This window comes from Coenobita brevimanus, chromosome 115 (genome assembly GCF_032717465.1).
Source record: "Coenobita brevimanus isolate Jiangsu-jjx chromosome 115, ASM3271746v2, whole genome shotgun sequence".
NCBI lineage: Eukaryota > Metazoa > Arthropoda > Malacostraca > Decapoda > Coenobitidae > Coenobita > Coenobita brevimanus.
Window position 1 is genome coordinate 14,138,012 of NC_137068.1, and position 144,179 is coordinate 14,282,190.

At 44.0% G+C, this 144,179-nt stretch overlaps 1 protein-coding gene and 1 long non-coding RNA gene across 2 annotated transcripts in view; both read left to right on the plus strand.

Annotated features, from left to right (window-relative positions):
* The window catches only part of LOC145418546 (uncharacterized), a 969-nt gene extending 716 nt beyond the window's left edge, over positions 1–253 (plus strand). Inside the window, exon 1 of the mRNA XM_080286915.1 lies at positions 1–253. This exon is cut by the window's left edge and continues 716 nt beyond it. Coding sequence (XP_080143041.1) covers positions 1–253 — 253 coding nt within the window.
* Positions 254–6,931: 6,678 nt separating this feature from the next.
* LOC145418644 (uncharacterized) lies at positions 6,932–67,556 on the plus strand. The gene is made up of 3 exons (XR_013900717.1): positions 6,932–7,055; positions 40,473–40,707; positions 67,426–67,556. It is a non-coding gene; the product is annotated as an uncharacterized LOC145418644 (long non-coding RNA).
* The last annotated feature ends 76,623 nt before the right edge of the window (positions 67,557–144,179 follow it).

Consider the following 144,179-nt stretch of genomic DNA (forward strand, 5'->3'; position numbering starts at 1 on the left):
TGGCCACCTACACCGTCTAGGTTTGGTAGATTCCCCGTGGTGTCCCTGGCGTCCCCATGGCGAGGAGACTGTTGAACACTTCCTCTTGTGGTGTCCCAGATTTCACTCCTACCGGGTGGCCCTCCAAGAACACTTGGCTACCCTTGGTTACCCCCGCCTCTCCCTCCCTCTACTACTTGGTGGCTCCGGTGACCCTGATACACATCTGCAAGTCATGCGCCTGCTGTGTAGATTCCTGCGATCGTCGGGGTAGCTCACCCGTCTGTGACCTAAGACTCTGCACCATCGGCTGAGGAAGGGCAGTGGGTCGTGTCCTCGACCGTTGCCCTCTACACCCAGAAGAAGAAGAAGAACTTTATTCTAAATATAGACTGCACAGGATATATGGAAGAAAGAACACAACTGGTAGAATTACAACAGCCATATATAGAGGAGAGAAATAGTATACTTGGGAACCTCCTATTTAATGCAAGTGATATTGAAAAAAAGAAATTAATAATATTTAAATGCTGGAAAAAAAAAAGAAAGGAAGTAAAGGAGCTCAGAAATTCAGGCGACTGATTATAGCTTACACGTAGTAAGAGAAGAGGAGGTGTGACTACAGAAAGACACAGAAGAAAGAGAAAAGAGAAAGAAGGAGATCGTTTAGAGGTGCCGTTGAAAAGGCAATATCTCAACAACATCACATCACATAGAGTGCAGATTATGCGGTGCAGAAAAAGAAAATCTGGAACATTTTATGCTCGAGTGCACAGTGTACAATGAACAGAGATTGAATGCTGTGGAGTTACAAAAACCCTACATTGAAAATAAAGAAGAAATAATTGGAAATTTTTTATTTAGTAGCATAAACATTTAACAGAAAAAAAGTATCCTATATAACCTCTGGGAAATAAGAAAAAAGAAATTGATGGAGCAAAACACAACGTAGTGAATGATTGAAAAGGAATAGAGTTCAGGAGGTGCAGTTGAAAAGGTATTACCTCCGACAATCATCTGATCTGATCTGATCTGCTAGTGTCGCGTAGGGCAAAAACCGTCAAAAAAAATCGCGGGAGACGCTGCCTAGACCCGGTCGTTGTCGGACGTGTTCCTCCCGACCGTGTTGTCGATCGTCTTACTCTCGGGTGTTAGCCCATCTCGGCCGTAGTCACATCAAGCTTATTTTGGGCAAATCGCGGCAATACCACAGTGATCCAGTGTTTTTTACAGTGAGTGTAACGGCCAGGCATGGAGTCTTCCATGACCGGCCTGGCCACACAGGACGTCCATATGGACCTCGCTCCTGCCGCTGCAGACGTCGTTGCCCCTGGTAAGAGGGTGAGGACGGCCTCCGCCACTAGCGACGAGGGAGGTGCCCCGGAAAAATGGATACGGCCTTCCGCCCCAGTTGGTGATTCCAGTGAACCAAGGAGCCTCGTGTACATAGCAAGGTCGGCTGACAATACCCCTGTATTTTTGAATCCCCGCAGGTTGTCGGATGCCATCAACAAATCTTCATGGGGTAAGTACTGTATAGAGGGATCACTCAGAGTTTTAGGTAAAGGAGCAGCTATCAGGTTCTGTGTTTTTGCAGATGATGTGGCCAAAATGACTGTACCACCAGAGGCCCTCACCCAGCTGGGGGACTGGCCAGTAAGGTGTTGGTTGGCTCGCTCACCTTCCAGCGGCGAGTTCTCATATGGGAAAATAGGGCCTGTTGCTCCTGATGTCACGGAGGAGGAACTTGTTAGTAATCTTCGCTGCCTTGGCAACTGTTCCTCCCAGCTTGAGGAAGTCACCCGCCTTATGGTCCGCCCTCCTGGTGGTGAGGCAGCAGTGGCAGCCAGGGTGGTATGGCTCAAATTCAGGGGCCCCCTGCCGAAGCAGGTCATATTTGGCCACTTATGTTACTCTGTAGGGACTTACACTTTTCCCATCCTGAGGTGCTACACATGCCATCGATTTGGACACGGCACAATATCTTGTAAAAATAAAGTTCGTTGCTCTCGTTGCAGCAGGTTCCATCCATGCAAATCCCCATCAGGTGGTCAGTGCACTAACGACCCTTACTGCTTCTTCTGTGGTGGCGCACACCAAGTGGTCTCCCGCATGTGCCCAGTCTACCAGCAGGCGCTTGCCATCCATGACGCTGCCAGGACTGACCCGTCAGCCCTGTCGGACGTCAACACCCGTTTGCGGGCCCTTAATCCATCCGGCCGTATTCCTCCAAGCTCCAACCCCTCGACAACATATATTGCTCCCAGTCGGACTTCCCGGCCTGTTCAGGAGGGTCTAACATACGCAACAGTGGTTAGCAACCGCTTTTCAGCTTTGGAAGAGCTTCCTGAAACATCTGGTGGTAATTCTCCAACTGAATCAAGTGAAGTGGAGCGAACAGTTGCCGTGTCCTCCCACCCAACCTCCCAGTCAGCAGTGCTGCTCCACCCTCTCCCTCCACCCAAGCCCCGTCGACAGCGTCCCCACCCAAATCGGACCTCTTTCCCACATGCTGCACAAGAATCAGTAGCTCCTTCCACCCAGCCTGGTGAAATGTCAGCCAGTTCCACCCCTTTAATGGCCACAACTCCCGCCTCAGATCCAAATATATCTCACGCCACCTCCCCCAGATCTCCTGAGACGGGCTCCACACCTGGTGAATCTCCCGCCTCTCCACGTCAGCCTGTACCAAGGCCAACCTCCCACGCCCCCCCTTATGCCAACCTCACAGGTGCCCATTCTACAGGGTCCTTTGTGGACCTTCTGCTTACAGCCCTATCCATGTACAAAAATGGACAATCCTTTATAGACATATGTGTCAGCCTCCTGCCCCAGTTTCTCTCTCTACTCTCCCCTCAGTGATGGCTCCTTTACCTCTACGTAGATTCTTCCTCTGGAATGCCAGATCGCTCCCTCGGAAAACATCCGATTTCAAACACACAGTAGCAGACCTCGTTCCAGATGTTATTGGTCTATGTGAGACTTGGTTAGCTCCACATCTCCATCTGTCGCTCAGGGGTTTTACTGTATACCGAGCTGATCGTCAGGGTGTCGGAGGAGGTCTAGCTGTCGCAGTCAGGGAGGATGTGCCTAGCTCGGTTCTGCCATTGACCCGCCCCCCTCGAGGGGTGTTGGACGTTCTTGCGGTCCGCCTATCCCTCTTGCAGGGATGGATCACTGTGGCGGTTTGCTACAACTCATGCAAGGACATAGGCCTGGAAGAACTCCAGGCCTATCAAGACCAGCTCCCTTCACCATGCCTCCTCTTGGGTGATTTTAACGCCAGACATCCCCATTGGGATCCTTTCCTGACCCGAGGTTCTGGAAATAGGTCAGGAAATTCCCTCTTCCGATTTCTGCTAGAAAGTGACTGCTTCACCCTGCTCACCCCATTGGGGCTACAGACCCGTATTGACCCGCACTCAGGCCTACCCTCCACACTTGATCTATATTTGGGGGATCCCGTTTTTGGAGGCTCAACCATCTGGACTGGCCCATATTTGGGGTCTGACCACCTTCCAGTTATCCTAGATGTCCCCAATCTCTCCCCACCCTGCTCTGCTCCACCTCGTCCACATTGGATCCTCACACGAGGGTCCTGGTCCTCCTTTAAGGCGACCCTTGATAACACTGGGCCTCCGCCTGGAGGACCCATGCATGATCACGTGATGGACTTTACGTCCTCTGTGATCGCAGCAGGTAAGGCGACCTTCCGCAGGTCCTCATCACGTCCCCGAGGCACTGCCACGGTTCCTTGGTGGACAGAGGACTGCACCAGGGTTGTCCGGGCTAGGAGGTCTTCCTGGAACATCTGGCGGAGATGTCCCTGCCCTAGCCACCGAGACACTCACCGTCGTAGGGATGCAGAATGCAAGCGGACTCTCACCCAAGCCCGCCGTGCTGCCTGGTCTGCTTTCTGCTCAACCCTGTCATTCTCAAGCTCACCATCCCGGACCTGGTCCTTTATTCGGGCAATGAAGGGTCGCCCTACCACCCTTTCGTATCCTCTGGTAAAGGAGGGTAACCTTCTGGTAGGCCTCCAAGACAAGGCTACCTTACTGGCTGCCTTCTTTGGAGCTAGACTTGGCTCCCCCACTCCACTTCCAAATTTTCAACACCTACTCAGGGTCACTCAGGCAGGCATCTCCTCCTCCCCCCCAGCAGGCTTAGCCTCTCCTTTTACCCAGGCAGAACTCTCCTCTGCTCTGCGGACTCTACTACCAAAGAAGGCATGTGGGCCAGACTTAGTACCTAACGAATTTCTGATTCATCTCCCTGTCCGCTTTCAAATGGCACTTTTAGACATCTTTAACAACAGCTGGGCATCAGGGATATTCCCATCTCACTGGAAAACCTCCCACCTCCTGCCCTTCCCCAAGTCGGGGAGAGACCCCTCATCTCCGGCTTCCTACAGACCAATTGTACTGCTCTCCAATATCGGGAAGGTGCTTGAGAGGATGGTGTGCCGTCGGTTCTCCTGGTGGCTGGAGCACAATAGTCGCATGTCTGATGTACAATGTGGATTCCGCCCAGGGAGAGGGACATCTGACATCTTCCTCCAGTTTGACCATCATGTCCACCAGGCGTCCTGTCATAAGAAGATACTCCTGGCTGCCTTCGTGGATCTCCAGGGGGCTTTTGATTCTGCCTCCCATGATGGGATACTGTACAAGTTGTGCCGTCTCGGCATCACAGGCTCTGCACTGGCCTGGGTGCAAAGTTTTTTGGAGGAGCGATCCTTTCGTGTTTCCCTTGGGGGTACATACTCTTCTCCTACCCCAGTCAGGCAGGGAGTGCCACAAGGATCGTGCCTCAGTCCCTTACTTTTCAACGTCCTGATGTATGACCTCCCTCATCCTCCTGGAGTATCCACCTTAGTCTATGCAGATGACGTCTCAATCCTCTGCAGTGCTGCCTCCCTATGGGAGGCCCAACATCGCCTCCAACAGGCTGTGGATGCCTTTGCCACCTGGGCTGCAGATTGGGGGCTCAGTCAATGCACCCAAGAGTGCTCTTATGTACTTTGGCCAAAGGAGGCTCCCCTCCATGCCGACAATTCAGCTAGCTGGAGAACCTCTCACCCTCCGGACTCGGCACAAGTTTCTGGGCCTCCATTTGGACAGTCCCCGTCTCACCTGGGCCCCCCATATTGACCATCTTCAATCGGCATGCCTTAGGCGCCTGGACATCATGAAGTGTGTCGCAGGAGCTCGCTGGGGTGCCGACCGAAACTCTCTTCTTAGACTATATCTGGCCTTCATCCGCAGTAAGATCACGTACGGCACCACCCTTTACGGATCAGCTGCCCAGACCCACCTAAAGAAGTTGGATGTTGTCCAGAACACGGCACTTCGCATTGCCCTAGGTGCCTTCAAGTCCACCCCAATTATTTTGCTTCATGCAGAGGCAGGGGTGATGCCCCTTTCCATCTACCGCATGGAACTGGACTGTCGGCTGCTTCACCGTATTTCGGCCCTTCCCTCCAGCCATCCGGTCTCCTCCCTTTATCGCCTCTCCACAGTCCTTTGTCAACCCCCAACTTGGCCGCGAATGAGGTTACCATACATTATCCGCAGCATCCGAGCCTGCCACACTCTGTCGCTCGATCTGCCCAGGCCTGCCCCAGTGGCCCCTCTCTCCCCAGTGCCCCCTTGGAAGGATTTGTCTCCATATGTCTCCCCCTACTTCCCAGTACCGTTCTCGAAGTCGACAGATGCAGTCTTGGCACGGCAGATCTTTTACAGTTTGGACTCCTCGGTTTATAAGGACTTCCTGAGAATTTACACGGATGGGTCTCACTCCCCTCCATCTTCCTTTGCCTCAGCGGCTTATTTTGAAGATCTTTCCATATGCCAAACTTGGTCGTTCAGCGGGCGGTACGATGTCCTAACCGCAGAACTCATAGCCATCCTCCAGGCCCTTGAATTTATCCGAACTTTCTTCCAGCCTCAATCGGTAGTCTTATACACCGACTCACAGTCTGCACTTACCCTCCTTCTCTCGGATCGTCCAGTGACTCATGTCAAGACTGTCCATGCTATTATGGAACACCTTCTTTTCCTTGTTACTCCTCCCTGGTACCTCCACCTTCAGTGGATTCCCTCACATGTGGGCATCCGTGGCAACGAAATAGTAGATGCAGCAGCAAAGCGAGCACTGACACACAGTACACTGGTCCATGTGACGCCAGATAGTGCCACATTCCCTAAACTTGCACGTAGCGCCTGCATATTGCACTGGAATGCGCACTTAGCAACCACCCTACCTGCTTCCCACTTGGGGCTTTTTCGCTCTGACTCCTTTGAACACCCTTGGGCACGCCATCCCTGCAGAGACATTGATGTAGCCATCACCAGGTTACGTGCCCCATCCCTGCAGAGACATTGATGTAGCCATCACCAGGTTACGGTTGGGCCACACAGGCCTTGCAAGCCACCTGTACCGTTTGGGTATGATAGAGCATCCATGGTGCCAGTGGTGTCCTCAGGTTGAAGAAACCATAGAACATTTCATGTTACGGTGTCCTAGGTTCCACTCGCTTCGCACCCTTTTGCGGGAACGTTTGGCATCTCTGGGAGTTCTCAGTCTGTCTCTCTACACACTCCTTGGAGGCGGTATCGGGGACCCTCGGTTACGAGCACGGGTCGTGAGGTGCACGTCTGACTTTATCCGAAAATCTAGACAGCTCTCCCGCATATAATGTGAGGCCCTAAGCAGTTTGCATTGACAGGGCATTGGGCCATAGTACTGGCCGTGGCCCTTAAACCCACAAGAAGAAGAAGAAGAAAAAAAATCGCGAGCAAGTACTAAAATGTAGCATACAGAATATCGATAGCTCTGAACAAAGTGAACGTGATAATTCGGCTCCGCATTTGCTTTAAATCTTACACTCTGGTAAATTACATTAGGAGACAATAATTTTGTGTTGGTGTTCATAGAGAAACTTTAAATGTTATTCATTCTGTTACTATTATACTTATACCCTTATTCAAAGTTCAGACACGTGATTGTTGACACGAACAGCTGATCCAGGTCGAAGTGGAATAATTATAAATACCACCTTTTTCATCATACAGGTGAGTCTACATTTCGCCTTTTTTTTATCCTTGCGCGGTATAGACAGGTAATTAATGAAGGACAGTCTCTGAACACGTGCTTTCCGGGTGCTAGAGAGGAAAGCCTTCATGTGGTGGCACTGGTATAACCGGTATGCTCCACTGCCCAGCTATACAGACGTCCCTCAGCTCCCTGAATGAAGGATAGTGGACTGCAGAAGGGTAACTACCACACCCACCGCCACCATTACCACTACTACTACTGCAGTAGTTGCTACTACACCACCACCGCCATTGCCACCTCTACCATCACTACATTACTGCTAGTACCGGTACTACTCCTACTACTGACAGAAACACACCTTTTATGAACAAACACATGTATTGCTACAGTTTCAGACAATTACACCTCATACATCAAGTTAGCGGTATTATTTTACATGTTGCTAATATGCAGTTCAGGAATTTTAGCACCATTAATGTATAGTATATTCCCTAAGGATGTTAATGAACCCCCATAACCTAATTCGGAAATTGATATTTTCAAAGAATGAGTTTAAAGTAAATTTTTTTTTTCACACAACCACTTATTTTTGCATCAAATCTGTTTCCAATGGTTTTTGGTGTGAATCATTTGATTTTGCCCTTCAAATCTATCGCCAGTCAGAGGTTTCAAAGGAATGAATATTTTTGCAATCACCATAGAAACCACTTTTTTTTTTTTTTTTTTTTTAGAAATAAAGGTCAAAATGAACAGAATCACACCCAAAACCATAGGAAACACGGTCAAATTTTACACGTTTCCCTCATCCGATTTTGGACTTCGTTAACATTTTCTAGTAGATTTGGTCATTCTAAGAATCTTTTCTTCAATGACATTTCTCTCACAAATTGATAATAAACAAGTTACACGCGATTTCTGCCAATCACAATCACAGACGAGCGTGCGCAGTGTCCGCTCACCTGCTCACATTTGAAAATTAATTCCGGAAGACCTAACTTTACGCGTATACCACATGTGATTTTCGTTAACATTTTTAATTAATTCACCTTATACTTTATGGAATTCTAAGCCTTTTTTCTTCTGTGACACTTCCATCTTAAATCAACCGTTGACGAGTTATGCAATTCACATTGTTATTATTTTCTATGAGAGAGATTTTTTCCCTGCCGTGGTTGGACAGTTGTGTGTGTTTGTTGGTGCGTGTTATGTGTTTGGGTGGATAAAGCACATGTGTAGCACATGATTCAGCCAATCACAAAGTAGGATTTCAAATGCCCCACGCTAGTGCCCGCAAGATTTGAAAGTCAGTTTGTCCCCAACCATGGACAGGGAAGCCTGCAAAATTTATTTCTTCACTGCTGTTTCACAGTTCTACCAGCAAGAAGATAAAACTGTAGCCTTTGTGTGATCGCATGGTATTTTACCATCAACAGGAACAAAGTACCCAAATGAAGGCAAAAGTCACATTTTACGTGAGGATCAGAAAGTGTTGCACTGTCGCCCGTCACCAGTTGCCGTTACAACTACAGGCGACTCCTCAGATGAAGATGAGGAACTGTACACTTCTAGGTAAAGGCATTATTTCTTATTTACTCCTGGTTAGGTTAGGGTACATGAGGTTTGGTTAATGTCATGGGGGGTCTGGGGGGCAAAGCCCCCCAGTTAGGAAACATGAATGGTCAATTTATGCTACTGTAGGTAAAGCCATTATTTCGTACTTAAACACGGTTAGGTTAGGTTAGCTGAGGTTTGGTTAATGTCTGGCGGGTGAAGCCCCCCAGTTAGGAAACACAACTCCCTAAGAAGCTTAAAATTATTTTTTTCCGAAGGATTTTAGTGTTTTTCGTTTGATTTTGTTGACAGTTCCAGTATCCCTGCTTGTCGTAAAAGGCAACTAAAAGGGTTGGCGGAGGGTTAGTGCCCCTCCCCGGAAAACAACTAACTTAAAAAACAAACAATAAGCCTCAGACAAGGACTGACCAAATGATGACGACCAAGGACCGGACAAAGGACATGGTTATCGGAATGTGGAATGTAAGGGGAGCGAATGATGAGGTGATAGAGAGAGAGATTGTCCAGGTGCTTGAGGGTGCGAAAGTGGATGTATGTGGAATAACTGAAACAAAATGGAGAGGAGAAAGTGTGAGAGAATGGGAGTACGGATGGGGTATATGTGCAAGAGTAGGTGAGAATGAGAGGGCAAAGAAAGGAGTATGTATAGTTGTGAGTAAAAGATGGAAGAAGAGCATAAGACAGTATGGATCAGTTGGGTCAAGGATTGTGTGGGTAAAGTTGAAAGTTGGAATACAAATGTGGGCGATTGTGTGTGTGTATGCGCCAACGCAAGATCGTGCTAGATGAGTGAGAGATTTCTGGACAAATGTAGAAGTGTGCATGGAAAAGTTTGGAAGGAATGAGAGAGTGGTTTTGATTGGTGATATGAATGGTAAAGTTGGGAATGTGAAGGTGGATGGAATAGTTGGTGAGTGGGGTGTTCCTGCTGAAATAGATGAGAATGGGAGTGCGTTAGTGGACATTTGTGCTGGGAGGGGGTTGGTGATAGCCAATACCCTCTTCAGGCATAAATGATCCACAGGTATACATGGCGAGTGATGAGAAGGGTGGGTGGTGAACTGAATGAAAGGAAGGCAATGATTGATTATGTGTGTGTGGATGAAAGGATGCGAATATGTGTAATGGATGCAAGAGCTCATAGAGGTTGAGGGAGTGGACTTTCTGACCACTACTTGGTGGTGGCCAGAATTAGAATTCAAGTAAGATGGAGGAATAGAAGAAGGGAAAGACGAGAGGAAGGAGTACCGGTAGTTGCAAGGAGAGTGGAAAGGTTACAAGAGGATGAGAAAAAGGCAGAGTATAAGAGAGAAGTGGAGGAACGATTGGGCAAATATGAATTGGAGCAGATGGGAGACATGGAAGGTGTGTGTAGGATATTTACAGAAGAAATATGTGTAGCATGTGATGTGGTGTGTAGAAGGAAGAGAAGACGGAGGGGGGTGCAAGGAACAGCGTGGTGGACTGAAGAGGTGAGACAGGCTGTGGCACAAAAGAAGAAAGCATACAATGAATGGATGAGAAATAGGGGCGTGGAAGAAGTTGAGAGGCGGAAGAGAGAGTTATATGTAGAAAGAAAGAGAGAGGTGAAAAGATTAGTAAGAGAGAGTAAGAAGAGAGTGGATGAGGAATTTGGAAGGAATTTGAGTGTAAAGTGGAGGGACTGTAAGAAAATGTTCTGGAAAGAGGTGAAAAGAGTAAGACAGGGTGGAAGTGAAGTTAGCAGGGGAGTGAAAGATAAAAATGGTAGATTACTAGTGGAGAAGGGAGAAAAAGTGAGCAGATGGAGAGAACACTTTAAGGAATTGTTGAACATAGAGGATGGAAGTAATGCGAGTATAAGTGGCTGGGGAATGGCTGGGAGAAGGAGGGAGGTGAGAAGACAGGAAGAAATCAGTAGGATAGAAGTTGTTGAAGCAATGAAGAAAGTTAAATCGGGGAAAGCCCCAGGAATTGATGGAGTGTGTGGTGAAATGCTGAAGCATGGGGGAGAGATAGTAGTAGAATGGATGTGGAAGATGTGCAGATTGGCCTGGGAGGAAGGTAGAGTCCCGGAAGATTGGAAGTCAGGTATAATTATTCCCTTGTACAAAGGAAACGGGAAAAAGAAGTGTGTGGTAATCATAGGGGCATTTGTCTTCTTAGTATAATAGGAAAAGTGTATGGTAGGATACTGACAGAGTTAGAGAAAGAACAGAGAAATTAGTTGGAGAAGAACAGGGAGGCTTTACGAAGGGAAGAGGTTGTGTAGATCTTTAGTGGAAAAGTTTCTAGAGAAGGGAAAGAAGTTGTATGCGGCTTTCATGGATTTGGAGAAAGCATATGACAGGGTGGATAGACAAGGATTGTGGAAAGTATTAAGAATATATGGAGTAGATGGGAAGTTGTTGAATGCTGTGAAGAGTATGTACGATGGTGCAAAGGCTGCAGTGCGTGTGGATGGTGAACTAAGTGAATTTTTCTCTTTGAAAGTTGGGTTGAAACAGAGATGTGTCATATCTCCATGGTTGTTCAATCCTTACATGGATGGGGTAATAACAGAGGTACAAGGTAGGGTAGTGGATGTTGGAGTGGCCCTGGTGAGAGAGGATAGTGTTTGGAAACTCCCTGTACTGTTGTTTGCAGATGATACTGTGTTGTTGAGTGAAGACGAAGGGGAGCTGCAAGGCTTGGTGGATGAGTTTGGGAGAGTGTGTAAGAAACGGAATCTAAAGGTGAATGTAGGGAAGAGTAAAGTGATGGTCTTTTAGAGAGGTGAAGTCAGTGAATGTACAATGAGGTTGAATGGTGAGGAATTGGAAAATGTGAGTATGTTTAAGTACATGGGTAGTGTGATGAGTAAGGATGGAGGTTTGGAGGGTGAAGGGCGTGAAAGGGTACAGCAGGGAAGAAAGGTTGCTGGTTCTTGGAAAGCAGTGATAAGAAACAGGGAAGTGAGCATGGAAAAGTTACTACATGACAGTATTGTGATACCAACTCTAACGTACGGAAGTGAAGCTTGGACGTTGTTGGAAGGACACAAGTCAAGAGTGAGAGCAGTGGAAATGAGTTATTAAGAGGAGCCTGTGGAGTCACATAGAGAGACAGGCTGACGAATGAGGATATAAAGGAGCATTGTGGTGTTGATGTGGATGTGATAGGAAGCGTTATGAGGAACACACTGAGGTGGTTTGGCCATGTGGAGAGGATGGAGGGTGAAAGACTGATGAAGAGAGTGTATGTGAGTGAGGTGGAGGGGGGAAGAGGGAGGGAGAGGCCGAGGATGAGATGGAGGGATGGGGTGGAGAGGTATATGAGAGAGGGGGGTGTGAGTTGGGAGCAGGGCAGTGAGATGGTGGGGGACAGGGCGACTTGGAGGCGATTTGTTTGTGGCCACCCCAAACGGGATTGAGGCGTCTGGCAATAGATAGATAGATAGATAGATCCAGTAGGAAATCACTCGCTTTTGCTTGTTTCCTCCATCCAAAACCCCGGTTTCCCACAGGTCCCCCAGTATTCTTGGTGGGAGGGGGAAGGACCGCAAAAAAATATATTTCCTACATAAATGATCATCAGATTCAAATGACAAACACTACAATCCCTCAGAAAAACAAAATTTTAAATTTTGGGAGCTAAGTGTAAATACAAAAATTTAACAGGTTATTTTCCTTTAACTATAGAAAGAGGACGTTTCATGTGATAACAGGCATGCAACCTGAGTGTTTTCTGTTGTTTTTGGTGTGATTTTAGTTGATTTGGACCAGTCCTTTCCACCAGGAGTTGCTAGTGGCGTTCGACAAAAACTAGCGACTTGCGATAGAAACGAGGGTCAAAATCAGTCGAATCACACCAAAAACAACAGGAAACACTCAAGTTGGATGAAAAAATCGGATTAGGGAAATGTGTAAAAATTGACCGGAGACACTCAGGTTTGATGCAAAAATATGTACTGTGGGCCTTCTAGTTGCTGAAATCCAACCCAGCCTAACCTAACCTAACCCAACCCAACCCAACTCAACCTAATGCAAGTATTAGGGTACTCTACCTTATTGCGAGCCAGGGTCATCAGAGGCCTCGTTCTCCTCAATACCGGTATCCTCCAGTGGGATTGTTAGGGCAGGGCGAACTATGGCTGGGTTTCCGGCTCTAGTTTCTGGAGGGTAGAGGTGTGCTGCTTCCTTGAAGATTTGATGATGGCGATCCTTATGGTGCTTGTTGAGAAAGAGGTAATGAGCGAAGTACTGCCTATAATAAGGAGTACGCAATCCTGGTTGCCTTCTCCACTGTTTTAAATCAAGCCACAGTCTCTCAGTGTTCTGGGTATGAATGTCAGGGTCTACTTTGCCTACGAAATTTTCCTTATGAGTTATCACATAATGCTTGTAACCCTCATCACTGAGTTTTGAGTAAGCCCACCATCCATCACTGTAAATGATGTTGTTGGGATGAATGTAACACTTTATGACGGACTCTAATGTTTCTGCACTTTGGTCCTCATCAATAAGGGGCACTATGAATTTCTTCTTAGAATCCTGCTCAATTCCGCCAAAAACTCAGAGTTGCTTGAGCTGCCTTCCATGGTTGTATTTACTCCTGACAAACAAACTTTCATCAATCCCCACATCAGGTCCACCAATCGCCTACTGAGAGTCCATCCACGATAAGATCACTTCAGAGCAAAAACTCCACCAGTCTACGCTGGTCACTGTTGACCAATTCAAATTTTCCAGAACTGTGGTATGATTCCACTGTTTTTCAAGCCAGTGGTTAACAAACAATAGTAATTCTGATGGCTTTATGTGCGCACCTGCCAGAAAGCTGCCACTAAAATCCAAAACGGAAAAAGAGCATTGCCTCGATGCTTGGTTTTCCCAATTTTTTTCCACTTTCCTCAATACCAAATGTGTTGATCCACACAGTAATGATAATCACTGTCACACTGAGGGCACTGAACAGATTGCAGAAGCACGTTATGTCGTCTCAAAAAGTCAATTGCTGCCTGATCTTCGTCCATATAAGTCTTACTATGTTGCCAGTACGACCACGAGCACCCTTCACAAGACAACATCGCTGACTGACTTTCAAATCAAAGCCCACAGTCCCGGGCCCGTGCCTCCTAGGCTGTCTTTGGTTGATTAAGTCACGTGATTGCCTAATGTGCCACATCACTACAATAAATTTGGTTGGTCGTCGGGAGTGATGAGCAACGGCTTTAGCTAAAATTTAAGAATGGCAACGCTGTTATTACGTTACATATCACATGACTTCTCTTCCTCCTTCAACCTCAACAGACAATGCTGATCGCTGAGCTCGGGTGCCATGGCCCTAGGCTTGCACGCCATTTCTCCCCTTTTATCTGTATCGTATTTCTGTATCTCCATTATTATTCATTTGGGAGCAAAGTGCATAGAATAAAAAATGGTCTATACTGGCCCAGAAGTTATTTGGTAAACTTTTTTTTCTGAGATTCCGGTTCTCTGGTTGCGTGAATCTAAAAATTGTCCGAATTGAATTTAACCCGCCCCGTCCCGGAGACGTGAATTCATGTCCTCACAGGATGTGCACTCATATCCCGGAGACGTAAATTAACGCGGCAACATTGCAAGGACATTGCAAGGTCCTTAATTTGCACAATTTTCAATTTTCGCGAGTGATTTTTGGCACGTATACACGGGACACCTTCCTCTACAAGATTCCAGGCAGGGACAATGCCTTACCCAGCATGACCTCCTCCTCCCCCTGCATGACTTTTTCTCAGCAATTCACCTGTTATCTGTGAGCTGGCCAGTAAAGCCATGTCATGCCACGGTACGAAATTCAGGGCCAGAGTGATTCCCCAATCGATGACAGTGTGGAGGACAAACATTAGAGGAAGAAAGTCAGAAATGATGATTAGGTAATGTGGCAAAAAAAGGTCAGGAATGGTGATGAGTTAGTGAGTGAAACAGTGCTTATAATGCCTATACTGTATTACCGTTTGAAAACCAATATACTCTCGTACTACATATAAATTCGTACCAAATAAATAAATAAATACCGTTTATGAGTGGTGTAGAATAGTTATCCTCCCATAGAACTCGTTTTCTTTGCAGCCAGCCTGATAGAAAACCCTGTAAGGTAAGGAGGTACTCCCACCTGGATCGAGTATTTTAAACCTCAGGTGAGCGATTTCTCTATGAATTTTCGATGTTTCTCACCAAAAGCGGATGTTTGAGACAAAAAAAAAAGGTCCAAAAATGTCGGGACTGGGGCGTACCACTGCCCAGAAAACGTCGGGATGGGGCGGGTTAAAATTCCAAATAATACATACCTTGGATCTTCACTCGGCCAGTCCATGTAAAAAATGTGTGCGTTCGTATGTGTGTTTCTATTCCCTTCGACTGCGCATGCGTCTGGTAGGTCTGTATCACCACTCATAGGCCTACTTTAGGTCATGCGATGGTATTCTGCCAATTAATTTGAAGCACAGTCTTTGATTTCTTCTGGATGGAAAAGTCAAATCCTTCTCAGTATGGCCTGTGAAGAAAAAAGACGTGTTGTATGCCCCGGGTGTGACATTGATTACTTATGTGTGATTAAGCATTTCCACTTGGAACCTGAGGAGGCTACTGAATTTTTTAGAAAACACGGTGTATTACCTTCGGAAGTTTATTGCCCAGATGGTCAGGAACCGTGTAAATTTAGAATAGACAAACATCAGTGGTACTGTGGTCAATACAAAAAGTATGCAAAAACCAAGAAACGGTTCCTGTGGTGCTGTTGCCGCTATCCCAGGAGACGATGACAACCCAGACGACCCTCGTCCTGCACCATCATATCCCTAGGGTAAGCATTCCCCTAGGATAGGTTAGGTTTGTTGGGTTAGGTTTGGTTAGGTTCAGTGTGTTTGGTGAGGTTACGTTAGGTCTGTTTGGTTAGGATTGGTTAGGTTAAGTTAGGTCTGTATGGTTGGGTTTGGGGTATATTTTTACAAGTTGCCAATACACCCCCCAGGTAGTGCAATATATTTTTCTGGTAGTTTTTGATGTGATTTGAATGTTTCTGACCTTCATTTTTGTCGGAAATGCCTCATTTCTCCTCTTGTCCAATCATTAACTTTGATTGGACAAGTAGGTGAAATCAAGCATTTTCCGAAAAAATGAAGCAAAAAACAACTCTATCTATCTATTGCCAGACGCCATAATCCCGTATGGGGTGGCCATTTGACTCTGAGTTATTTGTTTTGCAGGGAGGGGCACTAACCCTCCACCAACCTACTTGACACGGAGGGAGCACGTATGGTTCAAATCGCATAAAAAGCCACCAGAAAAATATAATGCACCACTTACGATTATGGCGTCTGGCAATAGATAGATAGAGATAGACCACTGGTTAACGTAACCGAACAGACCGTGCCTAACCAAACCCGGTATTATTTTACAAGTTGCCAATATGCAGTTTAGGGATATTACCACCATAAATGCATAGTAAATGACCTAAGAATGCGAATGAACCCCCATAACCCTATTCAGAAATTGATATTTATGGAGATAATGGATGAATTTAATTAAAATTCTCCCAAAATCCATACCTTGGATCTTGGCCAGTCCGTGTAAAAAATGTGTGCGTTCGTACTTGTGTTTCTCGTTCCGTCGACTGTGCATGCATCTTCTAGGTCTGTTTCACCCACTCATAGGCATACTTTGTGTGACGTGATGGTATTCTACCAATCATTTTGATGTGCGGTCTTTGATTCCTTCTGGGTGGAAACTTCAAATCCTCCTTCTTATGGCTTCCAATGAAGAAGGACATGATCTGAGCACTGGGTGTAATATTGATTATTTACACCATTTTGCTCTTTTTCCAGTCATGAACTTTGACTGGATGAGGAGGTGAAGCATTTGAAAGCATTTTCAACAGAAAACGAAAGCTAAAATCACAAATTGCATAAAAAAAACACCAGAAAAATAGACTGCACAACCTGGACCATTGTCTGTTTAAGGTAAGCATTCTGCTGCAGGACGTTAGGTTAGGTTTAGTTAGTTTAGGTCTGTTTGGTTTGGTTAACCAGTTGTGCAGTATATTTTTCTGGTGTTTTTTATGCGATTTGAATGATTTTTTTATTTCGTTTTGTATCGGTTAAGTTAGGTTAGGTTAGTTTAGGTCTGTCTGGTTAGGTTAACCAGTTGTGCAGTATATTTTTCTGGTGTTTTTTTTAATGCGATTTGAGTGATTTTTACCTTCATTTTCAGTCAGTTAGGTTAGGTTAGGTTAGGTCTGTTTGGTTTGGTTATGTTTATCTGGTGGTTTTTGATGCAATTTCAGTGATTTTTGACTTTGTTTTGTGTTGAAAATGCTTCATTTCACCTCCTCATCCAGTCAAAGTTCATGATTGGAATAAAGGGAAAATGAAGCATTTCCGACAAAAATGAAGGTCAAAATCACTCAAATCTCATCAAAAACTACCAGAAAAATGTACTGCACAACCTGGGGGTGTATTGACAACTTGTAAAAATTTACCCGGAATTCATTACAGTATTTTCCTGTTCACCAGTGAATAGTTTCAAGGACAAGAACTTTGAGTACCAGCACTTACCACCACAACTCAGTAATAATGGCAGTACAGAGTTTTTTTTATTTTCTGAAATTTCGGTCGGGAGCTGGTCTTGTCGTGGCCAGATCTGGTGAGTTGTGAGTGCGTGTGTACTTTGGTTTCCACCGTACTTTACCAGCCTTGTGCGGCGGCCAATAAGCAACCTGATGTCAAAGGCGGTCATTTCAAATGAATCATGGACTATGGCCAGTGAGTGACCTCCTTACAATTTCGTTTGTTTTAGACTAATCGTTTCAAACCTAATTTCCCAAAATAGGAAAGGGACGCCCTTCAAATGAATTTGAATTTAGTCTAGCAATGGTGACCGTCCAATGCAGCTGTCCAAGTTGTGACTGTGGGTTTTACGAATTCATTGTAAATTCTTTCGAAAATGACCATGCTTCTATTAAATTCCTGGCCAAAACGTCCAGGAATGAAAACGAAATGCTTCCATTAGTATTTCTCAAGATATTTATTCGTAAAGGAACGTGCAACTGCCGCACTCCTCCACTTCTTTGTCGCTGCAGCACGTCTCTACAAGTCACACAGGCAATAGCCAGTGACTAAAGGTTAGTTCATTTAATACAGCACGGCCTTATACAAGATTATGGTTGATTGGTTAGGTTAGGTTAGATTAGTAAAAAAAAAAATAAAGAAAAAAACGACAAAGTTACTTCAGTTGATACAGCACAGCCTTATATAAGGTTAGGTTTGAATGGTTAGGTTAGGTTAGTTTAATGAAAAAAGCACAGTTAATCAGACATAATTCTTTTTTAAACCTATTTTTAGTGATTTCTGTATAGTTTTTATATCTGATTATATCGCAGAATGCTCATTGTGTAATTTGCGGTAAAATTGATGGTCACAATCCTACAGTATATCTATCTATAGCCCGACACCCTAATTCCACAAAGGGTGGCTGCAGACAAAACGCCTCCAAGTCGCTCTGTCAACCACCATCTGACTGCAATCCCCCCAGCTCACTCCCCCTCCCTCATATACCTTTCAGTTCCATCCCTCCTCCTCATCCTCAGTCTCCCCCTCCCTGTCCCTCCCTCCACTTCACCTACATACACCTTCTTAGTCAGTCTTTCATTCTCCATACTCTCTACATGTCCAAACCACCTCAGTGTATTTCTCCTAATTCTCGCAATCACATCCACATCTGCCCCACAATGTTCTTTCACTTGGTCCTCTCAGGTAACTCATTTCCACTGCTCTCACTCTTGACTTGTTACCCTCTAGCAAGGTCCACGCCTCGCTTCTATACATCAGGGTAGGAATCACAGTACTATCATACAGTGACTTCTTAACTTCCATACTCACCTCCCTATTTCTCATCACAGTTTTCAGTGAACTAACAACCTTCCTTCCCTGCTGTACCCTTTCAAGTACTTCATCCCCAACACTTCCATCCTTACTCATCACACTACCCAAGTACTTGAATGCACTCACATTCTCCATATCCTCACCATCCAACCTCACTGTGCATTCTGTGACTTCATTCCTCTCAAACACCATAACTTTACTCTCAGTTACATTAACTGTCAGATTCCTTTTCTTACACTCTGTCCCAAATTCATTCACCAAACCTTGCATCTCCCATTCGTCTTTACTCAACAATACTCTATCACCAGCAAACAACAACACAGGAATCTTCCACACCTTGCCCTCACTCATTAGAGCCACCCCCACATCCACTGCCCTACCTTGCACCTCCTTTATAACCCCATCCATGAATAAATTAAACAGCCATGGAGACATCACACATCCCAGTTTCAGTCCCACATTTAGATCAAAGAACTCACTCAGCTCACCATCCACCTGCACCATAGCCTTAACTCCCTCGTACATACTCTTCACAGCACTCAGCAGTCTCCCATCCTCTCCATATATTCTTAAATACTTCCACATTTCTTGCCTATCTACTTTGTCATATGGTTTCCCCAAGTCCATGAAGGCAGCATACACTTTCTTTCCCTTCTCTAGATACTTCTCCACTAAATATCTTAGAACAAATATCTGATCTACCCACCCTTTTCCCTTCCTAAATCCCCCTTGTTCTTCTCCAACTAGGTCCTCTGTTATATGCCTAACCCTATCAATGAGTATTCTACCATATATTTTTCCAGTCACACTAAGAAGCAAATACCCTTATGGTTACCGCCTACTTCTTTCTCCCCTTTTCCTTTGTATAAAGGAACAGTTATACCTGATTTCCAGTCCTCTGGAACCCTTCCCTCTTCCCAAGCCAATCTACATAACCTCCATATTCGCTCCACAACAATCTCTCCCGTATACTTCAGCATTTCACCACACACTCCAGCAATTCCTCGGGCCTTTCCATCTTGATTTTCTTCATTGCTTCAGCTACTTCTGCCCTGCTGATCTCTTCCTCCCTCCTCTCATCTCTTCTTCTCCCAACCATTACCCAACCACTTATATAACACAATGTTACTTTGACTACTCTGTATCATCTTGGTATCCTGCTATGCCACAAATGGCCAAGAAAAACTTCAGGTTATTCAAATCAAACTAGTGAGATTCATGCTTGGCCTGGGTCCCAGAGACCACGTAGGTGTTGAACAGCTAACGATGCTTGGATTGCTAAATGTAAATGATAGGGCTAAACAATTAAGGTTACACCATGCCTTCAAAATTTTCAACAAGCTGGCACCTGTTTATCTAACAACAAACTTCATCAGGTGCAAAGACAAACCCGGAATTAATACACGTCAGAAGGCACATAATTTTGAAGCTCCTAGGGTCATTGGACAGGCAAGAGGAACATATTATTATAACACAATAAAAGATTGGAATGACCTACCTGAAAACCTGAAAGCAAGCAGTAACTTACTCACCTTCAAAGCCAAGCTGAAACAATATATGCAAGAGATGGCTATTGCACGGTCAGAGGACCAATACATATAATTTAATTAAGTGTATCACCTGCGATACCATGTTGTAGTGTTTAAGTGCTGGTTAATACTTTTCATTATTATTATTACAACCAGTCTTGGTCTATCTCCAATTAACCTGATCCCATAAAAAGGACCCCAATGGAAATACGCCTGAATGGCCTTTTTGGGGTATCCTTGGTTGGAATCATGCACTGCTGGTACTCTTTCACAGGTCACATTGTGGGACCTGTGTCGTTTTGTCTATGACATACTTGTGAAACCACCAAACTTCTGTACCAACTCTGTACTGATGAAGACTGAATAAAATCAATCAATCAATCAATCAATACTCTCACTGCTCTCACTCTCTACATTCAACAAATCCTCAGAGTGCTCTTTCCATCTCATTTTTCTCTCTTCACCAACAGTATGTTATTCCTCTCTTTCACTATCCTACTGTTTCCCCTTTCACACTGTCTTACTTTTTTTACCTCCTTCCAAAACAATTTCTTACTCTCCCTCCATTTTCACACTCAGATTCCTCCCAAACTCTTCATCCAGTCTCTTCTTACTCTCCTTCACCAATCTCTTCACCTCCCTTCTCCTGCTCATGTATACCTCTCTCTTCTCTCTCTCATCTTCTCCCCTACCTACACAAAACACTAAAATCAGTAGGTTTCTGAAAAAATTAAATTAAAGGGAGGTTGTGGGCTTAATAATTTTACACACAAAAATAAAAAGCAGAAAAACCTTGACCATCCAAAACTGCAAATTTACCAAGATTCATAACTAACCACACATCTGTTAAATTTTTACTCCCATATATTTCTATCTTTTTATTTTTATTTTATATGCGGTATGTTTATTTTTATTTTATTTATTTTTTATTTTTTTCCCTTTTTTAGATGCCCCACACTGTATTTTTGAAATCTTACATGTATGCTGATATTCTCATTGATTAAGGAAGCTCCCTAACATTTCTTCCATAGCGATTCATTTTTGGATGTGGCTGAGTAATGTCAGTTCCTGTGTTGTTTACAGTATGGTGAGTGGTGGTAGTTGAATGATTTCATTGACACAGAAGAGGATGTTAAGGAGTAATGAGCAAAATAATCACTTTGGAAAAGGTGTTAGGGAGCTTCCTTATCCACCATGAATGTGTCTCTTAGGTTCACATTCTCATCGGTCAAGGAAGTTCCCTAATGCCTCTTCCTTACTGATTTATTTTTAGAATTTGGATTGTTTATATCCATGGTCGATGGGGATGCACACACTCAGTGTAGAGATGCCATATGATCTTTCCACAGAGTGACAAGCCAAATGGTTTCCTGTACCCAGGAAACCATTTATTGTGCTGGATGGTAACCATATAGCTGGGGTTTTTGGCAGGGTTAAGTGTCCCTCATATTCCCCTATCCAAAATCACTTAATCATGGCAGTAGTTTCAGAGAGCCTCGGAGGGCCCAGTACCTCCCCAGGGCCCCAACCAAATGGGCAGATTCACATGGCTATGTGGAACGTGAGAGATGCAAATGAGGAGAGCAAGAGAGTGGAAGTGGTGAATGTGTTCAAGAGAGCGAGATATACTGTGATGGCATTGTGTGAAATGAAATGGTGTTAGGTGGAGGAATGGGAGGGTGAGAAATGTGTAAGATCGGGCATGAATGGGCGAGGAAGATGCAGGGAAGGAGTTGCGTGGTTGATGAATGAAGTGTGGCAGAGTGGAATGAGAGACTACAAATGTGTCAACTCGAGGTATATGTATGTCAAGTTCAAGTATGTGGTGATGAAAGTGGCGGTGATTGTAGTGTATGCACCGTGTGAGGACAGGAGTGAGACAGAGAAAGACAGGTTTTGGGATGAGCTGGATGAAGTAGTGGAAGAAATGCCCAGGAGCTATAAAGTGATCGTAATGGGCGATATGAGTGGAAGAGTAGGCACTAGTCCTGAGGATAACAAAATGGGTTGTAATGGAGCACCAGGAGAAAACGATAATGGGAAGCGACTGAAGGATATATGTCAGGAGAGGAGGTTGTGCATTTGTAACTCGTATTTCAAACACGAAGATGCACATAAGTATACCTAGTATAGAGGGAACGGGGATCGTGTTGAAAGAAGCCTGATTGATTACGTGCTCATAGTGAGGTCAATGCTGGGAATGGTTGCTGATACGAGGGCCGTGAGAGGACGATGTGTAGGTCTGTCAGATCATATGATTGTTGTATGCATGATCAAGCTGAAAGGAGTGAGGTGGATCAGGAGAGAGAGGAGCAGTCAGGGCAAAAGACAAAGTTGAGAAATTGAGGATCAAAGAATTGGCAGATGAATACAGGACCAAAGTAGGGGAGGAGTTAGAATCAGTGAATTGGAATGAAAGGATCTGGACAGCCTATGGAATGCATATAGCGATTGCTTAGTTAGAAATGCTAAATTTAGTGGTGTGTGGTGTGGCAAGAGTAACAACAAAGAAGAAAGGTATGGCCTGGTGGGATGATGAGGTTAAGAGAACAGTGGAGGAAAAGAGGAAGAAGTGGCAAAAGTGGTTACAGGACAGGGGTTCAGTTGAAATAAGAACTGAATATATTGTAAGCAAGAAGCATGTAAAGAGACTAGTGAAGAGGAAAAAGAAGAGGTAAAAAATGATCTAGGAAGAAAAATGAATGCAAACTACTCTGAAAATAGGAAGTTACTCTGAAAAGAGGTGGGGAAGTGTAGAAGTGAAAGCGAAAAGAAATGTGATGGTGTGAAGGATGAAGGTGGTAGATCATTAACCCATGGGGATGAAGTAAGGACCAGATGGAAAGAATATTTTGAAAGCCTAATGAATGAGAATTGAGAAAGCAGAGCAGCAGTAAACATGATTGGTTTTGGGGGTGTGCAGAGAAGGAATGCAGTGCTAGGAGATGACACTCGCACAGGTGAAGTGTGCTGTGAAGTGGCTGAAAAATGGGAAGGCAACTGGGGTTGATGAGGTGTATGCTGAGATTATTAAGTGTAGTGGAGTGAGTGGAATGAAGTGCTTGTTGGAGATATGTATGAAGACATGGATGAGTGAAACTGTGCCATCAGTGGAAATAGGTTGTGATTGTACCCCTGTACAAAAATAGAAGTGAGCGAAGTGAGTGCAAGAATTATCGTGGCATAATTTTATTGAGTGTGGTAGAGAAGGTATATTGAAGAATTATTATAGAACAAGTAAGAGAGATATCAGAAGCCTTAGTGAATGATGAACAGGGTGACTTTAGAAGTGGCAGAAGATGTGTGGAGAAAATATTTGCAGTGAGACAGATACCGGTAACAGAGAAGGCTTGTGAGAAGGACCATAAGGTGTTTATGGCATTCATGGATCTGGAAAAAGCATACGACAAAGTGGACAGGGAAGGATTGCGGAAAGTTTTGCGCATGTATGGCGTAGATGGTAAGCTGCTAGGTGCCATCAAGAGTTTTTATGATGGTAGTGAAGCATGTGTAAGGGTTAATGGGCATCTAAGTGAATGGTTCACGATCGGTGTGGACATGTGATAGAGTTGTGTAATGATCCCCCTGGTTGTTCAGTAAATATATGGATGGTGTGATGAGAGGAGTAAAAACACGAGTAATGGAGAGGGGGATGGCATTGGTGATGGATGGGATATCTCACATTTATTGTATGTTGATGATGTAGTACTACTTGCAAATACCGGACAAGAAATTGGTAGGCTAGTGCAGAGTTTTGCTGATGTTTGTGAGTGTCGTGCCTTGAGAGTAAATGTAGAAAAGAGTAAAGTGATGGTTACTTAGAGAGAATGTAGAAGGTGACTCCCAGTGCGATGTCACAGTGGCTGGAGTGAGACTGGAACTGGTGAGAGAGTTCAAGCATCTGGGTACAGTGGTAGAAAAGAGAGGAAAATATGCAAAAGAAGTGGAAAGTAGAGTGACACAAGGAAGAAAAGTAGCTGGTGCAATGAAGGCCTTGATAAGAAACAGAGGCTTGAATGTTGGAGCTGCACGAGGCCTACATGAAGGAGTGTTAGTGCCAACTTTAACATATGGATGTGAGACATTGATGTTGCATGAAAATGAAATGTCAGGAGTAAGAGCATTGGAGATGGAACTGTTGAGGAATGTATGTGGAGTACAGAAGGTGGATAGGATAGGATATAATGTGATTCGTGAAAGACGTGGAGTAAGGAAGTCTGTGGATGCCAGAATCGAAGAGAGTGTACTGAGATGGAATGGTCATGTGGAGAGAATGGATAACAATAGAATGGTGAAAAAGGTATATCTGAGTGAAACTGAAAGAGGGAGGAGGTGAGGTAGGCGAAGGAGAAGTTGGAGAGATATGGTGGATGAGTGTGTGAGGAAGAGATATTTGGAAGTCGATGAGGCTAGGGAACTGACAAAGAGATCTAGCTGGCTGGATGAATGTTGTGAGGAGAAGTGCATGATCAGGGATTTGGCATCCCTTTTTAACGTGGCACCATCCAGACTGACTCTATCTGATATGTTTATGTGACGCTACAGAACGGGGTGAATGTTTTTGGCGTATCTGATAGAGCCAGGATTCCGGGGGCTTGAATGATGAGTGAATGGAAGCGTGGCCCATTGGATTGGGCAGATTTGGGCTGTCTGAACATTGCTACTCCTCACCTTTCCATAGGGTGAGAAAGGAGGTCCAGATGATGATGATGATGATAATATCCTTTTGTATATGGTACCATATTACAGGGAGTCCCCAATACATGAAGCCCCAATATACGAAAATTTGAAGGTATGAAAGTGAGAAATATAGGACAAATTCCCCTATATGAAAGGCATATGCTTTGATGGTAGCGCCACGAGATAATGATTCAAATTTGGCACACGACCGACCTCAGCGCCACTATCGTGTATGGCTAGGCAAGCAACTACTGTACCTCCGCTTCATCCCAGTCTGTTCCCGCTCACCAGCTGTGTAGTGCATGGCTTCTGTACTTCAAGAATCTTTTGCATTTTTTGCATCGTGCATCATGCCACCCAAGCGTCCTTCACCTTCATCATTATCTGTGGAGCCTCTCAAGAAGAAGCAACACCGAACCGTGACACTGGAGCGCGAGCTCGAAATTATCAAGAGACATGAGGAAGGCTAGGGCATGAGTGAGATCGGGCCTTACTTGTATATACTGTACAGTAGTGTTTTCTGCTTTTTACTCGGTAATTTGATAAATAAATAACTGCTTAAAGTTCATTTAGCTTTTATTAACATTTCTGCTGTAGATTTAAGAGCTAACACCCAGCCTAGTACAGTACAGATTAGTTGACAGATTTTGGGGGGCTCTTAGAATGCAATTCCTCATTTTCTTTAGTTTCTGATGGGGAAGAATGCTTCAGTATATGAAAAATCAATATACGAAAGATTTTAAAGGTACCTAACCCTTTCGTTTATCGTGGACTCCCTGTACTTAAGCAGAGTGTGACAATGTTGAAAGCTTTTACATACGGTAATACAGAATAGGACAGTTACCCAGAAAGTTACACAGATGAGAATACAGGTCTTTGTGGCCATCTAAACTGGATGCTTTACTTTCTTCACTCCAGTGACCTAAAATTGTCATCTCTCAAGGGTCATTTCATGTAAATGCCAACCTTTAGTGTTAGTCTCAGAAATAATAAAAAATATTTAAATTATATATCATTTTAAAGTGTAAACATTGAACATTATGAATCTGGACAGAAAAAGTTTCTAAATTGTCTGTTGAGAGTGACGCACTAAAAAATGTCTTACCTTGTCTGTCTGTCTGTCTATTGCCAGACTTCTCAATCCTGTAAAGGGTGGCCACAAACAAATTGCCTCCACGTTGCCCTGTCCAATGCCACTTCACTGCCTTGCTCCCAGCTCACATCCCCCTCTCTCATATGCCTCTCCACACCATCTCTCCATCTCATCCTCGGCCTCCCTCTTCCCCCGTCCACCTATCTCGCATACACTTTCCTCGTTAGTCCTCGCTCTCCATTTTCTCCACATGGCCTAACCACCTCAGTGTATTTCTCCTAATTCTGTCACATCCACATCCACACCACAGAGCTCCTTCACTTCCTCTTTTGTCAGTCTGTCTCTCCATGTAACTTTACATGATCCTCTCAAATACTGGTAACTTATTTCCACTACTCTCACTCTTGACTTGTGTCCTTCCAACAAGGTCCAAGCTTAACTTCCATACATTAGAGTTGGTATCACAATACTGTCATGCAGTAACTTTTTTACTTTCATGCCCACTTCCATGTTCCTTAACACTGCTTTTGAAGAACCAGCAACCTTTCTTCCCTATTGTACTGTAACCTTTCAAGCACTTCACCCTGTAACCTTCCATCCTTACTCATCACACTACCCTAGTATTTAAATGCACTCACATTTCCATTTCCTCGTCATCCAGCCTCACTGTACATTCAGTGACTTCACTTCTTTCGAAGACCATAACTTTACTCTTCCCTACCTTCACCTTTAGATCCGTTTCCTGCACACTCTCCCAGACTCATTCACCAAGTCTTGCAGTTCCCCTTTGTCTTCACCTAACAATACAGTATCATCTGCAGACAACAGTATAGGGAGTTTCCAAACACTGCCCTCTCTTCTTAGGTCACTCCAACATCCACTGCCCTACCTTGTATCTCTTTTATATCCCCATCGATATACAGATTGAACAACCATGGGGACATGACACATCCCTTTTTCAATCCAACATTCAGGTAGAAAAATTCACTCAGTTCACTGTCCACATGCACCCTCATACATACTCATCACAGTATTCAACAACTTCCCGTTTACTCCATGTATCGTGTCTCTGAAGAAAAATTTATGCTGACATTAGTGGTTTTCTTATCATCATTAACCTGAGTACCGGTATGTATAGTTTGGAATGCTGTCATTGGCCTTTACTGAAGTAGCGTCTATTTGAGTTGTAATTGTCACTTCAATTGTTTACATATGTTTTGCAGTCAGACTGTGGCATGGCCTTGAAGTTGAAGTACTTCAGGAGTAACATGTTTGATTTTTTATAACATTTTTCCCATAGACAGCTTACAAATTGGAGAAGACCAACTTACGGTAACTTTATATTATAATCAGGCATCCCAGTACCTTACTAATGTAGCCCTGTGATATCTTGTAAGAGACACTGGCAAGCCATATGTTCCATCACACACATTACATGAATGGCATGAGGAACATTACAGGAAAAAGATGTAACATCTCTCATGCACAGGTTTAAACAAGAGATCATTGCAGTTACACTGAATTTAGGGAGAAATAGGTGGGTGCAGTGGAAAGGCTGGTTGGGTTGTGATGGATGGCAGTGTTGAGTGAGCAGGGTGGGTAGCCGTGGTTGATGGGCAAGATGGGTCGTCACAATGTGTGGGTCACCAGGGTGTGTGGTGACACAGTGGGTCGCCAGGGTGGCTGAGAAGATTGTGTGGCCAGGGTGCTCTGTGTGGTTGGTTAGGTTGGTGAGTTCAGGGTGGGTAGGTGATTGGGTAAATGTGTTGGGTGGCATTCTTGGGTGGGCAAGGTGGATAGCTGAGATCAGTGTGCTTGGTGGGTCGCATCGGTGGCTGGGAAGGGTGTGTTGGATGGGTTGAGTGAGCAGGTGGATGAGTGGATGGGTGGGTTTGTGGCTCCCCACATGACAAGGCAGGAATGGGGCTTTAGGGATAGTAGTCATGTAACTTGTCACTGTTATTTAGATTTTACTATATTGTTTAGAAGATGAGTAAATATTTGGAAAAGAATTCTATACAGTAGGGTCATTCTGTTGATATGTGCTAAAACTTCAATATAATCACTTCTCACTGAACTAAAGGTGGATGTATATGAGCAATAATACACCTAATAGTAGAACAAATTATATTAACACTGTATGACATGTGCCAAGATGTGATAGAGAGCGAAGCTTCAGATCTACGATTCATCTGCCAAACAAATAGGTGGTTTTGTGGGGGTAAGGAGGGAGAGTTCGGGGGTGGCCATGTGCGATTAACCTGCCTTCTGGTGTCAGACTACTTTGTCTCTTATAAGTGTTCATGACTGTATTGGTTCATTATACAACCAAGAAGTTGTCTGAACGTTATGAACCGCAGCCATTGAGTCAGTGCCTGAAGAGGGCATGAGCAAAGGTAATTACCTTAGAAAGAGGCATCAGCAGAGTGGATCATACTCAGTTTCATTTCTCTGACAACCCAGACAGAGATGAGATAGCAGAGGACATCGTTCAGTGGTTGTGCAGCCCTTGCCGACTCCTCAAGTGTCAAGAATGGTACATACATTCAAAGGGGTGACTTTTCTTGATCAACTAGCCTGTGTTGATGCCATGTTGTTGATGTCACTTGAGTATGTTGATGTCGCTTAACCCCTTAACCGCGGGGCGTCACTTTCGTGACGCTTGGGAGCAAGGGATCATACCGCGGGGCGTCGCTTTTGTGATTCTGTGTTATTTTGAATTCACCCGGGCTTCCAAGTGGGGGCTTGTATCATCTATCGGTACTGCCAATGTCCAACACTAGTCAGCACTCCTAATCTCATCTGTACTCCCATCCATTGTTGACAATTTAGCCATTTCTCCCCGTTCTTGACTCCCCTCCCTACCCCCCCTCCATTACCCTATCCTCTCGCCTGCCCGGCCGTGCTACGCTAAGTAAATCTTCCCTGGAATTTTTCACTGATTTCATCCATTGAAATAAGCCCTATGTCCTATTCTTATACCAAATAATATATACAAGAAAGAAATAAGGTAAGTGAGAGTGCCATACACCTGGAATTGGCTAATTATCACCTGACAACACCTCACGTGCACTCGTTCGCTAATTTTCGCTGTTTTTTTCCCCTTGAAATATGCCCTATAATCTATTTTCGTAATAAATATACATGTAAGGAGGGAAGGGAGAACCCTAAGTGATATTTACATTCACCTGGAACTACCTAATTTATAATGTATTGTCTAGATTTCCTGCCAATCATATCAGTGCTAGACAAAGCTGTTTCAAGATATAACATTGGTAGCTCTGAATATATATATATATCTCCTAAGTAGGCCTCTAATCTATTTTCGTAATAAATATACATGTAAGAAGGGAAGGGAGCAACCTAAGTGATATTTACATTCACCTGGAACTACCAAATTTATAATGTATTGTCTAGATTTCCTGCCAATCATATCAGTGCTAGACTTAGCTGTTTCAAGAAGTAATATTGGTAACTCTGAATAACCCCTAGCAGGCCTCTACGCTGGTGGTCCTCCGTTATCACTCAGTTCTCTCTCAACTTCCGAAGCGAGAGTGCGTATGTTTCTTCTTGCTGACTTCAAGGCCTTTTTTCACCCCCATGCAAATGGCCCTGTGACCTTTACCCCCTACTAAACCTCGTGTGGAAAGAGGTAAAGGGCTGACAATTGATAAAAGAGTGACTACGATCTTTCTATTGAGTAAAACAGTGCAAGTGGAATTGTAAATAATGTGTAAATAATGTGTAAACAGCAAGTGAAAGTAATGAATGTAAATATACGTGAACAATGGAAAATAGTTTTATAAGTTATTTCAAGTGACAGTGCACAACACAGTGTAAATAAAATAGAAATGTAAATAACGTAAATAAAATAGAGAATGTAAATAGAAATGTAAATGAGTAGTATTATAAGAATACGAGTATATACCCTAGGAGTAATGAAAGTGAAAGTTTCACTCTAGCATGTCTGAATGCTATGAGTTATGAGAGTGAAGATGAAAGTGACATTCACTCTCAATGCCAGTATACAGGACGAGAAAGTGAATGCTACGTATTTTACTGAAAGAAATTGAATCCCTACAGTGACAATAAACTAATACTACTGAAGGAAACTTATGGATAAAGACTATAGATATATATAAGTGTTATATAGTAATAGAAATATAAAGTGTGAGGGGTTTTATGAATAATAAATGACAGACTACCAAGAGCGAACTAGTGCCAGTGCGACGATCAGACGAGCTCGTAATTTCCATTGCTTTCACAGTGTTTTTTTTTTTTTAGTATGGATCCCAAACTACTTGAAAATTGTAGAATAGTGTTTATAGTGTTTGTATCTGGCTGTGGTAATCATATTACGGGTTGTCGGGAAGTGTAAAGTGGAGACTTCGTTACCCTACTTCAGAGGTCTCCACAAGTCCTACGGTAACCGACGAAGGCTCAACAATCATTCCAGGAGAAAGCTGAAGGTATGTGCCATAAGCCTATATAATTTTATTATTCTAGGACTAATAACTGATTTTTGGCAAATATTTTTTGAGAGTCTGTCGGAGCCCAAATAACCCCGCGGCACACGCAAGTCATTAGTAAACAAGCCCGCGGTGTAGGGGTTAAACAATTGTCTTCTGATTAGTTCATTAATTCACTCATCCTCTAATCCGGTGTTGCCCCATGAGGAGCGTAGGAGCCCTTGGCAAGGCAAGTTGGTCCTGACATTCAAGATGGAAGTGGCCAGCCTCACTCATCCCTGAGTGGCATTATGTGAGCAATAAACTCCAACCATCCCTTGGATATAAACCTGCACCTGGTCAACCCGATTGGAGTGCCTTACCCTGTGGATTGTGAGCCACAGCTCAGGCTGGGTAGTGTTGCATTGCAAGCCACAGCTCAGTCTGTGCTGGCTGTGCATCACCATTAACTACTTGACCCCCACACAAACTTATGCATGGTGCTACGTAAAGACAGAGAGGGATTTTATTTATTTTTTATTTTTCTTATATATATATTTTTTTTTTACCAGATGATGCCATGGATGTTTATCTTCATGTTTATAATAAACAAAATTTTTTTTTTTTTTTTTTTTTTTTTTTACTCCCCTACATAAACTTTCACATGGCCCTACCCAAAGACAGAGAGAGAGAGATTATTGCTTTTTTTCACCAGATGATGCCATGGCTGTTTATCTTCAAGTTTATAATAAACAAAAACAAAACAAAAAACTTTTTTTCTTAATTTTTTGCACACCATGGGGTGGATAAAAAAAAGTAATTGCACAATCCACAGGTTAAATGCCCAGTAAACCACCAGGCACCATAATTTGGTTATATGGTTACCACCCAGCATAGTAAGTGGTTTCCTGGTGTACAGGAAACCATTTGGCTTGTCACTCAGTGTAGAGTCACCTGTAGACAGAAGGAAGAGGAAAGGGTAGGCACCCGAGAGCAGCACTACATCGAGTGAGTGGATGGTGAGAGCCCCCACCAACCACTTTCGGGTTAGTTTATGATGTAAGTTTCATATCAGTACTTGTTTTGTTTATGTTTGTGATACAATTACTTTAGCCGTAGTAAGAGTTGATTGTATAACTATAAAGTATTTCAATAAAAATCGCTCATGTTTCTCACTTTTCCGGTAACATGTCTCACGGTCACATTTTCCTTAACAGCACAACAATTATAAGGAATAATCATATTTGCTGGGTATGGTTATGATCCATATCTATTGACGTATTATTGATGTGAAGCACTCTTGATTGAACCCGTCAAATCACGGACTTTTTTTTTTTTTTTAAATAATGGAGGAAGGAAAAACAAAGGGGGGAAAAAAAAAAAAAAGTCCATGTGCCTAAAGGCTTCCTCCATTCATAAAATATTTATAACAACTGGATTTGAATTGAAGTGGATTAAATGTTTGTGGGAAACAACTCCCAGGAAGTGAATTCCAGAGAGTAGTAGTTCTGGGGATGAATGATTTTTGATAAGCAGAGGTTCTGCATTGCGGGGGAGAGAGTGTGAATTCATGGGCGCTCCCAGCTGCCCGAGTATTTCAGGAGACAATGTGAAGGGGAGGAACAGTTGAAGCCAGTTCGTCTGAACACTTACGGGAAAAATATCTGTAAAATAATGCTAAAGAAGCAACATCTCTACGTACTGATAATGGAGGAAAGTCTTGCGTAATGGCAGGATTATTGATTAATCTAATGGCTTTATTTTGAATTTTGTCCAACTGCCGCTTCACATCCACTCCACAGTGGTGAACAGTATTCGATCTGAGAACGCACATGACTTTTGTATATTGTGGCCATATGCCCGTCGGTGAAGAACTCACGAACTCTGTACATAAGTCCCAATTTTTTGGAAGCATTTTTAGCAAGGGATTTAACATAAGCTGTCCAGCTTAGGTTGGGATTTAGAGTAACACCTAGGATATCAGTTGTAGTGGATATGGGAATATTGACATCATTTAAAATTATGTGAGAGTCTGAGGGATTCTTTCTGTTGGAGAAATTAATTTATTTAGTAGTCTGAGCATTAAATGAGACCAAATTTGTTTGTCCCCATTGATTAATTTTAGAAAGGTCCTAGTTCAGAGAAATTGCTGTGTTTATTTGGGAATTTATAATATTCATTCATTCATTCATTGCCAGACACCATGTATCGCAAACGGGGTGGTCAAGGGCTTAGAGTTAATTGTTTTACAGGGAGGGGCATTAATCCTCCACCAACCCCACTTGACACGTAGGGATGCCAACAGCATCTGGTGTTCCCAGGCGGTCACCCATCCCAGTACTAACCAGACCCAACGTTGCTTAAATTGTGTAAAGAACTATGAAGGGTCGAGTCATCAGCATAAGAGTGTATTGGGTTGTGAGTGACAGATAGGAGGTCATTTATATGAATGAGAAAGAGGGTTGGCGCCAAAACTGATCCCTGAGGTACACCAGCATTTATGGAATGAAACAGAATAAATACCATCTACCATGACCCGTATTTTTCTATTATGAAGGTAAGAAGAAATTAGAGGAACCAGTGATCCAAGGCCATAGTGTGACATCTTAGGCAATAAGGCCTGGTGCCATACTCTGTCAAATGCTTTTGATATATCTTGTGCTATTGTGTGTGTTTCACCGTGTTGGTCTGTTGTTTTGTTAATCTGATGGGTAAGAAGGCAAACAATGTTTACAGTTGAACGTTCTTGTCTAAATCCATTTCCGATCATTGATTATTGATTTCTAGATGCTTGATTATGTGTTTGTTAATTAGTGTCTCAAAAACTCTGCCAAGAATGGAAGGTATTGCAATTGTCTATAGTTTGATGGATCAGAAGTTGCCCCCTTTTTAGGAACAGGATGGATATTTGCTTCTTTCCAAGAGGCTGGAAAACTTGAGGTACGGATGCATGAGCGGAAAAATTTTGCCAATACAGGAGCCAACACTGAGGAGCAATTTTTAAGTACTATTGAAGGAATTTCATCTGGACCAGTGGCTTTGTCTGCTGAGAGATTCCGTAATACAGCTTGTACGTATCTGGTGTGACTCATGAAATGAGGTATTTGAGGGGAATCAGAATCAAGTACAGGAATATTTTAATTTTCTGTATTTAGGGTTGGCTTTGTTGAAAAAAATGTCAACAAGAAGTTTGAAATCTATCTCTCTCTCTATTGCCAGACGTCTCAATACCGTACAGGGTGGCCACAAACAAATCACCTCCACGTCGCCCTGTCACCCGCCATTTTACTGCCCTGCTCCCAACTCACATCCCCTTCTCTCATATACCTCTCCGCCCCATCCCTCCATCTCATCCTTGGCCTCCCCCTCCCTCTTCCCCCTCCACCTCACTCACATACACTCTCCTCGTCAGTCTTTCACCCTCCATCCTCTCCACATGGCCAAACCACCTCAGTGTGTTCCTCCTAGTGCTTCCTATCACATCCACATCCACACCACAACTCTCCTTTATATCCTCATTGTCAGCCTGTCTCTCCATGTGACTCCACAGGCTCCTCTTAAATAACTCATTTCCACTGCTCTCACTCTTGACTTGTGTCCTTCCAACAACGTCCAAGTTTCACTTCCATACGTTAGAGTTGGTATCACAATACTGACATGTAGTAACTTTTTCACTTCCATGCTCACTTCCCTGTTTCTTATCACTGCTTTCAAGGAACCAGCAACCTTTCTTCCTTGTTGTACCCTTTCAAGCACTTCACCCTCCAAACTTCCATCCTTACTCGTCACACTACCCAAGTACTTAAACGTACTCACATTTTCCATTTCCTCACCATCCAGCCTCACTGTACATTCACTGACTTCACCTCTCTCAAAGACCATCACTTTACTCTTCCCTACATTCACCTTTAGATTCCATTTCTTACAGTCTCTCCCAAGCTCATCCACCAAGCCTTGCAGCTCCCCTTCGTCTTCACTCAACAACACAGTATCATCTGCAAACAACAGTACAGGGAGTTTCCAAACATTACCCTCTCTCACCAGAGCCACTCCAACATCCACTGCCCTACCTTGTACCTCCTTTATTACCCCATCCGTGTACAGATTGAACAGCCATGGAGACATGACACATCCCTGTTTCAACCCAACCTTCAAAGAGAAAAATTCACTCAGTTCACCATCCACACACACTGCACCCTTAGCACCATCATACATACTCTTCACAGCATTCAACAACTTCCCATTTACTCCATATATTCTTAATACTTTCCACAATCCTTGTCTATCCACCCTGTCATATGCTTTCTCCAAATCCATGAAAGCCGCATACAACTTCTTTCCCTTCTCTAGAAACTTTTCCACTAAAGATCTAAGAATGAATATCTGAGCTACACAACCTCTCCCCTTCCTAAAGCCTCCCTGTTCTTCTCCAACTAATTCCTCTGTTCTTTCCCTAACTCTGTCAATAAGTATCCTACCATACACTTTTCCTATTACACTAAGAAGACAAATGCCCTTATGATTACCACACACTTCTTTTTCCCCATTTCCATTGTACGAGGAAATAATTATACCTGATTTCCAATCCTCCGGGACTCTACCTTCCTCCCAGGCCAATCTGCACATCTTCCACATCCATTCTACTACTGTCTCTTCCCCATGCTTCAGCATTTCACCACACACTATCAATTCCAGGGGCTTTTCCCAATTTGACTTTTCTTCATTGCTTCCACAACTTCTATCTTTCTGATTTCTTCCTGTCTTCTCACCTCCCTCCTTCTCCCAGCCATTCCCCGGCCACTTATACTCGCATTCCTTCCATCTTCTATGGTCAACAATTCCTTAACCCTTTAACCGCGGGTGTCATTCCAGAATGACGTTGCAAAAACTGGACCAAACCGCGGGTGTCATTCTCGAATGTTTGTGAATATTTTGAATACCCCGCGTTTTTTCCGTGCGCCAATTGTTTCAAGGGAGAGTAGCTATTAAGTTCTTTCACTCCAGCCGACCCCCACCTCCCTCTTCCCCCCCCTGGGGCACCACCTCCCACCCCCTGGGCCCCCCACCCCACCCCTGACCAAGCGCGCATCAGTATCTGTCCAGCTGTGTGAGTGACAACACATGTTGATGTGGCAGTGAAGTGCAGGCAATTACAGTGCCTTTTACCTGTCTCAGTGAACACAGAGTGGGTGTTTATCGTATGTGCAGTGTTCATATATGTTTATAGTATTATTATCAGAATGTGATTGGCATTTGGTAATGGTGTGTGAGCGAAAAATAGTGATTACAACACCGCTGATGTGGCAGTGAAGTGCAGGCAATTACAGTGCCTTTTACCTGCCTCAGTGAACACAGAGTGGGTGTTTATCGTATGTGCAGTGTTCATATATGTTTATAGTATTATTATCAGAATGAGGTTGGCATTTGGTAATGGTGTGTGAGCGAAAAATAGTGATTACAACACCGCTGATGTGGCAGTGAAGTGCAGGTAATTACAGTGCCTTTTACCTGCCTCAGTGAACACAGAGTGGGTGTTTATCGTATGTGCAGTGTTCATATATGTTTATAGTATTATTATCAGAATGAGGTTGGCATTTGGTAATGGTGTATGAGCGAAGGTAATGATGTGTGAACGAAAAATAGTGATTTTACACCCCTCACTTCTAACGGCACTGCCCGTCCTGTGAAAGTCAACAAAGTCATGAAACCTACATCAGTGGAAAGCTGAAGGTTAGTACTTTCTAATGGTACCTTATTTTTTTCTCTAGCTTTATTCTGTGCAGAGTTATTAAGGTTTAAAAGTTTGTTTACATTTGGCTGAAACCCCCGCGGGAGAGGACAGTCAGACCAAAACAATACCCGCGGTTAAAGGGTTAAAGTGTTCTCTCCATCTGCTCACTTTTTCTCCGTTCTCCACTAGTAATCTACCATATTTCCCTCTCACTCCCCTGCTAACTTCACTGCCACCCTGTCTTACTCTCTTCACCTCTTTCCAGAACATTTTCTTACAGTCCCTCCACTTTACACTCAAATTCCTTCCAAATTCCTCATCCACTCTCTTCTTACACTCTCTCACTAATCTTTTCACCTCTCTCTTCCTTTCTACATATGACTCTCTCTTCGCCTCTCAACTTCTTCCGTGCCCCTATTTCTCATCCATTTATTGTATGCTTTTTTCTTTTGTGCCACAGCCTGTCTCGCCTCGTCATTCCACCACGCTGTTCCTTGCACCCCTCTTCGTCTTCTCTTCACCCCACACACCACATCACATGCTGCACATATTTCTTCTGTGAATATCCTGCACACACCTTCCACGTCCCCCATCTGCTCCAATTCATATTTGCCCAATCATTCCACTACTTCTCTCTTATATTCTGCCATTTTCTCATCCTCTTGTAACCTTTCCACTCTCCTTGCAACTACTCCTTCTTCCCGTCCTTCCCTTCTTCTATTTCTCCATCTTGCTTGGATCTTGATACTGGCCACCACCAAGTAGTGGTCAGAAAGTCCATCCCCAGCCTCTATAAGCTCTTGCATCCATTACACATCTTTGCATCCTTATTGAAATTACTTATGAAAACTACAAGAAGGGGTAGCATCATGGTAATGTTCAGGCATCTTTTGAAAATCTGTTTAACATCCAAATTAAAACATCTAAACAGTCCAACTGTGTTATGATGTGTTGTGAAGTGTTGGTAATATAGCTTGCAAAAACCATTTGTTTATATTGCATTTGTTTCGTTTTCATTTTGTTTTTAAAGGCTCCAACATGCTTGCATGTGTCGGCCTTGGTCACCTAATGGCGGCTCTCCACGCTGCACGATCCATTGCAGCCTCCCTGTTCAGTCCCTTAACCCTGAGGTCACACTTAATGACCTCGTCCCATGTCTTTCTCGGTCTACCCCTCATAACCCCACCCCCAGTATGAACACTTCTCACCTTCCTCACCCAATTATCATCCCCCATCCTCTCCACATGTCCAAACCATCTCAATCTACCTCTCCTCATCACAACACCAATACATTCCAGTCCCATCCTACCTCTCAACTCTTCCATCGTAAACCCAGCCCCTCCAGGCCTTGGACGCGGGGACGCACTGCACATCCACCAAATCATTGTCATTTCTGTACGTCTGAGCCGGCGAATATCTTCCTCCTTCACTGCCCAGGTCTCACTACCATACAGCATTACACTCCTAACACATGCTGCATACAAAGACCCCTTAGCACATAGGGAGAGCCCTGTCAATGTCAGGAGAGGCAAGAGCTCCCTGAACTTCTTCCAACCACTTCTCACCCTAGCCACAGAGCTAGCTCCAGCCCCACCTCCAGCACAACATGTCTCCCAAATAACAAAACTCTTTCACACACTCTAGAGATTCACCAGCAAGTTCAATCCTTTCACGTCTGACAATCTCCACCTGCTCACCCCAACACGCCGTACACATAAAATCAGCATTATCTCGCGGTCTACCTCTAATACCACTACATCTCTTATGTACCCATTTATCACACACACCGCACAAGATGGAATTACTTCCCACGCCCTTGTGGCAAGCTGCATATGGCCACTCTCCCTCGTCTTTGACAGTACCGCCACCAACCCGAGATATCATCACTTTTGTTTTATTTGCATTTACCCTGCAAATATAACTGAGAGTACTGTAGCTCAATAACTTGTCTCTGAATGTAACGTTCTGCACGATGGATTGACTCGATATTGAATACTGAGTTATGAGATTTTAACGCTAAATTATGATGCAAGTCTTGAAGACGTGCTGTGGAGAGGATGTAGAGCCATAGTAATGTATTTGCCACAGAGTTGTAACAATAGGGTAACACTAGAGTATGGTACTAGCCACAGGCAAGTGCCATGGAAAGGGTATAGAGCCTTAGTACTGTCATTTTAACACTAAAATATGGTGCTAGCCATGATGAAATGCTATGGAAAGGATGTAGAGCTATAGTATTGTCATTTTAACACTAGAATATGATGCTAATAACAAAGTTCTGTGGAATGGATATAGCAAGAGCTGTAGTGTTGTCTTTTTCTGTCACTTAGCTTTGTGAAATAAACTGCAAAAAGATGAAAATCTGGTCAAGTTAGGGTAAATCAATGATATTGCGTTAATTCGTTATTCATACTCAGTATTCCTGATGGAGAGATGGCAGTTTTAGGCCAAGTTAGAGTAAAAAGATTATATTCACCCTTCAAAGACGAGGGAGAGTGGCCATGTGCAGTTTGCCACAAGGGCGTGGGAAGTAATTCCATCTTGTGCGGTGTGTGTGATAAATGGGTGCATAAGCGATGTAGTGGTATCAGAGGTAGACTGCGAGATAATGCTGATTTTATGTGAACTGTGTGCTGGGGTGAGCAGGTGGAGATTGTCAGATGTGAAAGGATTGAACTTGCTGGTGAATCTCTTGAGTGTGTGGAAGAGTTTTGTTATTTGGGAGACATGTTGTGTGCTGGAGGTGGGGCTGGAGCTAGCTCTGTGGCTAGGGTGAGAAGTAGTTGGAAGAAGTTCAGGGAGCTCTTGCCTCTCCTGACAATGAGAGGGCTCTCCCTACGTGCTAAGGGGTCTTTGTATGCAGCATGTGTTAGGAGTGTAATGCTGTATGGCAGTGAGACCTGGGCAGTGAAGGAGGAAGACATTCGCCGGCTCAGACGTACAGAGGTGACAATGATTAGGTGGATGTGCAGTGCGTCCCTGTGTCCAAGGCCTGGAGGAGCTGGGTTTACAATGGAAGAGTTGAGAGGTAGGATGGGACTGGAGTGTACTGGTGTTGTGATGAGGAGAGGTAGATTGAGGTGGTTTGGACATGTGGAGAGGATGGGGGATGATAATTGGGTGAGGAAGGTGAGAAGTGTTAATATTGGGGGTGGGGTTATGAGGGGTAGACCGAGAAAGACATGGGACTAGGTCATTAAGTGTGACCTTAGGGTTAAGGGACTGAACAGGGAGGCTGCAATGAATCGTGCAGCATGAAGAGCCGCCATTAGGTGACCAAGGCCGACACATGCAAGCATGTTGGAGCCTTTAAAAACGAAAATGAATTTTCATAGCCAGTTATTTTCAAGGTGGTACGTGGGGGTGCTCACCATCCACTCACTCGATGTAGTGCTGCTTTTGGGTGTCTGCCCTTTTCTCTCCTCCATCCGTCTTTCCTTTCATCCTCTTCTGTCTTTCTTTCATTCATTCTGTTTTTGTTCTTCTGCCTATGGGTGACTTTACGCTCCCTCTTCTACCTTTCTTTCCTTCAGTCTTTCCTCTTCCTTCTGCCTGTGGGTGACTGTACACTGAGTGACAAGCCAAATGGTTTCCTGTACACCAGGAAACCATTACTATGCTGGGTGGTAACCATATAGCCAAATTTTGGCATTTTTGTGTGTGTGTGTGTGTGTGTGTGTGTGTGTGTGTGTGTGTCCGACTCTGGGCATAGGCTTCACAGCCTGCTCCCAAGGCCCAGTAGTCCTCCTACATACCATACACCTTTACATGCCTGGTGGTTCAGTGGGTAATTACGGCACTCCAATCAGATTGAGCAGGTGAAGGTTTATATCCAAGGGGAGGTTGGGGTTTATTGCTCACGTAATGCCACTCAGGGATGAGTGAGGCTGGTCACTCTCACCTTGAATGTCAGGACCAACTCGCGTAGCCGTGGGCTCCTACGCTTCTCATGGGGCAATGTAGGATTGGGTGGTGGATGGATGGTTATTTTCAACATTTAAGTATGGTCATAGATTGCATCCATACAGTAGTTTACTAGAGGATGTTGGGGTGTAATGTGCAGAACCAATCACTAAGGAAGAGGTGTTAAGACATCTAGAGGCAAGTAGAATTCAACCCTCAATATTTCTGTGTTTTTAAATCTACCTCACCCCATCTATTGGTGGTAGCAAGTGCATAAGTGTAGATGTTTTTGTCTGTAAAATGTAATCAAGATTCCAGGGGCTTGAATGGTGAGTCACTGAGTGTGTGGCTCATTCACTGGGACAGGTTGTTGGGTAATTTCTCCTTTTATATATTTATTTTTTTATTTTTTCAGGGCCTCACTTAACCCTATCCTTAGGTGGGAAATAGTTTATTATGATGATGATGGAGAGGATGATTGGTGATGATGATGCTGATGATGATAATAAGGAGGAGGAGGAGGAAGAACAGGAGAAGGAGGAGAAATTAAAAACTGAGTCTGAAATAACCCGACCAATTAAAGTCCCTTCTTTTCCAGTCACTCTTCAGTCATGTCTGCTCCAAATCGTCAGCAAGTGCTCCAGCTCTACAAGGCTCTCCTCATCTACGGCCGCACCCTAGAGCTCACTGACTACCACTACTTCCACCGGCGCATCAGGCAGGAGTTTGAGCGCCATCGGACACTGACGTCACAAAAGAAGATACAGTTCTATTTTGAGAAGGGTGTGAGTCTCCTGTCCAAGCAGAGACTGGTTTAGTAGAGGAGGAGAAAGGTGTGGGACTTTATCTACTTATCTGTCTATCTATCAGTCTTTATCTGTCTCTCTGTCTATGTACTGTATAGCCAAACACCATAATCCGGTGGGGGTTGGCTATTTGTCTTTGAGTTACTGTAGTTGTTTACGGGGAGGGTCACAAACCCTCCGCCAACCCACTTGCTGACACGTAGGGAACACATATGGATTGGTTATATGGTTACGACCCAGCGTTGTAAATGGTTTCATGACATACATGAAACCATTAAGCTTGTCACTCAGTGTAGAGTGACCTGAAAAGGAAGGGAAAGAAGAGTAATAAAAAGTGACAGGAAAGAGAGGAGAAATAGGAAGAGAGGAGGGCAGACAGAGAAAAAGAATGATAAAGATGAAGGAAGAAGTAGGCAGCACTACATCAGGTGGTTGAATAATGGTGAGATATAAGAAGACAGAAGGGCAGACACAGAAAAAGAATTATAAAGGTGAAGGAAGAAGTAGGCAGCACTACATCAAGTGAGTGGATGATGGTGAGAAATAGGAAGAGAGGAGAGCAGACACAGAAAAAGAATGATAAAGGTGAAGGAAGAAATAGGCAGCATTATTTTAAGTGAGTAGATGATGGTGAGAAATAGGAAGAGAGCAAGGCAGATACAGAAAAAGAATGATAAAGGTAGAGGATGAAGTAGGCAGCACTACATCAAGCAAGTGGATGATGGATGCCACGACCTACCACCAAGGGACATCATCGAAAAGTGTTATATAGATTATTATTATTATTATATTTTTTTATATATTTTTTAATGCAGGGAAGAAGGAATCAAAGGCCAGAAGCCTGCAAAATTGTTCCCTCCAAGAAAAAAAAAATATATCAGGGAACCAGATTCAAGATCTGTTCATTTCAAGATGCTTGGACACACTGCATTTAAAAGTCTATTCTTTGTGGCTTTAGAGATCCTCAACATCTGCTTCAGGCTGATTTATTTTGCACATTGCTACAACTTAATATCCTTTTGCTACCAGTATGTTATGTTATGCTAAATGGTATGTTGTACTGTATTCTAATTGGGTGGGAGATTACCTTAACCCCTGTTCCCTAGTGATTTATTTTGCACATAACAATATAATTTTGTGTGTGTTATTGATGCAGAGTATATTAGCATTAAAATGTAAAAGCCATACAAGAGAGTGTTAAGATGTAAAATCCAAAATAAACCACTAAGGAAATTGTGCTAAGAATCAATCAGTGTGACCTAGAATACAAACCCAGGTCCTGTATTCTCAGCAGTTAACCCGTCACGTCCCGAGCCTTTCCGCACCTATGACATCCCCCAGTCCCGAGCCTTTTTGGAAAAATTTTTTTTCTTATGAAACTTCCGCTTAGGTCGAGAAACTATGGAAAATCTTGAAGAAAGTTGTCTCTGCAGTCTATAAGTGGTCTATACAGGTGTGGTTTCCCCCCGCAGGTATCGTATTCTGTAATGGGCTGGATATGCGTAAAAGTTTTCTATGGTAAGGAGTAATGGGACAAACAACACACAACACCTCTACATTTATTGAATTTGTACTAATAAACAATAACAGTAACAATATAATGGATTTCAGACACATATATAGGAAAAATAAGCATTGTACCATCGCGCGAGCATAGCGAGTTAGGTCCGAGTCGTAACATGCTATCTGCTAATTTTCTGTTATGAGTCTACCGATCATTTTTTCTACTTGTATACTTCTGTTTCAATGACAATTTACTAATTACAACTGTTTGTAAGTGATTTCAGATGTTTTCATTCATTTTGATGACATGCAGCATAAGTTTAGCGCACATCAGCTTAGTAAGCGCACTCGCTATGTCTCGTATTTCAACATACCAATTTGTTTTATCACTTTCTAATTATTTTCCCATTTACATAGAACCTTTCCCCCACCACTGTGAAGGTTTTCAATTACTTTCATTCATTACGAGGGCATTTAGCGATATGCTAGTGCCCATTCACGTAGCAACCACGATCTCAAACACTCGTGTTTCATCATCTACTTTATTTATTCACTCCAATTATATTTTCCCACTTACATTACACACGTTTACACCCCTCCAATGCACTGTACATACTTACTGCCATTATTTATTCAAGTGAGCGTGAGAATATCGCCTGAAAATACCCTCGCAAGGAATGTTACGTCATACATAATACTCACACACTTATATACTAATTCACGCACACACTTATATACTAATTATTCACTTTATCATTTGCTGACTTTTATTTTGACTAATACGTGCCTTATTCATTCGAGTAGGCGTCAGGAAATCTTATCTTTATAGACACGCTATGAATATTTGACTTAGGAAATACATCATCATATACAATAATTTGAACTTATATTATACCACTAAGAATGTCACATAATAGAAAATATATAATAAGGGGTCGTATTTATTGCACTGAGCGACAGAATATCGCATCAAACAACCCTCTCTATGTAAGTTTCAACTTAGGGCAGATTTATATACTTACACCCAATGTTTGCACTTATGTTCTACCCGTAGGCACTTTATACTAATATTTGGCGATCCACATGACTGATTTTTTCACAGAGCGTCTGTCTGTCGCATTTACATCATAATTTCTGCGTCCTTTCGCAATCACACCATGCTAAAATTGCAGCAACGTGTGGTATTCACTAAAACATGGGTGAATACACAGACCCACGTCACAATGCACGCACTCATAGCGGGTGTCCTTCCTCTGTGTCGTGAGTCGCACCTGGGAATTACTGCACACGTGACACCTGCGCTGGGGCCTAGGTCTGTTGGGCTGGGGCGGGATAGGAGTGGGGAAATGGCGGGCGGATATTCTCTGGGGAGTGTGGGTAATAGGGGCAGTGCGGGGGCGCTGTTGGGGCCTTTCAACCGCATATTTTGCAAAGATTTCTCGTGTGAGCTCCCTCACAAACCCTTCAAAGGTTTCCTGAACTCCTGTGGTCATGGCGTGAAGGTGGTGGCAATTCAGAGCAGTGATATCTAGCAAGTGAAAGAACAGTTTCTTATACCACTTCATCCTGGTCCTGGCACACTCTACCGTCGATATCATGGAGTCTGACTGGTCCACGAGGCGCATGTTTATATTATAGTCCATGACACATTCAGGTTTCCAAACACGACGCCTGCTCTCGCTATGGTAATCAACAGAATCAGTACGGTGCATCAAGGGGCGGTGAACCGTGGACAAGAGGCTTACTTCTCTGTTGTGGTTCCACATTGTTGCAAGGATGTTGTTTGCTTTGAAGAAGACAACCTCACTCCTTGCAAGTTTCCGCCCTACCTTGACCATGTGACGCCGGTTCACCTTTACGGTTCCACATACTCCCGTTTCATGTCTGTGAAGATAACGAGCGAGAAGAGGGCTAGTGTACCAGTTGTCGAGGTAGAGAACGTGACCACGATGAAGGTAGTCTTGTATCATCGTCTTTACCACTGCTCCAGAAAGTCCTATACTTCGATCTTCTATTATGTCTGTCTGTGCACCGGTGTACAAGACTATGTCTTGCACGTATCCAGTCCTACAGTCACACATAACAAAGATCTTGAACCCAAAACGGTGCCTTTTGCTGGGTATATACTGTCTGAATGAAATATTGCCTCTCCACAACACGAGACTCTCGTCTATGACGAGGTCTCTATAGGGATAGAATGAGGATCGAAAGGTTTGCCTGAGGTGATCAAAGACCAGCCTAATTCGCCTCATTTTGTCCGTGTTGTTTGCATTTGCAGGGTCATTAGCATCATAAAAATGGAGGCGACTCAGAATTTGTTGAAACCGATTACGGCTCATCACTTGACCAAATATGGGGGTAAACATAACAGGGTCCCTAGTCCAGTAAGCAGGAATTCTATTCTTTCTTATTATACCCATCAAAAGGACAAGGGCAAAAAATAAGAACATTTCTGGAATGGAGACAGGGTAATCATAAATCATTGAATGCCTACTCCTTGTTCCCAATCTTTCACTTTCTAGCCGCTGGCCGCTTGCAAACAGGTTTGTTTGAAGCACGATCTGATCAACGAAGGCCTCACTGAAAAAAAGGTGGAAAAAATCCAACCTGCTTGAATTGCAGTGAATACCTGGTGCAATGCAGCCAGATCGCCCATGCTCAGTGAAGGGGTGAATGAGGGGAGAAAAATCACTCCCATCCTCCCAATCCCACGACACAAATCCCTCGTCCCCATCACCGCCTTCGTCCGGGTGGGGAGGAGATCCTGGTTGGGGAGGTTGGGGAGAAGGAGTACGGAGGGCTTCCCCACTGTCACTCCTCTTCCCTCTGCCTTTACCCTTTCCCTTTCCCTTACCCTTACGGCCTTGAGGAACATTAGGGGGCTGTGGGGATGAAATAGTTTGATATTGGGGAGCAGAAGACGTGCTGGGGAGTGGTTCCTCCCCACCTTCCCCCTCCATTACCACACCACGTGCTCTCTCACGCAACCTTGCTCGACCACGTGTTAGGGGATATTGGGGAGCATAAGACGTGCTTTGGAGTGGTTCCTCCCCACCTTCCCCCTCCCTCACAACCCCACGTGATAAGGAACGCACCCGCACTGGCCCACGTGATCCACTCTGCCGCCTCACACTGCGTAGGGAGAGCAATGACTCACCCACCTCACTCTCACTTTCCCTAATCCCAGGAATGTCTATTTCACTCCCCACTCCCTCCACTACACTTCCTACCGCCCCAAACAGAATGCTTGGCCCATACCTGCTTAGACGACGTGGTGTGCGCTCTGGGCCACGATGCGTAATCACCTCCCGCCCATACCACGTGGCAGCACGTCCCACGTCTCCGTCCTCGTCCTCGTCCTCGTCCTCGACCTCGACCCGGCTTCCAAGGCACGCTGGGGATAGGGATATGACATACCACGTGCCTTCTTTGCCTCCTGCCCCTCTCTAGCAGCACGGTAAGTCACGTACTGCCGTTTCCTTGGTGACGGAACTTCCTCGTCACTGCTGGTGGTTTCTTCCTCGTCTGGCTGCACATAATCTTTGTCCATCTCCTCGTCATCCAGTGGGGAATCACTGTCGCCGGTAAAGGTGTCCAGGGCGACTTGAATTTCGCTCTCTGAGAGACCTCTCTTAGCCATGTCTGAGCAGGACCGTGGCTACCAGGTGAGTGGACGAGTGGCGGGCTAGCGCGGGTCGCCGAGTGTCCCCGCCTGGTGGCAGGTAGGGGAAGGTCAGGCGAGGGTACGTACCGCAAATCAAGCGCGAAATTTGAAAATTGTCGAAATTATGCACATTGCAATTGCACGACGTACTGGTACGTCGCCGGGACTGGCAAATGCAAATCGTGGTGACGTACCCATACGTCGTCGGGACGGGGCGGGTTAAGGAAGCTCCTTAACACCTCTTCCTTACTGATTTAGTTTTGGATATGGGTGGTTAAAATCCTTTTGTATGTTTATGTGTATTCTCATTGGTTAAGGAAGCTTCCTAACACTTCTTCCTCAGTTTTTTTTTTTTTTTTTTTTTTTTTATGTGGTTGGTTCAGTTGAAATAAGAACTGAATATAGTGAGAGCAAGAAGCATATAAAGAGACTAGTTAAGAAGAGAAAGAAGGAGGTAAATGATGATCTAGAAAGAAAAATTAATGCAAATTACTCTGAAAATAGGAAGTTATTCTCGAAAGAGGTGCTGAAATGTAGAAGAGACAGTGGAAAGTAATGTGAAAATGTGAAGGATGTACATGGTGGATTATTAACCCATGGGTATGAAGTAAGAACCAGATGGAAAGAATATTTTGAAAGGCTGATGAATGGGAATGGAGAGAGCAAAGTGAATGTTAACATGATTTGTTTTGGGAGTGTACAGTGAAGGAATGCAGTGCCAGGAAACGTGACACTCGCAGAGGTGATGAGTGCTGTAAAGGAGCTGGAAAATGGGAAAGCAGCTGGGATTGATGAGGTGTATGTAGAGATGATTAAGCATTGTGGGGAGAGTGGAATGAAGTGCTTGTTGGAGATACTGTGTGTAAGAAGGCATGGATGAGTGAAACTGTGCCAGTAAACTGGAAAAAGGCAGTGATTGTACTCCGTACAGAAATAGAGGTGGATGAAGTGAGTGCAAGAATTATTGTGGCATAGGTCTATTGAGTATTGTAGGAAGGTATATGGAAGAATTATTATAGAGAAGTATGAGAGATATCAGAAGTCCTAGTCAGTGATGAACAGGGTGGCTTTAGGAGTGGCAGAGGATGTGAGGATCAAATATTTGCAGTGAGATAGATAGTGGAGTAGGCGTGTGAGAAGGACAATGAGGTGTTGATAGCATTTATGGATCTGGAAAAAGCATATGTCAAAGTAGACAGAAAAGGATTGCGGAAGGTTTTGCGCTTGTATGATGTAGATGGTAAGCTGCTAGGTGCCAGTAAGAGTTTTTATGATGGTAGTGAGACATGTGTAAGGGTAAATGGGCATCTAAGTGAATGGTTCATGATCATCGTGGGTGTGCGACAAGGTTGCATGATGTCCCCATGGTTGTTCAATATTTATTTGGATGGGGTGATGAGAGAAGTAATCCATCCATCCATCATCCAATCCTATGTTGCCCCATGAGGAGTGTAGAAGCCCAAGGCTAGGCAAGTTGGTCCTGACATTTAAGATGAGAGTGACCAGCCTCACTCATCTCTGGTTGGCATTACGAGAGCAATAACCCGAACCACCCCTTGGATATAAACCTTCACTGGCTCAATCCAATTGGAGTGCCACAATTATCCATTAAACCACCAGGTCCAATATTTTGGTTATATTGTTATCACCTGGCGTAGTAAATGGTTTCCTGGTCTTCAGAAAACCATTTGACTACTCACTCAGTGTAGAGTCACTCATAGGCAGAAGGAACAGGAAAGGATGAAGGAAAGAAAGACAAAAGAGGGAGTGTATAGGCAGAAAGACAAGGAAAGAATGAAGTGAAGAAAGACAGAAGAGGAAGGAAGAACAGGAGGAAGGAGAGGAATGGGCAGACACCTGAGAGCAGCACTACATCGAGTGAGTGGATAGTGAGTGCCCCCACCTACCACAAAAAAACACGAGTAATGGAGAGAGGGATGATGTTGGTAATGAATGATGATGGATGGAATATCTCAAACATGTTGTATGTTGATGATGCAGTGCTACTTGCAAATACCAGACAAGAGCTTGGTAGACTATTGCAGAGTTTTGCAGATGTCTGTGAGTGTAGTGCCTTGAGAGTAAATATAGAAAAGAGTAAAATGATGGTTACTGAGAGAGAAAGTGACTCCCAATGTTCATGTTACAGTGAATGAAGGGAGACTGGAATTGGTGAGAGTTCAAATACCTGGGTACAGCGATAGAAAAGAGAGGAAAATGTGCAAAAGATGTGGAAAGTAGAGTGACACAGGAAGGAAAATAGCTGGTGCTATGAAGGCATTTATAAGAAACAGAGGCTTGAGTACTGCAGCTGCATGAGGCTTACATGAAGGAGTGTTAGTGCCAACTTTAACATCTGGATGTGAGACTGTGATGTTGCATGAAAATGGAAAGTCAAGAGTAAGAGAAGTGGAGATGGGACTGCTGTGGAATGTATGTGGAGTGCAGACGATGGATAGGATACAGAAAAATGTGCTGTGATATGTGAAAGATGCAGAGTGAGGAAGTATATGGATACTAGAATCAAAGAGAGTGTACTGAATGGTTTGGTCATGTAGAGAGAGTGAATGACAATAGAGTGATGAAAAAGGTATATCTGAACAAATTTGAAGGAGGGAGGAGGCAAGGTAGGCCAAGAAGATGATGGAGGGATATGGTGGATGAGTGTGTGATGAAGAGAGGTATGGAAGTTATTGATGTTAAGGGACTGACAAGAGACCGAGCTGGATGGATGAATTTTGTGCAAAGAAGCGCATAACCAGGGATTTGGCACCTCTTTTTAATGTGACAGCATTCGGATTGGCTCTGTCAGATAGGTATATGTAAAGTTACAAAATTTGGTAAAATCTTTTTTGACTTGTCAGGTGGAGCCAGGATTTTGGGGGCTTGAATGATGAGTGAATGGAAGTGTGGCCCATAGAGTTGGGCAGACATTGGCTGTCTGGACTTTGGTACTCCTCATCCTGCCCTAGGTTGGGAAATGAGGGTGGATTATGATGGTGATGAGGAATATCCATTTGTTTGTTTGTGTGTTTGGTCTATATTTTTGAATTTTGAGTAGAGTATACTTTTAGATGTTTATTTTTGTTATTTGATGACATTCGTGATTTGGACATTACTTTTTTACCTCTCTCTCTATTTGTTGCCAGACGCCTTAATCCCGTAAAGGCTGGCCACAAACAAATTGTTTCCATATCACCTTGTCCTCCACCATGTCACTGCCCTGCTCCCAGCTCACCCCCCTCTTCATATACAGTCTGTCCTCATCTAACATTGTACAGTATCCTTGCGTCCAACACATGTTTGTCCAGCACGATTTGCGTCCAGCACGGAGAGCAAAAAATTTGTACGATTTGATAAGATTTAATTACTGTAACGGTTGCATTAGCATAACACGGGCAGAGCTCAGAGAAGTGGGCGAAATCTGCAGAGTTCGCCTCTAGCACGATCACCCCCGGTCCAACGCGGTCATACTGGACGTTTCCGTGATGCTGACAGCCAATCAAAACTTCCGATCAAGTAGCCTCCCCCGCCCGCTATCATGATGTGATCGTGATGTCGCCCTATTAAAAACGCTTCTGCTGTCATGTGATGTTTTGTTTAAATTTCTTCCGCCACAGCGCCACTCAGTTGCATAATTCGCATTGGAAGGTGCTTTTTTCTTGCTGCATTTTCTGCCCTTGCTACTGCATTTTACCCTGCTCATGATGCCTAGGAAGCCTTCTGAGAACCCCAAGAAGCAGCGGCACCTCCCTCAGGCCACCAAGCTAGAAATTATCAAGAGGAAGAAAAAAAAGGGAGAGGAAAGTGGACATTGCCAAGGCCTATGATGTGAATGAAGTTAGCGTGAGGACCATAATAAAAAACCAAGACAAGATCCTGGCAGCAGTGAAGGCTTACGGAGTGCTAGGACAGGCAGAAGCAGGACCTTCCATGGATGTGGATGAGGATAGTGATTCTTAGTGTGATTTCAAAGGATTTATGAGGGAGGTTGAGGAGGAGCAGCAGCTATTACCTACTATTGATACCAGCAGCCATCCTCCGGGGACCCATTAGGACTATCTACAGCCCCGGATACCACCTTCCATTTCCAGCAAGCCCACCAACACCATCCTAAAAGGTTAATAATCATTCATAGTACAGTACCATTTATTATAATTACAGTAGTACCAATATATATATAGTTATATGGTAGATATTTGGGGTGACTTTTCCTAGGGTTGTTGACACAATTCATTTTTCCCCATAAGCTCTGTTGTTTGTCCAACACGTTTTTGGTCCAACACGGGACCCGTGCATGACAATATTACCGTGTTGGACGTGAGGGTACTGTAATTGCTTCCGCACCCCTACTGTGTTAAAGAAATTCTGTTACAGGGACTCTTGAAAACCCCTATTTCCCTCTACACCCCTGCTCAAAGTCCACATTTTCCCCCTTTTGTGGTGGAAAATTTTTTTATACCCCCTAATTTTAACCTCCTAGAAAGCATTAATAAGGCTGAAAAAATTAGTAAAGAGTATATTTACAGTTAAAAGGGTGCAGGCAGTGTCCTGATTGGCTGGGTAGTTCAAAAGCAAGAATACTAAAGCTTAATTGGCTGGGAGGTAGATGACACCTGTTGGCAAGGCAGTGCTCTTATGATTCACCTCATCACCGCCCGCCCAGTTCAAATAACCGCGTTAGCTTCATCAATGGCTGTGTTAGAAGCAATAGTGCTTCCAGAAAATTGTACCATATGAGACCATTTTCGTGTTAGCGAAAACCATGTTAGATGAGGATAGACCTCACCTCTCCACTCCAGCCCTCCATCTCATCCTTGGTCTCCCCATGTCTCTGCCCCCCTCCACCTCGTTCACACTCTCATTAGTGTCTCACTCTCCAACCTCTCCACATGACCAAACCACCTCAATGTATTTCTCCATTTCCATACTATCACATCCACATCCACACCATAACGCTCCATCACATCCCCATTTGTCAGTCTGTCTCTTCATATAACTCGATATGCACCTCTCAGATAACTCATTTCCACTGCTGTCACTCTTGACTTGTGTCCTTCTAACAGTGTCCAAGCTTCACTTCCATTCGTTAGAGTTGGTATCACAATACTGTCATGCAGCACCTTTTAACTTCCATGCTCACTTCCCCATTTCTTATCACTTCTTTCAAAGAACCAGGAACATTTCTTCTGTGTTGTACCCTTTCAAGCACTTCACCCTCTAAACCTCCATCCTTACTAATTGCACTACCTAAGTACTTAAATGCACTCACATTTTCTATTTCCTCCTCATCCAACCTCACTGTACATTCAGTGACATAATTTCACTGGAAGACCATAACTTTACTCTTCCCTACATTCACCCTTAGATTCCAATTCTTACACACTCTCCCAGACTCATTCACCATGCCTTGCAGCTCCCCTTTGTCTTTATTTTGCAATACAGTATCATCTGCAAGAAACAGTATAGGGAGTTTCCAAACACTGCCGTCTCTCTTTAGGGCCACTCCAACATCTACTACCCCACCATGTATCACTTTTATAACCCCATCCATATACAGATTGAACAGCCATTGAGACATGACACATCCCTGTTTCAGTTCAGCATTCAGATAGAAAAATTCACTCAGTTCACCATGCACACACATTGCAGCCTTAGCATCCTCATACATACTCTTCACGGCATTCAACAACTTCCCATTTCCTCCATATATTCCTAATATTTTCCACATTCCTTATCTATCCACCCTGTCATATGCATTCTCCAAATCCATACAGGCTGCATACAACTTCTTTCCCTTCTCTAGAAACTTTTCCACTAAGGACCTAAGAATGAATAGCTGACCTAAGCAGCCTTTTCCCTTCCTAAAACCTCCCTGTTCTTCACCAGCTAATTCCTCTGTTATTTCCCCTGCTCTGTCAATAAGTATCCTTCCATACACTTTTCCAGTTTACACTAAGAAGACAAATGCCCTTATGATTACCACACACTTCTTTTTCTCCTTTTCCCCTGTACAGGGGAATAATTATACATGTACCTGACTTCCATTCCTCCAGGACTCTACCTTCCTCCCAGGCCAATCTGCACATCTTTCACATCCATTCTACTACTATCTGTCCCCCATGCTTCAGCATTTCACCACACACTCCATCAATTCCTGGGGCTTTCCCCATTTTGACTTTCTTCATCGCTTCCACTATTTCCATCCTCCTGATTCTTCCTCTCTTCTCACCACCCTCCTTCTCCAAGCCATTTCCCAGCCACATATCCACACGTCACACTCATTCTCTATATTTAACAGTTTCTGAAAGTGTTCTCTCCATCTACTCACTTTTTCTCCCTTCTCTTCAAGCATTCTACCATTTTTATCCTACACTCCCTGACTAACTTCTTTATCACCCTGTCTTATTCTCTTTACCTCTTTCCAGAACATTTTCTTACATTCCCTCCACTTTACACTCAGATTCCTTCTAAATTCCTTATCCATTCTCTTCTTACTCTCTCATACTATTCTTTTCACCTTTCTCTCCCTCCCTGCTGTCTCTCAACTTCCTTCATGCCCCTGCTTCCCATCCACTCACCATATGCTTTTTCATTTGCTCCACAGCTTGTCTCGCCTCTTCATTCCACCGTGATGTTCCTTGCCCCCCCTTTCGTCTTCCCTTCACCCCACACACCACCCCACATGCTGCACAGATTTCTTCTGTGAATATCTTGCACACGCCTTCCACTTCCCCCATCTGCACCAAATCATATTTATCCAATTGTTCCTCCACTTCTCTCTTATATTTCGCCTTTTTCATATCATGTAGCAAATTTTCTACCCTCCTTGTATGGACTACTTCTTCCTGTCCTTCCCACCTTCTATTCCTCCCTTGCATTTGAACCTTTACTTTTACCACCACCACATGGTGGTCAGAAAGACCACGCCGCCAACATCTGTAAGCTCTTATATCCATTACACACCTCATTCTGTCATCCACACCCACATAATCAATCATTGCCCTCCGTTTGTTCATTTCATCACCCTCCCTTCTCATCACTCACTACATGTACCCGTGGATCATTTTATGTCTAAAGTTGGTATTGGTTATCACCAACCTCCTCCCCACACAAATGTCCACTAGAGCACTGCTGTTCTCATCCACTTCTGCAGGCACCCCTCACTCACCAACTACACCATGCACCTTCATATTCCCAACTTTTCCATTCAAATCTCCAATCAGAAACACTCTTTCATTCCTTTCGAACTTTTCTATGCAAGCTTCCACATTTGCCCAGAACTCTTCTGTCACTCTACTTGCACGATCTTGCGTTGGTGCAAACACACACACAGTTTACCACATATGTAGTCCTACTTTCAATCTTACCTACACAATCCTTGAGCCAACTAATCCATATTTTCTTATATTCTCCCTCCATCTCATGCACACAACAATACATACTCCTTCTTTTGCCCTCTCATTCTCACCCATTCCTGTGCATATACCCCATCCATACTTCCACTCTCTCACACTCTGACCTCCACATTTAGTCTCAGTTATACCACATATGTCCACTATTGTACCCTCAAGCACCTCAACAATCTCTCTTTCTTTCACCTCATCGTTTGCACCCCTTACATTCCATGTCACTTTCCGTACCATGTCGTTTGTTTGGTCCTTAGTCATCACCTGTTGGTCAGTCCTGGTCTGAGGCTTCTTGTTTGTATTTTTAGTTAGTTGTTTTCCAGGGAGGGGCACTAATCCTCCACCAACCCACTAGCTGTTACCTAGGGAACATGTGCTAGTTGGTTATGAGGTTATCACCCAGTATTGTAAACGATTTCATGGTATACAGGAAATCATTTGGCTTGCCACTCAATGTGGAGCTACCCTGAAACAGAGTACCACTGCACTGAGTGGGTGGATGATGGGTGCCCCCACCTACCACATTACTTTTAACTATAGATTTCATTTTATGTGACATTTCCCCATAGTGTTGTTGATTTAGGGTTTAGAATAAGCTTGACTAGAGTTTCTCCTTATTTTAACCCTGAAACCATTGAATGATAGGCTGTGTGTTTCATATTCTTTTATATGGCTAGAGCCTCAACTTTATTACAGGAATACCTCAATATAATGGACTTCCTTGGCCCAGAATTCGCATATATCTTAATCAATGAGTACCGGACTAAATTCTTATATTTCGGAAAAATTCCAATAAAGCCAGAAGCAGTCAGAATTGTCTGACCACTTCAGCTATGTTCACCACAACAAGGTAAATAAAAGACATGTTTATCAGTGTATGGTACAGTAATATTAAATATATTACTATATACCATTTGATTATTGTAGTGAATGTATAATACAGTACAGTACTGCAAAGGTAGTGAAAACAGTTTAAAAACCATTGATGCGATCGGGACTAATGTCTGATGTATTGGAAAAAGTCATGGTTAGCAGGGGGAAGTCCGGATGTTGTTTTTATCAGAATTTCACTTTATCAGAATGCCTTGGGCCCCAATTAGTCCGTTATTGTGAGGTTTTACTGTATTCAGTATGTGGTTTCTTTGCACATAATGCGAGATATGCACATGAACAACATTTATATATTAATTTTTGTTGTTGTTCATCTAGATAATGTTCTTTCCAGTGTGCAGTAAAGGAAATATAACTAGGCCGTGGCAGTTGCCAGAGGCCTTTTTCCGAGGGAAGGGTACTGGGAATTGGGTCATCACATCTTTGGGCATTTATAAAGCTTCATGCTGTATACAAAGATGCTTATATCTTGTACACAATGCACACATCCACAGCCTCGCTTACGCACACGTGCCTGCAGCCTCATGTATGCACACATGCCAACCTCGTGTATGCCCATGTGCCTGCAACCTAATGTACGCAGATGTGCCTGCAGCCTTTCCTCTACCTTTCGCTCTGTTGAGCACCACCTCTTCTCCTCTAAACCTCACCTTCTCTCTCCAACTGAGACTCAGCTCTCTGAGGCAACTGACAGCAAACCCTTTTCTGTACCCTCCTACTTTCTCTATATTCATTTCAAAGCCAAAGGTGGCTGTTGTTTATATATACGCAACGACTTATCTTGCTCTCATGCTCCTGAACTTGATTCTTCTGAAGTCTCTATACTCTGGCTTCGGCTCTCCTGTCATTCTCTGACTAAATATATCTATGCTGTTTACTTATCCCCTAATTCTACTGACTATCAAAAATTCTTTGACTATCTTACTTCTACGATGGAACACATTCTATCCATTTCTCCTTTCTCTGAAATCTCCATTTTAGGAGATTTCAGTGTTCACCACCACCTTTGGCTCTCCTCTCCTTTCACTGATCCACCTGGTGAACAAGCCTACATCTTTTCTATCCTTAATGACCTAGAGCAGCTTGTACAGCATCCTACCCGTATCCCTGACCGCCTTGGAGAGAGCCCCAACATACTTGACCTCTTCCTTACAACTAATCCTTCTGCTTACACTGTTAATCTTTTCTCTCCGCTGGGCTCCTCTGATCACGACCTTATCACCTTAACCTGTCCAATCACTCCGGTACGGCCTGTAGACCCTCCAAAGAAACGTTGTCTGTGGCACTTTGGAGCTGCGGATTGGGAGGCCCTCAGGCAGTGCTTCTTTGATTTTCCCTGTAACGATTATTGCTTCCATGGCCAGGAGCCATCTGAGTGTGCCTTGCGCATTACGGTGGGCATGGAAGCATACATTCCTTTCTCATATCCTTTGACTAATGCAAGAAAGCTTTGGTTTAATGATGCTTGTTCTAATGCTGTCCACAACAAGGGGAGGGCCTATAATAGGTACCAGAGCCAACCCACCCCTGAATCACATCTTGCTTATGATTCTGCCTGGAATTGTGCTAAGTCTGTTCTTCGCTTTCCTAAAAATAATTTCATCCGTACCATATGCTCTCAACTCTCCAACTCGAATTCCTCCTGCTCCTTCTGGCACCTTGCCAAAAACCTTTCTAACAACTTTACGTCATCATCCTTCCCTCCTTTTTTCTACTCTGATGGTTCTGTAGCTATTTCTTCTACTGATAAAGCAGATCTCTTCGCTCAGACTTTCTCCTCCAATTCCACCTTAGACGATTCCGGTGCTGTTCCTCCTTCACTTCCCCCTCCTGATTTCCTCATGGCTGACATTAAAATTTCTTCAGCTGATGTATTTTCTGCCATCACAGGCCTCAGTACTAATAAGGCATATGGGCCTGATGGAGTCCTTCCTGTTGTTCTCAAGAACTGTGCTTCTCTGCGTACATCCTGCCTAGGCAAACTCTTTCGTCTTTGTCTATCAACTTGTAGCTTTCCTTCTTGCTGGAAGTTTGCTCTCATTCAGCCAGTCCCAAAGAAGGGTGACCATTCCCAACCCTCTAACTATCGTCCAATTGCTTTAACATCCTGTTTCTCAAAAGTTATCGAATCAATTCTTAATAGAAAAATTTTAAAGCATCTTTCCTATCACAACCTTCCTTCTGATCGTCAGTATGGGTTCCGTCAGGGACGCTCCACTGGCGATCTTCTCACCTACCTTTCAGACTCCTGGTCATCCTCCTTTCGGGACTTTGGCGAAAGCTTTGCCATTGCACTTGACATCTCAAAGGCTTTCTATCGAGTCTGGCACAAATCTTTCATTTCCAAACTGCCCTCTTACGGTTTCTATCCTTCTGTCTGTGCCTTCATCTGTAGCTTCCTTTCTGGTTGTAGACGGCCATCGTTCTTCTGCTAGATCTATCAATAGTGGTGTTCCTCAGGGCTCTGTCCTATCACCAACTCTCTTCCTTTTATTCATCAATGAATTCTAAGCTGTACATCTAACCCTATCCACTCGTACGCTGATGACTCCACCTTTCACCTTTCCATTCTGTTCCTGCAACGTCCATCTCAGCAGTTACTTCAACAAACAAGGGACAAGGCTATGGCACACCTAATGTCTGACTTGGCTCATATCTCTGACTGGGGTAAAAATAATCTTGTTGTTTTTAATGCATCAAAGACTCAGTTCTTACACCTATCAACCTGACAAAATCTTCCACAGGTGTACCCACTAATGTTTAATAATACTCAGCTTAATCCTGCATCATCCTTGAACGTGCTTGGGGTTTCATTCACTCGGGACTTATCTTTGAGAGGTCATATTACATCTCTTGTAAAATCTGCTTCCAAGAGATTAGGTGTGCTAAGCCGATTCCATTCATTCATTACCCCTGCACAATTGTTGACTCTATACACGGGTTTTATCCACCCCTGCGTGGAGTACAACTCGCATGTGTGGGGAAGTTCTCCACATACAGCTCTTCTCAATAGGGTGGAGTAAAAGGCTTTTCATCTCATTAACTCTCCTCCACTTACTGGCTCCCTTCAACCTCTGTCTCTTCATTGCACTGTTGCATCTTGCTCTTTTCTATCGCTGCTTCAATGGTCGCTGCTCCTCTGAACTGTCTGCATGCATTCCTCCACCTCTACGACGGGCGCATAGCACCCGTCAGGCAGCAAACTCTCATCCCTTTTCTGTCCAGCTCTCTAATGCAAGAGTTAACCGTTACTCCCAGTCCTTCATTTATGCAACAGGTCAACTCTGGAACTGTCTCCCTCTGTCTGTATTTCCTGCTTCCTATGATCTCCAGTCTTTCAAATGCAGTGTGTCCAGGCATCTCGAAGTGATCAAATCTTGAATTTGTCTCTCTCTCTTGTATTTTGTTTTTCCCTTGGCAGGAACAATAATTGCCGGCTTGCTGCCTTTGGTTCCTTCTTCGCATAAAAAAAAATCTGCCACGAACTTTCAAATGTTCATATCACCGACTCCTCTGATGTTGTATAACTCATGAAAAGCTGGAAACTGTTGATGTCCTTTGTCTGCGAGAAACAAACCGTCTAGTTTGTTCAACAAGTTCTGAACATTATCTTGTTTCAAATCAGCAGTATCTATTTCCGAGGACGCCACCCTCACTCTTCCTTCCTTTTTTTCGGTAAGTCGGTCAGTTCGCACCAAATGTCAACGTCCTTCCTCCAGCTCTCATAGACAGAATCATTTTCAAGTTTTTGAGGCCACTTAGTTGAGCACTCCGCCATTATGCTCGAACTACACTCTGCTGCCAGTATTAGAATGCAAAACAACCGCACTTACCAGCCTCACATCTCCTACTGAGCGGGCTCCGCCTGCATGCCGCAAGGCTCTTCTGATGATGTCACCACTCGCAGCATAACAAGTGTGTGCGCACACACACACTAACAGCAGTAAGCACAAACATACAGTACCCCTCCTAATTTTGGCACTATTTTCAGGTCAGTCTGCCATATTTGGACATCAAAACACACACAGGGTATTCCATATTGATGCTAAACACCAAGGAAACATTGTATAAAACTCAGGACGATTGGAAAATCAGTATCTGACACCAGTGATAGCTGCTCCCGGGCCACAAAAAAATTCCATGGCCACATATGCCACCGGAAATCGGCTTAATTGGTATTAATGATATCTCTTCACTGGTGTTAGGTAAGGTAATAAAAACAGACAACTGATGAGTAAGAGTATAGAAATGCGGTGAGAAAAAATAGTGTTCTGTCTATCTATCTATCTATTTCCAGACACCTTAATCCCATAAGGGGTGGCCACAAACAATTGCTACCATCTGTACTTTCCATTTCCATTAGTCTATCTATCTATTGCCAGATGCCTTAATCCCTTAAAGGGTGGCCACACACAAATTGCCTCCATGTCACCCTGTCCCCTGCTATTTCACTGCTCCTCTCCTAGCTCACACCCCCCTCTCTCGTATACCTCTCCATCCATCTTATCCTTGGCCTCCCCCTCCCTCTCCCCCCCTCCACCTCACCGCGTCAATCCCTCACTCTCCATCCACTCCATATGGCCAAACCACCTCAGTTTGTTTCTCCTGATGCCTCCTATCACATCCACATCCACACCACAACACTCCTTCACTTCCTACAGTAATTTGTCAGTCTGTCTCTCCATGTGACTCCATATGCTTCTTTCAAATATAGTGATCATCATTTATCTGGACGTTCATTATCTGAACATGTTCAGTATCCGGACACTGGGCCTTGGCTTAATTAAACCATTATCTGAATTTACTTGCTATTATCTGGACATAAAACTGCCTGAGAACTTCAGCCGGCCAGCCGACATGTCCAAACATTCAGTATCATGGCCGCTGGGCTCAGGCTGTGAGCGGGAAGTAGTCTTTAACCCACAACCAGGGCTGAAATGTCCATCTGACCATGTACTGAGTGGCCAGAATTGTGCGTTCGTCCTATCACTCACAGCGAACCTCTAGTGCCCGAGTAATATGACTATAACCCGTCAGAATGTCTGTGCTCATTCCCCACCGAATGTCTAATATTTTGCGGCCACGGGGGCTAAGTCTTTCCCTGCCTACCCACTCCTACTCTCCCACGTGCACTGTGACCCTGTGTTCCAAGTAAACCTGTGCACTAAATGTAGAGTGTTAGCGTCAGTGTCTGTTAAGCCAGTATCCTGTGAGATACTGATTATCTAGTTAAGGTTTTATTATCCACCGTATATTGTGTTGTACAATCTGCTGTTTTTGTCCTGTGTCTGACTGTGGCAATATACGTGTAAAGGTTATTGCCTGGAGTTTTTGTGTCCTACCTCTTTTTATTGCACTAAGCCCCGGTCTTGAAAGAAGACCCCGCTACACGTTAGGTGTTCTAGGACCGAGGAGTTGGGCCTTTTTGAACTAGCATTACAGTTATACAAATTTTCTGGATATGCTTTAATGCGATAAATGCAGGAAAACGTTACTATAGAAGCCGTGAAAGCACATGGGGTGTGACAGCATTCATCACATATTTACAAGTCTCTAGCTGCACCTTTTGTTTGAAACCCATATAATTTAGTTTTCTAAAAGAACAATGCTTCATCTCCAAAATGCTGAAGAAAATCTGCACAGTTTTTCATATGAAAATCGTACAATGTTTAAAGCCGAAAACGTGCAAAGATGAGACCACCGGCCAAAATCCGACGATGCCGGGGGCTCCAATATACCATACAAAAAGTCAGCACAACACACCAGTGGTGTACGCTGAACAGGGTATTCCTCTAGACTTCAGTAAAAACTTCAGCCTAGGCACTGCCAATTTTTCTGTGCAACGATTTTCCATGATCTTTGTACAGCAGGTCCACTGGGGCAGCAGACACACATAAGTTTGTTGTTGTTTGTGATCGTAACGTACAATCTTCAACCGTGTCGAGCTAATAATTCTTAACGGAGAATCGTTACATGTTTCTCAGAACATATTTATTTTTGTTTTGATGGACAAATACATGAAATGAATGTAAAACAAAGCTTATCGATATTTAAGGAAGGAAAGAATAGTAACTGTCCCAACACCGAGATGGTTGACAGCCCACCAATTTTTGATTCTATTTGACTATATTACAACCTCTCTTCCCTGTAGCAGTGAGTAAAATAATGTTATAATTTCTCTCTTCCTTTTAGTGACACAGAGGGCACACAAAATGAATGTCGAAAATTAAATAATCTGGTGAAGAGTGGCAGCTTTTCCTCGGTTAGTGACATCAAACATTCTTTAGCACTAAGTGAACATATTTACCGCAGCCAATAAATGTACAGTTGCCCTAGTAGAAGGTGCATCCAAATAATCTGATATATAGAGATATCTGGCAGCTGCTCCATAGTAAACACGTTTCTGAGAATGAATCACTCAGGAACCTCAATAAGTTGTAAGGAGAGAACTGATTGGCTTGAACCACTTAATATCATCAAGTTATATACGTAAAGTGAAAGCTGTCAGTATGCGTGTACAACACTGTTTATGATAATATAAACTAGATTTCTTTAAAACAATGACTAAGTGTAAAATGCAGTATAGTGCCACAGGGGACGACCTGACACCCCCACAAGGAGCCCATAGAGGAGCAACAACAGCGTGCTGGGACTCGGGGCAACAACGGCACAAGTCCGCCCGGGCCGCGCGCCCCAATGACCCAGAGCTCGCATGCCGCCACCATAGCGGGAATACCAGACTACCTTCCAGGCAAGACTTCCCCAACCAACATCGGGGTGGAGCTGTTCCTCCAGCTCCTCCCAGCACCCCTGAAACGGCCTGTAACTGCTCAACCCTCCTGAAAGAGATGGCCTGGAGCCGCTCAACCCACCTGAAGGAGACGGCCTGTAGCCACTCTGAGGGAAATCAGGAGACGGCCTGCAGCTGCTCCCGCTTTCATCAGGAGACGGCCTGCAGCTGCTCCCGCTTTCATCAGGAGACGGCCTGCAGCTGCTCCCGCTTTCATCAGGAGACGGCCTGCAGCTGCTCCCGCTTTCATCAGGAGACGGCCTGTAGCCGCTCTGAGGGAAATCAGGAGACGGCCTGCAGCTGCTCCCGCTTTCATCAGGAGACGGCCTGTAGCCGCTCTGAAGGTCCCCTCCCCGAGACGGCCTGTGGCCGCTCAACCCTCCTGAAGGAGATGGCCTGTAGCTGCTCTGAGGGGGATCAGGAGACAGCCTGCAGCCGCTCCCGCCTTCGTCAGGAGACGGCCTGTAGCCGATCTGAAGGTGCCCTTCCCGAGACCGCCTGTAGCCGCTCAACCCTCCTGAAGGAGACGGCCTGCAGCCGCTCTGAGGGAAATCAGGAGACGGCCTGCAGCCCCTCCCGCCTTCGTCAGGAGATGGCCTGTAGCCGCTCAACCCTCCTGAATGAGATGGCCTGCAGCCGCTCTGAGGGAAATCAGGAGACGGCCTGCAGCCCCTCCCGCTTTCGTCAGGAGACGGCCTGTAGCCGCTCTGAAGGCGCTTTTGGGTCTGCTGGTAGCTGCTCCCTTCCCCAGGCCACGGCCAGTAGCCGGGCCCTATGGCAGGAGACAGCCTGTAGCCGCTCCTCCATCAGGAGCTGACTCCTGTTCTCTCACCCACGAATCAGAGGGAGTCCCCAGCCTGGAGGAGTACTGGAGAGGCCCCGTGACTTCCCCCGGCCTCTTTTCCCTGCAACTGGCTCTGGAGAAAACCCACCTAATGGACCGCAACGTAAGCCAGTGCCACAGCCCCTTCATGATGGCGCCGCTGAGCACCGGGGACCACAGCCCTCAGGAACCCCAGACCGCCCCCAGGCGTGATCTCCCCACACCCTGACACCGGAGATCTTCGTTTCGTTTCGTTTCGTTTTTAAAGGCTCCAACATGCTTGCATGTGTCGGCCTTGGTCACCTAATGGCGGCTCTCCACGCTGCACGATCCATTGCAGCCTTCCTGTTCAGTCCCTTAACCCTAAGGTCACACTTAATGACCTCGTCCCATGTCTTTCTCGGTCTACCCCTCATAACCCCACCCCCAATATTAACACTTCTCACCTTCCTCACCCAATTATCATCCCCCATCCTCTCCACATGTCCAAACCACCTCAATCTACCTCTCCTCATCACAACACCAATACACTCCAGTCCCATCCTACCTCCCAACTCTTCCATTGTAAACCCAGCCCCTCCAGGCCTTGGACGCAGGGACGCACTGCACATCCACCTAATCATTGTCATTTCTGTACGTCTGAGCCGGCGAATGTCTTCCTCCTTCACTGCCCAGGTCTCACTGCCATACAGCATTACACTCCTAACACATGCTGCATACAAAGACCCCTTAGCACGTAGAGAGAGCCCTCTCAATGTCAGGAGAGGCAAGAGCTCCCTGAACTTCTTCCAACCACTTCTCACCCTAGCCACAGAGCTAGCTCCAGCCCCACCTCCAGCACACATGTCTCCCAAATAACAAAACTCGTCCACACACTCAAGAGATTCACCAGCAAGTTCAATCCTTTCACGTCTGACGATCTCCACCTGCTCACCCCAGCACGCCGTACACATAAAATCAGCATTATCTCGCAGTCTACCTCTGATACCACTACATCTCTTATGCACCCATTTATCACACACACCGCACAAGATGGAATTACTTCCCACGCCCTTGTGGCAAACTGCACATGGCCATTCTCCCTCGTCTTTGACAGTACCGCCACCAACCCTAGATATCATCACTTTTGTTTTATCTGCATTTACCCTTAAACCCTTTTGCCCCATACCATCTCTCCACTTCCTAAACCTTTCCTCCGCCTCCCTTTCATCCTCTGCAATCAACACCAAATCATCAGCATACAACAACTCCCACGGGAGTCCGTTTCTAAAGTCACGTGAAAGGGCTTCAAGTACCATGATAAACAACATGGGACTCAAGACTGACCCCTGATGCACACCAACATTCACGGAAAACTCATCACTCAAATCTCCATGCACTCTCACCTGGGTGTGAGCACCCACATACATGGCCATAACCACCCTAACCAGCCACTCCTCCAAGCCAAGCTTTCTCATTGCCCACTTCACCACCTCTCTAGGGACTCTGTCAAAGGCCTTTTCCAATTCAACAAAAACAAGATAAAGATCCCTTCTCCTACCAATATATTTTTCCTGAAGCTGTCGAACATCAGTGGTCCCCCTACCTGGCATAGACCCAAACTGCATCTCATCAATATTCACTCTTTCTCTACTCATAGCTTCTAAAACTCTCTCCATTACCTTCATTATCTGATCTAAAAGCTTTATACCTCTATAATTTCCTCTTTCCAGGGCATCACCCTTCCCTTTATACACATTTACAATTACACTCTTCAGCCAATCATCTGGGACAACACACTCATAAATAATCCTATTTATCAGGTCAGTGACTAAACTCACCCCTATATCGCCTGAGGTCTTCAACATTTCGGCAGACACACCTGCTGCCTTCCCCACCCTCATCCTGCCTATTGCCTCACTCACAGTAGCAGTATCAACCAAAGGCTAAGGGCCAGACACTGAATCTGCTGGCTCCAAACCTTCCCTGTCCCAGTCAAACTCCTCATTCAACAACCGGTTATAATGCTCTCTCCATGCATCTTTAATATCCTCACTGTTCACCACTACCCTTCCTTCATCATTCTTCACACACTGCTCACCTATGATATCCCGATTATCCCTCTTCACCTGACCTGCCACCCTAAATATATTTTTCCTTTCCCCACGATTTAGGTTATCAAGTAATTGTCTCTGTGACTCAGACTTTGCCCTGTATACCTCTCTCCTGGCCCTACTCTTGGCAGCCAAATATTCCTCTTTGCTACCGCCCTTCTTCCATTCCCGGAAAAGCCTTCTTTTCTCCTTAATTGCAGCTTCTACACCCTCATCCCACCACCAAGTTACTTTATGTCTTGGTGGTCCTCTTGTCCAGCTGCATGTTACATCAGTAACTCTCAAGAAATTGTTCTTGAGGGCTCGTCATCCGTAAGGCTCCTGAGCGAGAAGTTCAGGCAGTTGTTCGGCCCCAGCCCTGAAGGTCATACTGCCACCCCCAGCTCTGAGAGCGTGGGGCCCTTTGCCACCCGCAGCCCTAGACGAGAGAGGACGCCCCCCCCGCGTGATCCCGTGGCCTCTGGATGCAGAGGCCTCCGGCAGAACCCAGCCCTGTCAGTAGTAAGGCTGTGACACCTTCGCCGCCCTTGTACCTGACCACCATGACGCCCAGATCAGAAAAGAGTAACAGTGATAGCACAGTGTACGTGACTCAGTGACATGAAGGCAGAGCAGTGGACTAACCTCATAACAGAAGCCAATAAGAAAGCACAAGTGGTAATATCAAAGTGGTGGAGTGAGTAAAAGTGATAGTGCAACTATGAACGCAGCCACGCAGTCTATTATAGTGAATACGCTACCATCAGATAGCACCTAATACTAGAACCGTACACTGACCCTAGTGCTAAAGTAACACTTACCAGCAGTGAAACAATACCAGCTACTCCATTAATATATAAAACTTAGACTTCCTATAACTAATAATACAGAAACCTCTGCCCCAAGTGCTATTCATGTTGACCCGAGCAGTATCCTGCGTGATACTGATAACCTATGTCTAGACGTAAGAGTTGTAATTGTTCAGTGTGTTTGGTATCTGTGACATCTACCGGTTCCACTGTACAAATTAGTAATACACGTGTAAGGTTGTTGCCTTGAGTTTTTGTGTCCTGCCTCTCCCCTATATGTCTAAACTCCAGTCTAGAAAGAGAGCCCAGCTACACACTAGGCGTTTAAGGGATGGGAAACCGACCCCTAAAACACCTAGCATTACAGAGTGAGATGACAAAAGATGGACAACTGAAATCCTCACATATAACTCCTTAGTCAAATTAACTGGCACCTTCACAGACAGGAGGTGAGCGGCAAGTAGAATGCACTAGAATCATTTTGACTAAACTATTTGGACTATTTCATTACCTTGCATGACAACCGTTTTAACCCGAGACGTCCCGATGACGTATGGGTACGTTGCAACATTTTGCATTTGCCAGTCCCGACGACGTACTGGTACCTCGTGCAATTGCAAGGTCCCTAATTTGCACAAATTTCAATTTTCGCACACGATTTTTCGTACGTATACACAGGGCACCTTCCTCTATTCCTCTACAAGATGCCAAGCAGGGACAATGCCTTACACTGCATAACCTCCCTCCTCCCCCTGCACGCCATTGTCTCGGCAATTCACCTGTTACCAGTGATCTGGCCAATAAAGACATTCAGGGCCAGAGTGATTCCCCAATCGATGACAATGTGGAGGACAAAGTTTACATAGCATTAGAGGAAGAAACAGAATTGATGATCAGGTATTGTGGCAAAAAAAGGTCAGGTATGGTGATGAGTTAGTGAGTGAAACAATGCTTATGATGCCTATATTACTGTTTGAAAACCAATATACTCTCGTACTACATATAAATTTGTACCAAGTAAATAAATAAAAACCATTTATGAGTGGTGTGAAATAGTTACCCTCTCATAGAACTCGTTTTCTTTGGTGCCTGCGTGTTAGAAAACCCAGTCAGGTAAGGAGGTACTGCTACCTGGATTGAGTATTTCAAACCTCAGGTGAGCGATTTCTCAATGAAATTTCGATGTTTCTCAACAAAAGCGGAGGTTTTAGCCAAAAAATTTTTTTCGAAAATACCTCGGGATTGGGGGGTGTTGGAGGTGTGAAATAGCTCGGGACGTGACGGGTTAATGTGATGTTAGATGTACTGTGGCATTTCGTGATGGTGAGTAATAAAATGTACATTAGTCCCTCATTTATCCTGACATGCAGTATCCGGACCTTGGTTCTGTTAAACCATTTATTTGCTATTATCCTGACGGAAAAGTCCTTGAGAACTTCAGCTGGCCAGCCGACATGTTCAAACATTTGGTATCATGGCCGCTGGGTTTGACATGTGAATGGGAAATAGTCCGTACCCTACAACCAGAGCTAAAATGTCTGTCCGCCCCTGTACTGAATGGTCAAAGTCGCGTGCTGGTCCGATCACTCCCAGCAAACCTCCAGCACCCGAGTAATACGACTGTAACCTGCAAGCAGTGTCAAAACGTCCGTATGCATCCCCACTGAAGTCCAATGTCGCGCGTCTCACCACACTGCTCAGTCTCTAGCAGCCTTCCACACTGCTTACTCTTCAGCAGCCTCACTAATGTATCCCTGCTGTCAGACTTTATCTCTTGGTTTCTCTCTTGCACACTGTCCAGTCTTCAGCAGCCTTCCACACTGCTCAGTCTCTAGCAGCCTCACTAATCAGTCCTTTATCCCTACAGTCAAACACTATCTCATGGCATCTCACTACACTGCTCAATATCTAGCAGCTTCTATAATAGTACCGTCACAAATTGTTTCGCTTTGTTTCATCTATAAACGCTTCTGGATTGACCTTCGTTATTTTGTGGCGTGTCTCTACACTGCTCAATCTCTAGCAGCTTCTCTAATCAGTCTGTTATCACTGCAGTCAAATTCTATATCATGACATCTCTCCACACTGCTCAGTCTCTAGCAGCATTTCATTCACTCCCTTATCCATGCAGTCAAACACTATCTCAAGGCATCTCTCCACATTGCTCAAACTCTAGCAGCATCACTAATCAGTATGTTATCCCTGCAGCCAAACTTTATATCATGGCATCTCTCCACACTGCTCAGTCTCTGACAGCCTCACTAATCAGTCAGAGTCTTATCCCGGAGGCCACACTTCTCAATCTCAAGCAGCACCACTAATCAGTCCCTTATCCCTGTGGTCAAACTATCTCATGGCGTCTCTCCACACTGCTCAATCTCAAGTAGCGTGTCATTGAGTTCGTTATCCTTGAGGTCACACTGCTCAGTCTCTAGCAACCTTTCACACTCTAATCAGCCCATTATCCCTGCCGTCAAACTCCATCTTATCCCAGGTCTCTTTTTCACCTCTCACAACTCTACCCTCAACACTGACACCTCTAACACCTTTGCTAAGTTATTCATTTGCTTATTACACCTTACTATCCCATGCTGAATAAATTTGTTTCACACTAGCAAGAACAAAACATAAAGTAAATAACTAAATAAATAAATAAGTTATAATTTTACTATATATGAGTGTTCTTGGTGACCTTCAAAAAATACAGAACTAATAATAATAGTAATAATAATAATAATAATAATAATAATAATAATATCATCTAATCGTGTGTTGCCCCATGAGGACCGTGGGAGCTCACTGTGAAGTCTTGAGGAGGCGGAGTCTTGGAGGAACCTGGGGAAATCTTGAAGGAGGTGGAGGAATCTAGAGGACCCTGGAGAGTCAAATATGGAGGAAACTTGAAGTTTGAAGGAGTCTTAAGATGTCTTGGCAGTTGACAGTTTCTAAGGAAGTTGACGACACTGATGTGTAATGGTTTTGAGATATACAAAGAAATGAAGAAATAAAAATAGTCTGGCCTTTCATTTCTCAGATGTTAATAATAATAATAATAATAATAATAATAATAATAATAATAATATAGTGATGAAAGTAATACAGTTATCATCATCACCATCATCTGGACCTCCTTTCCCACCCTGGGTGAGGAGTGGCAGCGTCCAGACAGCCATTAATAATAATAATAATAATAATAATAATAATAATAATGAAAAAATTGAAATGCCCACCCCGACGGAACACCACGAGAGGGTTGGCGCAACACCCACCCAATGGAGGGGCAACGGGGATGCGACACCCACCCCAGAGGGAGACCACTGGAAGGCGCATAGAGGACCAGGGCCAGACGGTCCTACGTCCCCTACTACCATGCGCCCCTCTTACCCTCAGACATGCCAACTCCAACCCCGCAGCCCCGGCAGGTTACTCTCCAGCCGGACCAGCATTCGACAGGTTCGGGGTGGGGCTTGTACTACAGCCCCAAACAGCTCCCAAGTGATGGCCACTACCCGCACTAGGCAAGAGATGGCTGCCGACCTCTCTACAACAGCATCCCCTCCTCCGCAGAGCCAAGTGATGGCCACTAGCCGCACTAGGGAAGAGACAGTTGCCACCCGCTCTTCGTCTGCAGTCACTCCTGGGAGCAGGACCTTGGGGACGGCCACTAGCCGCACCGGCAGCCAAGTGACGGCCACTAGCTGCACCTTGCTTGCAGTCCTTTTGGGGAACAGGACCTTGGTGATGGCCACTAGCCACACCAGCAGGCAAGTGATGGCCTCTAGCCGCACCTTGCCTAACAGAACCTCAGTGACGGCCACCAGCTGCACCAGCAGGCAAGTGACAGCCATTAGTCACACCAGTCCTCTCGGGAAACGGCCTTGGTGACGGCCCCTAGCCACACCGGCAGGAAGGAGATGGTCACCAGCTGCTATGTACCTGCTGCCCTAGGGACTTCAGCGATGGCCATCAGCCACGCCAGGGAGGGAGCAGTCACCATCCGTCCCTTGGCCCCTACCCCTGTGACTTCCCCCATGGAGGACGTCCCTTGCTTGGCCTACCACTCCAGAGGCCGAGCGGGACACCCCTCCCTCTCTCTCTCCAAAGAGGCAGCCCCCAGGAGGAGTTACGCCTGCAGGAGGTCTGGCGAGGCCCCATCGTGAGCCCGGAGATTTGTGCAGTACAGCCAGCACCCAGACGAGACTACCCGCTGTTGGACTTCTGGAGGAAGGGATGCTGCAGGCAGCACCTGACAATGACCTGACCCAAGAGAGACTGCAGCCCTTGGACTTCCAGAGGTGCCCCCAGGACCCTGGGAGGTGAGCTCCCCAGCCCCATCGGACGGCGACCTACTTCTCAGAGTGGGCGCAAGCAAGCACGCCTTCTCCCTATTCAGTCACAATCCTGAGGACCGAACTCCCCACCGAGGCCCCACTAGGGAAGGACCCCTCTCCACGCAGCCCAGCAGCTCACTCTGGATGACTCGGCCCCTGGCAGTAGTCCCGTGCCCCCAAAGGGAAGGCACGCCTGACGGGACCCCTCCCACACCTGGCCGACACCTGTAAGCAGCCTGAGACTTCAGTAGCCCCAGCCGGAGTCCTCCTGTCCTGATAGTGACTGAAACCTGTATAGTGTATTGTGTCAGTATTGTATTCACATTGTACTCAGTGTTGTACGAATTTAAGGTAATGTACATGTAAGGTTGGTTGACCTGAGTTTTTGTGCCCTGTTCCTCTAGTTGTGTGCACTAGATCTGGTCTAGAAAAGAACCCCACATTAGTTACATGTGATCAAAGGACAAGTAGTTGAACTTTGAACATGTCGCATAACACTGGTGGCTAGCGGTGGTTCTTGATCTGGTCAGCAACAATAAGGAATTAAGGGAAAATATAGCAATATGGTGATCAAACTCCACGTGCAGTTATCCAAATTCGACCCCAAGCAATGTTGTATTAACACATGCCTATCCATGGGCAAGCCACTCCTGGAGATAGGATTTGAAGATGGCAGGCAGAAGACAGCAGTTACCCTGCCTCACCTGGACAAAGCAGTGGCAAGTATTGAGCCCAAGATTGTCCCGGAGCTGACATGGGCGAATTTCACCCAAATCGTGACCCAAGCAGTCATGCCATCCTTGGGGAAAGTCGCAGCATTGTCACAGCTTAACACCCTAATTTACAACAGCAACCTGGACAATACACTCATCCAGGCCAGGCGGCTCGTCACCGCCGCATACCCGGAAACCGATGCAGGAAACTGGGAACAACAGAAGTTTAATACACTCCTAAGGATCCTCCCCAGTGTCATCAGAGAACACTTTACAATATATGACCCAACAGGAGACCTAGATAAAGATATCCAACTGGTAAGATGTCTCCTAGCCGCCTGCTCCACCTCGCAGCACATCGGCGCCATGAGTAAACTCCCCACTCAGAAGACGGCATCACACCACAAACCACGGACGCCCCCAGCCCACACAAGTCCTCCACCAACGCCCATCATACCCAGGGCACACCCTGCCAAAAGATGCCCCAACCCCAAGGAAAATACAAACTTCATTTCCATCAACCCATGGGAATTCTCTGCCTGCAGCCACAGATGTCCTATCCACAACATCTGGGAGCAGCCAAAGGCTGCCCGACACAAGGCAACCACCCAGCGGCGCCGAAAGGTCTCTTCCCTGGATAATGAGGGCGCCGAGGACAATGCCTCATCTGCCGACTGTGCCAATCCCGGGGAAATGGAGCCGGAGGAAGACGACATCCCTCAGCTGCTGGATTTTTAGGACTGCCCCCGCACCTCCCCAGGGTGGCGGGGTCCACCTCACAAAAATACTGCCCTCTAGTCTACAACAAGATGAGACTGAATGGGGTAAAGGTGAGGCTACTGGTCGACCCGGGAACGGCCAGGTCCTGCCCCTACAGCCACTTCTACTCCCGCCACAAATCGGCTTTCGGCCCGCTTTTCCCTACCTCAGCTCATCTCGTAGATGTGGGGTATGGCCCCCTGCCAATACGTGGGGAAACCCGGGCCCTGCGTGCCAACACCCACCAATAAGTCTCCACCCAACATAAGTTCATCATCTCATCATCTTTGACTCGACCTGCCATGCATGTGATGGTTATATGGGACTGGACCTCCTGCAGAAGCTACACACATTGACTGTCACAAATGAGGATAGTAATAAAGAATAGGATGTCTGGATGGAGGGAAGTAACAAGTGGAGTCCCACAAGGCTCGATGCTGGCGCCAGTAATGTTCCTGATTTACGTAAATGATATGGTAGATGGAGTGAACAGTTATGCAAGTCTGTTTGCTGATGATGCAAAGATCTTGAGGAAGGTTGAGGTTGAGGAGGATTATAAAATGCTGCAGGAGGATCTAGGTAGGATACATGATTGGAGCCGGATGTGGGAAATGATATTCAACGCAAAGAAATGTAAAATACTGGAAATGAGTAAAAGTACCAAGAGGCCATCACTGAATTAGTGGATGGGTAATGAACCAATCACAAATGCGAGAGAAGAGAAAGATTTGGGAGTGCTGGTCCAGGATAGTTTGTCACCTGAAAAACATATTAACAAGATAGTTAGAGACGTATAAACTCTTGACTAACATAAGAGTAGCATTTCATTATATGGATGAGGAGATGAAAAAATTGATAGTGCCATGATCCGCCCCAGGTTAGAATACGCAGCAGTAGTAAGGTCCCCACACAAAAAGAAAGATATAAACAAGATTGAAAGAATACAAAGAACAGCAACCAAGATGGTCCCCAGTCTGGTAGATCTGTCGTACAGAGAGAGGCTGGGAAAGCTGGATTTGCCTTCCATAGAGGAAAGGAGAAAGGGGGGCGACATGATTGCAGTGTTCAGGACCATGATGGGAGTAGATAAAATTGACAGAGAAGATCTGTTCGTATAGGATAAGAGAGTAACAAGAGGACACAGAATGAAATTGAAGAAGCCAAGCTGCTTGAAGGATATAAAGAAATTTAGTTTTCCTTATAGATGCACAGACCTTTGGAATAGCCTGGACAAAGAGATCGTCCAGTCTAAAAACTTAAACGAGTTTAAAGCTAAATTTGACTTCTTGAGAAACAAAGACGGGACCCCACGAGCGTAGCTCATTTCCTGTGTATCACAATTAGGTAAATACAATTAGGTAAATACAAGCGATGTCTCCAGTTCCAGAAACCTCCAGACCCCTCCTCCCAGCCACTCTGCACGTGCACATCCCTGTCCCCCCCATTATCCCCCCCCATTTCCTCTACCCTGTCCCCTACCCCACCCACCACTCCTCCACACCCCACCTCGGGCACGGGCAGGGGGGGGGGGGTTGCTGGGGGTGCCCAAGCACCTGCCCCTTTGCCCTGTGCCCCATAAGTGCCCTTCTCAAATTGATATATATATATATATATATATATATATATATATATATATATATATATATATATATATATAAAAGAGAGAGAGAGAGAGAGAGAGAGAGAGAGAGAGAGAGAAACGAACAGAGAAATTTTGTCTAGGCTGATCTCCATAACTCTATTCTTGGCAAGGCAAAGTTTGGTATTTAGGGGAGACAACGAAACCTGGTCCAGTGAAAATCGAGGTAACTTCCTTGAGCTTGTTGATCTGTTCGGCAAGTATGACAGCGTAATCAAGATGCATCTTGATTTCATAAAACAAAAACAAGAAACACTGAAAAGGTCCCAAGTGTCTGCTAGCTAACAGGACTCAAAACGACTTACGGTGCTGGCCATCACAGTGAGAAAAAATATCATGAAAGAAATCCATGAAAGTAAGATCTTTTCAATCGTCATTGACGAAATAACTGATGTGTCGCACACTGAGCAAGTTTCCTTTTGCGCGAGGTATGTGCATGATTTCATGGTAAAGGAACGCTTTATACAAGTATGTGACGTACAATCCATAACTGGCGAAGATTTGGAAACTGGTATCAACCCTGATCGAGAAGAGTAATCTGAATATCGAAGATATCCGTGGACAAGGTTTTGAAGGGGCAGCCAACATGAGTGGGCTATACAAAGGTCTTCAATCAAGACTCCAGAAACGGAATCCTAAGGCTCTGTATGTGCACTGCCATGCACATTGTGTGAATCTGGCCCTGGCTGAGAGTGGAAAATCGAACATTCATTTCGTGACTTTCTTCTGTTTGGTGGAGAAACTGTATATGCTGCATTCATGTAGGTTCAGGAAATATGTAGCCACAGCAGCGTTCACTCGAGCTTCAGAAGATTTCAAACATACGATGGGCTTGCAGAAAATTAGCCTTCAGAACTCTGAGCAAAGTTATCGGAGCCCTGAACCAGTTTCTGGAAGAAATAACGCTGAAAGTTCCTCCTGATGCATAAGCGAGAGATGAGTCAATGTTATTGAAGAGTATGGGTTTCAAATTTGTTCTGTCTCGAAATCACAGCCCTTATCCATCGGGAGACTGCGTATGCTTCTGACGCGTTACAGCAGCCCTACAAAATTCTGGAAGCAATGCTACAAAACATGAGGATGTTGAAAAATGAAGAGAAGTTCAAAGAAGTTTTCAAGAAGGCCAAGGATAAAGCTGAAGTCATTGACATGGACATTCCATCTGTGGTCTCGGGGTCTAGTACGAAGAGGAAAATCCCTGAACGATTCAAGTACAGTGCCACATCAGCAACTGAAGATGAACAGTTTCAAAGTGTGGAACATTACTACCGGGTCAAAGTCTTCTATGTGTTCTTGGATTCAATTACGCAGGAGTTGGAGAGAAGGTTCAAGGGTGCTAGAGGCAAAACTTCGGAGATTCTTAAAGCCTTCTACAGTCTGACAGAACAGGACAGATGCTTGCACACTGTTGAGGAACAGTCACTAAACTCAGTGCAAACACCGTGAGTTCTACAAGATGGATGAAGTTGAGAAGCTCCAGTCGGAACTGAAAGTTTTTCATTCGACGTTCCCTTGTCTCTCGTGGAATACAGTTGGTGGTATACCCAACACTCTGAGGGAGAACAATGTTTAAGAAATATTTCTGAATTTGTCTGAGCTATTGAAGACTAATGCCACATTGCCTGTGACAATTGCCACAATAAAGACATGTTTTTTCCAAGCTCAAGCTCGTGAAGACAAAGATTCGCAGCTTTTGTGGAGAGGAGAGGTTGGCTGACTTACTAATGCTGGCTATAGAGAAAGATATTCATGTCAGCCATGATGAAGTCAGGGACACTTTCAAGAACTTGCCAACAGAAAGTTACTGCTGTGAAAACTGAAAACCATGCAGACCGAGCGGTATGTATTTTTTGTGCAGAATTGGGTTATTAATGCATTCTCCGTTATGTTCAGTTTTTAATATCAGTCTTAAAAACATTGACATGCACTGAGCTCACACACACACACACACACACACAGGGATTCAACCGAGACGGACGTGCGACATCGGCGCTCCGTACCGAACCAACACGGCCAGTGGCATCACCTAAATTAGTATCTTTGTATGAGTCAAGCTCTGTACCAGGTTAGACTAAATGATTTTCATTATTAAAAGGAAAAAAAATAATAAGTTGAAACAAGACTTGTTCAAACAGGAAAAAGAACCAAGACCAAAGAATACGCTGAGTCATCTGATGTTTGTTTAGACTACAACAACACCGGGATTGTAAGTACATGCTCTGCACTTTTAGTATTGCAAAATGGATACATACTTTAGTAAAGCAAATTTGGAAAAGAAAAGGGATAAAGGTAAAAAGCAAAATGATGATTTCTATCAAGAACTGGTTGAAGTGGAGACTCACAATAGACTGGTTGAACGTGTAAACAAACTAGAAATGGCTTTCAAAAATGAAATTGATGAAATAAAGAAGCAGATGCACTTGCAAAAGGAAGAAATAGAAAAACTAGGAAGGGAGGCCAATAAGAAAGACACAACCATCAGTGAACTAACAGTGGAATTGAGTACACTTAGGAAGAAAATGAGTGAAATGGCAAGTACAGTAGTCAATCACGAGAGTGTTATGGAAGAGTTCAAAAATGACACAGAGACAATTAGGCAAGTAAGCAGTCTTATTGACCAGAGCAGTGATATTGAGGAGAAGATAACACAGGTGAATGAAGCTGTGCAAAGCTACAAAATGATGTGGCAACCACGTATGCTGAAATGGTGAAAGTAAAAAAAGACTTAGAAACAAGGGTGAAGGAAAAAAGCATTAAAAAGGAAGTGAAAAGAATAATCCAAAACAATCCGAAGTTAGTCAGAGATTCAGTAGATATAAACAAATCTATAGTAATCACTGGTATAGAAGAGGAAGAAGTAAAAAACAAGATCACAAGAGACAAAAAGGAGATGGCAAATGTAATGAGCTTACTGAAAGAAGTATCAGAGGAAATCTGTAGTAAAGACACAGAGGAACACAAAAGGTTAGGGAAATATGAGAAAAGCAAGACAAGACCTCTAAAGGTGACTTTCCAAAGTGTAAACACTGTGGAAGAGATACTAAAAAATGCAAAAGAATCTTATGGAAAAAGAGGAGTTCAAACATGTATGGATAAAAAGATGCCTAACACAAGAGGAACTGGAATTACTGAAAGAGAAAAGGGAGGAAGCAAAAACAAAAAATGAGGGAAGATCAGAAAAGGAGAAGAAGAAATTTTTTTTACAAAGTAATAGCATTACGGGTACGAAAGTGGTACACAAACAGGATGGAATAAAAAGGAGGAAGGTAGTAGAACCATGTCATGACAAGTATATAAACAAGATGATAAAGTTGATGTACTCAAATGTGGATGGAATGGTATCTGAATTACTAGAGATGAATGATTGTCAGAGAAAATGAACCACAAATAATATGCCTAACTGAAACAAAGTTAACATCAAGGATATCCAATGACATACTAAACTTAGAGGAATACAATACATGGAGAAGAGACAGAAATTTAAAAAAAGGAGGAGAAATTATAATATTAACTAAGAAAAATCTAAAAGTCAATGAAATAAAACTAGATATACCATCACAAGTAGAACTGATTGCAGTAGAGATCAACACATCTGAAGGTAAAGTAACTGTAGCCAATTTGTACATGCCACCCAGATCAAACACATGGGAAAAAGATGAATATGAGGATCTGGCAGAGAGTACAATCCAGAGTTTAAGAGCATTACTATATAAAATGGAAGAGAAATCAGAAAGAATTATACTAACTGGGGATTTCAATACAAATATAAATTGGAATACACTAGATATAATTAGCCAAGAAAGCAGTTGGGACCAAAACCTCTTGGATCTCGTACAAGAGTTCTTCCTAACGCAACATGTGAGGGAAACCACCAGAAAAAGAGGACTTGATGTAGCTTCAGTGCTAGGTCTAATATTTACTAGGCAAGAAAATGATATTGACAGTTTAATATATCACCCTCCACTCGGCAAAAGCGATCATGCAGTACTAAATTACAATTTCAGGATAGCATATGACATAGTAAACAGCAATGACAGTTACAAAAAGAGCCTAAACTATAAAAAGAGAAATTATCAAGACCTAAAGAAGTATTTCTTAGAAGTTGATTGGGAAAATGAGCTTAGAGGACAAGATTTAAATGCTGTATATAAAAAATTCTGTGAATTTTATGAAATAGGAGTCCAGAAGTACATCCCACAGCACAAAGAAGCAGATAAGAAAATACAGAAATGGTTCAATACAGAATGTAAAAAATCAAAAGAAAGAAGAGATTTGTTGTGGAATAGATACAGAAGACATAATAGTGAAAGGGCGTATAATAATTACAAACAGGCAAGAAACGATTATACAAGAATAAGGAGGGAAGTCCAAAAACAGTTTGAGGAGGATATAATAAATAAAAGTAGTGATCAACCAAAGCTGTTTTACAGCTGTATCAGAAGCAAAACCAAAGTAAAAGATATAATACAATCAATTACGGACGAGGGAATCACTTATACACAAGAGAAAGATATTTGTGAAGTACTAAATAAGAATTTCCAATTAGTTTTTACAGAAGAAAAAAATTTTGAGAGGGACTATGTGGAACATGCATGTCCACACATACTACCAGATATACAAATAGCAGAAAAAGTAATACAGGACTAGTTAAGTAGATTAGACAGAGGAAAAGCAAGTGGTCCTGATGAAATTTCATGTTGGGTACTACGAGAATGTGCAAAGGAGTTAAGTAAACCATTACTTTTAATTTTCAAGAAATCCTTGAGTCAAGGTACTGTAAACTACCTGATATTTGGAAAAAAGCAAATATTGTCCCTTTATTCAAGAAAGGAAATAGACAAAATCCACTCAACTACCGACCAGTATCACTGACCAGTGTTGTAAGCAAGGTATTAGAAAAGCTTATAAGAAAAGCTTGGGTAAATCATCTAGAAGAACACAGTATGATAACAGAAAGACAGTTTGGTTTCAGAAAAGGAAAATCATGTGTTACTAATCTGTTGAGCTACTATGACAGAGTAACAAACACAATACAGGAAAGGGAAGGATGGGTGGACAGTATCTATTTAGATTTCAAGAAAGCTTTTGACACAGTACCACACCAAAGACTTTTATGGAAACTGTACCATCAAGGAAGAATTCGAGGCAAACTGTTTTGTTGGATGCAAGACTTTCTCATAAAAAGAGAAATGAGAACAGTACTAAGAGGAAACTACTCATCATGGAAAGAAGTGACTAGTGGAGTACCACAGGGTTCAGTGCTGGCACCAATCATGTTTTTAGTGTATATAAATGCTATAAACGGTAACACTGGAAATGAAAGCTATCTGAATATGTTTGCAGATGATGCAAAAATACAAAGGAGAATTACTAACACAGACTCTTGTAAAGAGCTACAAGAAGAATTAAATAAACTTCATGAATGGAGTAGTACATGGCAAATGGAATTCAATGTGGACAAGTGTCATGTAATCAAGTTTGGTAAAAGTGGAAAAAGACCTGATTGGGATTATAAGTTAGGAAATAAAACCCTATACACATCAGGAAGAGAGAAAGACCTAGGTGTGATTATCAATAACAGACTATCTCCGGCTGACCACATCAGCGAGAAGGTACGGAACATGTATACACTGCTTGCAAATATGAGAATAGCATTCACATACATAAATGAAGACATGCTAAGAAGGATAATAACATCATTCATTAGACCAACCCTGGAATATGCATCAGTAGTATGGAGTCCTCACCTCAAAAAGCACATAGACAAGATTGAAAAACTTCAAAGGGCTGCTACAAGATGGGTACCAAGCTTAAGGGACCTGAGCTACGAAGAAAGACTAAATAAACTGAATCTACCAACACTACAGGAGAGAAGGAAAACAGGTGACATGATAATGCTATATAAGTGCATATCAGGGAAGGAGAAAATAGACACAAATGATTACTTAACATATGGAGACACATCAGCAAGAGGACACTGCAAAAAACTGCATAAGAAGAGAGGTGATAAAGACGTAAGGAAATTCAGTTTCCCAAACAGAGCAATTGATCAATGGAATGCACTTCCGAATGAAATAGTGTGTGCCAAAACAATTCACAAATTTAAGGATATGTACGATAAATATGGTTTAAGACACGGTACAGTACGAGCTTGACTCATTCCTGTAAAGATACAATTAGGTAAGAACACACACACACACACACACACACACACACACACACACACACACACACACACACACACATATATATATATATATATATATATATATATATATATATATATATATATATATATATATATATATATATATATATATATATATATATATATATATAATATATATATATATATATATATATTTAATATACTGAAATGCCTTTTTCCAATCCTAAGCACCTGCCCATCGCAATGCCTCTGCACGTTACTGCCCCACCCTCCCAGCAACCATCACCTCCGCCCTGACGATCCCCCCTCAGCATGAGGCCTGGCTACACCTGGACAGGCCCAAAGGAACCTCCATCCTGTTCTCCCCCAACCTACCACGCGGAACCCTCTCATCCTGCCTACTGTCCCCAATCGTCCTCCCCCCTCCCCACCTCGGGGTAGTACACATTGCAAATGTCTCCACCATCCCCCTCACCCTGCCGAAAGGATTAGTGGTGGAAGAGACGGAGGAGGCCGAGCCTTGCAGAGTCATAGAGTAGGAAGAGTTTGGCCAACTCAGTTTCAGACCTCACCTCGAGAGCTCACCTGTGATTGGCCAAGAACCGGTCACATGACATATGGGCGCCATATTGCATCCTCACTTCACCACCTCACTTCTCTGACTGCCATAAGAAAGCACAGAGATCAAGGGGGACGCTACACATTCTAAGGCCATATCACCTGCTATATACATATAATTGACCACGAGATGGTATACTGTGCAGCCTGGGGATGTTCCAAACTCATAGGTATGGGTACTGAACAGGTTTCCTAGAGATCCCACAAGCAGAAAAGAATGGGAAATTAATGTCCGCCGGAAAGACTGGACACCACACAACAGTTCCTATTTGTGTTCTGTATGTAAATCTGTTCTCATTTTCTCTAACCTTTTTGTTCATCCGTCTGTGTATCTGTCTCTTAAGATTCCCGTCCGTTCTAACTATTGCTGTAGACTGAGACGTACTTAACTTATTAGATAGGCTGATATGTAACTTATTTGTTTTCAGTTCGGTTTCATGTAAACTAAGGAATATATATATATATCTATATATATATATATATATATATATATATATATATATATATATATATATATATATATTTTGTGTGTGTGTGTGTGTGTGTGTGTGTGTGTGTGTGTGTGCGGGGCATTAGGAAAAAATAGCTGAGGAGATTATTCACTGTAAGGCTTCATATCTACGCCAAAAAACATTCGCAAAAGTGAGGCTCATCGCTGTAAAACTGGAGGTGAATTAGGAAGCAAAAGCATGGCTATAAGATTCGCTGTAATGAAGTATATATGTCCTGTATATAAATATTTTTACTCCGTATATAGATAAGAGTTATAATAATGTATAACTGAAGTGGTGGGGAAGAAAATGAAAACATTCAAGGACCTAGCAGCTATAACAATGTTATTCATATTTGTTAGGCGTGTATAGGGGAGGCCTTGGTTGGGTTTTCATTTTTTCCCCCCCTGTTATTATACATTTAAAACATTGTCATAATCATCAGCCATATATGTACAGTATGTATGTATGTATTTATGTGGCGGGGGGGACACAACCTGGCCGCACTATGGGGTGGTACTACTACTCTGCGGCCAGGTTGTGTTAGGAAGAATACTGCCACCGTATTCCCTGCGTGTCGTAAAAGGCGACTAAAAGGGGCGGGGTGAGGGGACTAGGGACCCCCTCCTCTGTTTTGTAGTTCCTAAAAAGAGACAGGCCAGAGAAAGGGATGGGGGATGGAGTTATCCTCGTACCCTGAAGATTGGGTCTATGAATGTGCGTGGATGTAGTACGATTGAGGCTAAAAGGGAGGAGATTGGGAGAATGTTTGTGAGAAGAAAGTTGGATGTGTTAGCTTTGAGTGAAACGAAGATGAAAGGGAAGGGGGAATCTATGTTTGGAAGTGTGAATGGAAGATTGTCAGGTGTTGATAGAGGAAGGGCAAGAGAAGGTGTGGCCTTGTTAGTGAGTCCGGAAGTTCAGCAATGTGTGATTGAATGGAAGGAGGTGTCATCGAGACTGATGTGGGTGAAAGCGAAATTTGAACGTGAGTTGTGGGTGTTTGTGAGTGCATATGGGCCTGGTAGTGAAAGGGATGAACAAGAGAGGGAGTCTTTCTGGAATGATGTTGATGAGTGTCTGCAGAGTTTTGAAGCGAATGTGAATGTGGTAATGATGGGAGATCTGAATGCTAGAGTGGGAAATGTAGCAGTTGAAGGTGTAGTTGGTATGCATGGTGTGCCTGGAAGAAATGAAAATGGGGAACGAATGATAGCGATGTGTGTTGAGCGAGAGATGGTGATTGGGAATACGCTGTTTGAGAAGAAAGATATTTATAAGTATACATGGGTGAGTAGTTGTTGATAGAGCCTTGATGGACTATGTGGTTGTGTCTAGGAATGTAATAGGAAGATTGTTGGATGTGAGAGTTCTGAGAGGGGAGGGTGGAGGTATGTCTGACCACTACCTGGTGGAGGGAAAGTTAAAAGTAGGAAAGAGATGGATGAGAGCTAGGAGGGTTAGGTGTGGCAGGGAGGTTTTGAAAGTGAGTGAGTTGGATAAAAGAGAGAAAAATATAGAGTATCAGGAGAAATTGAAAGATGAGTGGAACGCAGTGAAAGATCGGGAAAATGGCAGCGTGGAGGAGGAATGGCAGTTGTTTAAGAGTGCTGTGGTGGGGCATGCAGAAGAGGTGTGTGGTGTGAGACGTGTGGGTGGTGGTTTAAAAAAAAGGAAGTGAATGGTGGTGCGAGGAAGTAAGTATGGCTGTGGCTGAGAAGAGACGTGCATATGAAGTGTGGCTGCAGAGGAAGGATGAGATGTCATATGAAAGGTATAAGGAGAAGAGGAATAGAGCGAGAAGGGCTGTGCGTGATGCTAAAGTGGCAGCAGATGAGAGGTGGGGTAGGCGGCTGACAGAGAATTTTCAGCAGAATAAGAAAATGTTTTGGAAGGAGGTGAAAAGGGTGCGAAAGGGAGAGTCTGGGAAGGAAGAACGAGTAAAATCAGAGGATGGAAGGATGTTAATTGAGATGGATGCAGTAAGGAAGAGATGGGCAGAGTATTTTGAAAGATTGTTAAATGTAGAGGAGGAAAGGGTGGCTGAGATTGTGGCGGATGGAAGGGTGCAAGGTATAAATGTGTTGGGAGAGTTGAATGATTCCTTGATCACGAAGGAGGAAGTGGAGAAGGCAGTAAAGGGAGATGATAACAGGGAAAGCTGCAGGTATGGATGGGTGTGCTGTGGAATGCCTGAAGGGTGGTGGAGTGACTATTGTTGACTGGTTAGTAAGATTGTTGAATGTGTGCTTTGAGAAAGGTATGGTGCCAATTGACTGGGCAAGTGCTTGTGTGGTCCTGCTGTATAAAGGCAAGGGTGATAAGTATGAATGTACTAGCTTTAGGGGTATAAGTCTGTTGAGTGTTGTAGGTAAGGTGTATGGTAGAGTGTTAATTATGAGAGTTAGAGAGGGTACAGAGGGAGTGATTAGTGATGAGCAGTGTGGCTTTAGGAGAGGGAGGGGATGCGTTGATCAGGTGTTTGCTGTGAGACAAGTGTGTGAAAAGTATTTAGCGAAAGGCAAGGATGTGTTTTGGGCATTTATGGATTTAGAGAAAGCGTATGATAGAATTGATAGGGAGGCTTTGTGGACTGTTTTAAGATTGTATGGACTTGATGGTAGGTTACTAAAAGGGGTGAAAAGTTGTTATGTAAATAGTAGAGCGTGTGTATGAGTGGGAAATGCTGTGAGTGATTGGTTTCCCGTGAGAGTGGGGCTGCGACAGGGATGTGTGATGTCGCCTTGGTTGTTTAATATTTACATGGATGGTGTTGTAAGGGAGGTGAATGCAAGAGTTTTAGGTGGTCTGAGTCTGGTAAATGTTGATGGAGGAGAGTGGAATCTGAAGCAGCTGCTGTTTGCAGATGATACTGCACTGGTGACTGATTCAGAGGAGAGATTGAAACAGTTGGTAGAGGAGTTTGGAAGGGTGTGTGAAAGGAGGAAATTGAAAGTAAATGAGAATAAGAGTAAAGTGATGAAGTGTACGAGGTTGATAGATGGTAGGGGGATGAATATAGTTTTAAATGGTGAGTTGCTTGAGGAGGTAGATTGTCTTAAATATCTAGGGTCACATGTTGCTGTGGATGGAAGAATAGATGCAGAAGTGAAGTTTAGAATAAATGAAGTAGGAAAGGTGCTGGGAGGAATGAAAAAAGTGTTTAAATGTCGTTCGCTTAGAATGGATGTAAAGAGAAGGCTGTATGAGGGTGTTGTGGTACCGACTGCATTATATGGGGCTGAAACATGGAATATGGGTGTAGCAGAGAGGAAAAGTTTGAATGTAATGGAGATGAGATGTCTGAGGAGTATGTGTGGAGTGACGCGTATGGATCGGGTGCGAAATGATGAAGTGCGAAGGAGAACTGGAGTTGTTCGGGAGATGGCTGGCAGAGCTGAGCAGAGGGTGTTGCAATGGTTTGGGCATATGGAGAGAATGGATAATGAGCGATTGGTGAAAAAGATAACTAGATCTGATGTGAGAGGTGTAAGGCTGAGAGGAAGACCACGAATAGGATGGATGGACAGTGTGAAGAGAGCGCTGGATGCGAGAGGGATGTCTGTTGAGCAAGGAAGAGTGGCTGTGCGTGACAGAAATAAATGGAGAGAAATTGTGAATGAATAAGTGATGACGCAGCCCTGAGGGGATATTCTCCCGCATTTGGTCTGATCAGCTAGTCAGGTCAGGTGCGGGTAAGGGGATGGGTCTGTTATGATGTGGCAGGGGTAAACCAGTTCTGCTGTCGGGCCCTGCTGCGGATGTCACTGATTGCATTGCCCAGTTGACCCTTGTGCGGTGTGGTGCGGTGAGGATCTGTCCGTTCTTCCCTTTGGGGCTAAGATGCGAATGAATGTGTTTGAATGGATGAGTAAATGGAGAGTGAGTCATCCTGTCTCGGCTACCTCCCTTTCCTTGGGGGAAGCAGCCTAGGTATATATATATATATATATATATATATATATATATATATACCCTAGATAGATAGATGGGTAGATATATATATGTATACTTATATAAATATAAAAGACCTGTACCGAAATAAAAGGCTAGGGGGTTGATATTTGTACTTTTAGTATTGTTTTCATAAGCCTGATCGATGACGTTTAGATGCAAGATGGCGCCCAGTACAGCGGTTGGCCAAACTCTTCCTACTCTATGGCTCTGGAGCCTTGTGCACCCCCACTCCCCCCCTGCTGCCCTACCCCCTCGACCTGAACGCCTCTCACCTTACCAAGCGGAAATTAAGCTTCCGCCGCTTCCTCCTGGACTTCCAGAACCTACAGTTGCGGACATATCAATCAAACACCCCGTCCACCAGCGAGGTGGTGTGATGCCCTCCGCATCTGGCAACACTGATAGGAATAGAACTTCACCAGGTTTCGTTTGATGGGTAGGATGAACTGAACGCAGTTATCGCAGCTGTGCGCAGATATTGGTAGTATATAAACAATGTCACGCCTGACAATGTACTAAATAACAACGTTTTGTGAATATGGTAATAAAATAATTTCACGCAATACATATTCGTATATTATTCACATGAAGCAAACACGTTTCGTAAGTGTGACTTTCGACAAACATCACGAACTATACAACATTTGCCGATGGCCAGCATATAATTATAACATTACCTGCATTCTCGCACCTATTGTAATTATCATCAAATTATCGTGACCCCCCTCCTCCCTGGCCGTGAACCTGAAACTGGTAGATCTCTTAAATAACGCAATTTCATAAAAGGTGACGCCAAAGGAGGAAACAGGGTGGGGCGCCTGGCAGACAGGAGGAGGGAGACGGGTGAGGAGTGGGCAATAGTTGGAGGGGGCTGATGGGAGGGGGGGCTCTGCAAGAGACGAGTGATGGGGTAGAGGAGAGTGGACTGTGGCAGGAAACTTGGATTGGATGGATAAATGATACGCTGATGACATGGTGCCAAATCAGCTTTAATTTAGAAGTTGATTATGGAATATGATTGTCAGGCCGTTAAACATTATAAAGACTTTGGCATGTTGCGTAGTCTACCAGAATGTTGTATCGTCTACAGGACAACCTACTCCCCACTGGGTGGCACATTACACAAACCCTTCATTATTAGTATATGGTGACGACTGTCATCACATGTTGATATATGAAACGCCCCTAAAATGTTTGTCTGATGTCACACCTGTTGTCATAGCAACTGGGAGCTATTCTTGTTGCGTTTACGTAGTAACATCGTGGATGACGACTGTGATATCAAAAGCGGAGGAGGGGGAGGGAAGAATTTTCTCTAGCCACAATAAATATTTAGCTGTAGTGATTCGTCCCCATGGTTCTCGTCAATATCTGTATGGCACCGATGTCAGCGAAAACGTGATTTACTAGGGGGGTTGGACTGGGTCACAGGACATAGATGGCGATACTGGGGTGGGCTAATATGTGTGTAGAGAGAGACCTTATCAGCTGTATTACGTGATCTTTATATCTGATACTGTTAACCCTACTGTATACTGATAGAGTAAATCGTGGTATGGACGTGGAACTGTTAAGCTATCTGATTCACACCCTCAGTATCCAGTTGAGTGCCCCTCCCTCTTCCCGACAGCTGCGTGCATTCAGAACTGGGGACTGACGGGGAGGAGAGATGGCCGTATTGACTGCTACACCATGAACAGGAGATCACATGTTTATAAATCAACGACAGTGGTTCATCTGTCTTCCTTAATGGACTGTAATATACACCGTTACTCAGCCAGGGCAACAACTCCATGTTCGAACACTGCTGAGATGTGTGGCTAAGTAGTTGGTCTCATGAACAGGGCAATGGCTCTCGTATTTATCTTTATCCTGTCAATTTCATGCAATGTGAACGCTACTCGGTTGTTTACCATAACAAAACACGCTACAGATAAAGTGTGTGTTTGCATTTAATACAAGCGATTTCTGTAGTTAAGGGCATAGTTGATGTAATATGCACGTACTCAGACTGGATAACTGCAAACATTACAAGTTTGTTCCTCCATTGTTGTCTCGAGGATTTGTAAAGGAAGGCTTGGGGCATACGACAGTTGCTCACCATGAACCAAAATGACTAGTAACCACTGGCAATGTGTAAAATCAACAGCCAAACACTGCATACAGAAATCGGTAACATAAGCCTGGGTTAAGTAAATCCACCTTTATTTTACATTGGTGCCATACAGATATTAATGAAAATCATAGGGACCATCGTTACTGTCAGACTGTTCGTATTCGCGATAAAGGAAAAATCTACATAGGCCTATCCCTGCTGTCTGCGATATCAGTCATCATCCAGGATGATACCACGTAATTGGCTACAAGTCATTTCCAATTAATATGAAAACAGCTGTAACATCTGACAAACTGTGGGGAGGTATAATTTAATTGCACATTAACAAATAGTCACCACACTTATGATACAGGTGTATTGAGCCACCCAGTGGAAACTGAGTCGTGAATTGTTACGAACTATGTCGGTCAATTACAATACGTGGCAACGTCAACATAGCGTTTCATGGTCTGACTGTAAAATTCCATATTCTTCATCAAACAATGATCTGGCCATCACCACCTTGTATTCTATCCCTCTCACTGTAGCTCTTGTCGTCTACCAAAGTCCCCTACCCCGTCATCCCTTTCCTCTAGCCCCCGGTTCGACCATTATTGTCCTCTTCCCCACTCGCCTCTCTCCTCCTGTCTCCCAGGTCCCCCGCCTCCACCCTGCCGTCCCTTGTAATGCCACCTCCTGTATGTAATGAACTTGCTTCGATTTCAGAGGTCTACAAATGCCAGGTTCGCGGTAGGGAGGATGGAAGTCACGTTAATTCTCTGTTCATTGGTGGTTGTGGGGAAGCTGATAACTGACTTTTATGATGAACTGTGAACTGTTGCATGGTTCATGACTCGAAACCAAAACACTTATGAAATCCGTGTCATAATTATAAAAAACTTATCATAATCTTGACATGCTGTTATCAGTATATTAACCGGGGGAACATTGTTTATATATTATAATATTATTATCAGCAATAACTACGTACAGCGGCAATGATCAGAGCGTTCGGTTCATCCTAGCGACCGAACGAAACCTAGTGAAGTTCCGTACCTATCAGTGTTACCAGATGCAGAAAGGATTACACCACCTCGCTTGTGGACGGGGTGTTTCTGTTTGATATGTCCGCAATTGTACCTGACACATGAAATCCACACCACCGGACCACCTGTTCGCCAACTATCACGGTGGAAAAACCTCAGACGAGCTGAGAAAGACCGCCAGGTCCAGGAAATGCTTGATGCCGGTGTCATATCACCCTCCACTAGCCCGTGGTCCTCCCCCATCGTTCTGGTCAAAAAGAAAGACGGCACCATGCATTTCTGTGTAGATTATAGACGAATGAATGACATAACCACCAAGGATGCCACTCCCCTACCGAGGAGAGACAACTCCCTTGACTCCCTATACAGAGCATCCTGGTTCTCCACCTTGGATCTGTAATCAAGATACTGGCAAGTCCCCGTGCACCCCGAGGACAGGGGGTAAAACAGCTTTTTCGACCAGTAACGGAAAACACTATGTATTCAACATCCTCCCATTCTGACTCTGCACCGCCCTGCTACGTTTTCCAAATTAATGGAGTCAGTCCTCAGCGGCCTCACTTGGGAAATCTGCCTGGCATACCTGGAAGATGTGACCATTTTCAGCCAGACATGGGCTGACCTCCATCGTCTCAAAAAGGTCTTCCTGCGCATCCGCCAGGCTGGACTCAAACTCAGACCATCGAAATGCGTCCTGGCTGCACGATCCATTTCCTTCCTGGGGCTTATTATTTCGGAGGAAGGAAAAGCACCTGATCCAGACAAGCTGCATGCCAACGCAGATCTCCCCCTGCCCCAAGAAGGCCATGAAGTCCATGCCTTCCTGGGGCTCACCTCTTACTACTGGTGCTTGTAAAAGGGTTCGCCGATATTGCCAAGCCCCTCCATGACATGGCTAAAAAAGGGCGAGCCTTTCACCTGGACTGATGAGCGGATCGCAGCATTCCACACCCCAAAAACCAAACTCATCACTGCCCCGATTGTCGCATTCCCTGACTACACCCTGCCTTTCCGCCTCTGCACAGATTAGTCTCTAGTGGCGATCGGCTCCGTCCTTGCCCAGGTTCAAGAAGAGTGGGAGCACATCATTGCCTGCCCCAGCCGCACCCTCAACCAAGCCAAGAAAAACTACACTGCCACCAAATGAGAATGCCTAGGCATTATATGGGCACTGGAGCACTTTCGACCCTATCTCTCAGGTACACACGTCACCATTATCAGCTTCCATCAATCTCAATGGTTACGCCAGTCCAGCACCCACAATGACCAACTCATCAGGTGGAGGGAAACTATTGAGGAGTTTAACTATGAGATATCCTATCGCCCTGGCAAACTACACACCAACGCCGATGCCCTGTCTCGACTACTGATCAACTCCATCCACATCAAACCCAATCTCTTACATCAGTGGTGCAACAAAGATCGCCCCCACTGGATAGCACCACAGGTATTCTCCAAGCTCCATCAACAGGGCGATCACCTGTTCACCCAGTCAGGACATATAGTGCTCGATCCTGAAACCGCCCTTGACACAATGACCCACCTTCACTCAGACAGCGGCATTCATCTGGGCACTAAGAAGTATTCAGTGATACCTATTGGATGCTTGGCCCCTCCAATCTGGCCAAACAAGTTACCCAGGCCTGTCGGGACTACGCACTAGGCAAAGACATCATATGCACACTGGCCTGTCGGGAAGCACCACCGCTCACAAACCATGGCAACTGTTGTCCGTGGATATAATAGGCCCCCTACCACCTAAAACCGGCTACAAGTATATCATCATCTTCGTGGATACATACTCGAAATTCCTCATCACCTGTCCGGCCAAGGAACACCGTGCCATAGCCGTGGCCAATGCCCTTGTCCGCCACATCTGCCCGTACTTTGGTATTCCCCAAGTCCTGCACTCAGACAATTCCCCGGAGTTCACAAGCAGAATATGGCAAGAACTCGCCACCATCTTTGGCTGCCAAATCTCTCATCTCCCTACTGGCCCCAAGGGAATGGAATATGTGAGATGAGTCACCACACCCTCCTCAAACGGGTGCGGGCTCGAATAGAAGAGACCAAAAACGAAGACTGGCCAGCCCACGTCAAGATTGTGCAGTGGGGGATGAATTTTTACCCCTGGGACGATGACATCTCTCCCCACGAATGAGTATTCGGAAAGATCCCCCTCCTCCTACCCTTGTGATAGCACCTCCAGCCCCCCTCCATGTCCCCTACATCTGACCCCTTCACCATCTCAAGAGACAACTACACCACTTGCAGAAACATCAGGACCTGCAACCATACATTGCCCCATCCAACCCCTACTAACCAGGGGACTCGGTAGTAGTGGCTAAACTACTAACGCCCAACAAAATCTCACCATGGTTTGTGGGACCCTACACCATTACCCATGTTCCCAACCCCTACCAAGTCACCATTAACTACCACAACACCTCGCGCACTTATTGTAACCGTCACATACGCCCATTCCCAACTGACACCTCCCAATGACACCATCCCCATACCCCCACCCCCCACACCACTCCACCACCACTCACCGCTCCAGACTCCCCATCTGACTCATACATCTGCTACGTCACACCTTCCTCCTCCTTACCATCCTCACCCACTTCCTCCTCTCCCGTCAACTCCCCCACCTCACCCTACCCCCTCTCCCCACCCCCCTCAGCAACATCACCTCACACGTTGGCTCCTGCCATCACACCACCAACGCAAGTCCAGCCACCTGACCAGGGGACCCCCAGCCCACCCCCGGCCATTCTGCCACGTCTCCAGCACTACACACCACCTGCCACCACTTCTTCACCTACACCATCCTCTTCCCCTTTCCCTCCTTGCTCCATGCCCACAGCCCACACCAGACCACATGCCCACTCCCTGACCACCACCCCAGCCACTCCGCCACGGACCCCACCAACACGCCCAGCCATCTCATCACGTGGCCACACACTTCCATCATCATCCACACCCGTCCTCACCACCACCACAACCAGATCCGGCTGCTTCTCGTGCCCACTGGCCAGATACACAACCACACCCTCACCCAGTCCCCCAATATCACCCACACCAAGACAACCCACCCTCACCCCCCACATGCCCAACACATCCCCCATAATACTGCATTTACAGTAGACTGTAGCACCAGTCGAGCAGGGCAGTACTCCCGAGGTGGATGGAAAGCTGATGACAGGGAGTGCTGGAGCTCCCGTTTCATCAGCCCTCAGGACTAGTTCCTGACCATCCCCCTTTGCTGAACTTTTTCAGTGTCTCAGTTACACAGAGAGTAGGCCAGCATGCTCTCCAGTACAAATTTCTCTAACTATCTTCACCAAACTACATGCACAGTACACACTACACTTCCTTTTCAAAAATCAATAAAAATGGCGTCTATTAATCAAGCCTCGGAGTCCCCAGGGGGGGGGGACCATAAATGCCCCCGCCATCTGCCCCTCTCCCGGTGACGACTCGAGGTGCCTGGAACCACTGTCTGACTCTCTTCTTCTTCATTTCTGCAACATTCGCGGCCTTTCATCTAACTTTCGCTCTGTTGAGCACCACCTCTCCTCCTCTAAACCTCACCTTCTTTTTCTGACGGAGACTCAGCTGTCTGAGGCAACCGACAGCAAACCCTTTTCTGTATCCTCCTACTTTCTCTATACTCATTTAAAAGCCAGAGGTGGCTGTTGTGTATACATACGCAACGACTTATCTTGCTCTCGTGTTCCTGAACTTGATTCTTTTGAATTCTCCACACTCTGGCTTCGGCTTTCCTGTCATTCTCTGACTAAATATATCTGTGCTGTTTACTTATCCCCTAATTCTACTGACTATCAAAAATTCTTTGACTATCTTACTTCTACGATGGAACACATTCTGTCCATTTCTCCTTTCTCTGAAATCTCCATTCTAGGAGATTTCAATGTTCACCACCACCTTTGGCTCTCCTCTCCTTTCACGGATCCACCTGGTGAACAAGCCTACATCTTTTCTATCCTTAATGACCTAGAGCAGCTTGTACAGCACCCTACCCGTATCCCTGACCGCCTTGAGAGAGCTCCAACATACTTGACCTCTTCCTCACAACTAATCCTTCTGCTTACTCTGTTAATCTTTTCTCTCCGTTGGGCTCCTCCGATCACAACCTTATTACCTTAACCTGTCCTATCACTCCCGGTGCACACCTGTGGACCCTCCAGGGAAACGTCGTCTGTGGCACTTTGGAGCCGCGAACTGGGAGGCCCTCAGGCAGTACTTCTTTGATTTTCCCTGGAATGATTATTGCTTCCATGGCCGGGAGCCATCTGAGTGTGCCTCGCGCATTACGGAGGTTATTCTCTCGGGCATGGAAGCATACATTCCTTTCTCATATCCTTTGACTAACGCAAGAAAGCCTTGGTTTAATCACGCTTGTTCTAATGCTGTCCGCAACAAGGAGAGGGCCTACAAAAGGTACCGGAGCCAACCCACACCTGAATCACATCATCTTTACGTTTCTGCCCGGAATCGTGCTAAGTCTGTTCTTCGCTCTACTAAAAATAATTTCATCCATACTAAATGCTCTCAACTCTCCAACTCGAATTCTTCCCGCTCCTTCTGGCACCTTGCCAAAAATCTTTCTAACAACTTTACCTCATCATCCTTCCCTCCTCTTTTCTACTCCAATGGATCTGTAGCTATTTCTTCTACTGATAAAGCAGATCTCTTCGCACAGACTTTCTCCTCCAATTCCACCTTAGACGATTCCGGTGCTGTTCCTCCATCACTTCTCCCCTCTGACTTCCTCATGGCTGACATTAAAATTTCTTCAGTTGATGTATTTTCTGCCATCACTGGCCTCAGTACTAACAAGGCATATGGGCCTGATGGGGTCCCTCCTGTTGTTCTCAAGAACTGTGCTTCTGTGCTTACACCCTGCCTAGGCAAACTCTTTCGCCTTTGTCTGTCAACTTGTACCTTTCCTTCTTGCTGGAAGTTTGCTCTCATTCAGCCAGTCCCAAAGAAGGGTGACCACTCCCAACCCTCCAACTATCGTCCAATTGCTTTAACGTCCTGTATTTCAAAAGTTTTCGAGTCAATTCTTAATAGAAAAATTTTAAGGCATCTTTCCCTATCACAACCTTCTTTCCGATCGTCAGTATGGGTTCCGTCAGGAGACGCTCCACTGGCGATCTTCTCACCTACCTTTCAGAATCCTGGTCATCTTCATTTTGGGACTTTGGCAAAGCTTTGCCATTGCACTTGACATCTCAAAGGCTTTCGATCGAGTCTGGCATAAATCTTTAATTTCCAAACTGCCCTCCTACGGTTTCTATCCTTCTATCTGTGCCTTCATCGCTAGCTTCCTTTCTGGTCGTTCTATAGCCGCTGTTGTAGACGGCCATCGTTCTTCTCCTAGATCTATCAACAGTGGTGTTCCTCAGGGCTCTGTCCTATCACCAACTCTCTTCCCTTTTATTCATCAATGATTTTCTAAGCTGTACATCTAACCCTATCCACTCATACGCTGATGACTCCACCCTTCACCTTTCCATTCGGTTCCCCATAACGCCCATCTCAACAGTTACTTCAAGAAACAAGGGATGAGGCTATGGCACACCTAATGTCTGACTTGGCTCGTATCGCTGACTGGGGTAAAAATAATATGGTTGTCTTTAATGCATCTAAGACTCAGTTCTTACACCTATCAACCCGACAAAATCTTCCACAGGTATACCCATTAATGTTTAATAATATTCAGCTTAATCCTGCATCATCCTTGAACATGCTTGGGGTTTCATTTACTCGGGACTTATCTTGGAAAGATCATATTACATCTCTTGTAAAATCTGCTTCTAAGAGATTGGGTGTGCTAAGCCGACTCCGCTCTTTCTTTACCCCTGCACAATTGTTGACTCTATACAGAGGTTTTATCCGCCCCTGTGTGGAGTACAACTCTCATGTGTGGGGAGGCTCCCCACATACAGCTCTTCTCAATAGGGTGGAGTCAAAGGCTTTTCGCCTCATTAACTCTCCTCCTCTTACTGACTCCCTTCAACCTCTGTCTCTTCGTCGCACTGTTGCATCTTTATCTCTTTTCTATCGCTACTTTAATGGTCACTGCTCCTCTGAACTGTCTGCTTGCATTCCTCCACCTCTACGACGGGCGCGTAGCACCCGTCTGGCAGCAAACTCTCATCCCTTTTCTGTCCAACTCTCTAATGCAAGAGTTAACCGTTACTCCCAGTCTTTCATTTATGCAACAGGTCAACTCTGGAACTGTCTCCCTCTGTCTGTATTTCCTGCTGCCTATGATCTCCAGTCTTTCAAACGCAGTGTGTCCAGGCATCTCAAAATGATCGGATCTTGAATTTGGCTCTCTATTGTATTTTGTTTTTCTCTTGGAGGGAACTGTTACTGCGGGCCATGGCCTTTGGTTCCTTCTTCCTCGCATAAAAAAAAAAAAAAAAAAAAAAACAACAGGCCCGACGGAAACTCCCACCAACCCAACTCCCCAGGGAGAAGATCTGTACCTTCCCTTGGCGACAGTATAAAAGCCAGACCACCTCACCGGTCGCCAGTATTCAACCAAGAGACACAAACCACTTACCACCACCAGACATGAAGGTACACTGTATCACCTGGGCCCCAGCCCACAGCAAGAAACAGCACTAATGCCCACCTCGATGGAACACCACTAGAGGGGTGGCACAACACCCTGTATCGGGCCACGGCTAGCACCAAATATCAATCCACCGCTAGCACCAAATTTATGTGTCAGTTTAGCCGCTAATTCCACCGGACCCACCAATTATGTAGCCGTTATATGGAATAGCACAGCTGACTACATATTATATGTTCTGCTGTTATAGTATAACTAGACCACCGTGTTGGAGATCGACGACACTGTCTGTAGTACACGTCAGCCACTCGCCGTCACTGCCCGACACTTTCCACCAAACGTCCTCTGCCACTAGAAGGTGGAAGCTGGTCTGTTATATTAAGTGGTAGCGTAAGGTGACAGAAATGAGCAGATTAAATCTCTCTTTATTGGGCACAGAATAATATAACTGCGACCCGAGAGATATGTAAGAGTGATACCACCTCCCTTGATAACTATATGACGTCTTCTGACGCTGTACGCTCACCGTGCCGGGTTGGGCGCGGTGCTGAGGTCAGCTAAAAGTGAAGTGCCAAGCATTTACATATACTCTGGGCTTATGCAAAAAGTAGAGATAAATGACAACTCTACTAGCACATTATACACCTCTATAGAATGGTATTAAGTACATTCACATATACCAACATAATAAATGGTTCCCCAGGACTTTACACTTACGCACAATTCAGATATCTTTTCACTTCTCCTAACCTTCATTTTATAATTGAAACAGGGTGGCACTTGTGGTCTGCCATCCACCTTCTTCCTATACCACAGCTAACAGCGAAATGATATTTGGCTGTTCATCATCCACACTTCATTACACACTGTTAATTATGATTAAACAGCTTTAAAAATTATTATGTAAAATGTGTGATACTACAACTTTTTATGGAAAAAGATGTTGACACCAGAACATCGCTCGGCCACACCATTGACGTCCTCGTCGACATTGTTGTTCTAACTACCGTGTAGCCTAACCAGAGTGTAGGGTAGCTAACTATTCAGGAACATCCACTTGCGATCCGCGAGTACAGACACGTGGTCTCAGCGGGTTCCTTAATTGGCGCCTTAAATAGTAGCCTAAACCACAAACACAGGACAAGACCACAATAAATAGAAGACCAATGCCAGGACCAAAATAGGAAGGAGAAAGGTATGAAGGAAGATAGGACAGTACATAAGGCTCTAAATCAGTCCTGTTCAGGTGGGAGAGGAAGGTAAGCTCCTTTAATACATGAGACAGCCTGTTCACATTCAAGGAAGTAACATTGAATGAAGGTAAAAAGGGTCGTAACTGGGATGAGAAGTTCACTGACAAAACTAGATGATGCTTGCTAGGCAGCACTGCTATCTCTTTACTGTGTAACTCACAAAAATCAGGTGCAACATAGTACCCCTTTACTGTAAGGAATTGATTCTGCGAGGCACAAGTCACAGTTACGTCCTCTGTCTCAGGAAAGTAAAAGTACTGTTTCGCATGAATATGAGCATGGAAAACTGACTTCACTTGAATGGGTTGGAAGGTGCAACGTTGCAGAGCAGAGGAAGTATTTGTGTCCAACAAGGCCCTCTTACACTACTCTACCTTTAATGGTACGAAGACAAAATGGAAAGCAGGACATACATGGAGATCAAGAAATGAGGCCTTACACTTCTCAAATTCATCCACAGTCGTTTCTGCTACATATTTCTTGTCATCTGAGACAACTGGCACCTCTGGACCCTCTTCAATAACAACAAGTGTATTATTAGCAGTAGCAAAAGGGAAGGAAATGAACCGCCATGCCTGGTACATTACAGCATTCCTCATAGGTACCAATATCAGGATGCCTTCATGGGTCAACTGAGCCTCTAACAATGGGTAATAATATTCCAGTTGACTCAGATCAAAGAGTGGCATAAGTCCATGCTTCCACATAGCTATATCAAGTGCATTTGTTAGTATATTAGTAGGAAGCAATAAAGCATTAACCCTGTTCAAACTTGCATCGATTAAGCCGTCCACCATATTGGCTGCATGCTTCTCCAAAGCAGTGGTTGACTCGTCGAGAGCATGTAAGTACTCAGCGAATAACACCAAGTTAGCTAGGGTTGGTAGGTTAATTTGGATGTTGTTCACAAGCTCTACTAGATGGTTGGTAGTCCTAATTATCTCGTTAGCTTTGTTAGTAAACTCATCTAACTGTTTATACACATGCATGATTAATCTATTATTGGCTTTAGCGGCCAGTGTCAAGTCATGCATCTGTCTACCCAATTGCACTACGTCCTTATCTAATGCCGTACCAAAGAGTTGTTGAGACAGGATTCCTAGAAAATCCACAAGTCCTCTCTTAGTACGTGCATGGACATGCTTAGAAAGATCAGAGTGTACGTTAGGTAATGCAACATGCAAGTTAGTGAGCCTGTTGGTGAGCCTGTCTATATGCCTAGTCTGAAGCTCAACAATTCCATGCAAGGTTCGTTCCAAAGCTTCAGTGTCAGAGTTCGTCAATCGTGGGTTTCGATTAAACATTCTTCTCACTTCCAACAGTTGCTGTCTGAGATTCGACAAGCCTTTGGAGACCTCCTTGACAATATCTGGCGTTTGGAGATAGCCTTCCATTGGATAATAGACGCATACTGCATCTTCCACTACCACGACTTCTCCAAGTGGGCTCTTCAGTGCTCCTGGCATTAACGCAGTCGTGTCCATGTCCGACGTCTATCCATAGGTCCACCCCAAGCAACGCACGAGGAGTATGAGCCACAGCCACATTTTTCTGCAAGAGAAGATACTCCCTTAATCACTCTTGTTGTGGGATCGTAGCTTGCTGCGATACTCTTGGTTAGGGACAGGTACGGACGACGACATAGACTGCGACGAAGACAGAGGGGACAACACATCAGACGAATGGTTAGTTAGGCCTAGCTCTTGACTTACTAGTTTGATCCTATCAGCATGTACTACCTCCTGAGTTCCATTAGCTTCATCCTTTATTCTATAAGTATTTCCACATACTCGTTCCACAACGGTATATGGTCCGCAGAACTTAGGTCTGAGCTTGGAAATTCTCTCAGGGTTGTGGATCATGACCTTCTGGCCTGCCTGTAACGTCTTTTCTTGACTACCTTTGTGTTGTTTCGCCGTCATCTCCGCTCTTGAGGCTTTTAATCTTTTCCGTACTTCACTGTGTATACGTTGGAATTTCAACAACTGTACCTTTGCGTAGTCTTCTTCGTTGTATACTGGAGTAGGAGGTCCAGCCAACAAATCGTAGGGTAACACTTTCTCTTCTCCATAAAGGATATAATGAGGAGACTTCCCAGTTGATGAATTTTCTGAGGAGTTGATGGTCGCCACTACATGTGATAACCAGTCTTCCCAGTTATCCTCTTGATTTGAGGTTATTACTGGTCTCAAGACTTCCAGTATCTTCCTGTTTGTCCTCTCCACCAGGCCATTGCTCTTAGGACTGTAAGGCGTTACAAAAATTTGCTTTACTCCATACATACGACAGATTTCTTGTAACACCTGGTTACGAAATTCACTGCCATTATCGCCGAGCAATACCTTAAGTGTAGAGTATGGACAAATCACTGAAGTCACAAAAGCGTGCGCCACCTCCTCTGAAGTTTTCGTCTGTAAAGGTGCTAAAATAGTGAATCGTGAGAAATGGTCCACTGCCAAATCACTGAAGTCACAAAAGCGTGCGCCACCTCCTCTGAAGTTTTCGTCTGTAAAGGTGCTAAAATAGTGAATCGTGAGAAATGGTCCACTGCCACCAGTACATAACTTGAACCTTAACGACTTCTCGGCAACGCTAAGAGATCAATGGAGACTGTATCCCAGGGTTTTTCCGGTAGAGGATACTCTAAGATGGGAGTCGGAAGTCCCGTCGTTCCTCGTATTTCTGCGCATTTGACACATTGACTGACGTGGGCTTCTATGTCCTTCCTCATGGTCGGCCAATAGTATTTCTTTCTCGCCTCACGTATGCATCTATCACGACCGGGATGACCCGCTTGAGGTATGTCATGAACTAACTGTAGCACGGCTTGCTGTAAGGTAGCAGGAACAACCAACTGATATGCAGTGTCCTTCCCTGGGGGTTGCTTATACAAAAGACCCTGTTGAAGATGGAAGTGAGTCATCGGTACTGGGAGTTCAGGTAGACAAGTCTCGCCACCAGACTCCAAGGCATAGATGACTTGAGACCACATCGCATCATTACGTTGTTCCGCTTTTATCATGTCTGAGGAATACTCAGCAAGAGCAACATCCTCAGCTATGGTAGCAGCAATGTTTCTACTCAGCGCGTCGGCTACGACATTTTGACGGTCTGGTAAATATCTGACCTCTGGATCAAACTCCATTACCTTGCCACACCAACGCGCAACCTTACTGTGCAAGTTCTTTCCTTTAAACAGGTCGCGTATTGGTGCATGGTCAGTTAAAACAATTATCCGGTAGCCAAAGATAGTATCCTGGAAATGTCCTAACGCCCACACGACTGCTAATGTCTCCAAATGTGTCGTCGAATAGTTCTTCTCAGGGGGTCTTAGTGCCCTACTAGCATACGCTATGGTATGTGTCTTGCCTTGCTCATCCTTCTGCTGTAACACCGCTCCCAGACCCAGACATGAGGCGTCCGTGCCAGATAGAAAGGTTGAGTATAATCAGGAAACGCTAATACGGGTGCTTCTGACATGGCTTGTTTGAGCTCGTTGAAGCTTTTCTCTTCCGAGGGTCCCCATTTCCATGCAGCGTCCTTCTTAAGTAGCGTTGTTAAAGGTGATGCTATGATGGCGTACCTGTGGACAAAACTCCTATAAAAGCCAGTGAGGCCTAGGAACGATCTTATCTGATCCTTGTTCTGTGGTGTAGGAAAATTTAACATTGGCCTTACCTTGTCTGGCACAGTCTTGATGCCATTACCATCAACTAGGTGTCCTAAAAATCTAATACTGGATTTCAGAAATTCACACTTTGACAGCTTAATTTTCAGACCTGCGGATTTCAAGGTTTCCATCACTCGTTTTAACTTCTTAAAATGACTGTTAACATTGTTACTCACGATGATTAGGTCATCTAGATACGCTAAGACGTCTTGCCCTAACATCTCGCCAAACAATTGGTTTATCATCCGCTGAAATGTTAAAGGAGCATTACTCAGTCCAAAAGGCATCCGGAGAAATTCAAAGTGCCCACGGTGAGTGCTAAAAGCAGTAATGGGACGCGACTCTTCAGTCAGCTCCACCTGCCAATACCCTGACGCTAGATCCAGACAAGTAAACACAGTATTTCCCTTACCTAATGATTGAAGTAAGTCTCGCAGATGCGGAATCGGGTAACGATCCGGTACTGTTACCTTGTTCACTTGCCGAAAATCCACAACAGGTCTCACACCACCGTCCTTCTTAGGCACTAGAAAGAGTGGTGCATTCCAAGGCGAGGAGGAAGGCTGGATAACTTCATCATGAAGCATCCTTTCAACTTCCTCATCCACTGCTTCCCTTTGGCTGTGCAGTAGACGGTATGCGGGCACATAAACTGGATTTGTACCAGGGCACAAACCAATATGATGCTTCACCCTATCCATCCTACCCAGCGCTTCTCCTGGAAGTGCTACTATGTCGGAAAATTCTCTAAGGAGGGCTAGGAGTCGTGTTTTATGGTCTACATTATCCGTGACCTTCACATATTGCTCCAGCTGTTTTTCCTTAGCCAGACGTACGGGTTCCGACTGAGTCGTTGCTTGAGATGTAACTACAGGAGAGATCACCGGCACGTCGTCGACTTCCTTTATGGGGGCACCATAGCACATCAAGTCGCCTATATAACAACCATCTCTGAGTTTAACTGCACCACCACTCATATTTGCGATGAAGAAGGGCGTCTTCTGGTCTCGGCCAATGCTAGTCAGAGTCGATTCCAGCGACAATGCCTTATGTTTTACAGTCTCAGTTAAGCATGCTACATCAGTTCCCACCGACACGTCAGGTACTCGGACAGGAATTTTACAGACAGTTCGACTGGGTAAGTGGTGATTACCGCTCACTATAGCCCTGACTTTCTTCCAGTCCATACCCTCCGCTTCGTGTGCATCCGGGGACTCCTTTGATGCTTCACTTGTCGGGGTCACAACTGGTTGAACGGCTCGTGATTGGATGCCAGTTCCAGTTCGTGTCACTGAGGGATTAAGGCCTACAAACTCTTTCCCATTAAAGGAAATGGAATGTCTTTGAGGGTGTATTACTATATCATACTCCTCCATGGTTTCAAAGCCTAACAGCCCATCAGCTGGCAGAGGAAAATCCTCAACCACATAAAATGTAGCACGTAACACAGGAGATCGTTTATCTGCCCTCAATGTCAACGGCACCTGGCTTACAATCTTCATTCTACTCCCTGTCACACCTGTCAACATTACATCAGGTGCTGATAATGTCCAGTTTGTTAGAGGCATTTCACTTTTAAGTCTTTCCAACGCTTTACTAGAAATAATGATTGTACATGCCCCTGTATCTACGATCAGGGACACTTGACCTTTCCCTATGATCCAAGGAATAGATAATAAGTCCCCCTTAGTAATAGCTGCCACACACGCATCAGTGGATTGTACTATTTTAATTACTTTTGCGCGCGGCCCTGAGCTTCCCCCAAACTAGCTTGGTTCCCTAGTTTCTTCCTCTTTTCAATGACAAAGGGGCAACAGTCTGTTTCATGAGGACAATCCCCATGTATAGCGCACCACCTTGACCCCTTTGACTTCGTAGCCTTGGTCGGGTTGTTTGTTACTATCCTACTTCCCAGAACCAGGCTCAGACGTGGCAGTCGAGTTGGCCTTGGCTGCATAGCGTGCCGCCTTTTTAGCATGCCAACATTTTTTGTCTGTATGTCCAGCCTTTTTACACACTGTACAATACTTCCCAGGAGGTTTCTCTGTGTGAATGGCTAGGACACTACTACCTTCTCCTTCAGCCTTTGCCATTAGCTTAAAGCTCATATCAGGCAAGGATATTTCGGGAGTTCTTTTCGGCTGCCTAAGTACATGAGCTCGAGTAGCAGAGTTCAAACAAGCTAGAAACTGTAAATATTCAAGTAACCGCGCGACTCTTTCAAAAGTCAATCCCGAAGTCCAGTCTCCCCAGCCCGATTTCGGTAAGGCTTTGCTAGCCTCTACATAACACGTCCCTGCCTTTGCCAATGCTTGATTCACAGAACAGTTAGGGTACTGCTGAGCCCTGTTTACATGCCTGAACGCCCAAGCATCTGGCACATAGCAATCACTTGCAAAAATGTGGGTTAGAGCTTCCTTAAACTTTTCATAATTCTGAGCAGTAGGCCCAGAGTAAAACAAGGATGCCTCCATCATTTCAGAAGCTTGAGAATTTGATTTGATATTTGCTTTCACATGCCAAATCTTCTCTGCATCACTAGCAAGCTGTAGCCTATGTATTTGGGCTTCACAGTCCCTCAAAAACTTGTGAATGTCATAATTGTCTTCCCCAGTAAACTGTAAACTCGGTTGTGTTGTGGGAAGTACTTTGATGCAGTCTGTGTTTGAAGGTGCCTGAGTAACAATAGGCCCTTGAGACTGTCTGACAGGCGCAACAGGAGGTAAAGTCTGTGGGATACTAGCAGTAGTCAAGTTAGTGGGTGCCATATTAGGTACAGGTATCTGCCACAAAGGAGGAGGGTTAGTCTGACCTTGCACGCCCATATTGTTAGTCATGCCCCAGGTATTTGGATAAGGGCCCTGGGTTTGCATGCCAATATTAGTATTCATGCCCCATTGATTAGGATTCTGGGTTCGCATGCCAATACCATCTGTGTTTATACCCCATGCATTTGAATAAGGAACAGAAAATAAATTCTGTCCAAAACCTTGTGGTGTACTGAAAACATCTGAAGTATACACAGGTATGTGAGTGGTTGTAGTACTGTCAGTAATGACTGGATTTTGCATATCCTGAATGACCAAAGGTACTGTTGTAGTCTCAACTTCCACAGTCTCCTCACTAGGAATACCCTCATTAGCAAGACTAGTGGCCATTTTGGATCTAACTGATTGCTCTGGGACTGTTGAATAAGTATGACCAGAACGCAAATGCAAAACGTTCAAATCCTCATCCTGTCTTTCAGAAATATCCTCATCACCTTGATCCTCAATAGGTCCTTCACTCATTTTATATGTCTGAGCACTTTTATTTGATGTTTCAACCTACTCATAAAATTCTGAGTCTAGTGGGGTTGGCTGATCTCTATTTCCCTTAATTCTACGTCCCCACTTTTTCACTGTATCCATCTAACCCTGTCAGTAATATTCCCCTCCCAGTTACAGGAAGATAAACTGACATAAAAAAAAAAAAAGACAGTTACGGTAAGTGACAGAGAACGGGACACATATAAAATACACAGAAAGTATATTTACTTCATGGGAATTCTGAGAAACCTTTATTTCCACACATTAACTAACTAACGTGTGTTGATTCAAGTGTGTGTGTGTGTGGATTACTAATGCATGGACACTACTTAGATATGAAAGTCCAGGATGATGTTCCACATTCCACGTTCCACACTCCACCAGACTCCTCCAACCATACATGGCAGCCTGCTCGCTGTGGGAGTTAGCAAGCGACTGGTTCACCCTGCATCACGCCAGGCAGGATGCCACAGACGCACCACACACAATCGTGGCACCTCACTCATCAGCGCTCGGTCTCCCTCGGCTCGCCTCGGCCGTCTGTGCCTCTGGAGTTGCTAGAAGTCGCTAGTTGACCCACTCCTCACCGCACTGGCTTGAACTCTCCTTATCTCGCCTCTCACACACGAGAGCGAGATTCTTGCCAGTTTGCGTTTGAAGATGGAGATATCTCGCACACCACAGGGCGAGATAACTGCCAGTTTGTGCTTAAGATAGGAATCTCGCACTGGCAGAATAATGGGAGGAATTAATATTCACCACTCCAGTTTATCTGCTCCACTTAACTCACTGGTAATTAGTCCCCTTACGACAGTAGAATAAGACTTTCTGTTTCACGTTCAGGAACGAACGATTGCAAGGGTTACTGGTTCACAGCATAAATCCCTTTAGCACTTGTATCGTATCCCAGCACTGAGCACCAATTTAATGTATCGGGCCACGGCTAGCACCAAATATCGTGCCACCACTAGCACCAAATTTATGTGTCAGTTTAGCCGCTAATTCCACCGGACCCACCAATTATGTAGCCATTACATGGAATAGCACAGCTGACTACATATTATGTGTTCTGCTGTTATAGTATAACTAGACCACCGTGTTGGAGATCGACGACACTGTCTGTAGTACACGTCAGCCACTGGCCGTCACTGCCCGACACTTTCCACCAAAGGTCCTCTGCCACTAGAAGGTGGAAGCTGGTCTGTTATATTAAGTGGTAGCGTAAGGTGACAGAAATGAGCAGATTAAATCTCTCTTTACTGGGCACAGAATAATATAACTGCGACCCGAGAGATATGTAAGAGCGATACCACTTCCCTTGATAACTATATAACGTCTTCTGATGCTGTACACTCACCGTGCCGACTTGGGCGCAGTGCTGAGGTCAGCTAAAAGTGAAGTGCCAAGCATTTACATATACTCTGGGCTTATGCAAAAAGTAGAGATAAATGACAACTCTACTAGCACATTATACACCTCTATAGAATGGTATTAAGTACATTCACATATACCAACATAATAAATGGTTCCCCAGGACTTTACACTTACGCACAATTCAGATATCTTTTCACTTCTCCTAACCTTCATTTTATAATTGAAACAGGGTGGCACTTGTGGTCTGCCATCCACTTTCTTCCTATACCACAGCTAACAGCGAAATGATGTTTGGTTGTTCATCATTCACACTTCATTACACACTGTTAATTATGATTAAACAGCTTTAAAAATTATTATGTAAAATGTGTGATACTACAACTTTTTATGGAAAAAGATGTTGACACCAGAACAACCCACCCCATGGAGGGGCAATGGGGATGCGACACTCACCCCAGAGGGAGACCACCGGGAGGCACATAGAGGACCAGGGCCAGACGGGCCTACGTCTGCACCCCTCTTATCCTCAGATGAGCCAGCTCCAACCCCACAGCCCTGGCAGGTTACTCTCTAGCTGGACCAGAGTTCTACAGGTTCGGGGTGGGGCTTGTACTACATCACCAGACAACACCCAAGTGACGACCACTAACCGCATTAGGAAAGAGACGGTCGCTGATCTCTCTACAGCAACATCCTCCCCTCCGCAGAGCCAAGTGATGGCCACTAGCCACACTAGGGAAGAGACAGTTGCTGCCCTCTCTTTGTCTGCAGTCACTCCTGGGAGCAGGACCTCGGGGACGGCCACTAGCCACACCGGCAGGCAAGTGACGGCCACTAGCCACACCTTGCCTGCAGTCCTCTCGGGGAACAGGACCTCGGTGATGGCCACTAGCTGCACCGCAGGCAAGCGACGGCCACTAGCCACACATCACTGCAGTCCTTTTGGGGAACAGGACCTCAGTGATGGCCACTAGCTGCACCAGCAGGGAAGTGACTGCCACTAGCCACACCAGCAGGCAAGTGAAGGCCACTAGTTGCAACTCACCTAACAGGACCTTGGTGACGGCCACCAGCTGCACCGGCAGGCAAGTGACGGCCACTAGTCGCACCTTGCCTGCACTCCTCTCGGGAAACAGGGCCTCAGTGATGGCCACTAGCTGCACCAGCAGGAAGGAGATGGCCACCAGCCGCGTCAGGGAGGGAACGGTCATCACCTGTCCCTCGCCCCCTACCCTTGTGACTTCTCCACGGAAGACGTCCCTTGCTTGGCCTACCACTCCAGAGGCTGAGTGGGACACACCTCCTTCTCTCCCCACAGAGGCAGCCCCCAGGAGGAGTTATGCCTGGAGGAGGTCTGGTGAGGCCCCATCATGAGCCTGGGGATTTGTGCAGTACAACCAGCGCCCAGACGAGACTACCTGCTGTTGGACTTCTGGAGGAAGGGATACTGCAGGCAGCATCTGCCAGTGGCCCGACCCAAGAGAGACCGCAGCCCTCAGACTCCCAGGGGTGTTCCCCAGGACCCTGAGGCGTGACCTCTCCAGCCCCATCGGATGGCGACCCACTTCCCAGAATGGGTGCAAGCAAGCGCGCCTTGAGTGGGCACAAGCAAGCGCGCCTACTCTCTTTTTTCGGTCACAGTCCCAAGGACCAAACTCCCCACCGAGGCCCCACTAGGGAAGGGCCCTTCTCCACGGTGCCCAGCAGCTCATTAGACAACTTGGCCCCTGGCAGTAATCCCTTGCCCCCTAAGGGAAGGCACAGCTGATGGGACCCCTCCCACACCTGGCTGACAGCTGTAAGCAGCCCAAGATTTCAGTAGCCCCAGCTGGAGTCCTCCTGTCCTGATAGTGACTGAAACCTATATAGTGTATTGTGTCAGTATTGTATTCACATTGTACTCAGTGTTGTACGAATTTAAGGTAATATACGTGTAAGGTTGGTTGACCTGAGTTTTTGTGCCTTGTTCCCCTGGTTGTGTGCACTAGACCCAGTCTAGAAAAGAATCCCACATTAGTTGCATTTGATCAAAGGACATGTAGTTGAACTTTGAACACGTTGCATAACAAAAATAAAACAGTAATCATCTTCATCACCCGGACCTCCTTTCACACCCTAGGGCGGGGTGAGGGGTAATAGCGTCCAGCCAAAGTTTCCCAGTTCAATGGGCCATGCTCCCATTCACTCATCATTCAAGCCCACAGAATCCCTGCTCCATCTGATAGGCCAAAAAATTTCACCAAGTTCTGTAGCTTTACATATCCAATAGAGCCAATCCGAACACTGTCACAGCCCCTTAACCGCGGGGTGTCACTTTCGTGATGCTTGGACGCAAGGGGTCATACTGCATGGTGTCACTTTTGTGATTCTGTGTTATTTTGAATTTGCCCAGGCTTTCAAGTGGTGGCTTGTATCATCTGTCAGTACTGCCAGAGTCCAGCTATAGTCAGTGCTGCTAATGTCATCTGTACTCCCATCCATTGTTGACAATTTAGCCATTTTTCCCCTGTCCTTGACTCCCCTCCTTACCTCCCCTCCATTACCCTCTTCTCCCACCTGCCCAGCTGCACCATGCCACGCAAATCCTGCCTGGATTTTTCCATTCATTTCGTCCATTGAAATGTGCCCTATGCCCAATTCTTATACAAAATAAGATATATAAAAAAGAGAAAAGGAACTGATACTGCCATACACCTGGAATGGGCTAATTATCACCTGGCAACATCCCATGTGCACCCGTTCGATAATTTTCCCTGTTTATTTCTCCTTGAAATATGCTGTACGACCTTTTCTCATAATAAAAATATATTTATAAGATAGGATGGGAGAACCCTCAGTGATATTTACATTCACCTGGAACTACCTAATTTATTATGTATTGTCTAGATTTCCTGTCAATCATTTCACAGCATATAAATTAGCGGCTGTCACCACGCTGACATTGTCAACCCTTCCCTGCTCATAATACGCCACATCATTCAGTTTACTGTCGTCTTTCGAGGTGAAACAATGTCGGATTCGCGACCCACCATCTCCACCGCTTCTGAGCTCACAGCAAAGGGCCCTGTGACCTCTATCCCTACTAAACCTCGTGTAGGATGGGGTAAAAAACTAAGTGACTGCTGTGGAACATGAACTGGCTAATTTATTCATGATAATAATGGACAGTGACAATGATCTTTCTTGTAAATTGTGTGATGAGCTAGTGAAGGAAATGTTGACAGAAACTCCCAGTACGAATGCTTTGGTGTCCCAAGTTCGTCCTGGCTGCAAGGGAAGGGAGCCCTTAGTTACTGCAAGTGACAGTGCATAACATAGTGTTAAAAGAAAATAGAAATATAAATAATGTATATAAAATAGACAATATAAATAGAAATAGAAATAATTACTAATATAAGAATATGAGTATAAATACTTGGAGTAATGACGGTGAAAGTGAAAGCTTCGTTTTCTACGCTAGTTTACTGAATGAGAAAGTGAATGCCTGGAGTGAAAATAAACTTCTAGTAGTGAAGGAAACTTATGAATAAATATTGTACATATAAATAAGTGTAATAAAGTACTAGGAATATAAAGCATGAGTGTGTTTATAATTGATAAATGACAGCTCCACCTCAGATTACCAGCGGGGAATGAACGCGGGTGGAAAGCTCGTATGCACTCGTAATTTACATTGCTTTCACAGTGTTTGTTTGTTTTTTTGAGTATGGATTCCAAACTACTTGAAATTCATAGAATAGTGTTTGTAGTGATAATATCAGGCAGTGGTAACCATATTACGGGGTATCGGGATGTGTAAAGTGGAGACTTCGTTACTCAACTTCAGAAGTCTCCACAAGTCCTACAGTAGTCGACAAAGGCTCAACAAACATCCCAGGAGAAAACTGAAGGTATGTGCCATATGCATATTTAATTATAATATTCTAGGACTAATAGCTGATTTTTGGCAAATATTTTAAAGTCAGTCGGAGCGCAATTATCCCAGCAGGACACGGTGCACTTCCGACATCCCCGTGGTTAAGGGGTTAATAAGGGGTGCCACATCCCTGGTCATGTGCTTCTTAGCACAAAATTCATCCAGCCAACTTTGACTCTTGTCAGTCCCTTAGCGTCACCAGCTTCCATACCCTTCTTCTTCACACACTCATCCACTATATCCTTTCACCTTCTTGGCCTACCTCACTTCCTTCCTCCTTCAAATTCGCTCAGATATACAATTTTCATCACTCTATTGTCATCCATTCTCTCCACATGATCATACCATCTCAATACACTCTCTTCAATTCTGGTGTCCACAGATTTCTTCATTCCGCATCTTTCACGAATCACATTATTTCGCATCCTATACACTCTTTGTACTCCACATACGTCCCTCAGCGGTCCCATCTCCACTGTTCTTGCCCTTGACTTTCCATTTTCATGCCACACTATAGTCTCTCATCTGTATGTTTAAGTTGGCCCTATCACTTCTTCAGGTAAGCCTCACGCAGCTGCAGCACTTAAGCCTCTGTTCCTTATCAAGGCCTTTATAGCACCAGCTACTTTCCTTCCTTGTCTCACTCTACTTTCTACTTCTTTTGTGTATTTTCCTCTCTTTTCTATCACTGTACCCAGGTATTTGAAGTCTCACCAACCCTTTTCTATCACTGTACCCAGGTATTTGAAGTCTCACCAACTCTTTTCTATCACTGTACCCAGGTATTTGAAGTCTCACCAATTCTAGTGTCTCTCCATGCAATGTAATATCACACTGGGAGTCACCTTCTCTCTCAATAACCATCACATCACACTGGGAGTCACCTCTGTCAATAACCATCAATTTATTCTTTTCTACATTAAACTCTCAAGGCACGAGGCTTACAGACATCTACAGAACTCTTCACCTTCCCTCCAGCACTCAACAGACTTATGTCCGGTGTTTGTAAGTAGCACTGCATCATCAGCTTACAACAAGTTAGAGATATTCCATACATCACCATTCATTACCAACACCATCCCTCTCTCCATTACTCGTGTTTTTACATCTCTCATCACCCCATCCATATACTGTATATATTGAACAACCATGGGGACATCACACAACTTTGTCACTCACCCACATTGATCATGAACCATTCACTTAGATGCCCATTTACTCTTACACATGCCTCACTACCATCATAAAAACTCTTGACGGCACCTGTTCGTCATTCACTAGGCCTTCAGACATCTCTTACTTTCTGTATAATAATTCTTCGATATTCCTTCCCTCCAGCACTCAACAGACTTATGCCATGATAATTCTTGCACTTACATTGCTCACCTTTATTTTTGTATAGGGGTACAATCACAGCTTCATTCCACTTTACTAGCACAGTTTCACTGATCCATGCCTTCTTACAGCACTTCTTTCCTTTCTCTCTACTACACTTAATCATCCACCTACTTAGTGTAGTGTTGACTGTTCTTAGGGTAACTCTACATTGAGTGGCAAGCCAAATATTTTCCTGTAAATCAGGATATCATTTAAAACGCTGGGTGATAACCCTATAACCAACGAACATGTGTTCCCTGCGTGACAACAAGTGGGTTGGCGGAGGGTTAGTGCCTCTCCCCAGAAAACAACTAACTAAAAATACTAACAAGAAGCCTCGGACCAGGACTGACCAAAAGGTGACGACTAAGGACCAAACAAAGGGCATGGTACGGACAGCTACATGGCATGTAAGGGGTGCAAATGATGAGGTGAAAGACAGATTGTCCAGGTGCTTGAGGGTGAGAAAGTGGATGTATGTGGATTAACTGAAACTAAAAGATGAGGTGAGAGTGTGAGAGAATGTGAGTATGGATGGGGTATATGCGCGGGAGTAGGTGAGAATGAGAGGGCAAAAGAAGGAGTATGTATTGTTGTGAGTAACATATGGAAGGAAAATATAAGAAAGTATGGATCAGCTGGCTCAAGGATTGTGTGAGTAAAATTGAAAGTTGGACTACAAATGTGGGCAATTGTGTGCGTGTATGAGCCAATGCAAGATCATGCAAGCAGAGTGAGAGAAGAGTTCTGGACAAATGTGAAAGTGTGCATGGAAAAGTTTGAAAGGAATGAGAGAGTGTTTTTGATTGGAGATATGAATGGAAAAGTAGGGAATGTGAAGGTGGATGGAGTAGTTGGTGAGTGGGGTGTACCTGCAGAGATGAATGAGAATGGAAGTGCTGTAGTGGACATTTGTGCAGGGAGGGGGTTGATGATAGCCAATACCCTCTTCAGGCACAAAATGATCCACAGGTATACGTGGCAAGTGATGAGAAGGGTGGATGGTGAACTGAATGAATAGAAAGCAATGATTGATTAGGTATGTATGGACGAAAGGATGAGAAGGTGTGTAATGGATGCAAGAGTATATACAGGTTGGGGGAGTGGACTCTCTGACCACCACTTGGCAGTGGTCAGAATCAGTGTCCAAAAGAATTGGAGAAATAGAAGGGAAGGACAGTAAGAAGTAGCTCATACAAGGAGGGTGGAAAGGTTACAAGAGGATGGAAAAAGGACAGAGTATAAAAAGGAAGTGGAGGGGCAATTGGGTAAATATGAATTGGAGCAGAAGGGAGACGTGGAAGGTGTGTGCAAGATATTCACAGAGGAAATCTGTGTAGCATGTGAGGTGGTGTGAGGGGTGAAAAGAAGACGAAAGGGGGTGCAAGGAACGGCATGGTGGAATGAAGAGGTGAGACAGGCCGTGGCACAAAAGAAGAAAGCATATCATGAGTGGATGAGAAACGGGCGTGAAAGAAGTTGAGAGACGGAAGAGAGAGGTGAAAAGATTAGTGAGAGTAAGAAGAGAGTGGATGAGGAATTTGGAAGGAATTTGAGTGTAAAGTGGAGGGAATGTAAGAAAATGTTCTGGAAAGAGGTAAAGAGAGTTAAACAGGGTGCCAAAGAAGTTAGTCAGGGAGTGAAAGATAAAAATGGTAGATTACTAGCGAAGAACGGAGAAAAAGTGAGTAGATGGAGAGAACACTTAAACGAATTGGCAATGAAGAAAGTTAAAATTGGGAAAGCCCCAGGAATTGATGGAGTGTGGTGAAATGCTGAAGCATGGGGGAGAGATAGTAGTAGAATGGATGTGGAAGATGTGCAGATTGGCCTGGGAGGAAGGTAGAGTCAGGTATAATTATTCCCCTGTACAAAGGAAAAGGGGAAAAAGAAGTATGTGGTAATCATAGGGGCATTAATTTTGTCTTCGTAGTATACTAGGAAAAGTGTATGGTAGGATACTTATTGACAGAGTTAGGGAAATATCAGAGGAATTAGTTGGAGAAGAACAGGGAGGTTTTAGGAAGAGAAGAGGTTGTGTAGATCAGATATTCATTCTTAGATCTCTAGTGGAAAAGTTTCTAGAGAAGGGAGAGAAGTTGTATACGGCCTTCATGGATTTGGAGAAAGCATATGACAGGGTAGATAGACAAGGATTGTTGAAAGCATTATGAATATATGGAGTAGATGGGAAGTTGTTGAATGCTGTGAAGAGTATGTATGAAGGTGCTAAGGCTGCAGTGCGTGTGGATAGTGAACTGAGTGAATTTTTCTATTTGAATGTTGGATTGAAACAGGGATGTGTCATGTCTCCATGGTTGTTCAATCTGTATATGGATGGGGTTATAAAAGAGATACAAGGTAGCGCAGTGGATCTTGGAGCGGCCTAAATGAGAGAGGGCAGTGTTTGGAAACTCCCTGTACTGTTGTTTGCAGATGATACTGCATTGTTACGTGAAGACGATGGGGAGCTGCAAGGCTTGGTGTGTGAGTTTGAGAATGTAAGAAACGGAATCTAAAGATGAATATAGCGAAGAGTAAAGTTATAGTCTTCGAGAGAGGTGAAGTCAGTCAATGTACAGTGAGGCTGGATGAGGAGGAAATGGAAAATGTGAGTGCGTTTAAGTACTTGGGTAGTGTGATGATTATGGATGGAAATTTAGAGGGTGAAGGGCTTGAAAGGGTACAACAAGGAAGAAAGGTTGCTGGTTCCTTGAAAACAGTGATAAGAAACAGGGAAGTGAGCATGGAAGTGAAAAAGTTACTACATGAGCGTTTTGTGATACTAACTCTAACTTATGGAAGTGAAGCTTGGACCTTGCTGGAGGGACAGAAGTAAAGAGTGAGAACTGTGGGAATGAGTTATTTGAGAGGAGCATGTGGAGTCACATGGAGAGACAGATTGACAAATGAGTGTGTGAAGGATCGTTGTGGCGTGGATGTGGATGTGCTAGGAAGCGTTAGGAGAAACACACAGAGGTGTTTTGGTCATGTGGAGAGGATGGAGTGCGAGAAACTATGTGAGTGAGGTGGAGGGGGGAAGAGGGAGGGGGAGGCCAAGGATGAGATGGAGGGATGGAGTGGAGAGGTATATGAGAGAGGGGTGTGTGAGTTGGGAGAAGGACAGTGACATGGCGGGGGACAGGGCGACATGGAGGCTATTTGTTTGTGGCCACCCCTTACGGGATTAAGGCGTCTGGGAATAGATAAATAGATAGACATTCACCTCATCGATCCCGGCTGCATTCCCATTTTTTAGCCGATTCACAGCGTTCTTCACTTCTGCCAGTGTCACGTTTCCCGGCACTGCATTCCTTCTCTGTACATACCCCAAACAAATCATGTTAAGAGTCGCTTTACTCTCCCCTTTCCCATTCATCAGCCTTTTAAAATATTCTTTCCGTCGGGTCCTCATTTCATCCCCATGAGTTAATTATCAACCATCCTTCACACTTTCATATTTCTTTCCATTGTCACTTCTACATTTCTGCACCTCTTTGCAGAATAACTTCCTGTTTTCAGAGTAATTTGCGTTAATTTTTATTCCTAGATCATCATTTACCTCCTTCTTTTTCCTCTTCACTAGTCTCTTTACGTGCTTCTTGCTTTCAATATATTCAGTTTTTGTTTCAGTTGAACTCCTGTCCTGTAACCACTCTGGCCACTTCTTCCTCTTTTCCCCCACTGCTCTCATAATGGCTTCATCCCACCATGCTGTACCTTTTTTCTTTGTTGTTACTCTGGCCTCACCATACACTGCTTTAGTATTTCTAAGTAAGCAATCCCTATATGTATTCCACAGGTTGTGTGGATCCGTTTCACTCCGATTCACTGATTCTAACTCCACTCCTACTTTGGCCCTGTATTCACCTGCCATTTCTTTTATCCTCAGCTTCTCGACTTTCAGTCTCTCTCAATGACTGTTCCTTTCTCTCCTGGTTCACCTCACTTCTATCGGCTTGATCTTGCATACCACACTCCTATAATTTGACAAACCTCCCCATCGTCCTCTCACTGCCTTCGCATCAGCAACACTTGCCAGTATCGATTTGTCTACGAGCACGTAAACAGTTAGGCTCCTTTCAACACGATCTCCATTCCCTCTATACCATGTATATTTATGTGCATCTTTGTATTTGAAATAACTACAAATGCACAACCTCCTTTCCTGACACATGTTCTTCAATCGCTTCCCATTATCATTCTCTCCTGGTACTCTTTTACAACCCATTGTATCATTCACAGTACCAGTGCCTGCTCTTCCATTCATATTGCCCATTGCAATCTCTTTATAACTCCTGGTCATTTCTCCCACTACTTTATCCAGCTCATATCAAAACCTGCCTTTCTCTGTCTCACTCCTGTCATTACACAGTGCATGCGCTACAATCACAGCCACGTCCACCTTCTCAAACCAGTACTTGACGTACATACAGCTTGAGCTGACACATTTGAAGTCTTTCATCCCACTCTACCACACTTCATTCATCAACAAAGCAACTCCTTCCTTGCATCCTCCTCTCCCATCGATGCCCGATCTTACACATTTTACACCCTCCCACTCTTCCACTTCACAATCTTTCGTCTTTGTTTCACACAATGCAGTCACGGTATATCTCGCACTCTCGACACACACTACTTCCACTCTCTTGCTGTCCTCATTCACACCTCTCACTTTCCACATGGCCATGCGAATCTACCCATTTGGTTGATGCCCTGGGCAGGTATTGGACCCTCCGAAATGTCTGCCATTGTTTAGTGATTATAGATAGGGGAATCTGGGGGACACTTAACCCGACCGAAAACCTCAGTTATATGGTTACCACCGAGCATAGTAAATGGTTTCCTGGGTACAGGAAACCATTTGGCTTGCCACTAAGTGTAGAGACCATAAGACATCCATACATTGAGTGAGTGGATGATGGGTGCCCCCATCTACCAAAAAATGAAGTAATAATAATAATAATAATAATAATAATAATAATAATAATAATACAGTAATAAGGTGGGGTAGGTGGGGGCGCCCATCATCCACCCACTTAGTGTAGCGGTACTCTATTTTAGGGAAGCTCTACACTGAGTGGCAAATAATAATAGTAAAATGGGGAAGAAGAATAGTAATAAAGTAACAACAATTATAAGTTCAATAATAATAATAATAATAATAATAATAATAATAATAAAATAATAAGAACAACAACAACAATAATAATCTGAGCCAAGCTACAGTAACTGATTGTATTCATCATCATCATCATCATCTATCCTGTGTTGCCCCATGAGGAGCGTAGGTGCCCGGGACTAGGCAAGTTGGTCCTGAAATTTAAGGTGAGAATGACCAGCCCCACACATCCCTGAGGGGCATTACGTGAGCAACAAACCCCAACCACCCCCTGGATGTAAGCCTGCATCGGCTCAATCTGCTTGGAGTGCTTTAATTGCCTACTAAACCACCAGGCGCCATAATTTGGTTATATGGTTACCATCCAGCATAGTAAATGGTTTCCTGGCGTAACTACAAGAAACCATTTGGATTGTCACTCAGCGCAGAGTCACCGTATACAGAAGGAAGAGGAAAGAATGAAGGAGAGAAAAACAGAAAAGGAAGGAAGGAAGAGAGGAAAGGGTAGTCACTCGAGCACGAAGAAAGACTAAATAAACTGAATCTACCAACACTACAGGAGAGAAGGAAAAGAGGTGACATGATAATGCTATATAAGTGCATATCAGGAAAGGAGAAAATAGACATAAATGATTACTTAACATATGGAGAAGCATCAGCAAGAGGACACTGCAAAAAACTGCATAAGAAGAGAGGTGATAAAGACGTAAGGAAATTCAGTTTCCCAAACAGAGCAATTGATCAATGGAATGCACTACCGAATGAAATAGTGTGTGCCAAAACAATTCACAAATTTAAGGATATGTACGATAAATATGGTCTAAGACACGGGACAATACGAGCTTGACTCATTCCTGTAAAGATACAATTAGGTAAGAACACACACACACACACACACACACACACACACACACACACACACACACACACACACACACACACACAAAATTCCGGCCCTTCCTCGTATAATGGGTAACGAGACCTGATATTGACTTCTTATCATATCGCATCACTACGACGAGATTGCAGCCTCATCAGTGACCTTGTGTAAATCTGCTGAATGAAGTGGCGTAGCTTCAGAACCTGGGAGTATTTTGCCTAAAGCACGGTGGTTGGGTTTTACCATACAGGTGCTTGTACAGTCAACAAGAGTTCCACCTGGACCACCTAGTCGCGGGATATGGCTAACGTGGCAACAGCACGTGTGTGTGTGTGTTCGTGTGTACATGCCCGAGAATTTTTCGAATCATCAAGCTTCATCCTCTTTGCCGTATTATAATTTTGTGGTCATTGTATTATGCTGTGATATTGGCTAATAAAGTGTGATTGGTATAATGAGCTGTGCACTATGCTATTTATAAAGTCTGACTTATATAAAAATAATTCTCTTATCTTGTAGCGTGAACCACGATACAGGTTGAGTTGTGGTTCAGAAACATCGCGCCATTTATGAGTGAACTTTCTCACTGTTTCTGAACCACAGCTCAACCTGTATTGTTGTTCACGCTACAAAAGAATTATTTTATATAAATCAGACTTTATAAATTGCATAGTGCACAGCTCATTATACCAATCACACAGTATTTATTAGCCAATATCACAGCATAATACAATGACCATATAATAATATAATACGGCAAAGAGGATGAAGCTAGACGATTCGATAAATTCTCGGGCATGTACACAATCACACACACACACACACACACACACACACACACACACACACACACACACACACACACACACGCTGTTGCCACGTTAGCCATATCCCGCGACTAGGTGGTCCAGGTGGAACTCTTGTTGACTGTACACCAATGTTTCTCACGTTTACTTGGATGCTCCAGCAGCACTCAACCTTTATCCTACCGTAGGTCCAGCCTATCCTTGGCTGTGTTGTACTGTATATGCCTGTATGATGCCGCGGTGCATGAAACACTCCTTTCTTTACATGTAGAACTGCATTGTTCACACTATTATTTTCTATTGGTTGAAAACAGGACTTCATTCAAACTGCCGGGATGTGGAAGTGTGTTCAGTGGTCAGTCAGTATAGTCACCAAAACAGCGACTTTGGCTGCTATCTTGGCATGAGTGTGAATAAGTCGGTGAAGTGTATTACCAGACTCTCTGCCCAAACACACTTAGACTATACACACTATTACACTCTCCTAGTAGCAGGCCGCCGATGTATTTTGTGTAGTCGTGTCCACTTACTAAAACCTTGTGTTGTACTGGCAGACAACGGACTGACATACATAATGTGGCCGGTGTTGCAGTTCATTATGTCTGTTTATCACACACAAACGTTACAGACCTCATCTACTGTGTTAACATGGATCTGGACTGGTCAGTTACATTACTGAACCCCTGCACAAACAAGGCTAGACTACGCAATTTTCCTAGCAAAACCACACCACCGAAATGCCTCTGTAACAGTGAATACTGGTTCGATACTGTCCTTGCAATTTCGTGACAGACAATGGACACACAGTACGAGTATATCAATCATAGGACAAAGGGAAGCAGGACCTAAAATATCAGGACAAGTAATGTGTACCGGGCACTGTGGTGGTGGTGATTGTAAATAAAAACCGTAACGTAATTATGGTATAGTTGTTTAGAGCCATCATACGAGATTCATAATTCCTCAAGTTCGACACTAGATTTTGATATCACGGATATCTGTGAGGCCGTGTCCCAGGACGCTGAACACGGAAAACTATATTCTCCCGGCAGTTAGAAATAGAATAGAATATTTGGTAGGTAACTGGCTTGAGGAGAGGCTGGTCACGGGGACGGGGTATTAGGAGAGGAAGGAAATGGTACATAAATAGAGAGGATGGGAGGGCTTGACCACCCTGATTGGTGGTAAGATGTGTGTGGTTGTGGACTATTGTGGAGTAGAAGCGAGTGAGGAGGTGGGCAGGTGGGAGTAGGGTCATCACCAACATATGTGATGTTCGGTGTTGGTATGGGAAATATTGCTCCCTCTGGATGAACAGTGTGAGTGTAGACACACTATTAAATAGTATAATGCGTCTGGAGCAGAGGGACTGAATGTGTAATACTTTTTTTTTTTTTTATAACAGAAGAGGAAGAATAAACAAATGAATAAAAAATAATCCATACACCAGATTACTGGTGTCCTTCATTCATATCTGTAACAGTTAGACATAAACAGCTGTAGATTCAAGTTCGGAGGGAAGCAACTCTTGGGAAGCGAGTTCCAGAGAGATGCAGTTCGGAGAATGAAAATTCTGATAGGCAGAAGCCTCCCGAGAGATGCAGTTTGGAGAATGAAAATTCTGATAGGCAGAAGTTCTGCAGTATGGCTGAGTGACGTTCCAGTCATGAACGCTACCAGATGCCCGTGTAGCACGAGGGAAGGCATGGAGAGGTGGCACAATGGACGCGACTTCGTCTGAGCATTTGCGATAAAAATATCTGTAAAATAATGTGAGGGAGACAACATTCCTTCTTACTTGTAGGGGAGGTAGTTTATTTATAATAGCAGCGTTATTAATAATTCCATTTGCCTTGTTCTGAATTTTGTCTAGCTGTTTTAATGCAACCTCTCCACATCCATTCCACACGGGTGAGCAATATTTAAGCTGAGAGCGCACATGACTCTTATAAATTATAGCTAACTGCTCGTCGGTGAAGAAGTTACGGACTCTGTACAATAATCGAAGTTTCATTGAGTCAGTTTTAGCAAGTGATCTGACATGAGAGGTCCAGCTGAGGGCATTGTTAAGTGAGATGCCGAGAATTTCACTACTTTTGGAGATGTGAATACTAGTAGCATTGAAGGTAATATACGAATCTGGCAATATCTGTCTTTGTAAATTGTATATATTTGGTTTTACTAGCATTAAATGAGACAAGGTTGTTTTGTCCCCATTCATTGATTGTAGATAAGTCTTGATTTATGGAGATGGCTGTACTGAGCTGACAGAAATACTTAGTAAATGGGTGTCTGAGGGTGAATGAACTATGAAATGTTGAGTCATCTGCATATGAATGGATGGGATTGTGGGTGGCAGATAAGAGATCATGAATATGAACCAGGAACAGGGTTGGTGCCAGAACTGATCCCTGTGGCACGCCGATGTTGAGTGGAAATAGTTGAGATATGAGGAAAGCAAACGAACAAAAGACGTTAGTCCATAGCAAAGGAGTTTGGACAAGAGGGAACGGTTCCACACTCTGTCGAAAGGTTTAGAAATATCAAGGGCTACTGCATGAGTTTCTCCATGTAGGTCGATTGACTGATGGATGGCATGAGTCAGGAGATTGTCAGTGGTGGATCTTTCGTGGCGAGAACCATATTGTCCATCACTAATTAAGTTGTTGAATTCAAGATGTATAATTATCTATCTATTGCCAGACGCCTCAATCCCGTTTGGGGTGGCCACAAACAAATCGCCTCCAAGTCGCCCTGTCCCCCGCCATTTCACTGCCCTGCTCCCAACTCACACCCCCCTCTCTCATATACCTCTCCACCCCATCCCTCCATCTCATCCTCGGCCTCCCCCTCCCTCTTCCCCCCTCCACCTCACTCACATACACTCTCTTCGTCAGTCTTTCACCCTCCATCCTCTCCACATGACCAAACCACCTCAGTGTGTTCCTCATAACGCTTCCTATCACATCCACATCCACACCACAACGCTCCTTTATATCCTCATTCGTCTGCCTGTCTCTCCATGTGACTCCATAGGCTCCTCTTAAATAACTCATTTCCACTGCTCTCACTCTTGACTTGTGTCCTTCCAACAACGTCCAAGCTTCACTTCCATACGTTAGAGTTGGTATCACAATACTGTCATGTAGTAACTTTTTCACTTCCATGCTCACTTCCGTTTCTTATCACTGCTTTCAAAGAACCAGCAACCTTTCTTCCCTGCTGTACCCTTTCAAGCACTTCACCCGCCAAATCAAGAGAAGATGTGACACCTACTTGTCTAATCAGAGGGGTCAGAGGAACTTCAGTTTTTTGGAACTGGGTGGATATTGGCCTCTTTCCATGAATCAGGGAATGAAGAAATACACCCACGCACCAAAGTTTCTGTACCCCCCTAGGTGGAAGGAAGTGGAAGTCAGGGTTAGAGAGAGGGCAGGCGAACGGACAACCGTGAGTGGTAGTTTGGAACTGAGCTTCGAGGCGAATAGTATGAAACCTAATGACGCTGGATTCGAAACATTTCCATGCTATTCACCTGCAAAACATTATTCATTCGTAATATAGATAGCATTATTATAACATAGACTACTGTGTTGTCATGTTGTCATGTGAAACTGGTCCAGACACGACCCACCTGTTTCGATTCCCCATCGTACAAATAAAGCACCGAGCCGTTGTATATAAGCTGAAACTGGTCATTATCACTGCAGCGATGATTTTTGTGAATGTTATTCCTGGATTGTCCATAGCTATAATATAGAATGATTGTGATTTTAACGCTGATTCCCACAGTAGCTGTGCTGATGGTTATAAATGTTGCAATTGTTTTATGTGGACGAAGAAACAACATTGTGGTAGGCAGCAGAGAGCATTCACCAATAATTCACTATAGCCAGATGAAACTGAATGTAGGACGTTTCGGCCATGGACGTTTGGGTCATCAGCTACCAACCTAGGACGTTTTGAAGTGTGAAGTCCTAACCAATGTCCAAAACGTCCAAGGGTGGTGGCCCATGGCTCAAAATCCGTGGCCCAAACGTCCGTGGCCGAAACATCCGAGCACGGATGAAATTAGATGCAAACAACACAAAATAATATGATACAACGAATATATAGTTGTTATCCATGCCTTAACTTTGTTTCACCTCATAAGTGCATTATTTTCCTTCAGTCTCTACCTTTTATATTACTCCTACTTCCCCGTATCCTCGTATTGCGAACCGTCATATTCCTTAGGAGGTTTCTAGTCGTCCGGTCCTATAACCTCTACTGTATTACACTATTCCTCATATCATCTTTGCCACACAAACAACATTAGCACAAGACTGCTGAATCTGTTACTACCATTATTGGCACTGCCACTACTAATCCCCGTTTTCCCATTGTGTCTAATTTCCCTTACAATACTACTACTGCTACTCCCACTACTAATCCACTATAAATCTGTATAATAATACATATGATTGTCCTTATGTCTGTGTATCTACTAAACACATCGTCCCTGTCCCACCGTCGACAACTCGTCACTTACTCCGCACCGCTATCCCAGCTGCACCCCCCTCTCTCCCACCCACCATGGAGGTGAGAAGACAGGAAGAAATCAGTAGGATAGAAGTTGTGGAAGCAATGAAGAAAGTTAAATTGGAGAAAGCCCTAGGAATTGATGGAGTGTGTGGTGAAATGCTGAAGCATGGGGGAGAGATAGTAGTAGAATGGATGTGGAAGATGTGCAGATTGGCCTGGGAGGAAGGTAGAGTTCCAGAGGATTGGAAGTCAGGTATAATTATTTCCTTGTACAAAGGAAAAGGGGAAAAAGAAGTGTGTGGTAATCATAGAGGCATTTGTCTTCTTGGTATTTTTTTTTTTTTTTGTCTCCGACTCCGGGCAAAGGTTTAAGGGCCTATATCTCGGGGGCAGTAGCCTATCCCAAGGCCCAGTAGTCCTCCTACACCTCCACATGTCACCACTTCGGCGCTAACATCCACCGTCCATATTGAATACATGCTAGGGCTGTCTCATACAGGACTGGTGTATTGGTATTAGGGGGGGTATATAATAGGTAAAGTGTATGGTAGGATACTTATTGACAGAGTTAGGGAAATAACAGAGGAATTAGTTGGAGAAGAACAGAGAAGCTTTAGATCTTTAGTGGAAAAGTTTCTAGAGAAGTGAAAGAAGTTGTATGCGGCTTTCAAGGATTTGGAGAAAGCATATGACAGGGTCGAAGACAAGGATTGTGGAAAGTATTAAGAATATATGGAGTAGATGGGAAGTTGTTGAATGCTGTGAAGAGTATGTATGATGGTGCTAAGGCTGCAGTGCGTGTGGATGGTGAACTGAGTGAATTTTTCTCTTTGAAGGTTGGGTTGAAACAGGGATGTGTCATGTCTCCATGGTTGTTCAATCTGTACATGGATGGGGTAATAAAAGAGGTACAAGGTAGAGTAGTGGATGTTGGAGTGGCCCTGGTGAGAAAGGGTAGTGTTTGGAAACTCCCTGTACTGTTGTTTGCAGATGATACTGTGTTGTTGAGTGAAGACGAAGGGGAGCTGCAAGTCTCTGTGGATGAGTTTGGGAGAGTGTGTAAGAAACTGAATCTAAAGGTGAATGCAGGGAGGAGTAAAGTGATGGTCTTTGAGAGAGGTGAAGTCAGTGAATGTACAGCGAGGTTGGATGGTGAGGAATTGGAAAATGTGAGGACGTTTAAGTACTTGGGTAGTGTGATGAGTAAGGATGGAGGTTTGGAGGGTGAAGTGCTTGAAAGGGTACAGCAGGAAAGAAAGGTTGTTGGTTCCTTGAAAGCAGAGATAAGAAACAGGGAAGTGAGCATGGAAGTGAAAAAGTTACTACATGGCAGTATTGTGATACCAACTCTAACGTAAGGAAATGAAACTTGGACGTTGCTGGAAGGGCACAAGTCAAGAGTGAGAGCAGTGGAAATGACTTATTTAAGAGGAGCTTGTGGAGTCACATGGAGAGACAGGCTGACAAATGAGGATATAAAGAAGCGTTGTGGTGTGGATGTGGATGTGATAGGAAGCGTTAGGAGGAATACACTGAGGTGGTTTGGTCATGTGGAGAGGATGGAGGGTGAAAGACTGACGAAGAGAGTGTATGTGAGTGAGGTGGAGGGGGGGAGGGGGGGGAGGCCGAGGATGAGATGGAGGGATGGGGTGGAGAGGTATATGAGAGAGGGGGGGGTTTGAGTTGGGAGCAGAGCAGTGAAATGGAGGGGGACGACGACGTGGAGGCGATTTGTTTGTGGCCACCCCGAACGGGATTGAGGCGTCTGGCAATAGATAGACAGATAGACTTTCCCTTCAGACGTACTAATCTCTACTGCGATCAGTTCTACCTGTGAGGGTACATCTAGTTCTATTTTCTTGACTTGCAGATTTTTCTTTGTTAATATTATAATTCCTCCTCCTCTTATTAAGTTCCTATCTCTTCTTCATATATTGTATTCCTCTAGGTTTAATGTATCGTTTGATATCCTTGGTGTTTTGTTTCAGTTAGGCAAAAATATGTGGTTCCTTTTCTTTGATATAATCATTCATCTCTAGTAATTTAGATACCATTCCATCTACGTTAGAGTACATCAACTTAATCATCTTGTTTACATACTTGTCATAACTTGGGTCTACTACCTTTCTCCTTTTTATTCCCTCCTGTTTGTACCACTTTCGAACCTGCAATCCTATTACTTTGTAAAAAAATGTGTTTTTCTCTTCCTCTGATCTTCCCTCATTCTTTTGTTTTTGCTTCCTTCTTTTTCTCTTTTAGTAATCCAAGTTCCTCTTGAGTTAGGCATCGCTTTATCCATACATTTTTGAAGTCCTCTTTTTCCATAAGTTTGCATTTCTCAGTATTTCCTCCACAGTGTTTACACTCTGGAAAGTTACCTTTAGGGGCCTTGATTTATTTCTCTCATATTTCCCTAGCCTTTTGTGTTCCTCCATGTCTTTACTATAGATTTCCTCTGATACGTTCATCACATTTGACATCTCCTTTTCGTCTCTTGAAATCTTGTTTTTTTATTTCTTCCTCCTCTATACCAGTGATCACTTTAAATCTGTTGATGTCTGCTGAATAACTAATTTTGGATTGCTTTGGATAATTTTCTTCACTTCCTTTTTAACGCTCTTTTCTTCAACTCTTGTTTCTAAGTCTTTCTTTACTTTCACCATTTCAGCATATGTGGTTTCCACATCATTCTTGTAGCTTTGCATCGCTTCATTTAACTGGGTTATCTTCTCAATATCACTGCTATGATATATCAGCGTGCTTGTCTGCCTTATTGTCTCTTTATCATTTCTAAATTCTTCTGTAATATTCTCATGGTTGACAAGTGTGCTTGCCATTTCACTGATCTTCCTTCCAAGTGCACCCACCTCAACTGATAATTCATCTCTTGTTGTGTCTTTCTTATTAAGTTCCTTTACTAAATTTTCATTTTCTTCCTTCTGCATGTGCAACTCCTTTTTTATTTAATCTATTTCACTTTTAAATGCCTTCTCTAATTTGTACACTCGTTCAACCAGTTTATTATGAGTCTCCATTTCCACCATACTGGTAGAAATCATCATCCTGCTTTCTACCTTTGTCCCTTTTCTTAACTCCTTCCAAAGTTGATTTGCTAAAGATGGTGGTCATCTTCTGGTACTAACAGAAAGCTTCTACTTACAGCTTTGCATTCCTCTTCGTCGCAGACTTAGCAGTCAGCACTGCTTGTTCGGCACTGCTGCCTCCTTCGTTGTACTGTGTTGTTGGAACAACACTTTTACTTAAACTTCCTCTTTTATATTAGAACACTATTTAGTTGGACCTAGTACTGAGATACTTTTTAGGTATAGCCATTTGAGGGCCGAGAGTGACCCGTAGCGGAGCGATGCACGTCCTCTCACTCTCTCTTCTCGTGTGTGTGTGTGTGTGTGTGTGTGTGTGTGTGTGTGTGTGTGTGTGTGTGAACAAAATAACTAAAAAAATTGTGATTTTATTTGGACATTACTTGGTGGAAGTGTTGAGGGCCAGCCATGTGATTGACCAGTAGTTTTTGAGAACAATAAGTCAAAGGTCACGTTTTCATGGTAATATTAGCTTGGACAGTTTTAATTTTAATTTACTTTTTTTTTGGGGGGGGGGAGTTAAAGAAGGATGAAGCAGTTCAGTGCCGAAAACAATCCATCAAAGGTAAAGGTCACAGGACAAGGTCAAATGTCCGACGCAATAACTGTTTTGATTTGACTGATACCAATCTTGGTGGAAGGATTAATGTCAGTCAAGGACGAAGTTATTCAGAGTAATAGGTCAAAGGTCAAGGTCGCAGGGAAAGGTCAAGTCGAACAGGCAGGGTTAAGAGGAAAAATGAAACATATCAATTTTGAGAAAAACTGACTGAAGGTCAAGGTCTCAAGGCAAAGTCAAATGTTCGGCCATTAACCCTGAGTTTTCATTTCTCTCATGCAACTTCCGGATCACATTTTAATCATTTGTGAGACTGTTTGTGGTGAAACTTTAGAGACAGCCTCCTTTAACTCTTTCAATCTTGCTTTCTCTTCCTAAGTTGAATATAATTTTCTAAAGGTACAAAAATTTTACTAATGTTATCGGACTGAAGAGATAAAACTAATTATTGGGCGTAGGTGTTGCGCTTTCTGAGTTCTCCTTCTTGTGTCAGGCATCCGTTGCTTTGAGGAAAAATAATTTCCTGCCTTGAATACTTATGTAGAACCACCATTAGTGATCCACAAGATATACTGCTAACCTCATGGGATTACACACACACACACACACACACACGATCAAAACATTATCATCCACTCACGTTTCGCTTGAGCCGGTGTTAAAAAAAATGGCATATTGGCTACTCTAGGATCATTTAGGCAGATAAATAGGTTTTACTGTCTCAGTCCTTACACAACCGCTAACAGATTTACATCCAGATTCCCAGTTGTACTGCTGGGTGAACAGGGACAAGGGAAAATATACTGTATTTTGATCAACAGTGTGACAGGCACGAGGATCGAACCTGGGTCTTGCAGTTGCAGACAGGATGCGGTGTGCTGGGACTATGTACTCGTAGATACCGCATGCTTTCCACAGTCTTTGGTTGCTAATAGTAGTTGCCACCCCAGGCTTATCTGACTGTGAACACGGTGGAGTGCAGGCTGAAGTTGCCTCACCTGCAGCCCAACATCCTCCTTCTGGGGAAATACGGAGTGAGTTGAAGGACGTTTGCATAATCAGTTAGCTTCACCAGGCAGTTATATCGGTGCTGCCACATGAAGGCATCCCTCTTCAGCACCAGTTTGGGTGCTACTAGGCTGCTATAAGAGCCCAGGAGTGTTCAGAGAGTCATCATTGAGTCCCATGCCCTGCATAACTCTACTTTATTCCAGCCAACGTTACTATAATTATATATAAATGGGAGTGAGTCATAGGAACCTGTCACTGTAGGAGTAGACTGAGTTAACCCTTTCAGGTCTCCTGGCCACTCTAGTGGCTTTCTCGGTAGGGGTCTCCTAGCCACTCCCGTGGCAGCATATTTAAGCATGAATGAAAACTGTTGCGTGAGGCTGGTGAATGAAATAAGGATACAAGCCGCTCCACAGACCCCTCTGCTCACCAGGCATGTGTAGATCACAATATTTTAGTTTACACGGCCTAGGAAGAGCTAATCATGGAGGGGGATTGGGTTGCACGTATTGGTTCTATTATACTGTTGATCTGGCAATATTTTTTTCTATTTTGGCATCAGGCAGTTCATTTAGCGAAAGAATATTGTTTGCAATATATTTTTACTGCTCTGGAGGATACATAGCTCTCACCTCCCTCCTCCCTTTCATATCCTCCTTCCTCCACCCCCCAACCGATCCCCCACCCCTCTACCTTCCACCCTCCACTCTCCCTCCAATCACCCACCCCCTACATCCTCCACCCTCCTGCCTCCCACCGATCCCCCATCCCTCTACCTCCCACCCTCCACCCTCCACTCTTCCTCCAATCTCCAACCCCCTGCCTCCCGCTTAGCACATACTCTAGCTACGGCGTCACAGGCAAGCAAGAGATTGCTGCGTTGAATGTCTCAATATTAATTCATTTCCTGGGTGTTACAGTGTCTGATTGAGGGAAAGTATATACAGATTTAAGATTTTAGGTTTCTAAGGTTCTTTCTTTAGTCCTTTATACACGTACCATGCATTTATTTGTTACCAGGCGGACATACTGTACATGTGCAGCGAGTGTTGCCTTTTTCACTGACAAATGATTGTTTTGATCTCCTTACTTTTCTCTGATTTATATTTCATGAGTTTCTCATATTTCCTGGTTATACTTATAACACCGTCAATTTTGAGAAATAATAAGTATTTGATCACTGTCTCTACTGTTGCCTAAAATACACAGGATGATATAGTTAGCAACAATAAAATAAACCTATGTACATACAAAAGGCAAGCTTGTAGGCTTACCCCCATGTCCTCACCCCCACAACCTTGGATAGTACTAAGCAAAATAAGAGCAAAGTAAAATAAATTAGTAATAACTAGTAAGTAATAGTTTCATAAGGATCTTGTAACTGTTCAGTTTGTTGTTTGTAAAGAAAACATCTCAAGAATCATTCACAAATCACGTGAGATATAATGTGCAGTACATATATCAGTGCACTGTTTATTATGGAAAAACATGGAAACAAGCAATGCAATCATGTCGCCTACGCACCAAGAAATCACCTACCCACCGAGACGGCAATACTCACACGTTACCACACACCAAGTGCTACGCAACTTCCCATCATTTTTGCAGCACTTGTATGGCGACTAGAGTTCTAATGTTTTATATGGAGATGTGTATTACTTCCTTGTGCATGAATATGATATTTTTTTTCTTTATTTGCAAGCCTTGACTTTTTTCCAAAAAATGCGTCTGTCAAACGTGACCTTGGGACCTAACTGAGACCTGAAAGGGTTAACTGGCAACGTATCTCCTCTGTTCTGCGGAGGTGGGGGATGTGGTGGCGGGAGCGGGATGAAGGGGTTGTGATGGTGGGAGTGTGGTGGCGGCGGGGAGGGGTTGTGGTAGAGTGATGTCGCGGTTGCAGTGTTGCCAGATACCCAGAAAAGTCTGGATTTCTCCAGATTTTTGTAGCTAATGCCAGAATTCCAGAATTTTGATGAAAATATCCAGATTTTTCATGCCTAGCCAGAAAGAATCCTTTAAAAACTCCAGAATTTACGGTTTTGCGATTACGTTCAGTAAATGATCACATTACGATATACATCACTGAGTTTCAACTACTATTATACGGACAGCCGACAGTAGCTGTTGAGTTGAAACTTGAACAGTACCCGTGCGCACGGTGCGCTTCTCGTCCAGAAGGCAGTCACGGCACAACTGGGAGTCATGCCACTGCGGCTGCCAGTCCCGTCGAGATATCTGAATCGTGTACGTGATCGGTTGTACATAGCGGGCAAAAACACACAAGCACAGCAAAAGGATGCCAGATTCTGCCGAAAACACACAACGAAAGGTAGTAGATGGCTAATTAAGTCATAATATATAAGATTAACAGGGATGCCGCACTCAGTCGTTGTATGTAATTTTTACTGCTATCACGAGACTTATTATAAGTGTCGTGAATTTGTCACTGAGACACCAACGAATAATGCATTGTTTTCAGCCTGATGGTGTTCCCCATCTCTATTAATCTTACATAACATATAACCTAATTAGCTATCTTTTACCTGTATTTGTGTATTTCGGTAGAATGTGGCTCTCTTTTGCTGTGCTTTGTGTGCTGTGTTTTGATGTGCTACGGTGTTTCTGTATAATCTCGGTTTACCACATTATCATAGCATTCACAATTTTTCATGATTCAGTTCAGGTGTGACTGTGTCTGAGAAAGCATTAGGTATGTCGTCTGATACAAGTGGCAGTGGATATGAGACACCTGCTGGTGTTCCAGGCAAAAAGCAGAAACGGAAGTACAGTCAGAAATATTCGAAATCCTGGGAAAATGATGAAGAATTTAAAAAGTGGCTGAAGGGTACCGGTAGCAAAAAAGGTGCAAATTTCGCATACTGTGATGTATGTAAAGTTGACCTGACACTTAAAGCTGGAAAGGCTGACTTGTGAAAACATGCTAATTCCAAGAAGCACAAGGAAAACTGTGTTGTCGTGTCGAGACAACCCTCTGTATTTGACATGCCTGGAGCTAGTAAGAAACAAAAATAGATTGATGCAGTGAAAGCTGGTGAGATTCGGGTACCATCATTTGTCGCAGAACATGATTTACCATTTACTGTTGTTGAATACATCCCCAAGTTAATTCAAGCTATCTGTACTGATTCTGAAATTGCAAAACAACTTAAATGTGGGAGAACCAAAGCAACTGCTATTGTAAGAAATAACTATGGTCTAAAGAGCATTTCATCACTAATTAAATGCATACAGCAGTTCAAATTTTCCCTCATAGTAAATGAATCTACGTATAAAAGCTGTGTGAAGCACTTGTGTTTGATTGCTAGAACAATGATGAACGAGGACATTCAAGATTGTTTTCTGGGCCTCATCCCTGTACAAGATGGTTCTGCAGATGTTCTGTATGCTAACATTGTTACATTTTTTGAAGAGAACAACATCCCAGACAAAAGCAACATGATAGGCTTTGCAGCAGATGGGGCTACTGCTATGCTTGGGCCTCATCACTCTGTCCTCTTTACTGAAAAATGACATTCCTACTTTGTTCATTATGAAGTGCATATGCCACTCCTATGCTCTGTGTGCATCATACGCATGTCTGAAGTTGCCACGAGGAATTGAAGATTTAGCAGGTGATGTCTACTCCTACATTACTTGCAGTCCAAAAAGACAAGGAGCTTTTCAAGAATTTCAAGAATTTGTTCAGGCCAAGCCTCACAAGCTCCTACACCCTTGCCAGACTCGGTGGCTGTCCCTTGAGTCTGTCGTGTCTAGACTCCTGGAGCAATATAATGCTCTAAGGCTGTATTTCACTGATGCAGTAGTAAGCGAAAGACTTCTGGCATGTGAAAACATATTACAAAAACTTAATGATCCAACAACAAAACTGTATCTTCAGTTTCTGGAGTTTGTACTACCCATCTTCAACTTGCTCGACAAGCAAATGCAGTCTGAGTCACCCCAGATTCACACCCTTCGCAAGTCTGTTATAAGGTCATACACAACAATTTTGGAATGCTACCTGCAAGATGATTACATCCAGAAGACGCCAGAGGAAACCATTAACCCTCGTGACCCACACAGCTTCAAAGAGCTTGATTCTATGTACTTCGGTGTGGCAGTTGGAATGTCACTATCACAGCCACATTCATTTCCCCCACAAGCTGTACATCAGTTCAAGCTACGATGTCTGGACTTTTTTTTATTAAAGCTGCAGTTCAAATATCCAAGTGGTTTCCCATGCAAAACGAAGTATTCAAGCATTTAGAAGCACTGGATCCAGCTGTTGTCAAAGAAAAGAGCATCCAAACACTAACCCCTCTTATGAAAAACTTTCCATCCCTTGTGAATAATGAGAACAGGCAAAAAATTGACACCCAATGGAGGATGTTGAGAAGTACACACCACTATCGTAACTGAAAATCAAAGCATGACCCCTATCAAATTCTTGATGAAACTGAAGAAATCCAAGACGGGCGATGGAACACCTCTCTTCCCAGATCTAGCTGAATTCGTGCTTTCACTGCTGTGCCTACCCCATTCTAGTGCTGCAGCAGAGAGAGTTTTCTCATCCATCAACAGAATGAAGACGAAGACCAGGAATCGTCTAACTACTGCTACAATATCAGGACTGCTTCACACCAGACGCCTGATGACTGAGAGGAACTGCTACGATTTGGAAGTCACCTGTTCAATGACCAGTAAAATGAACTCTGATATATACAAGTCAAATGCTCCAGAAGATATGTATGGTATGAAAAATTATACCTTTATAATACAGTACTGTACGGTGTATTTCAGATTCTCTCTCTGCATATAAATATCCAGATTTTTTTGCCTTGGTTTCCCAGAAAAGTTCTGTTAGTCATCTGGCAACGCTGCGCGGTTGAGTCAGTGTGGTGTTAGCTGTACTGGGAAACTGTTGGCTCGTGCTGCTGGTGTTAAATCAATCACATTCCTGCCTTCCTTGCAAGGTTAGTACACTGGCCTGTATTCTAAATTGTTCTGTAGATATCGTAACACCTATTAATTGGCGATTTATTATTCATAATGTTGTCTGTGTGCTATGTGTTCTCTCTGTTTTAAAGGAGGATAAAGAACTGCACTGTCTAAAATAACCTGCCAAGGAAGAAATGCTACGAAGTCTCATGCTACCTACAGTCACCAGTTTAGCGCAGTTCATTCATTCATTTTAACAACGAGGAGACATTAGTTTTCTTCTACCTTATTCTCTGTAACCCAGTGACCATACCGCTGCTCTACATCCTTTCCATAGCACTGCTTCCTTAGTTACCATACTCTACTGTAGTGTCAGAGTCTTGTATTAGCTCCCCATCGAAGATGCCTAGTTAACACGAACAGAGTATAGGTCAAAATATAGTTGATTTCAGGAGTGTTTATAAAGACTTCTAACCAGTTACAGACATACCATATCTCCACAGCTTTACCTGTGCTATCCCAATACTATCAGTCTTTGCTTTTACAATATTTATATTGTCGTGGTAATGTGTTTGATAGCGGTTTGGCCGAAGATAAAAGCAGAGTTAAGCAATCATACGACTTGGATATACAGATCTGGTGCTAGAAGGCAACTTGTCAAATACTCGTATCCTGCAACTCATGTGCATCAAGGGTATTCCCGCGCCGCATTGCCAAGTTGCGTTTTTCCCGTCAAACTTAGGTCGAATTTCATGCTGCTTTGGAGATTTTGAAAAGCCTCTTCCTTCATGATTTATACTACACATCACACCGCAATATCCCCCTGCTAGTTAATATCAAAAATTATGTCGATCTGTGTAGTGGAAGGGGGACGAGGGGGTGCAGTTTACCTTGCTATTATCAAAAGGGGGTGCAGTGTACCCCCACTATTTTCATAAGGGGTGCGGTGTACCCCCACTGTTTTCATAAGGGGTGCGGTGTACCCCCACTGTTTTCATATGGGGTGTGGTGTACCCCCACTATTTTCATATGGGGTGTGGTGTACCCCCACTATTTTCATATGGGGGTTCAGTTTACCCTCACCACTTTCATAGAGAGAGAGAAAAAAAAATTCTTTTCTGTGATACATCTTGCTCAAACCTTACCCATGGGAGCGGCCATTAGTTTGTGTGTGTGTGTGTGTGTGTGTGAAGATAAAATAATGTATGTACAAAAATAATCACTATAACCGTTAGTGTATATAAGATGCATTATAGATGTGTGTGTGAAGATTTTCAATAATGCCGTTAATATCAGATTTACCATGGTAATTCTACTACTGCTGCTGCTGCTGCTGCTACTACTACTACTACTACTACTACTACAACTACTACTACCATTCCTACTTGTAATAAAATCACTAAATTATGGCAAACGTTGTGAAGTCTCGTTGGGCCCATTACCTGCCCAGGGCTCCAACCAAATGGGCAGATTCGCATGGCCGTGTGGAATGTGAGAGGTGTGAATGAGAATAGTAAGAGGGTGAAAGTGGTGAATGTGTGAAGAGTGTGAGATATGCCGTGATGGCATTGTGTGAAACTGAGATGAAAGGGTGTGAAATGGAGGAGTGGAAAGGTGTAAAATGTGTAAGGTCGGGCATGGATGGGCGAGGAAGATGCAAGGAAGGAGTTGCTTTGTCGATGAATTTTTTTTTCTTTTTATGCGAGGAAGAAGGAACCAAAGGCCATGAGCCCACAGTAACAGTTCCCTCAAAGAGAAAAACAAAATACAATAGAGAGCCAAATTCAAGATCCGATCATTTTGAGATTCCTGGACACACTGCGTTTGAAAGACTGGAGATCATAGGCAGCAGGAAATACAGACAGAGGGAGACAGTTCCAGAGCTGACCTGTTGCATAAATGAAAGACTGGGAGTAACGGTTAACTCTTGCATTAGAGAGTTGGACAGAAAAGGGATGAGAGTTTGCTGCCAGACGGGTGCTGCGCGCCCGTCGTAGAGGTGGAGGAATGCAAGCAGACAGTTCAGAGGAGCAGTGACCATTAAAGTAGCGATAGAAAAGAGATAAAGATGCAACAGTGCGGCGAAGAGACAGAGGTTGAAGGGAGTCAGTAAGAGGAGAGTTGATGAGACGAAAAGCCTTTGACTCCACCCTATTGAGAAGAGCTGTATGTGGGGAGCCTCCCCACACATGAGAGTTGTACTCCACACAGGGGCGGATAAAACCCATGTATAGAGTCAACAATTGTGCAGGGGTAAAGAAAGAGCGGAGTCGGCTTAGCACACCCAATCTCTTGGAAGCAGATTTGACAAGAGATGTAATATGATCTTTCCAAGACAAGTCCCGAGTAAATGAAACCCCAAGCATGTTCAAGGATGATGCAGGATTAAGCTGAATATTATTAAACATTAGTGGGTATACCTGTGGAAGATTTTGTCGGGTTGATAGGTATAAGAACTGAGTCTTAGATGCATTAACCCCTACACCGCGGGATTGTTTACCAATGACTTGCGTGTCCCACGGGGTTATTTGGGCTCTGACAGACTCTCAAAAAATATTTGCCAAAAATCAGTTATTAGTCCTAGAATAATAAAATTATATATGCTTATGGCACATACCTTCAGCTTTCTCCTGGAATGATTGTTGAGCCTTCGTCAGTTACCGTAGGGCTTGTGGAGACCTCTGAAGTAGGGTAACGAAGTCTTCACTTTACACTTCCCGACAACCCGTAATATGATTACCACAGCCAGATACAAACACTATAAACACTATTCTACAATTTTCAAGTAGTTTGGGATCCATACTAAAAAAAAAAAAACACTGTGAAAGCAATGGAAATTACGAGCGCGTCTGATCGTCGCACTGGCACTAGTTCGCTCTTGGTACTCTGTCATTTATTATTCATAAAACCCCTCACACTTTATATTTCTATTACTATATAGCACTTATATATATCTACAGTCTTTATCCATAAGTTTCCTTCAGTAGTATTAGTTTATTGTCACTGTAGGGATTCAATTTCTTTCAGTAAAATACGTAGCATTCACTTTCTCGTCCTGTATACTAGCATTGAGAGTGAATGTCACTTTCATCTTCACTCTCATAACTCATAGCATTCAGACATGCTAGAGTGAAACTTTCACTTTCATTACTCCTAGGGTATATACTCGTATTCTTATAATACTACTCATTTACATTTCTATTTACGTTCTCTATTTTATTTACGTTATTTACATTTCTATTTTATTTACACTGTGTTATGCACTGTCACTTGAAGTAACTTATAAAACTATTTTCCATTGTTCACGTATATTTACATTCATTACTTTCACTTGCTGTTTACACATTACACATTATTTACAATTTCACTTGCACTGTTTTACTCAATAGAAAGATCGTAGTCACTCTTTTATCAATTGTCAGCCCTTTACTTCTTTCCACACGAGGTTTAGTAGGGGGTAAAGGTCACAGGGCCCTTTGCATGGGGGTGAAAAAGTCCTTGAAGTCAGCAAGAAGAAACATACGTACCCTCACTTTGGAAGATGAGAGTAAACTGATAACGGAGGGCCGGTGTGGAGGCCTACTTAGGGGATATTCAGAGCTACCAATGTTAGTTCTTGAAACAGCTATGTCTAGCACTGAAATGATTGGCAGGAAATCTAGACAATACATTATAAATTAGGTAGTTCCAGGTGAATGTAAATATCACTTAGGCTTCTCCCTTCCCTCCTTACGTGTATAGTTATTACGAAAATAGATTATAGGGCATATTTCAAGGAGAAAAAAACAGCGAAAATTAACGAACGACTGCACGTGAGGTGTTGTCAGGTGATAATTAGCCAATTCCAGGTGTATGGCACTCTCACTTACCTTATTTCTTTCTTGTATATATTATTTGGTATAAGAATAGGACATAGGGCTTATTTCAATGGATGAAATCAGTGAAAAATTCCGGGGAAGATTTACTTAGCGTAGCACGGCCGAGCAGGCGAGAGGATAGGGTAATGGAGGGGGGGTAGGGAGGGGAGTCAAGAACGGGGAGAAATGGCTAAATTGTCAACAATGGATGGGAGTACAGATGAGATTAGGAGTGCTGACTAGTGTTGGACATTGGCAGTACTGATAGATGATACAAGCCCCCACTTAGAAGCCCGGGTGAATTCAAAATAACACAGAATCACAAAAGCGACGCCCCGCGGTATGATCCCTTGCTCCCAAGCATCACGAAAGTGACGCCCCGCGGTTAAGGGGTTAAAAACAACCATATTATTTTTACCCCAGTCAGAGATACGAGCCAAGTCAGACATTAGGTGTGCCATAGCCTCATCCCTTGTTTGTTGAAGTAACTGTTGAGATGGGCGTTGCGGGAACCGAATGGAAAGGTGACGGGTGGAGTCATCAGCGTATGAGTGGATAGGGTTAGATGTACGGCTTAGAAGATCATTGATGAATAAAAGGAAGAGAGTTGGTGATAGGACAGAGCCCTGAGGAACACCACTGTTGATAGATCTAGGAGAAGAACGATGGCCGTCTACAACAGCGGCTATAGAACGACCAGAAAGGAAGCTAGCGATGAAGGCACAGATAGAAGGATAGAAACCGTAGGAGGGCAGTTTGGAAATTAAAGATTTATGCCAGACTCGATCGAAAGCCTTTGAGATGTCAAGTGCAATGGCAAAGCTTTCGCCAAAGTCCCGAAAGGAGGATGACCAGGAGTCTGAAAGGTAGGTGAGAAGATCGCCAGTGGAGCGTCCCTGACGGAACCCATACTGACGATCTGAAAGAAGGTTGTGATAGGAAAGATGTCTTAAAATTTTTCTATTAAGAATTGACTCGAAAACATTTGAAATACAGGACGTTAAAGCAATTGGAAGATAGTTGGAGGGTTGGGAGTGGTCACCCTTCTTTGGGACTGGCTGAATGAGAGCAAACTTCCAGCAAGAAGGAAAGGTACAAGTTGACAGACAAAGGCGAAAGAGTTTGGCTAGGCAGGGTGTAAGTACAGAAGCACAGTTCTTGAGAACAACAGGAGGGACCCCATCAGGCCCATATGCCTTGTTAGTACTGAGGCCAGTGATGGCAGAAAATACATCGACCGAAGAAATATTAATGTCAGCCATGAGGAAGTCAGAGGGGGGAAGTGATGGAGGAACAGCACTGGAATCGTCTAAGGTGGAATTGGAGGAGAAAGTCTGTGCAAAGAGATCTGCTTTATCAGTAGAAGAAATAGCTACAGAACCATCAGAGTAGAAAAGAGGAGGGAAGGATGATGAGGTAAAGTTGTTAGAAAGATTTTTGGCAAGGTGCCAGAAGGAGCGGAAAGAATTCGAGTTGGAGAGTTGAGAGCATTTAGTATGGATGAAATTATTTTTAGTAGAGCGAAGAACAGACTTAGCACGATTCTGGGCAGAAACGTAAAGATGATGTGATTCAGGGGTGGGTTGGCTCCGGTACCTTTTGTAGGCCCTCTCCTTGTTGCGGACAGCATTAGAACAAGCGTGATTAAACCAAGGCTTTCTTGCGTTAGTCAAAGGATATGAGAAAGGAATGTATGCTTCCATGCCCGAGAGAATAACCTCCGTAATGCGCAAGGCACACTCAGATGGCTCACGGCCATGGAAGCAATAATCATTCCTGGGAAAATCAAGGAAGTACTGCCTGAGGGTCTCCCAGTCCGCGGCTCCAAAATGACACAGACGACGTTTCCCTGGAGGGTCCACAGGCCATACCGGAGTGATAGGACAGGTTAAGGTAATAAGGTTGTGATCGGAGGAGCCCAACGGAGAGAAAGATTAACAGAGTAAGCAGAAGGATTAGTTGTGAGGAAGAGGTCAAGTATGTTGGAGCTCTCTCCAAGGTGGTCAGGGATACGGGTAGGGTGCTGTACAAGCTGCTCTAGGTCATTAAGGATAGAAAAGATGTAGGCTTGTTCACCAGGTGGATCCATGAAAGGAGAGGAGAGCCAAAGGTGGTGGTGAACATTGAAATCTCCAAGAATGGAGATTTCAGAGAAAGGAGAAATGGACAGAATGTGTTCCATCGTAGAAGTAAGATAGTCGAAGAATTTTTGATAGTCAGTAGAATTAGGGGATAAGTAAACAGCACAGATATATTTAGTCAGAGAATGACAGGAAAGCCGAAGCCAGAGTGTGGAGAATTCAGAAGAACCAAGTTCAGGAACACGAGAGCAAGATAAGTCGTTGTGTATGTATACACAACAGCCACCTTTGGCTTTGAAATGAGTATAGAGAAAGTAGGAGGATACAGAAGAGGGTTTGCTGTCAGTTGCCTCAGACAGCTGAGCCTCCGTTAGAAAAAGAGGGTGAGGTTTAGAGGAGAAGAGGTGGTGCTCAACAGAGCGAAAGTTAGATGAAAGACCGCGAATGTTGCAGAAATGAAGAAGAGAGTCAGACAGTGGTTCCAGGCAGCTTGAGTCGTCACCGGGAGAGGGGCAGATGGCGGGGGCATTTATGGTCCCCCCCCCTGGGGACTCCGAGGCTTGGTGAATCGACGCCATTTTTGGTGAATTTTGAATAGGAAGTGTAGTGTGTACTGTGCATGTAGTTTGGTGAAGATAGTTAGAGAAATTTGTACTGGAGAGCATGCTGGCCTACTCTCTGTGTAACTGAGACACTGAAAAAGTTCAGCAAAGGGGGATGGTCAGGAACTAGTCCTGAGGGCTGATGAAACGGGAGCTCCAGCACTCCCTGTCATGATGTGTGGCAGAGTGGAATAGGAGATTACAAATGTGTCAGCTCGAGATGTATGTATGTCAAGTTCAAGTTCGAGGAGGTGAAAGTAACAGTGATTGTAGCGTATGCACCGTGTGATGTCAGGCGTGAGACAGACAGGTTTTGGGATGATTTGGACGAAGTAGTAGGCGAAATGTCCAGGAGTTATAATGTGATTGTAATGGCGATATGGACAGTAGAGTAGGCACTGGTCATGTGAATGTTATAATGGGTAACAGAAGATAATGGGAAGCAACTGAAGGACATGTGTCAGGAAAGAAGGTTGTGCATTTGTAATTCTTATTTCAAACAAAAAGGTGCACAGAAATATACATGGTATAGAGGAAATGGAGATAGTGTTGAAAGAAGCCTGACTGATTACGTGCTCGTAGTGAAATCGATGGCGGGAAGTGTTGCTGATACGAGGGCAGTGAGAGGACGATGTAGAGGTTTGTCAGATCAGATGACTGTGGTATGCAAGATCAAGCTGAGAGGAGTGAGGTGGATGAGGAGAGAGGAGCTGTCAGGGAGAGACTGAAAGTCGAGAAACTGAGGATCAAAGAAATACTAGATGAATACAGGGCCAAAGTAGGGGAGGAGTTAGAATCAGTGATTTTGAATGAAATGGATCTGAACAGCTTGTAGAATGTATATAGGGATTGCTTACTTAGGAATGCTAAAGTGGTGTGTGGTGTGGCAAGAGTAACAACAAAGAAGAAAGGTACGGCATGTTGGGATGAAGAGATTAAGAAGGAGGTGAAGGAAAAGAGGAAGAAGTGGCTAGAGTGGATACAGAACAGAGGTTCAGTTGAAAGAAGAAATGAATATACTGAGATCAAGAAGCACGTAAAGAAACTAGTGAAGAGGAAAAAAAGAGGTTAATGATGATCTAGGAAGAAAAATGAATGCAAATTACTCTGAAAATAGGATGTTATTCTGGGAAGGGGTGAAGAAATGTAGAAATGACAGTGGAAAGAAATGTGAAAGTGTGGTGAGAGATTATTAACCCATGGGGATGAAGTAAGGACCAGATGGAAAGAATGTTTTGAAAGTCTAATGAATGTGAATGGAGAGAGCAAAGCGACTGTTATCAAGATTGGTTTGGGGGGTGTACAGAGAAGGAATGCTGTACCAGGACACGTGACAATCGCAGATGTGAAGAACGCTGTGAAGCGGCTGAAAAATGGGAAAGCAGCTGAGGTCGATGAGGTGTATGCAGAGATGATTAAGTGTAGTGGAGAGAGCAGAATGAAGTGCTTGTTGGAGATATGTAAGAAGGCGTGAATGAAACTACCAGTAGAGTGGAAAAAGGCAGTGATTGTACCCTGTGCAAAAATAAAGATGAGCAAAGTGAGTGCAAGAATTATCGTGGCATAAGTCTATTGAGTGTGGTAGGGAAGCTCCATGGAAGAATTATTATAAATTAAGAGAGAGAGAACGGAAGTTCTAGTGAGTGACGAACAGGATAACTTAAGGAGTAGCGGAAGATTTGTGGATCAAATATTTGTAGTAAGACATATAGTGGAGAAGGCTTGTAAGAAGGACTATGAGGTGTTTATGGTATTTATGGATCTGGAAAAACCATACTACAAAGTAGACAGGGAAGGATTGTGGAAGGTTTTGTGCATGTACAATGTAGATGGTAAGCTGCTAGGTGCCGTCAAGTTATCATGATGGTAGTGAGGCATGTGTAAGGGTAAATGAACATCTAGGTGATTGGTTCACGATAATTGTGAGCGTGCGACAAGGTTGAAAGATGTCCCCATGGTTGTTCTATATATGGATGGGGTGATGAGAGAAGTAAAAATACGAGTAATGGAGAGAGGGATGGCGTTGGTAATGAATCGTAATGGATGGAATATCTCAAATTTGTTGTATGCTGATGACAGTACTACTTGCGAATACCGGACAAGAGCTTGTTAGACTAGTGCAAAGTTTTGTAGATGTCTGTGAGCGTCGTGTCTTGAGAGTAAATGTAGAAAAGAGTAAAGTGATGGTTATTGAGAGAGAAGGTGACTCCCAGTGTGATGTTACAGTAAATCGAGACTGGAATTGGGTGGAGAGTTCAAATACCTGGGTATAGTGATAGAAAAGAGAGGAAAGTGTGCAAAAGAAGTGGAAAGTAGACACACACAAGGAAGGACAGTAGCTGGTGCTATGAAGGCCTTGATAAAAAACAGAGACTTGAGTGTTGCAGCTGCGAGGGGCTTACATGAAGGAGTGTTAGTGCCAACCTTACCATACGGATGTGAAACTATGGTGTGGCATGAAAATGAAGTCAAGAGTAAGAACAGTGGAGATGGGACTGCTGAGGAGTGTATGTGGAGTACAGAGAGTGGTTAGGATACGGAATAATGTGATTCGTGAAAGATGCGGAGTGAGGAAGTCTGTGGACACCAGAATCGAAGAGAGTGTACTATGATTGGTTATGTGGAGAGAATGGATGACAACAGAGTGGTGAAAACGGTATCTCGAGAGAATCGGAAGAGGGGAGGAGGCGAGGTAGGCCAAGAAAAAAGTGGAGGGATATTGTGGATAAGTGAGTGAGGAAGAGAGGTATGGAAGTTAGTGAGGCTAAGGGAATGACAAGAGATCAAACTGGCTGGATGAACTTTGTTCGGAGAAACACATAACCAGAGATTTGACACCCCTTTTTAACGTGACAGCGTTCGAATTGACTTTCTCAGATAGGCATATGTGAAGCTACAGAATGTGGTGATTTTTTTTTTTTTCTTTTACCAATCTGATGGAGGCAGGATTCCATGGGCTTGAATGATGAGTGAATGGAAGCGTAGCCCATTGAACTGGGCAAACTTAGGTTGTCTGGACGTTGCTACTCCTCACTCTGCCCTTGGGTGGGAAAAGAGGTCCGATTGATGATGGTGATGATGCTATTATTATTATTATTATTATTATTATTATTATGGGTCTGTTGGTCAAGGTTAGGCAGCTACTGTCGAAAGTGTGTAACAAGTCCGCGAGAATGGGCCATGGGACTACACCAGTGATGTCGATATAAAAGTGATATAAAGAACAAACAAGAGACTGCTAAACGTGAAATAAGCAAAATATATCGCAGACGAAGAAGTGCTAGGAAGCCTCATGTGCCACCTTCAATACACAAGAACTACCGTACACAACTTAGTATCCTCTGGCACATTGCTGTTGCAGGTTATGTTGATATTAACACGCACTCAGTAGCACATAAGAGACTATTTGGTGCAATATGCAAAATACAGGGTGACCGGTAAATATACTCACCTGGCAGTAAATTAGGTGTTGTAGACATGGCTCAGTCTGCCGGTGTGAGCGTCGGTAGGACAATGAGAGTAGAAATTAATCGATAACTCTGCCGCCACCGGTCGACAAGAGAGACAGCCCAGCTGAGTGGAAGAGGAGGGTTTTATGTAAACCACCCTGTATTTAGCAATAGAAGAGGTGCTGAGAAGACTCCTGTGTCACACTGGGAGAAATTATCAGTTTCATTTAGTGAAAACATAACGCTTAATAACCAAATTCTGTCTGGTGTTAAGGCCTTACTGGCACTGAAGGCTTCTTAGAAACCTTTCATTACCTATTTATTTGGCATACACCGCGTCAACATTCTGCTGTTTGCGGTATATATAGTTTTAATAGCCATAGTGTGCATCCTCTTCCTTTTTTCTCACCTCCCTCCGTTCCCTATCCCTCCCTCTCCTCCTTCAACTCCCTCCTCCTCCTTTCCTCCATCACTCCTGCTTCACCGATTCCTCCGCCTCCTCCATCTCCTTCTCTTTCCCTCTCCTCCTCCTTCTCCATCCATCTCCTTCTCTTTCCCTCTCCTCCTCCTTTTCCTCCCTCCCACCTTCCCTCTCCTCACTCCCTGTCTGCGACAGTATTTATTCTTTGAAATTCAAAATCGACTATAATTAACCGTATTCTTCATTACTGCCTGCATATTAGGCCATTCAAATAATACTGACCACTGTTTCCTGTGCGTATCATATTATACTCGAAATTAGTCGCACTGTTGAGTGGTTGCCAGGGCACGATAATAAAACCTTCAGACTCGTGCGCCGCCACTCTACTGCTGCAGCTGCTACTACTACTACCAAAGAGTATAGAGAAAGATAAGAGGGAACTGTCGCGCGAGACTCAATGGAAAAATTGTAACTCCGGGAACGGTGGCGCCGCCCGACGGCGGCCTTGGAAATTGTGATACAGTACCAGTCGTTTGTGCTGGCTCACACCACACCAATGGTTAAGGCGTATTTTAGCACTTAGTGGGTTGTAACAATATCTTCTGCACCATTATATATATATTATATTATATTATATATATATTATAATTATTATATTATATATATTATATTATATATATATTATATAATATTATATATTTATATATATATATATATATATATATATATATATATATATATATATATATATATATATATATATATATAGACAGACGCCTCAATCCCGTTTGGGGTGGCCACAAACAAATCGTCTCCACGTCGCCCTGTCCCCTACCATTTCTCTGCACTGCTCCCAACTCACACCCCCCTCTCTCATATACCTCTCCACCCCATCCCTCCATCTCATCCTCGGCCTCCCCCTCCCTCTTCCCCCCTCCACCTCACTCACATACACTCTCTTCGTCAGCCTCCCACCCTCCATCCTCTCTACATGGCCAAACCACCTCAGTGTGTTCCTCATAACGCTTCCTATCACATCCACATCCACACCACAACGCTCCTTTATATTCTCATTCGTCAGCCTGTCTCTCCATGTGACTCCATAGGCTCCTCTTAACTCATTTCCACTGCTCTCACTCTTGACTTGTGTCCTTCCAACAACGTCCAAGCGTTACTTCCGTACGTTAGAGTTGGTATCACAATACTGTCATGTAGTAACTTTTTCACCTCCATGCATACATCCCTGTTTCTTATCACTGCTTTCAAAGAACCAGCAACCTTTCTTCCCTGCTGTACCCTTTCAAGCACTTCACCCTCCAAACCTCCATCCTTACTCATCACACTACCCAAGTACTTAAACGTACTCACATTTTCCAATTCCTCACCATCCAACCTCACTGTACATTCACTGACTTCACCTCTCTCAAAGACCATCACTTTACTCTTCCCTACATTCACCTTTAGATTCCGTTTCTTACACACTCTCCCAAACTCATCCACCAAGCCTTGCAGCTCCCCTTCATCTTCACTCAACAACACAGTATCATCTGCAAACAACAGTACAGGGAATTTCCAAACATTATCCTCTCTCACCAGGGCCACTCTAACATCCACTACCCTACCTTGTATCTCTTTTATTACCCCATCCATGTACAGATTGAACAACCATGGAGATATGACACATCCCTGTTTCAACCCAACCTTCAAAGGGAAAAATTCACTCAGTTCACAATCCACACGCACTGCAGCCTTAGCACCATCATACATACTCTTCACAGCATTCAACAACTTCCCATCTACTCCATATATTCTTAATATTTTCCACAATCCTTGTCTATCCACCCTGTCATATGCTTTCTCCAAATCCATGAAAGCCGCATACAACGTCTTTCCCTTCTCTAGAAACTTTTCCACTAAAGATCTAAGAATGAATATCTGATCTACACAACCTCTGTACTGTATATATATTGTATCTATCTATCTATCTATTTTCAGATGCCTCAATCCCGTTTGAGGTGGCCACAAACAAATCGCCTCCAAGTCGCCCTGTCCCCCGCTATTTCACTGCTCTGCTCCCAACTCACACACCCCTCTCTCATATACCTCTCCACCCCATCCCTCCATCTCATCCTCGGCCTCCCCCTCCCTCTTCCCCCCTCCACCTCACTCACATACACTCTCTTCGTAAGTCTTTCACTCTCCATTCTCTCCACATGGCCAAACCACCTCAGTGTGTTCCTCATAACGCTTCCTATCACTTCCACATCCACACCACAATGCTACTTTATAACCTCATTCGTCAGCCTGTCTCTCCATGTAACTCCACAGGCTCCTCTTAAAGACTAAGTCTACTAATACCAAGTCGGTTCACTTTCCACCAGGGTGCAGGGAGGTGTGGCTTGTGTGTGACGTCAGTTGGCTTAAGTAACAGAAAATGTATAAAACCGCAGATTCAAATTAAGCATTTATAACAAGGGAAAATGAAGCGGGGAAAAAGTGCTTCCTTCACACCCCTAAACTTTCCATCACACATTTCAGTCACTTCCCTCACTTCACCGAACGAAAAATATGTTATGGTCTGAGTAGTGGAGCAAACATCCATCCTCCATCATGGTCAGGAGTCAACTGAGCTGGTGTTTCATGCCAGAGCCAGTTGACCTCACTTCAATGCTCCGCCCCCTGCGTGAGCTTGGAGCCGTTTTAGAAGGAAGTGAACCGACTTGGTATTAGTAGACTTAGATTAAAGAAACAGGGTTTCTGTTCTAACTTATCTTTATTGCCGAAATCATTATTGTCGAAGTCGTTATTGGCGAGATCTTACTGTAGACTCCTCTTGAGCACCTTCCCCAAGAGCCTCTGAAGTTGCAATGGACCCATTGTGTGGGGAGGGGGGTCTCTTAGTCAGGGAAAATAGTGGTTTTGGGCCACTCCTTGCCTTTACCTCGCGGATTGTGGGCTAAACTCGCGCAGTGAAGTTTTTTTGGTTATTATTTTGGTCACTTGCATACTATGCGATTCGTGTACTATGAACTCGCGTACTGTGTGAGCCCACGGTACTATGAACTAAACAAAAAAAATTCTTTAATTTACTGTACTTAGTGTTGTCTTGAAACTATTATCTATGTTTTATTCTTTCAGATAATCTAACATTGTAATTCTCCTACATGTATAGAACCGCACATACCACGCAGCCAGCACTGTCCTTAAGAGGATGGTGGACAGCTCCATTTGTCACACAGAACCTTCACTGTGCATTATTATTCTTGGTGGTAGCATCTAAGTAGTGTTTTGTTTTTCACAGTGCTCCCAGGGTTTTTGATTAATTGTTTGTAGTCTTTATATTTTCTTTTGTACTCTAAGAGAAATAATGGATCTGGCTACTGAAACGAACATGCTGCTGAATGTGCTGATGGTTGTTGATTGTCTGCTATCCTTACCGTCCTATCTGATCCCCTGTTATCCTTTAGTATACCGTTAAGTTCCCCTATGGCATTTTATTTTTTCCCTAATGAGTTGCCTCAATTTCTCAGATTAATTACTTTTTATCACATTGAGCTCTTCTGCAGAAGGTGGAATCCAAAGCTTTTCACCTCATCATCTCTTTAACCCACCCCGTCCCGACCACTTTTTGACCACTGGTACTCCCCAATCCCGACCATTTTTCGACCCTTTTTTTTTTTTGCTTAAACTTTCGCTTTTGGTCGGAAACAATGGTCAGTGGCAAAGAAATTGGTCCCCGGGGTCCCTAATTACCCTCACCAGGTATGCCTTGGTCCCACCTGGCCCCGTGTTCTCCGTAGGCGGTCTGAGCCTCTAACGTTTTCTATGGTATTATAAGTCTGGGAAACCAATGAAAGTAAGTAGATATGTATTTATTACAAACATAAAAACATGTGATAAAAGAGTATATTGGATTTTAAACAAAAATAGAGCAGAAATAAGCATTGTACCATCATGCGAAACGAGCAAAATCGGGCAACTTGGTCACGATGAATCGCTAACATTCTAAAATCATGATACATATCATTTTTTTAACTTACATAATACTTCTACAATAACATTATACCATTTTACATTTTACTGAACTGTTTTTACGTAGTCACAGGCCTTTTGATAACATTTAGCTTAATGTTACCGCTTATTTACGTAGTGAGTGAACTCGCTGTGACTGTTGTTTCAACTCGTATTGTGTTTTTTATACTTCCATAATACTTTTCTAATATTATTATACACTTTTCAACTTTATAGAACTGTTTTGAGATTATTTCAGGCCTTACGTAAATATATAGCGTAATAATAGCGCATAATAACACACACGGTGAAGTCGCTATGACAACTATTTCAACTTACAACCTATTTTTGTACGTATATAATAATTCTCCACTAACATTGCACATGTTTACACTTGATATAATTGATATCACATAATTTCAGAACTTACGATGGAACTGAGCGTCATATTTGCGTGTACTTACACAGGGAGTGTTATCGCGATATCATTTGTTTCATCTTACACTAGTATTCAACTTATAAAATACCTTACTACTAACATTACAACAAATTCCACTTTATATAATTCCTATCACATACTTACTGACCAGAATGTGGGTGTACTCGTGACATCAATTATTACAACTTACACTATTGTTCAACTTATACGTTTTATTCATGCTAACATTACACCCGTTTCCACTTTATTTCCTTGCTATCACATATTTACTGACCAGATTTACACAGTGGGTGTAGTTTTGATATCAATTCTTTCAACTTACACTAATTCTCAACTTATACATTACTTTTCTGAAAAAATAACACCCGTTTCAACTTTATATTTGACTTAGCACCTACTGACTGG